We start from the raw sequence: 144179 nt of genomic DNA, 5'->3' as shown, positions 1-144179 counted from the left end.
ACGCCGATTCAGCGATGTCAGCGGGAGAGCCAGCGACGAAAAACGGTCCAGGCCATTCCGACACGACCAGCGATCTCACAGCAGGGGCCTGGTCGCTGCTACGTGTCACACATAGCGAGATCGCTACTGAGGTCGCTGTTGCGTCACAAAACTTGTGACTCAGCAGCGATCTCGCTATGTGTGACGGGGGCTTTAGGGTTAGAAGGATTAGGGATAAAAGATGGTAGAACTATCATCCTGTGACCTGTGAAATTGGGATGCTACTTTTGGCAAGTAAGCTGGGTCCGGCCTGAGGATCACCCTATCCTGTAAGAATTCTGTATACGGGGGAAGTCTGGAAAGTGCCTGGATGTCTCCTATTCTGCGAGCCGATGTTATAGCTACAAGAAAAGCTGTTTTATGGGACAACATTTTGATTGATGCTTCATGTAAGGGCTCAAAGGGGTCTTTCGTTAGAGATGAAAGGACTAGATTTAGGTCCCACGGTACCGTCTTGTTTTTATGCAAAGGTCTAGCTCTACCGACTGCCTTAATGAACCTCGACACCCAATAATTATTGGCAATATTACAAGAGAACAGGGCACCAAGGGCTGATACCTGCACTCTCAGTGTACTTATAGAAAGATTTAATTCTAACCCCCTCTGCAGACATTCTAATATTTGGCGTATGGGGCAGCACGGTGGTGCAGTGGTTAGCACTGCAGCCTTGCAGCGCTGGAGTCCTGGGTTCAAACCCCACCAAGGACAACATCTGCAAGAGTTTGTATGTTCTCTCCGTGTTTGCGTGGGTTTCCTCCGGGTACTCCGGTTTCCTCCCACATTCCAAAACATACTGATAGGGAATTTAGATGGTGAGCCTCAACAGGGACAGCGATGATAATGTGTGCAACCTGTAAAGCGCTGCGGAATATGTTAGCGCTATATAAAAATAAAAGATTATTATTATTATTATTGGTACCCCTTCTTTGATATTAAAATCTGAGAAGGCCAAGAACTTTCTCCAGGTTCTAGAGTAGATTTTTTGTTGTTATCGGTTTTCTACTTTTTAGAAGGGTGTCTACCAAATTTGAGGAGAAGCCTTTGTCTTTTAATAATGACGGCTCAAACTCCAAGCTGTTAAATGGAGTCCCTTCACTTGTGGATGGCATATTGGTCCCTGGAAAAGCAAATTAGGGATATCTGGTAGTACCCAGGGATCGCCTACCGACATTGTCCTGAGCCATGCGAATCAGGTTCTCCTGGGCCAGAAAGGAGCAATCAGGATGACCTTTGCACGATCTTCCCTGATTTTCCTCACCACTAGAGGTAACAGGTTCAATGGTGGGAAGGCGCAAGTCAAAAGAAAATCCCATTTTATTAGGAATGCATCCACCATCAGAGGATTCTCCCTGCGATTCAAAGAACAAAATCTTTTTTGTTGTCTCGCGTGGCAAATAGGTCCACTACCGGCTGACCCCATCGGCGGACAATCTGATTGAAGATGTCTCCATTAAAGGTACCGTCACATTTAGCGACGCTGCAGCGATCCAGACAACGATCCCGATCGCTGCAGCGTCGCTGTGTGGTCGCTGGAGAGCTGTCACACAGACAACTCTCCAGCGACCAGCGATGCCGATCCCCTGGTAACTAGGGTAAACATCGGGTTACTAAACGCAGGGCCGCGCTTAGTAACCCGATGTTTACCCTGGTTACCAGAGTAAACGTAAAAAAAAACAAACACTACATACTTACCTTCCGGTGTCTGTCCCCCGGCGCTCTGCTTCCTGCACTGACTGTGAGCGCCAGCTGGAAAGCACAGCGGTGACGTTACCGCTGTGCTCTGCTTTCCGGCTGGCCGGTTTTCACAGTGCAGAGAAGCACAGCGATGGGGGATAGACAGCGGAAGGTAAGTATGTAGTGTTTTTTTTTTTTACGTTTACGCTGGTAACCAGGGTAAACATCGGGTTACTAAGCGTGGCCCTGCGCTTAGCAACCCGATGTTTACCCTGGTTACCAGTGAAGACATTGCTGAATCGGCGTCACACACGCCGATTCAGCGATGTCTGCAGGAGGTCCAGCGACGAAATAAAGTGCTGGACTTTCTGCTCCGACCAACGATGGCACAGCAGGATCCTGATCGCTGCTGCCTGTCAAACTCAACGATATCGCTAGCCAGGACGCTGCAACGTCACGGATCGCTAGCGATATCATTGAGTGTGAAGTTACCTTTAGAGACCATTCTCCTTGTTTTAGCATATTGCGGCTGAGAAAGTCTGCTTTTACATTCTCTTTCCCTTTGATGTGAAGAGCAGTCAAAGATTGAAAATTTGTCTCTGCCGTTTGGAACAGGCGATCTGTGACCTGCATCAGAGCCTCAGAAAATGTTCCACCTTGATCATTTATATAGGCCACTGCCACCTGGTTGTCCGAGAAGATCCGGATGTGGTGTCCCTGCAGATATATGAGGAGTTTTTTAACTGCTAACTCAATCGCCATTAATTCCCTTTGATTGGATGAAGACGTTGTGTATGGTTCCCATTGTCCCTGAACCACAATGTCACCCATGTGGGCCCCCCACCCTGAGGGGCTGGCATTCGTAGTTATCACCTGGGTTATATCTGTTACCCAGGGAACACCTGCCGATAAATTATCTCTATCTAGCCACCACCTTAGGGAATCAAGAGTTACCGGCTTCAAGGTTATTTTTTCCCATAAGGCTCCCCTCAAGACTTTGTCATTAATCAAAACATCTTTCTGTAAGGGTCTAGTATGAAATTGAGCCCATCTGACCTCTGGCATGCATGTGTGAGGAACCCTAGCAGGGACATAGATTGTCGAAGGGTCATGGAGGGTGTATTGATTGCCCTTAATACCTGACGCTGAATTTCATCTAATTTCTCAATAGGGAGAAGACACTGTTCTGTAGCTGAATCTAATAACAACCCTAAAAACTTGAATTTTTAGGGGCTGCAACTGAGATTTCTCATAAATAATTACCAACCCAGGGGTTCCAATTTAACCCTAGCGATTTCTAATTGTGACAAACAGTGATCCATTGAATTCCCTGCTAAGATGAAATCATCAAGGTAGGGAACAATAAGAATATTAGATTCCCGTAAATGTGCCATAACCTCCGCAATTATTTTTGTAAATACTCTAGGGGCAGAAGTTATACCGAAGGGAAGTGCCCTGTACTGAAAATGGTGAACTACTCCCCCCATTAGTACTGCTACCCTTAGGAATTGTTGGAAATCTGCATGAAAGGGCACATGATAATAGGCATCTTTTAAATCCACTACTACCATGAAACAATTTTTAAACAGCATCTTTATTGTTGAATTAATAGACTCCATCTTGAAGGTATGTTTGACTAGGTAACTATTAAGGTGTCTGAGATTTATGATGGTCCTATATGTCTTGTCAGGTTTCTGAATAAGAAACAGGGTAGAATAAAATCCCTTTCCTCTATCAGATTTTGGAACTTCTATGAGGAAATTTTTAGAACAAAAAGACAACACCTCTTCTTCTTAAGCCAACTGTTCAAGGGGAGAAGAGCATAAGGGAGTAAATTTAAAACTATCCCGTGGGGTACGAATAAACTCAAGTGTGAGACCCTGAGATATAGTGTTTTGTACCCAAACACTATTTGTGATCTCTGACAATTCTGAACAGAAATGTAACAGTCTACCCCCCTCCGGGATTGCTAGTCATTTGTCTTCCTTCTTTCTCTCCTTTGAGGAACGATGGAACATAAAACCTGTACCTCTTCTACGCCTATCATCCCATCTAGACTGATCTCTAACGGGTGAAAAGGCACGCTTCCTTCCCCGACCAAACCTCTTCTTATTGAAGGGACGACGATAGGACCCATATAAATTAGGGAACTTCTTTTTGTCATCTCCCGCTTTTTCTAGGAGTTCGTCCAAGGTGGGACCAAATAAATATTCTCCCTTGCAAGGAATGGCACAGAGCTTTGACCTCTTTTGTATATCTCCCGGCCAGCATTTTAACCACAGGGCTCTTCTAGCCGCATTAGAGTCGTGCTGCTCTAGCCACCATTTTAACCCCTTACCGGCATCGGACGTACTATACCGTCCGATGCCGGCTCCCCTGCTTTGATGCAGGGCTCCGCGGTGAGCCCGCACCAAAGCCGGGACATGTCAGCTGTTTTGAACAGCTGACATGTGCCCGTAATAGGCGCGGGCAGAATCGCGATCTGCCCGCACCTATTAACTAGTTAAATGCCGCTGTCAAACGCAGACAGCGGCATTTAACTACCGCTTCCGGCCGGGCGGCCGGAAATGACGTCATCGCCGACCCCCGTCACATGTCCGGGGGTCGGCGATGCGTCTCCATTGTAGCCATAGAGGTCCTTGAGACCTCTATGGTTACTGATTGCCCGTCGCTGTGAGCGCCACCCTGTGGTCGGCGCTCACAGCACACGTGCAATTCTGCTACATAGCAGCGATCAGCAGATCGCTGCTATGTAGCAGAGCCGATCGGCTTGTGCCTGCTTCTAGCCTCTCATGGAGGCTATTGAAGCATGGCAAAAGTTAAAAAAAAAAGTTTTAAAAAATGTGAAAAAAATAAAAAAAACATAAAAGTTTAAATCACCCCCCTTTCGCCCCAATCAAAATAAATCAATAAAAAAAATATCAAATCTACGCATATTTGGTATCGCCGCGCTCAGAATTGCCCGATCTATCAAATAAAAAAAAGTATTAACCTGATCGCTAAACAGCGTAGCGGGAAAAAAACTCGAAACGCCAGAATTACGTTTTTTTGGTCGCCGCGACATTGCATTAAAATGCAATAACGGGCGATCAAAAGAACGTATCTGCACCGAAATGCTATCATTAAAAACGTCATCTCGGCACGCAAAAAATAAGCCCTCAACCGACCCCAGATCACGAAAAATGGAGACGCTACGAGTATCGGAAAATGGCGCAATTTTTTTTTTTTTTTAGCAAAGTTTGGAATTTTTTTTCACCACTTAGATAAAAAATAACCTAGTCATGTTTGGTGTCTATGAACTCGTAATGACCTGGAGAATCATAATGGCAGGTCATTTTTAGCATTTAGTGAACCTAGCAAAAAAGCCAAACAAAAAACCAATGTGGGATTGCACTTTTTTTGCAATTTCACCGCACTTGGAATTTTTTTCCCGTTTTCTAGTACACGACATGTTAAAACCAATGATGTCGTTCAAAAGTACAACTCGTCCCGCAAAAAATAAGCCCTCACATGGCCAAATTGACGGAAAAATAAAAAAGTTATGGCTCTGGGAAGGAGGGGAGCGAAAAACGAACACGGAAAAACGAAAAATCCCCTGGTCATGAAGGGGTTAACTGAGTCAATAGACGCGTCTGACAAGAAGGCAGCCGCATCCTGAATCACTGGTAAAGCAGTTAAAATAGAGTCTCTAGAGGCCCCCTCCTTCAACTGGGTTTCTAACTGGTCCAGCCACACCATCACACCTAGTTGTACAGGTTGATGCCACCGCAGGTCTTAAAGAACCGGCCGCCATTTTCCAGGTACCCCTCAGAAAAATGTCTGCCTTTCTATCCGGGGGGTCCTTTAGAGTTCCCATATCTCGCTTCGCTACTTTAGCTATTGCCGCATCCAATTTAGGAGCCTTCTCCCAGTTGCAGACTGCTGGATCATCAAACGGATATCTGCGTTTCTGTGCTGGAGGCAAGGAACCTTTCTCAGGTTTCTTCCACTCTCTATTAATGAGCCCCTGAATTGTTTAATTTAGCAAAAAGACTCTACGCTTCTTTTGCTCTAGACCACTAAACATAATTTCTTCTCTGGATAATTGAGGCTTGGGCTCTGCTATACCCATAGTTCCTCTGACCATTTTAACTAATTTCTAACTTATATATCCTTTCGAGGGGTAGACAAAAATGGCCAGAGTCTTCATCCGAGGAAGAGGACGATGCAGCTGAATCACTGGATTTCGCTCCTATCCTCGTCCGCTGAAGAATCAGATGACAGAGGAGCTTTGTATTTAGAGCTTCCTGCTTGAGATAGGGACTGTTTGACTTCCATCCTGACCAACTCTTTCAGGCTTGCCGCCATACTAAGGGATTCTTCCGCTACCTGAGGGTCAGGTAAGGCAATCTAGTCTATGTAGATTTAATGCCCTCACCCCCTCCCCCTTCCTGAGACCTCACCGTCTGCTGGATACAGGGGGCACATAGCTTTTTATGGCAGTTATCAGGTAAGGGAACCCCGCAGATGGCACACTCTCTGTTTCACCTTACCGATGCATTTCTTCCCCTACAATAAATAATATGAGGGGAATCACGTCACTGAGTGAACATTCTTGATGATCAGTTACCAGTGCCTGCCCCCAAAAAAGGGAAATACCGGAGTACGAGGGGGATTCTTCCTGGCTGATGCTCCAGACCCGTCTGGAGGAGCTTTTACGGCAAGATTCATCACTTCTTCTATCATGCTCCTTCCCTTTGGGCTTCTGACATACCTCGTCCAGCAGCTGAGGCTGCTGTTCACGATCACTCTCCATACCTCACGGTTTTGAGGCCAGAAGCAAGGGAACCAGGTCTGGAGTCAATTTATAAATCCCTCCTCCAGTCAGATGTGCCAAGCGCTTCCCCCGGATTTGCTGTCTGCCCCAGGGGCAGGAGATTGGCTGGGGGTCTGTGGGAGAGAGGCGTGCAAAATTCCGGTGGGCGCCGCCATCTTGGAAATACCGCGCATGAGCAGAGCTCCAAGACCCGGAAGTAGACGCTGGCTCTGCCCCCAGACGTCACCCAGCCCCCAGCACTTCCTGTCAGCGCTGATAGTAGCGTGGGACGCCAGGCTAGCCCACACTATACCGGGTGGCGCCACCATCATGCCGCCGCACAGACCACAGCCCGCAGCACCACCTGCGCAGGAGGAGACATAGGGGACTATACTTACCCAGTGCTGGTCTCCGGAGACAGAACACCACCAGTGACTGCTCCCTGCTGCGAACGTCACCGCCATACAGCCCTGCCAGGACCACCGTGATGTCTCCAGGGTATCCGCACCAGCCGAGGTAGGAGACCCCCCCTCCGCTACCTGAATCGGCCAGCCGGCCTGGGATCCTTAAAAAAATTCTGTAGGATTCAGTCCCTTTAGGAACAGGAAACCAACTGATACGTGGGAGAGGTGCTGCCCTTTTGTATCTGTAGGTTTCCTGTTCCTAATGGGCGGATCCCCTCTCTCGTGGTGCTGTCATGGGAGTCCGAATAAACATCACATGGTTTTAAGTATTCAGACGCTTTGCTCAGATACTCATATTTAAGTTACATGCTGTCCATTTCCTTCTGATCCTCAAGATGGTTCTACTCCTTCATTGGAGTCCAGCTGTGTTTAATTAAACTGATAGGACTTGATTTGGAGAGGCACACACCTGTCTATATAAGACCTCACAGCTCACAGTGCACGTCAGACCAAATGAGAATTATGAGGTCAAAGGAACTGGCCAAGGAGCTCAGAGACAGCATTGTGGCAAGGCACAGATCTGGCCAAGGTTATAAAAACTTTCTGCAGTACTCACGGATCCTAAAAAAATAACTTTTTTGAATTTACCAAATGGCTGCAATGAAACAAATAGTGAAAAAATGTAAAATGGTCAGAATACTATCCGTACTCACTGTATAATATCCCGTGCTTTCTTATAATAATACTAATAATAATGACTCCTTGCTTTCCCCCATTGTGCCTCCTTATAATAACAACCCTCAGTGGCTCTTTACTGTAATAATGCTCCTGAGCAGGGGCACACATAGAAATAACAGGTCCCATAGAAAAAGTCCTATCACATCACAGTCAAAGAGCACATCTCCCAACTTTTTTAACAAACGGAGAAGGAAATGTACTGCAGCACTTAGGCCTGGGTCACATTTGCGTATCTGTGCGCAGCGTATGATCCGCATGCGTCATGCGTACATATCTTTAACATGGTGTATGCAGGGACATGCATTTGCATGCGGATGCGTGCTCATGCGTCGTTTCGCGGCGAACGCAATATGTTGCATTTTATTAGGGGTCAAATATTGCGGAATAATGCACATGTGGATGATTGCGGATGAGTGCATCAAAACAACGCATTACTGTCAATGGGAACGCATTGGTACACAAAGACATGTGTACGCATGCGTTCGATGCGCTTGCGTACTTCAGACTGTGCATGTCCAGGAACTGATTGAGACACGCCCATTAAGACACGCCTCCTGGAAATATGCGCATAAACAACACAAACGCAGGCAAAAACGAATACAAACGCAACGGGTTTTTTTTGCGTCATGCGTAAGCTGATGCGGATAAAAACGCAGTGTAACCATGCGTTTTGGCATGCCTTTGCATATGCAGATGCTATGCTGCGCACAAACACTAATGTGAACCTAACCTTAAACAGCTATTTTGCCTCTATTGAAGCCCCTACTGAAGTGAGTAGTCTCACTCTATTTGATACCCTTTTCATGGCCCTGTAAAGTATTATGCCCCCACAAAATATGACTCCACACAGTATGATTTCCCCACAAACCTTACACAAAGAATGATGCCTCACACAGTACGGTTGTAAGCACAGCCTCCAACACAGTATGGTATCTATGACAGCCCCAATATACATTATGAGAGGGACACAGTATGATGGCCATCATAGGCCCCAAAATTGTACAGTATGATGACCCAACAGCCTTCATACAGTATGATGTCCTCCACAACCATTCCATACACTATGATGGTCTCCACAGTTCCCAACATAGTATAATGTACCCCATAAATCTCCACATAGTATAATGTCCACCACAACCACCCTACACAGTAAGATGGTCCCCACAGCCACCCCACACAGTATGATAGATCTCTAATACATTATGAAGATACCCCATAGCCCAAATACTGTATGACGGCACCCTCACAGCCACCTATATAGAATGATGGTTCACCTCACAGCCCCCTGTATAGTATGACGATCCCTCCAACAGACCCTTATACTGTATATTACGATGGTCCCCCAACACCCCATATAATATGATGATCCATCTCAAAATTCATTATTTATTATGACGGCACACCTCACAGCCCCTATGCATTATGATGGTACCACCAACAGCCCTTTATGGTATGATGGTTCCCTCAACAGTAGACTATATAGTTTGGTGGTCCACTCCCATCCCCTTATATACTATGATGGTCCAACTCAGTCAGCCGAACAAGTAATTGACTAAAGCACCTCATACACTATAGACCGCTGTCCGATCCTTCAACCAGCTGCTATTTCACCCAAGTCTCATACACTGGAGTGCTCACTCTGCAGAGCATACGTGTTGCCTAGGAGAGAGCGAGGGTATGGACATTTGTAGAGTATGGGCACATAATGTCTTTCACCCCCCCCACTTCCTTTTCAGCCACTGATTTGTTTCTATTGAAAAATTGTATTCAATTAACTAGTGAACAGCTTTCAAGCAGAAGCCACCTGAAGAATAATCATCATGTCACTTCTCTTAGCTGCTTCGTATCTTTATAAACCCAACTGTTAAGAGAAGCTTAAAAGACTTAACATGAAGATTAACCCCATAACTACAGGTTAAGGGTATGTGCACACGTTGCGGATTTTGCTGCGGATCCGCAGCGGATTTGATGCTGCGGATTCGCAGCAGTTATCCGTGCGTTTACAGTACCATGTAAACCTATGGAAAACAAAATCCGCAGTACATGTCAATTCTTTGTGCGGATTCCACAGCGGTTTACACCTGCTCCATAATAGGAATCCGCAGGTGTAAAACCGCATGGGGAATCCACACAAAATCTGCACAAAAATTGCGGCAAATCTGCAGTAATTCCGCAGTGCAGGTTACCTGCGGATTTACCAAAATCAGTCTGGAAAAATCTGCACCATTTTCCGCAACGTGTGCACGTGGCCTAATAGTGTTTTTTCAGGTGACTGATTCCCTTTTAAAAGGAAACCTTCTTCTGATTCTGTAAAACCGTTATTCTGGATCTCAGCTGAATCAGTTTGGCTTTTGGTAATGAGGTTTTATCTTGAGAGTCAAAAAGAATACCTAGGAATATTTTCCTGGTGGAAGGGACCAAGTCTGATTTTTGCGGATTCACCAACCACCCTAGAAATGTCAGAATTTGAAGGCTTCTCTGAGCAATGGAACAGAAGGAGCCAGCACTAGGAAATTGTTGATATAAGGAATAATTCATTTGTTCTGCATCCCGACAAGTGCCATCACTTTTACCATGAATTGTTTAAACACCCGAGATGCTGATGAAATTCTAAGTGGAAGGACATTGAACTGGAAATTTTTGACATCTCTGGGTAACTGCAAATCTCAAACATTTTCAGCAAGCTGTATAGGTGGGAACATGATACTAAAGGTACCTTCACACTAAACGATATCGCTAGCGATCCGTGACGTTGCAGCGTCCTGGCTAGCGATATCGTTCAGTGTGACACGCAGCAGCGATCAGGATCCTGCTGTGATGTCGCTGGTCGGAGCTAGAAGGCCAGAACTTTATTTCGTCGCTGGATCTCCCGCTGACATCGCTGAATCGGCTTGTGTGACGCCGATTCAGCGATGTCTTCGCTGGTAACCAGGGTAAACATCGGGTTACTAAGCGCAGGGCCGCGCTTAGTAACCCGATGTTTACCCTGGTTACCATCGTAAAAGTTAAAAAAACAAACACTACATACTTACCTACCGCTGTCTGTCCCCGGTGCTCTGCTTCTCTGCTCTGGCTGTGAGCGCCGGCCGGAAAGCAGAGTGGTGACGTCACCGCTGTGCTTTCCGGCTGCCCGGCGCTCACAGCCAGAGCAGAGAAGCAGAGCGCCGGGGACAGACAGCGGTAGGTAAGTATGTAGCGTTTGTTTTTTTAACTTTTACGATGGTAACCAGGGTAAACATCGGGTTACTAAGCGCAGCCCTGCGCTTAGTAACCCGATGTTTACCCTGGTTACCGGCATTGTTGGTCGCTGGAGAGCTGTCTGTGTGACAGCTCTCCAGCGACCAAACAGCGACGCTGCAGCGATTGACATCGTTGTCGGTGTCGCTGTGTGTGAAGGTACCTTAAGCGTCTTGCAAGACAATGTTTGAAATAAAGTCTTCCCTTATCAGGGAGAGGGAGCAGTAGATTTTATGGACTCCATTTTAAACCACTTGTAGGTTATGTGCCATTTTATAGGTTTCCGTACAAGAGACAGACGAGAATAATGACCCCTGCTGCACTCTCCTGAGCTGGAAAGCTCACTCCCGAAGTGCAAATTTTGAAGACCAGACATCAGCGCATTCTGTAACCTCTGGGACAAAAGGGATGTTATTCTTAGGCTAGGCTGGTGGTAGGGTTGGGAGGAGAACTCAGTCTTCTTTCCTTCTGATTGTCTGCCGTTGGAATTAGTGATGAGCGAATATACTCGTTACTCAAGATTTCTCGAGCATGCTCGGGGGTTCTCCGAGTATTTTTTAGTGCTCGGAGATTTCGTTTTTCTTGCCGCAGCTGAATGATTTACATCTGTTAGCCAGCATAAGTACATGTGGGGGTTGCCTGGTTGCTAGGGAATCCCCACATGTACTTATGCAGGCTAACAGATGTAAATCATTCAGCTGCGGCAAGAAAAACTAAATCTACGAGCACTAAAAAATATTCGGCATGCTCGAGAAATCGCATGCCACGGCGATTTGGGATCAGCTGACGCCGCACAGTCTGAAGAAGGCGGAGGGAGATGAGTGAGAGGCGAAGATATGCATTGCGCATGCCCATGAATCCCAGCCCCGTAGTGTGAATAAATCAGAAGACACTGCGGGGCGGGATCTCGGGCAGCGCGGCCGCACAGGCGCAGTCAGCCTAACATCAAATGATGTCAGAAGACGGGCAGCGCTAACTGCGCATGCCCAAGGGATCACATAACAGCACAGGCTCCGGGACAGATTCAAACAACGCTGAGTAGGCGGCGCCCGGCGCTAAGGGGACATGAATGACGGCTGTGCTGCGTCTGATTAGGAAGGAAAGTCCCGCCTCCCTGGGGATTTCACGGTATGAAGGGGCACATTTTATAAGGGTTTATTTCAGCGTGTGCAGGGAGCATAACTAAAAGAGCCACCTTGTCCAAATGCAGCATTAGTGCTGCACAAGGTGGCTCTTTTAGTTACAAACGCCTGGGTGGTGACAGGTTCCCTTTAACCTCGAGGTGCATGATGAACAGAGGTCAGCATCCCAGAGGAGACAGGAGCAGCATGAGCGAGAAGGCATCTATAATTGTTCTCAGCTGCCAGGGCCACAAAGAGGCTTAAAATAGCAGTCTCTCTTGCCCGCTACAGAGCAGAACAGGATGACTTCCTCATGCCTCACAGTGCTTCCTTTTTTACCTCTTTGTGTTTCTTTTCCCCATTAGCACAGGAGGCAACCGGAGGTTGCCTCCCTACCCTCTCGTAGAGGGTGACTTGATTAATTACTAAAAACATACCATAAATTACTACTACTATTACTTTAAAGGGAATCTGTCACCCCAAATTTGGCCTATAAACTTAAGGCCCCGTCACACATAGCGACGCTTAAGCGATCCCGACAACGATACGACCTGTCAGGGATCGTTGCTGCGTCGCTATGTGGTCGCTGGTGAGATGTCACACAGTGCGATCTCCCCAACGACGCAGCAGCGATGCGGCGAACTGTAGCGACCTGTAGTGACCTGTAGAACGATGCTATTTCATGATGATTCAATGGGACGTCCTGTCAACGAGGTCGTTGGTAAGGTGTCAAACACAGCGATGTGTGTTACCCAGCGGGACCTCAACGATCAAAAAATGGTCCAGGCCATTCCGACACGACCAGCGATCTCACAGCAGGGGCCTGATCGCTGCTACGTGTCACACATAGCGAGATCGCTACTGAGATCGCTGTTGCGTCACAAAACTTGTGACTCAGCAGCGATCTCGCTAGCGATCTCGCTATGTGAGACGGGGGCTTAAGGCCACTGACATCAGGGGCTTATCTACAGCATTCTGTAATGCGGTAGATAAGCCCCCAATGTAACCTGCAAGATAAGAAAACGGTAATTAGACCTACAGGTAATTGTATTTCCAGGAATCCATCCTGACAGCACCATGGAGGACGTCCTTCTTATCCATAATGGGACAGGAAACACAAGAGGTTAAAAGGACCCTCCCCCTACCACCCTTCAGTGCTTTTCAAAGTAACACATCTGGATGGATGCAAAAATAAGGTTTATTCCAGCAAAATAATCAGTCATACAAATGTTACATCATATGTGTATAAAGATCAAACATTAGGGAGGGAGCTAATAGTGCTGTCCGGATGGATTCCTGGAAATAACATTATCGGTAGGTCTAATTACCGTTTTCCAGGTCACCACCTGACAGCACCATGGAGGAATACCAAAGGAGAATGGAATTAGGGTGGGACTACTGCCTGAAGCACCTTTCTACCAAAAGCTAACTGTGTTGATACTACATCTAGCTTATAAATGTTTTGAGAAAGTACTAAGGCTGGACCAGGATGCAGCTTTGCAGATTTGTTCTGCCGAAGCCCCCCCTTTCTCTGCCCACGACGTGGCCATGGCTCTAGCTGAATGGGCTCTAAGATCAATCAGGGAACTCCTTCCCTGCGCTTCATAAGCCAAGCTAATTGTAGATTTGATCCATCTCGCAATGGTTGCTTTAGACGCTTTTTTCCCCCTATTTGGGCCCCTAAACTGGACAAACAGATTGTTATTCTGTCTCCAGGGCCTCGTTGAATCAAGATATTTGAGCACCGTTTCCCTAATGTCCAGATTATGGTAAAACTTTTTCTTCTTGTTTTTAGGGAACTGACAAAAGGAGGAAGAACAATCTCCTGATTCATATTTGAGTCTGAGACAACTTTCGGGAGAAAAGCTGGCTCGAGTCTTAAGACTAGTCTATCATCGAATATTTGTAAATACGGATTCTGGATGGATAAAGCCTGTAATTCTCCCAGTCTCTTTGCTGATGTAATTGCCACTAAAAACGCAGTTTTAAGAGAAAGTTTACTGATCTCCATGCTCCCCACTAAATCATACGGGTGTTCGCATAGATCATTAAGGACCAAGTTAAGATCCCAAGGCGGTACCGATCTCCTAATTAAAGGTTTTAGTCTCTGAACTGCTCTAGAGAATCGACTTATGCAAGGGTGAGACGACAGAGGGGAATCATAAAATACACTCAGGGCTGCTACCTGGACCCTCAAAGTTCTAGGTCTAAGCCCTTTCCTGAATCCTGACTGCAAAAATTCAAGGATCTTGGGAATATCAGGATGGTCAGTATCAACTGTCATTTCCCCACAGTAACTGCAAAATCGTTTCCATATTTTTGTATAAATTGCAGACTTCACAGGTTTCCTACTGGCTTGAAGGGTAGAAATAACATCATCTGACAATCTCTTTGCTTTTAGGACCTGCCGTTCAGGATCCAGGCTGCTAACCGCAGAGCTTCTGGGTTTTGGTGTAGAACCGGGCCCTGATGAAGATCTCTTCTTTCTGATAACAGGAAGGGCTCCTCTTCTGATAACTTTCTTAGTAAGGGGAACCAACTCCTCTTCAGCCAAAGGGGTGCTATGAGAATGACTGGCTCTGTCCTCACAAATTTTCTTGCGAGTTCTTGGAATCATCGCCAGAGGAGGGAATGCATACAGTAACCCACTGCTCCAGGGATGTGAGAAGGCATTGATCCCTGCTGGGCCTCCCCAAGGATTTAGGGAGTAAAAAGTTCTGACTTTTGCATTCCGTCTGACTGCGAATAGGTCCACATGGGGTTTTCCCCAACGTTGACCAGACTGCTGAAGACTTCGTTGTTCAGTTTCCACTCTGTTGGGGCCACCTCTCTTCTGCTCAGGAAGTCTGCAAGCTGATTTTTGCTACCTTCCAGTTGTACTGCCGAGATCGAAAGTACAGACTTTTCTGCCCATTTGAAGACTTGTTCTGCCAGGTCTTGTAACACTATTTGTCTTGGACCGCCCTGATGGTGAAGGAAGGCTACGATTGTTGTATTGCCTGAGAAGATTTTCACATGCCTGTTCTTTGCCAAAGACTGGGCGGCTGATAAGACCTTCCAGACTGCGTGTAGTTCTTTGTAGTTTGATGATCTTCTGCTGCCCTTCTAACTCCATCGTCCCTGAAGGTATCTTCCCTGGATGTGACCTCCCCAGCCTTGTTGACTTGTGTCTGTCGTGACCGAGACCTCCGGGGTTTGAAGCCACGCCACACCGACCCGGGAGATTTCTGGGAAGAATCCACCACTTTAAGTATTTTCTGACCCGAGGAGACAGTCTTAATCCTTGGTTTAACGAGCTTTACTTTCTATCCCAGGATGCAAGGACTTCCTGTTGCAATCACCGAGAATGAAACTGAATCCAGTTCCCACAAGGAATGCAGGCCGTCATTAATCCAAAGATTTTCATTGCGTCTGATAGAAGTTCGGCTTTGGGCAAATTGATGAACCTTTTCCACTATACCCGTTAGCCTCTCTTCTGGAAGGTAAGACATCCTTGCTTCTGAATCTAGTATAACCCCCAAGAATTTTATTTTTGGTTTGGGTACTAGATCTGATTTGGTCCAGTTTATGATCCACCCTAGTTTTTGCAGTGTGGAGTTGAGGGATTGACAGTGGATTCTGAGCTGACCTACAGAGGCTGCTGCTATTAGAAAGTCATCTAGGTAAGGTATCACCGTAATGTTTTGACTCCTTAAATAAACAACTACTTCCACTATGAGCTTTGTAAACACCCTGGGGGCTGACGATAGGCCGAAGGGGAGACAGGGAAACTGGTAGTGGTAGATTTCCCCCCCTTTTGTTTACCGCAAACCTCAGAAACTTTTGGTCTGGGTAAATTGGCACATGGTAGTATGCACTCTTTAGATCTAGACACATTACCACACCCTTTCCAGACAGAGGAATGGTGGAAAGAATCAACTCCATTTTGAACCTTTTGTATTTTTCCCATTTGATTAAATGCTTGAGGTTTATTATTGTTCTGACCTCTCCCGATGGTTTTATTATCGAGAAGAGATTTAAGTAGTGACTAGTGATAAGCAAATATACTCGTTACTCGAGATTTCTCCAGCATGCTTGGGAGTCCTCCGAGTATTTTGTAGTGCTCGGACATTTAGTTTTTCTTGCCGCAGCTGAATGATTTACATCTGTTAGCCAGCAGAAGTACATGTGGGGATTCCCTAGCAACCAGGCAACCCCCACATGTACTTATGCTGGCTAACAGATGTAAATCATTTAGCTGCGGCAAGAAAAACTAAATCTCCGAGCACTAAAAAAAAATAGGGATTTTTGTGTTTCTCACCGTAAAATCCTTTTTTCCGAAACGCTCATTGGGGGACACAGGACTGTGGGTGTATGCTACTGCCGCCAGGAAGCTGACATTAAGTAAACATAAAAAAAGTTTAGCTCCGCAGTATACACCTTGACACTGGCCGAAGGCAAACACAGTTTGGTGCAAAAGCAGTAGGAGAACAAAAAAGGAAAAACATATTAGCATTAATACAAAAACAACATGTCTAGAAATAACCACACTGACTGGAAAAGTCAGAAAAAAATGAGACAAAAAAAGCCATCTGGCTAACGGAGCATCTCGAAGAAAAGGGTTTTACAGTGAGTAACACAAAAATCCCTATTTCTCCTTCGCCTCATTGGGGGACACAGGACTGTGGGATGTCCTAAAGCAGTCCCTGGGTGGGGAATTAACTCACCGGTATAACATCCGGGTATCTGCCGGCTATAAGTGCGCTACCGCTGCCTGAAGAATCCTTTTACCCAGACTTGCATCAGCCGAAGTCGGAGTGTGGATATTATAGTGTTTGGAAAAGGTATGCAAGCTAGACCAGGTTGCCGCCTTGCAAACCTGTTCTGCTGAAGCCTGGTGCCGAAGCGCCCAGGAAGCCCCCACTGCCCGAGTGGAATGTGCTTTGATTCCATCCGGAACTACTACGCCCTTGACGCAGTAGGCCTCCTGAATAGCCAGTCGTATCCACCTGGCCAAGGTTGATCTAGAGGCCGCAAAAGTCCCTTCCTGCGACCCTCAGGGAAGACAAACAGCGCATCCGTCTGCCGAAAAGGTGCTGTCCATGACACGTACCTTCTCAGCGCTCTCACTAGGTCTAACGTATGGAGAGCGTTTTCCCACGCGGTGCGTTGGACAGAAAGAAGGCAAGACAATGTCCTCGTTAATGTGGAATGAAGAAACCACCTTTGACAAAAAGGAGGGTGCTGGTCTGAGCACCACCTTATCCTGATGGAACCGTAGAAAAGGAGCCCGGCAGGATAGGGCAGCCAGCTCCGATACTCGTCTAATTGAAGTAACGGCCACCAAGAATACAACTTTCCAGGAAAGGTAAGTTAAAGAGACATCCTGAAGGGGCTCAAAAGGTCCCAAGCACCCAGGGGTGGCTCTGTAAGGCAGAACCTTATGAGCTACTCCCTATAGTAAAGTTTTTACCTGTAGATTAATAGTGATCCTGTGCTGAAAAAGTACCGACAAGGCTGATATCTGTCTAAGTGTACTCGGTGCAAGCCCTGAATCCAGGCCGGTTTGGAGAAACGCAAGAATGTTTGGGATGGAGAAACATAGTGGGGGGGAAGCCCACGCCCTCTGCACCATGAAAGGAAAACCTTCCAGGTGTAATGATAACTATGTGCAGAGACTGATTTCCGGGCGCTAATCATGGTAGCGGCTACCTCTTGGGAAAACCCGGCCTGTGTTAGAATCCAAGATTCAATGGCCAGGCCGTTAAACACAGGGCCCCTAAGTTCTGGTGGTAGATCGGGCCCTGCGAAAGTAGATCCGGGCGGTCCGGAAGCCGTCACGGAGCTCCGGCGAGCAGCTGCACTAGGTCTGCGTACCATGACCGACGAGGCCAATCTGGGGTGACCAGGATAGCTGGAACTCCTTCTGTCTTGACCTTTCCAATTACCTTCGGGAGCAGTGCTAGAGGGGGAAACAGATATGGGAGATGAGACTGGCCCCAAGGCAAAACTAACGCATCCACAGCAATCGCCTGTGGATCTCGATACCGGGCGACAAACCTGGGTACTTTGGCATTCCTCCCGGAAGCCATCAAGTCTACGTCCCGAGTTCCCCAGTGTTGACATATCTGTTGAAAATACTTTGGGATGTAGAGACCATACCCCGGACCCAAGACCTGTCGACTGAGAAAACCCGCAGCTCAGTTTTCCTCGCCCGGGATGTGAACTGCTGAAATCACCAAGTGATTCCTCTCGGCCTAGCAGAGGACCTGTTTTACCTCGTGCATGGCCGCCCTGCTGCGGGTACCCCCTTGATGATTTATGTATGCCACCGCTGTAGCATTGTCCGATTGAATCCGGACAGGGCGGCCTGCTAGGAGATTATGAAAATGCTGTAACGCCATCTGAATTGCCCGAATCTCCAACAGATTGATCGGGAGGGTTGACTCCTGTGAGGACCAGTGTCCCTGGGCTGTGTGGCGGTAAAATACTGCTCCCCAAACTAGAAGGCTGGCGTCTGTCCTGACTACCAGCCAATGGACTGGGGTAAAAGGTTTCCCCTGTTGTAGAGATGGGCTCGTTGACCACCATGAGAGAGCCTGTCTGACCTGGAAAGATAGACGGCACCTGAGGTTGAGAGAGAAATGGATTCCTCTCCCATGCTGTTAACAGAGCAGGTTGGAGAGGGCGAAGATGGAGTTGTGCAAATGGCACTGCTTCCATTGCCGCCACCATCCTTCCCAAGACCCTCATGCAAAATCGAATTGTGTGATAGACAGGCCGGCGAAGGGACCTTACCTCTTGCCGAAGCTTCAGGACAAGGTCCTGAGGTAGGATTGTCAAGCCTTGTAAGGTGTCGAAGATCATCGTGAGAAAAGAAATTCTCCGGGATGGTATAAGAGACTATTTTTCTCGGTTCACCAGCTACCCTAGACGAGAAAGTGTGTCTAGAGGAATGCTGACATTTTCCTCGCAGGCCCGAAAAGACGGCCCCTTGATGAGGAGATTGTTTAAATAAGTTAAAACGAGTATGCCCCGGGAATGCAGGATGGACACAACAGCCGCCATGATCTTTGTGAACACTCTGGGGGCGGTGGCTAGCCCGAAAGGTAAGGCTGTGAACTGAAAATGCAGATTGCCTATGGCGAAATGTAGGAATCTTTGATGCGCAGGAAATATGGGAATGTGCAGATATGCATCTTGAATATCTATTGAAGCTAAGAACTCTCACTTTTCCATTGACGCAATGACTGATCGAAGACTGATCGAAGAGATTCCATTCGAAAGCGACGAAACGTTGACAAACCTGTTTAAATGTTTCAGGTCCAAAATGGGCATTACCGATCCGTCCTTCTTGGGAACTAAGAACAGGTTGGAATAGAACCCCTGAAATCTTTCTTCCTTTGGAACTGGAATAATGACCCCGCGGAGCCGAAGAGACTCTATAGAATTGAACAGGGCCTGTACCCTGGATTTTGAGCTGGGAAGAACCGGCACCGGGGGAGGTTGACAAACTATCTTGTATCCTGAAGACACCAGTTCTCTTACCCATCTGTCGAGAACCACAGTGAGCCAGAACTGGTGAAAAAAAAAAAGAGTAGGCGGCCGCCTACTTTGTCGGTGGAAACCAGAGACCGACTCCAGTCATTTGGCCGAAAACCTATGGGACCTAGATCCCCTTCCTCTCCTCTGAGATCGCATTCTTCCCAATGGGTTAGCCCTGTAGGAGATCTGATGATCTCTGTCCTGATTGGGTCGCCCTGGAGCAGCGGGATTCGACGTTGGGGTCCACCTGGTATTGCGAAAGGGCTTAAATCGAGCCTGGAACTGGCAACGAAAAGGCTGCTTAATTCTCTGTTGTGAAAAAAAATTGCTTTTCCCTCCTGTTGTATCAGAAATGAGCTGATCCAATTTTTCTCCAAATAATCAGCCCCCCTGATAAGGAAGGGTTGTAAGAGATTTCTTAGAGGTAGAATCTGCTCGCCATGTTCTTAACCAAAGAGCTCTTCTGATGGCAATAGCGTTTGCTGCCGCTGAAGCCGCACAGTTCGCTGCGTCTAAAGACGCATTGATCAGGTAGCTCCCAGCTAGAGCTATTTGATTTGACATCTCAGTCAATTCCACTGGAAGATCCCTCTCCTGAATAGCCTTGGTCAAAGATTCTGACCAGGACATCATGGCCTTAGCTACCTACGTCGCCACGAAAGAGGGCGAGAGAGCTGAACCTGAAGCCTCAAAAACTGAACGAGCCAAACTATCAATAAGCCAATCAGTAGGATCCTTAATAGATGAGCCATTGGGAAGGGATAACAGTGTATTAGAGGCCAAACAAGAAACCAGAGGATCTACCAAAGGGGATTCTGCCCATTTCTTACGCAGTTCAGGAGCAAAAGGGTATCTAGCATTCAGAGCCTTTTGTCCCGCAAAATGTCTGTCTGGGTGCTCCCTGTGACGTTGAACCAAGTCCTCAAACTCGGGGTGAGAAGCGAACACCCTATGAGACTGCTTGGCCCTCTTGAATGATACCTTATGATCAGAGGTCAAAGTAGAGTCGTCCTCTATACCCAGTGTTTGGTTGACAGCCTCAATTAGACTGTCTACTGACTCCTGGTAATCAGGCGCCTCTAGAGTGAGGGATCCCTCGGAATCGTAGTCCGAACAGAGTTCACCGCTCTCCACTGGAGGTGAATGAGAGGCGGAACTCCAGGACGCAAATGCCCCTGATGGACCGGGAGACGCTGCGTGGGTTCGCTTTCCCTGCGTCTGCCTAGTGTGAGCGTGGCCCCTGCAGGCCGAAGGCTCCTGAGAGTCGGAAGACCTCTCAACGGCAGGTGAGCCATTGTCCGAGACTGTGACAAGGACGTGACCCATTCCGGGGAAGAAACCACTGCATCTACCTGAGTCGCAGGGGAGGGCTCCTGAGCGCGTTCGGGCCTCACAGAGACGATTACTCTGGGCATGCAGAAAAGCGGACCGATAGACTACACATGCGGTATATAGTACCGTGTTAGTTTTGGCTTTTCTAGACATGATGCCCTGCAATGCTATAAATCAGGAAGATCTACATAGGCCGTAAAAATGCAAAGCTTAATGCTGTCAGGCTGGGGGGGGGGTGTAGTAGCACTTAGCCCAGTCCTGTGTCCCCGTTCGTCTCGTGGAACCTGTCCCAGGGTGAAGAATTTGAGCTGCCTTTTTGAAAAAGAGCGCCCTCACTAGTGGGCGGAACCGGAAACGGCGGCTTCTGTGGCCTAGATTTTGCTTTTCCAGTGCTCGGCGAGGAAAGGGAGGGGGCGGAGCCTCCGGAAAAAGATGTGGCCGGAAGGGGCGGGACTTCCGTCTGCGGCCTAATTCCTGATAGAAGCCGGGGACTAAATTATCGGCCGCCCCGGAAGTTAACGCTGGTGGTCCGCAGTGCGGCACCGCCCATAATACACAGGCTGCGGCACCGCCAGAGACAAGGAGGCCGTGGTGCCCCCCAGTAGAAAAAAACTCCATCTGCAAGTCGCAGCGTCGTCCAAGAAAGTGAGGAGCCCGCAGAGCAGTCCTGCCCTCCAGACCCCTGGTATGATGCACGCCTCAGGAGCCCTCATAGCCCCCCCCACAGGCAGCCCTCTTGAATGCCGGCGTCCGCGTGAGGGGGCTGTGTGTAACCAAAAGACGGTGCAGGCACCCTAACTCCATCTTCCTTTCCATACGATGAGGAGAGGGACCGTCCGCCCCCTTTATCACCGATGTTTAGCATTGGTGATGTAGTGGGGGCAGCACGGACAATCCGTATGCACCTGTACAACCTAGGGTTCCATTACCTTAGGGTGGTCAGGGCTTAAACCAGCAAGTCCCACGTCGCGGGAGAGGATACGTGGAGGCGACACTCCACGTGCTCGTCCGTTGATGGTTTGGGGAGATCGGACCCCTTCAATAGGGTCCGTCGCCCCTGTCTAGCTTCCAAAAAAGGGTCCAGAAGGTCTGGGAACCAGACGTGTGCCTCCTTCATACACTAAGCATGGGTTTGCCTTCGGCCAGTGTCAAGGTGTATACTGCGAAGGAGGAGCTAAACTTTTTTTATGTTTACTTAGTGTCAGCCTCCTGGCGGCAGTAGCATACACCCACAGTCCTGTGTCCCACAATGAGGCGAAGGAGAAATACTCAGGAGGACCCCCGAGCATGCTCGAGAAATCTCGAGTAATGAGTATATTCGCTCATCACTAGAAGTGACCTCTGCGTTCTTCTCGAGGGGGTACCGGAACTATTGCCGCTATGTCTTGGAGGTCCTGGATATCTGACCACATAGGGGAAGCTGAATTTAGATGGGAGCTGGAAACAAGGAATCTTTCGGGAGGGGGAGACACAAACTATTCTGTATCCCTGGGAAACAACCTGTAAAACCCAGTGGTAATTTCCTGCCATCCCCCCAGAAAATCTGATGGCGTCATTTCCTTCGGAAGCTAGAACATAAGTAGCTCGAGTCCTTACTCTTGACTCTGCTCTCTCCCTCTTTCTGATAACTCCATCTACCTTTATTCCCTTTCCCCCTGTAATCTGTTTTTAATTATAACGGGGTCTACGAAAGGGCTGAAATCTTTTTGGCTTTTCCTCTGGAAACCCTTTCTTTTCGTCTAAGGCCTTCTCTAAAATATCATCAAGGACAGGCCCGAAGACTACCTCTGGAAAAGGGTATAGAACAAAGCTTGTTCTTAGAGAGTGCATATCTCTAGACCAGCTCTTAAGCCAGATGGCTCTTCTGGCTGCATTAGATAGGGATTGACTCCTAGCCGCAAATCTAACCGACTTTGCAGAGGCATCTGCCAGAAAAGCGGTTGCCAATTCCAGAAGGGGAAGGGATTTTAATATATAGTTTTCCTAGGAGTTTTGGCCGATAACTGATCCTAGAGACAGGGCTGCCACTAGAAATTTCGGGGCCCCATACTGGCAAAATTTTCGGGGCCCCCTTGAGACTCCGCCCAGGCTCCACCCCAGCCCCGTCTCTAGGCTCCACCCCTCGAACTGTCCACAGTCCCACCGCTCTCTCTTGGAAAAACTCCACTTCTCACCTATCACACATTGACAGTTCCCATCACCAGATCACACATATAGCCGGCAGCTTTTGTTTTGGCCAAAAGATTTTTTAAGCTGCCACCATTAGGGCTTGTTTTCACTTGCGAGGAACACGTCCGTGTCTCGCATGTGGAAACGAAGCTCTGGCGCCGGCACTGTGGAGCGGAGCGTGCGGCCGCATAGCAACACATGGAGCCGCACGCTCCGCTCCGGAGTGCTGGCACCAGAGCTTCGTTTCCACATGCGAGACACGGACGTGTTTCTCGCAAATGGAAACAAGCCCTAACACGGTAGACACTTTTGGCCAGGCCTTACTCTACTGTAACCTATTAAATATTTGTTAAAATATGCAATACAATTTAGGTATATTTTTATTTATTTTTCAATTTTTAAAATGACCAATAATACCACATACAAGGAACAAATACCGCTACACCATGACCAGATGACATATTACCACCACTGTGATCGAATAATATCACATACAAAGAACAAATACCGCTACACCATGACCAGACCTGCATATTACCACCACAGTGATCGAATAATATCACATACAAGGAATAAATACTGCAACACCATGTCCAGACCACATATTACCACCACAGTGATCGAATAATATCACATACAAGGAACAAATACCGCAACACCATGTCCAGACCGCATATTACCACCACAGTGATCGAATAATATCACATACAAGGAACAAATACCGCAACACCATGTCCAGACCACATATTACCACCACATAGTGACTGAATACTACAATTCTGATCAGTAATTAAAAAAAAAGCACCATACTATCACCATAAGTGCCATTATACACAGGAAATCTGTACTTAGTATGCAGTGTCTGTGTACAGTGATCACTAGTGAAATTATACACAGGAGCTCTGTATACAGTGTATAGTGTCAGTGTATAGGTAACACACTGACTCACCAGTGACGTCTCTAGGTGAAGTCCTTCATCTTTCATCCAGCCCAGACCGCCATCACTTCATCCAGCCAGGACTCGTCTCTGCAGGAAATAACACAGTTATCTCGAGCTCTGCTTGTAGAATACATTACTTAATTTTTCCCAACTTCTACATTACACCACATGAATAAAAAGAGGCGACATAGTGTCACTCTACACAGTAACAGGACCACCCCCCCCCATTTAAAACCGTGTCTTTACAAAATAAAATAAATACATCACTGCAGTAATAATATCCCTAAATTAGCCCCTATGGTAATAATATTCCCCATCCTGGCCACCATGTGTCTTATTCCTGGCGTCAGCCATATGTTCTCCCATCCTGCCCTCATGAGTATCCATTCTGTCCCATATGATCTCCCCATCCTGCCCCATATGATCGCCCCATGTGATCTCTCCATCCTGCCCCATCTGTCTCCATCATATCCATCCTGCCCCATGATCCTGCACGATCTGTCTCCAATTCTGCCCCATGTCTCCATTCTGCCCCCTATGTCTCCAACCATGCCCCCATGTCTGAAATCCTGCCACTTGTCTCCAATCATGCCCCATGTCTCCATTCTGCCCACTATGCCTCCAACCATGCCCCCTTGTCCAGCATTCTGCCCCCGGGTCTCGCATTCTGCCCCACTGTGTCCAGCATTCTGCCCCCACTGTGTCCAGCATTCTGCCCCCACTGTGTCCAATATTCTGCCCCCACTGTGTGCAGCTTTCTGCCCCCACTGTGTCTAGCTTTCTGCCCCCACTGTGTCCAGCATTCTGCCCTCCGTGTCCAGCTTTCTGCCCCCACTGTGTCCAGCATTCTGCCCCCGTGTCCAGCTTTCTGCCCCCACTGTGTCCAGCATTCTGCCTTCCGTGTCCAGCTTTTTGCCCCCACTGTGTCCAGCATTCTGCCCCCACTGTGTCCAGCTTTCTGCCCCCCTGTGTCCAGCTTTCTGCCCTCCCTGTGTCCAGCATTCTGCCCCCACTGTGTCCAACATTCTGCCCCCACTGTGTCGATTTACTGCCCTCCCTGTGTCCAGCTTTCTGCCCCCGTGTCCAGTATTCTGCCCCCACTGTGTCCAGCTTTCTGCCCTCCTGTCACGATATGGTATGAAATATCATAAGTAGTTCTCTTGCTAGCCTGCGTGGGCTAAGCCCCCCTTCTTGGAGTGATACTGCAAATTCCTGGCTTTCCTTCTCAGAGAGTGTGGGGGTTAGGAGAGCCAAAGTTATTTACGACCGGCATTTCCTGTGTAAGCTCTTGTTCAGCTATAAGTGAAGTAGAAACTTTGAGGATCCATGAAAGATTCTTTGTTTAGTTTTTGTTAGATATTAGGCAAACGATTTAAGCTAGAAATACGAAAATATATATTCTTATTCTCACTCGGTGTACCTACCCATTCCCCGAAACACGGGCTGCTGGTCCCCGTACCAACGGATAAGCTTCAGGCAGCCTGGGAGGGCCCGTACGTCGTCCACCAACAGCTCAACCCGGTCACGTACGTGGTCACGCTTGACCACGCTCGGGGTAGGCGAAAGGCCTTTCACGTCAACATGATGAAGGCTCATCACGAACGTGAACCTTTCGTCCTAACGGTCTGCAGCTTGCCCGAAGACGGTGAGGAAGACACCCTCCTGGACATGCTGGCCCAAGCAAAGGCCAATGGGTCCATCGAGGACGTGGAGGTAAGCGCCTCGTTAACTGAATCCCAGCGGTTGCAGTTGCAAACCACACTGGAACCCTTCCGGGTCGTGTTCTCCAACCGACCTGGGAGGACTCAGTTAGCAGTCCACGAGGTGGACACCGGGAATAACGCCCCACTACGGCGAACACCCTATCGAATCTCTGACCAGGTGCAGCAGATTATGCGCCAAGAGATCGATGAGATGTTACAGCTGGGGGTGATTCGACGGTCAAAGAGCGCGTGGGCATCACCTGTAGTTCTCGTGCCAAAGAAGGACTGGACCACCCGGTTCTGCGTGGACTACAGGGGGCTCAACGCCATCACAGCCTCGGATGCGCACCCAATGCCGCGCATCGAGGAGCTGCTTGAGAAGTTAGCTGGCGCAGATTACCTAACAATAATGGATCTGAGTCGAGGATACTGGCAGATTCCCCTGAGCCCCGAGGCGCAGGAAAAGTCCGCCTTTATCACACCCTTTGGACTGTACGAGTCTACGGTCATGCCCTTCGGCATGAAGAATGCCCCTGCCACTTTCCAGCGGATGGTCAACCTCCTGCTTCAGGGACTGGAGACGTACGCCGTGGCGTACTTGGATGACATTGCCATCTTCAGTCCCTCCTGGAAGGAACACCTGCAGCATCTCGAGGAGGTGCTCAGGCGAATTCACCAAGCAGGACTGACTATCAAGCCGGGAAAGTGTCAGATGGGCATGAGGGAGGTTCACTACCTGGGGCATCGGGTAGACGGGAACAGCCTGAAGCCAGAACCTGACAAAGTGGGAGTGATCGTGAACTGGCCCACTCCCGTGACCAAAAAACAGGTGATGTCCTTCTTGGGCACCGCAGGGTACTATAGGCGCTTCGTACAGCACTATAGTAGCCTGGTAAAACCTTTGACGGACCTCACCAGGAAGAAGCTACCCCACATCGTCAACTGGACAGATGGCTGTGAGGGGGCCTTCAAGGCGTTGAAAACCGCACTGTGCAACGCCCCTGTGTTGAAAGCAGTTGACAGCAGTCGACCGTACTTGGTGCAGACCGACGCCAGCGAGTTTGGCCTTGGTGCTGTGCTCAGCCAGGTTGACTCGGAGGACCAAGAGCACCCCGTGTTATACCTGAGCCGGAAGCTTTTGCCGAGGGAAGTGGCCTACTCCACCATCGAGAAGGAGTGCCTGGCCATAGTCTGGGCCCTGCAGCGCTTGCAGCCCTATTTGTACGGTCGCACCTTCACTGTGGTGACCGACCACGACCCTCTGCGCTGGCTAAACACCATGTGTGGAACCAACGGCAGGTTGCTACGCTGGAGCCTTGCCCTTCAGCAGTTTGACTTCACCATTGAACACAAAACGGGCAAAGAGCATGGGAATGCAGATGGACTCTCCCGCCAGGGTGAACCTACTGAGGTGCCCATGGAGGCATACCGTGGGGTACTGCCTCCCTAGCGCACACCAAAAGGGGGAGGTATCAAGATATGGTATGAAATATCATAAGTAGTTCTCTTGCTAGCCTGCGTGGGCTAAGCCCCCCTTCTTGGAGTGATACTGGAAATTCCTGGCTTTCCTTCTCAGAGAGTGTGGGGGTTAGGAGAGCCAAAGTTATTTACGACCGGCATTTCCTGTGTAAGCTCTTGTTCAGCTATAAGTGAAGTAGAAACTTTGAGGATCCATGAAAGATTCTTTGTTTAGTTTTTGTTAGATATTAGGCAAACGATTTAAGCTAGAAATACGAAAATATATATTCTTATTCTCACCCGGTGTACCTACCCATTCCCCGAAACACGGGCTTCTAACTCAGTCTGGTAAAGATGTAGGGTTTTCTCTGTAAATATGTATCCCAGATAGGACATATTTGATCTCATTAGAATGCTCACGTTAATCCGAGATGAATACTAGGTTTGTTATCACTGTGACATGCTTTGTAGCGAAGTTATAGAAAGTAGATAGATTTAAGATTGAAGTTCTCAGAATGGAGAGAGAGGAGGGTCTGGATAAGCCAGCCTTTCTGTGATGTCACAGCCTTAAGGTTTTAAGTGTCTGGCAGGCTTCCCCAGCTCAGGCTTCTGCTAGATTTCTTCTTCTTGTCCTATTTTACTGGAAGAGCTGAGTACATCCCATGAGTTGGGACGTATGGAAAACTGCCCTAGCCTGGTTGCCCGTCATGCTTTGAACATGTGAGTGTTGCTTTTTCTCATTTATTCCCTTTATGTTATAATTACCCTTGTACATATTTGCAATTGTCTCATTTATAACATCTTTATAAAATATTTTTGATAAAACACTGCCTAATTTTTATGGAATATAATATTTAATATTAGTTCGTTCTCCTGTTCTAAACCGTACCCTAAGTCTTCTGAAGGGATATATGCTACTGTTACTGTTGTGTTGGGTTAGCTTCGGACCCGTTTAATCGAAGCTGGTGGCAGTGATACCGTGCAGACTTTTGGGTTATGCTGAAGCGACTGCGGCGTTGCTAATTATTGTTCCTGCCTGAGTGGGAGTAGTTTATCGCGTCGCTGCAGCGTGCCCAATAGCCAGTACATAGCAGGTAGCCTTTCTGGCGACTAATTACCCTAGGTGCAGTACCTAATCTGACCTGAGAGTAAGGGGGCGCCAGAGAGCTGCAAGTGTTAAGTGGAACTGTAAGCGGGATATACATAAATCCCTGCAGTTTGTGGTATATTGAAAGCAGTGGGATACCTAGAATAAGCCCCTGCTGTAAACTAAGAGGTCAATAGCCTTGTGTGTGTTTTCTCATCACATCGTGGAGTGGAGGGATAACTAAGATAAGCCCCCCTGCACATGTGATAGCCGTCTGTTGGCCTAAAGTCACCTCAATCCGTGACGTAGGGGTGACGGTCACGGTGTGAATCCTGACCCATTGGTGACAGCGGTCAGTGGAATCGTGACACCTCCCTGTGTCCAGCATTCTGCCCCCACTGTGTCCAGCTTTCTGCCCTCCCTGTGTCCAGCTTTCTGCCCCCACTGTGTCCAGCATTCTGCCCCCACTGTGTCCAGCTTTCTGCCCCCACTGTGTCCAGCTTTCTGCCCCCACTGTGTCCAGCATTCTGCCCTCCCTGTGTCCAGCTTTCTGCCCCCACTGTGTCCAGCATTCTGCCCCCACTGTGTCCAGCTTTCTGCCTCCACTGTGTCCAACAGGACTGGAATGACAGTTCTCCATGACTAAGAGCACAGAGCTGCACAACTGCCAGACAGGGGGGAGGAGGAGAGACCTGAATTAGCGCTGGCAGATGCAGCCACCCGAAGCCTCTTCTCACTGGATGTGCAGTCTCCTCACTTCTCCTGCTCTCTGCCTCAGCCCGCCCGACGACAACACACGCCACACTCCTCCAGAATGAGGAAGTGCTCAGTGTGTAACGTGACGTCGGGACCATGATGCACCAGGGCCCGCAAATTAAAGGTACAGTGCCCATTTCTCTCTGCCAGATACATTAACAACGCTGTAGGTGTAACTTTAAATCACCACAGTGTTGTTATGTGTCTGGTCTGCGGCAGCTTTAAGCAAAATATCCCAGGGGCCCGATGAGCATTAGCAAAGAGAGGGGGGCCCGCCCAGACCGGGCTGCCAGCGTGTGCGGGTCCCCCTTTTTGCTTCAGCTCATCGGGCCCCATACTGTAGTGATGGCTGTAATGCCCTGATGGCGGCCCTGCCTGGAGATCATCTATCCACAGATGCATGGAACGAGCTACCGATGTCGCAGCTATATTCGCTCCTATGATCGCTGCTGAACTCTCCCAAGCCCTTTTTAAAAGGCCATCTGCCTTCCTGTCCATAGGCTCTTTTAAAATTAGAGGAGTCCTCAAAAGGAATGGCTGTTCTTTTGGACACCTTAACAAGCGGGATGTCTATTTTGGGAATATCTACCCATTCCTTGACCTCTTCTGGGTCAAATAGTAAGCGGAGTCTAAAGTCACTGGGGATCGTTAGTCTTTTTTCCGCCTCCTCCTATTCCTCTAAAATCAGAGCAGATATGGGAGTGTACCGGGAAGACCTTTGAAGTCTGGGAGCGTAACCCCCCAAACGTTTCATCCTGTACTGAACACATCACCTGAGGCTCTTCAATCTGCATAGTCTGTCTTATTGCTTCTAGAAGCTGTTCCGTGTCCCCAGCGGAAAACATATCTCCTTCCCTTTTCTGGACGCTCTCTACTTTTCTCCTACTCCAGCTCTGAATCGGAAGGAGTCGAGTCCAACGAGGAAACCTCTTCCCTTGGTCTCTTCCTGGATCTCTCTGAATGTGAGGGTTGAGGGAGTACCAGTCCCGATACCAAGGCCTAAACTTCCTCTCTTATAATGGCTCTCATATTAGACATAAGAGATGCCTGATCTTCCACAATTCGGCTGGTGCACGTCTCACATAGGGGTTTCTGCCAGGAATCCTTCAATTTAGTAGCGCAAATAGGGCATTTCCTATTTTTGCTTGGTTTCTTTACAATCTTCTCTGGCAAGGAGGAAACCTACACTATATAATTGTAGCTGCTACTGTGGAACTGCCTCTATGTGCTCTTAGGGGCTTCTATTCTGTCCCTTACGGGTCCGGGGTTCTCCTGCCCCATATCCGCAAAGTAATGCAGCGCGCAGGCGCCGGGAAAGGTCATTGAGGCCCGGCGACTGCGCACTGCAATACTTTGCTCTGCCCTCAACAGGGCAGACAAAGTACGCCTGCGCAGGAGCCACGGCAGGAAGAAAAGAATAGGATGTCATAGCATGAAGATGGGAGGAGCCGGACCGGGACCACCCCTGGGTGAGTATAATCTAACTTGTTTTTCTTATCTTGCAGGTTACATTGGGGGCTTATCTACAGCATTACAGAATGCTGTAGATAAGCCCCTGATGCCGGTGGCCTTAGTTTATAGGCCAATTTTGGGGTGACTGACTCCCTTTAACTCCGGAGCTTTTTTCAGTTTTGAGTTTTCATTTTTCACTCCCCTCCTTCCCAGAGCTATAAATTTTTTATTTTTCCTTCAATATGGCCAAGTGAGAGCTTATTTTTTGCAGGACAAGTTGTACTTTTGAACGACGCCATTGGTTTTTTGCCATGTCGTGTACTAGAAAACAGGAAAAAAAAAATTCCAAGTGCAGTGAAATTGCAAAAAAAAAGTGCAATCCACTTGTTTTTTGCTAGCTTCACTGAATGCCAAAACTGACCTGCCATTACGATTCCAGGTCATGAGTTTGTAGACACCAAATATGTTTTTTTTTTATCCAAGTGGTGAAAAAAAATTCCAAACTTTGCTAAAGAACAAAAGAAAAAAAAAAATTATGGCATTGACTTTTTTTTTTTAATCGCTACGCCATTTAGCGTTCAGGTTAATCTTTTTATTGATCGGGCGATTCTGAAAGTAGCGATACCAAAAAGGTCTGCTCGAATTTTTTTTTTTTTTTTGAATGGGGCAAGAGGGGGGTGATTAACTTTTATATTTTTTTCATTTTTTTAAAAAAGTTTTTTTTTTAATTTTGCTATGCTTCAATAGCTTCCATGGGAGGCTAGAAGTTGCCATTACGCAATCGCCTCTGCTACATAGAGGCGATGCTCAAATCGCCTTTATGTAGAATTACAGACTTGCTATGAGCACCTACCACAGGGCGGCGCTCATAGCGATCCGGCATCAACTACCATAGAGGTCTCAAGGAGACCTCTGGTTGTCATGCAGACGCACCGATGATCCCTGATCACGCTACGGGGTCACCGGTTCACGCATTTCCGGCCGGATGCACTTGTTAAAAGCCGCTGTCAGAGTTTGACAGTGGCATTTAACTAGTTAATAAGCGCAGGTGGATCGCGATTCTGCCTGCGCCTATTGCAGGCACATGTCAGCTGTTCAAAACAGCTGACATGTCCCGGCTTCGATGCGGGCTCACCACCAGAGCCCACATCAAAGTGGGTGTTCTGCCATCGGACGTACTATACCGCCCGATGGCAGAAAGGGGTTAAGCCACCTTAAGAGTTAGCCAGGTCTCAAAAAAAAAAAAAAATGTAATACTAAGTGTTTCTAATGTATAAAGAAAACCCCAAAAACGTACAATTTTTCTTCTTTTTAATTATGCCAACAAAGTAGACATATGGTAAATGATTAATCCATCTAAAAATATTTAGGATGTATTATTCATTAATGGAAAAATCCTTGGATTTCTACCCCAGAATTTGATTGTGCTTTTTTTTTTTTAACAAAGAATAGTGATGCGCTGGTGTACTCGTTGCTCGGGTTTTCCTGAGCACGCTCGGGTGATCTCCGAGTGTTTAAGACTGCTCGGAGATTTAGTTTTCATCCCGGCAGCTGAATGATTTACAGCTATTAGCCAGGCTGAGTACATGTGGGGGTTGCCTGGGAATCCCCACATGTAATCAAGCTGGCTACTAGCTGTAAATCATCCAGCGGCGATGAAATACCGGATTACTTACCGGTAATGCTCTTTTATAGAGCCCACGACAGCACCCACTAGAGAGGGGATCCGCCCCTAGGAACAGGAAACCTACAGAGATAAAAGGGGCGGTCCCCCCTCGCTCCTTAGTTGTATTACAGAGAATAGGAGGAACCGCGACCAGGTTTTAGTTAATAGGCTCAGAAATATGTACATATTTACAACCTTATACTATATTGTTCTATTTACACCTCACCACAAAGGCACCACGTGCTACTATAAAAAAGGGAGGGGATGTGAATGGGTGCTGTCGTGGGCTCTATAAAAGAGCATTACCGGTAAGTAATGTGGTATTTTCTATTCGCCACGACAGCATCCACTAGAGAGATTTACAGAGACTATAGATTGGGTGGGTTAACGGAGTCAAGGACCGATCTCCCAAAGGTTAGATCAGAGGCGGAAGATAGGTCTAATCTATAGTTTTTATAAAAAGTACTAGGTGAAGACCAGGTTGAGGCCTTACATATAAGGTCTATTGGTACATCCGACTTTTCTGCCCAGGAAGTCGACAAGGCTCTTGTAGTGTGCTCCCACATGTAGTGGTGGATCTTTTCCTCTAGCTTTATACGCCAAGAATATGGCATCTCTGATCCAGCGTGATAACGTATTCCTTGTGACTCTGGACCCCTTGTTTTTACCCTGGAAAGACAGAGAGCCCTACTCTTCCTCCAGTCCCTAGTCCTCTGTAAGTAGGCTAGAACAGTCCTTTTAACGTCTAGGGCAGTGGTCCCCAACTCCAGGCCCCGAGGGCCGCCAACAGTGCAGGTTTTCAGGATTTCCTTAGTATTGCACAGGGGTTGGAATCATCACCTGTGCAGATGATCACATTACCACCGATGCAATACTAAAGAAATCCTGAAAACCTGCACTGTTGGCGGCCCTCGAGGCCTGGAGTTGGGGACCCCTGGTCTAGGGCAGTGGTCCCCAACTCCAGGCCTCGAGGGCCGCCAACAGTGCAGGTTTTCAGGATTTCCTTAGTATTGCACAGGGGTTGGAATCATCACCTGTGCAGATGATCACATTACCACCGATGCAATACTAAAGAAATCCTGAAAACCTGCACTGTTGGCGGCCCTCGAGGCCTGGAGTTGGGGACCCCTGGTCTAGGGTATGAAGCCTCACCTCCTCTGGAGTTGAGTGGTCCTTAAAAAAAAGTGGGTAAGAAGATCTCCTGGGATCTATGAAACCTAGTGGCCACTTTAGGAAGACGGGTCCGTTTTTAAAATTATTCTGTCAGATGTTACAGTTAAAAATGGAGGATCTATTGATAAGGCATGGAGATCGCTGACTCTCCTAGCAGATACTAATGCTACTAACAACACCGTCTTTAATGAAATATTTTTCAATGAGGCCGTCTGAAGAGGCTCGAAAGGGCTCGGTGTTAAAGCGTCTAGGACCAAACTTAGATCCCATTGTGGGACCTGTGGTATATGGATTGGTTTTGACCATTCACATGCAGATCTAAAACGTGATATCCACCTATCGCCTGCAACATCATAATTGAAGAGAGCTCCTAGAGCTGCAATCTGAACCTTTAGAGTACTTACAGAGAGACCGAACGCAAGACCTTTCTGCAGAAACTCTAATATTGAAAATATAGGTACTTCAGAAGAAAGTTGTGCTGTGTGGAATTCAAATTTTCTCCAGACTGACAAATTCTGGTAGTAGAAGGTTTTCTACTTTTCATGAGGGTATCTATTAACCCTTTAGAGAATCCTGTAAGATTTAATAACTGCCTCTCAAATTCCAGACAGTCAAGTTCATGCCCTTTACCTGAGGGTGGAAGAATGGTCCTTGAGAGAGCAGGTCCTTGGTCTGAGGAAGAATCCAAAGGTCTGTAATCAACATTGCCCTGAGCCATGAAAACCATGGTCTTTTGGGCCAAAATGGGGCTATCAACAGCACCCTTGCTGCTTCTTCCCTTATTTTTCTTAAAACTATGGGCAGGAGATTCCATGGGGGAAAAGCATAAGACAGACTGAATGCCCATGGAACTTGAAGGGTATTGAATATATTCGGATCGTCCTGTCTGCATGACGAGGTGAATGTTTTGAGCTGACGGTTGGATCTTGTTGAAAATAAGTCTATTTCACATAGACCAATTCCCTAATCAGCACTATTTCCACACTCAAAATATTTCAAGCGTTTTCAAATATGGCAATCTCTCTGATGACGTATAATGTTAGAGGCCTAAACGGCCCCCAAAAAAGATTTAGCATCAAAAGAGAACTTTCAAAATCCAAGATGGATATCATGTGTATCCAAGAGACAAAATTTAGGAGGGGTGATCATCCTAAATTCGACGATAGGAGATTTGCGCACTCATACGAATCATGCGGCCAAAGAAAGAAGGCAGGGGTTATGACACTAATAGGCAATAATGTGCAGTTTGAGTTCCTAGAGGTGGTCGTGGACGAGGGGGGACACTTCCACATTCTGATCTGCAACATAAACAATCAAATACTCACAATAGTTAATACATATGTTCCCAACAAGGGTCATATTCGCTTCCTTAACAAAATTAATAAAAAAGGTAGCAAGGGTTAGAAAAGGAGAACTGATTATAGCAGGAGACTTCAATGTAGTCCCGGACGGGCACATGGATTCTACGGCAAAAAATAGACAAATCCCTTACTCTAAATAATTGGCTATTCCAAAATGAATTTTATGACGTATACAGATGCCTAAATACCACATCAAAGGAATTTACCCACTATTCAGACATCATCACACGGCTTCCAGGATAGACCTTATTATTTGTGACGTTTTTTCCCTGACGAGATTTAGCAACATTAACATTCTCGCTAAAACTATCTCTGACCATGCCCCGGTCACTGCTGAGCTAATCCTAGGTACTCCCTCAAGTAAAAAAATTCTTATGGAAAAGTAACGCACTCCTCATCAATAATCCACTCCATAAGGAAACCATAAATAAAGCAATAAAAAATTACTTTGAGGAAAATAGCTCAGAATCAATAAACCCATTTACTCTATGGAATGCTCATAAGGCAGTGATTAGGGGCATAATGATGCAGATTTCGGCAAGGGAAAAGAGGTCAAACAGAGCAAAAATAAAAGAACTCCAGACCCTAATTAGATCCAAAGAAATGGCTCAATTAAATTCTATATCCCCCTCATCAAACACTCACTCCGAAATAATTAATCTCAGACAAGAACTCAGAACCCTCATATTTTCATTCTATGACGTAGCGGTCAAATCCTCCAAGTTTAAAAACTACTCCTCGTTAAACAAACCCACAAGACACATGATGTGTAAATTGAAAAAGCAGAGAATTGCAAACACCATAAACAAAATTAAATCCCAAACAGGAACTCTGCTGCATCACCCTCAGGATGTGGTAGATGAGTTCGCCTTGTTTTACTCTAAACTTTATAACCTTAAGACAGACCCTAACCATCCCCAACCCAACCAACTAAATACCTCCACATTTCTAAACGCCCTCTCCCTACAAAAATTATCAGAGGAAAACCTATCGGACCTTAATGCCCCGTTCTCGACAGAGGAGGTTCTGGGAGTGATGGGAGAACTAAAACAGTTTAAATCTCCGGGGCCAGATGGCTTCATAAATGAGTACTATAGGACATTTAAAGAATTGCTTGCTCCCTCTCTCTCAAGAATATTCAATGAGGCGGCCAAATCAGGTTCCTTTCCCCGAGAGATGCTAGAGGCCACAATAATACTAATCCCGAAGGGCAAGGGGGACATGTCCAATATTGCAAATTATAGGCCGATCTCACTGGTCAACTCAGACATAAAAATATATGCCAAACTACTAGCAAACAGGATAAATGGTTTCTTGCCAAAAATTGTTGACAAGGACCCGATTGGCTTTGTCAGGAACAGGCAGTCGGTGGATGGCACCAGGAGGATTATCAATATTATAAAACTAATAAACTCAAAAAATGTTCCTTCTGTGGTCATCTCACTGGACGCCGAAAAGGCCTTTGATAGGCTTAATTGGGACTATTTGAGGTCCACTTTGCAACATTTTGGCTTTAACGCACAAAGCATGTCAGCTATTATGGCCCTTTATTCAAAACCCTCAGCAAGAATTTTCTCAAATAACCACTTATCAACCCCTTTCGACATATCAAATGGTACCCGTCAGGGGTGTCCCCTCTCCCCCTTGCTCTTCACATTAGCAATGGAACCACTGGCCCAAAGCATCAGAGAAGATTCGGACATTTCAGGATTTCAAACGCCCTCTAAAAATTATAAAATCGGTCTGTTTGCAGACGATGTAATTCTTACACTGACCAACCCTATGACTTCCATCCCCAGAGTACGAGGTGTGATTGAGACATTCTCTGGCATCTCCTACTTTAAAGTTAATGAGGCTAAATCTCAAATCCTTCAGTTTAACCTTAATCCCAAACAAATTGAAGAGATTAAAAAACAAACGCCATGGAGCTGGGCAGAGGAGGATATCACCTATTTAGGTATTAAAATCACCAGAAACCTCAACACACTAATTGCAACAAATTTAGATTTGCTGACTAAACATTTCACTTGACCTGGGGTTCTTTTCTGGCAAAGACCTAACATGGTGGGGTAGGAATTTGGCTGTCAAATGTTTTACTATACCAAAAATCTTATATATATTCAGATCTATCCCTGTCCCCATCCCATAGTTGAATAATATACAAAGTCTAATAAACACATACATTTGGAGGAATAAGAGAGCTAGGGTGGCCAAGGGAGTACTATATAAAAACAAACACTCAGGAGGCATGGGTTTGCCAAATATAATTGCGCACTACAATGCTAATATAATAAAACAAAGTTACTCCTGGTGGGCCACAGATGAATCCCCTGCATGGGTAGATTTAGAAACCTTTATAAACTTAAATCAAGCACCAAAAGACCTAATTTTTAAGCAACTCTTAAAATAAAAAAACTGGAGCCATAGATCACACCCAGTATTCGTGGCGGCATGTGATGCATGGCGCGAATTTGCCAACCTGAATATTGAGCCAAATAATAAATTTAAATCACTTGGAAACCTGCCCCTATCCTTTGTCTTCAGTACATATAATGAAATAATCAATCCCATTTGGGCAAATCACCAAATTCTGAAACTCAGGGATATTTTCAATGGGAAAAATTTCCTTCCCTTTAAATCACTAAGGGATACATTTGCCGTTCCGTCCTCAGCCTTCTGGGACTACCAGATAGTAAAAGACCAAGTAAAAAAATTTATCGCAAATAAACCATCATTCTCGGAACCCTCTATTAACCTGCTGTGTAACCCAGGCCATAGCATCTTTTGGAGCTACAGGTATATCTATGGGTGGTTCAACAGGAATATGGACTTTACCAAAACTGATTCAATGATTAGGTGGGTGAGAGACCTTCAAACTACATTCCAGACGGAAGAGTGGGAGGAGGCCCTTTCTTACACTTACTCGTCCACGATCTCCTTAACCCTGCAAGAGTCCTTCTTTAAGATGATATCTAGGTGGTATCTAACCCCATCAAGACTATTCTCCATAAATGATAGCATCTCTCCTGACTGCTGGAGGAATTGTGGGAAAAGGGGAAACATACTCCATATTTTCTGGCAATGCCCTAAACTGAAGCCATTGTGGCGAGGAATCTCCAACATTTTAAACACTTTAGCAAAAGGGAAGATTGACCTCTCCCCTCAACTCGCACTGCTGTCCATAGGCATTGACCGTATTAACCCCTCCCTTAGGCCCATCGTGGCACACATTCTCCTCGTAACAAAAAACTCCATTGCATTCCACTGGAAAAAACCATCCCCTCCTACAACGCAAGAGATTATTGACCTGGTCTCCCTACATAAATCTTACGAATATAAATTCTCCATTGCCAATGCAGGTTTCAAAAAATTTGCAATCAAATGGCATCGCTGGTTAGAGATTTATCCCTAATATTTATGGTAATACATATGTGGGTTCTTATAGTTATAGTTACAGAATGTTGATAAATATTAAATTTACATTGTTTATTCTTCTACTACATAAAATACTTGAGAGTTTTTTTTTATTTTCCTAACTAATAAAATCAATTAGAGGTATTCAGTTTTCTAGGATGCTACAACAGCATTATTCTCCACGGTTTTGTACCAACTACTGATTGTTATATAAATACATACAAAGGTTGCTATAATTGTGTAAATTATCTACGCTGCGTACGTAGATCATATTTGTCTTCTTACATTGTTCTTGTTCCTTCCCCTTCACCCTCATGTGACACCCCCTTTTCCCTAGTCCCTTGACCCTCACCACCTCCCCCCCTTTCATGTTATGTCTCGTATTATGTCCTGTTTACATGGTTGAGAAAATTTTCAATAAAAATTATTTGAATGAAAATAAGTATTTCAGGCACCCCCCATCGAGCTGTTATCAGTCTGAAAATTTTCCTGTTGAGCATCCATTCTCCTTGATGAAGGGTGTGGCGGCTGAGGAAAATCGGCATAAAAATTGTCTATGACCCTGATATGTACCGCTGATAGGGACAGCAGATTTTCGATTAAATTCATGATGTCTGATGTAACATCCATGAGAGTGTCTGACCGTGTACCTCCTTGATGGTTTACGTAGGCTACCGCAGTGGTATTGTCGGAAAGGACGCTTGTGTGAGAACCTCGCAGCTGAGGAAGAAAGTAGAGTATGGAATAATATATAGCTCTTCGTTCTTTAACATTAGAAGAATTATAAGATTCTGATCTGGACCAAAGAGCCTGAACCATCTGCTCCTGAAAATGTGCCCCCCAGCCTTCTGGACTAGCGTCTGTGGTCACTATGTTTGAGGGAGTTATCACCCACAGAACTCCGAGAGATTTTCCCAGTCTAACCACCATGTAAGAGAGTGAACCACCTCTAAAGTTAGAAGAACTGTCTGATCCAAACGTCCCCTCTTTTTAATGTCCTCTTCTAATACAAATTTCTGCAGCTGTCTAGTATGAAATTGCGCCAACTGAACCGCAGGAATACATGAAGTCAGTGAACCTAGCAAGGACATGGCACTTCTTAATGACATACTGCATTTTTCAATCGCTAAATTCACCTTACTAATTATGGAGGCCTTCTTATCCTCAGGGAGCAAACATACCTGGCTCACTGAATCCAGAAGGAGCCCAATAAATTTTTGACATGTTACTGGTTGGAGCCTGGATTTTTCCCAATTGATAATCCAGCCAAGTGTTTGCAGAGAAAACTTCCTCCAACCTCTGTTCACATTGACAGGGGGATTTTCCTATACTCAGCAGGTCATCCAGGTACAGAATGACCAGAGTGTCTTAACCGTAGAAAGGACATCACTTCTAACAATTAATACACACTCTAGGGGCCATAGATAACCCAAAGGGCATTGCTCTGAACTGAAAATGACAAACCTGACCATTCATTAGTACTGCCACCTGGAGAAACTGCTGGTGTAACTGGTGTATAGGAAGATGGTAATAAGCATCCTCAAGATCCAAGACTACCATATAACAGTTTGGAAATAATGTTTTTATAGCTGAACAAATGGATTCCATTTTAAATGTCCTGGATCTTATGAAGGTGTTTAACTTCCTTCAATTTATTATAGTTCTGAAAGAGCCAACAGGCTTAGTTATCAGAAAAAAGGGAGAGTAAAATCCTTTCCCTAACAGATGACGGAACCTCTATTAAAGCATGCTTGGTTTAAGGCTGGTTTCACACTTGCGTTTTAAAACGCATGCGTTTGAAAAAAAACGCATGGTGAAAAAACGCATGCAAACGCTGCGTTTTTTGACGCATGCGTTTTTGCATGTGGTGTAAAAAACGCGGCGTTTTAACGCGTTTACATGCGTTTTTGCATGCGTTTGCGTTTTTTAAACGCATGCTGAGAAATGTGTGACAGCTGCCAATCATCTAATAAAGTAAAAAAAAAACACTATAAAACAAATAGCTAGGGTTAAGGTTAGGGGTAGGGATCCTAACCCTAACCCTACCCCTAAAGGGATCCTAACCCTAAAGGGATCCTACCCCTAACCCTAGGGATCCTAACCCTACCCCTAATCCCTTCAGGGTTAGGGGTAGGGTTAGGATCCCTTTAGGGTTAGGGGTAGGATCCTTTTAGGGTTAGGGGTAGGGTTAGGATCCCTTTATGGTTAGGGTTAGGGTTATGATCCCTTTATAACCTTTATGGTGGGGGGGGGGGGGGGCATATCAGTGTGTTTTCTGGTTTTTTAATATAAAAACGCATGCGTTTTTAACGCAAAAAAACGCATGCACAAAAAAACGCATGCGTTTCCATTGACTCCAATGTATTTTTTTGCCCAAAAAAACCGCATGAAAACGCATGCTTTTTTTGTCCAAAAAAAGCCCCTCAAAAATACTACAAGTTGCATTTTTGAAAATGAACGCATGCAGTAAAAAACCGCATGCGTTCAAAAACACATGCAAACGCGTACACCAAAAAACGCATGCGTTTTCAATGTTAAGTATAGGAAAAAAAACGCATGCGTTTTTTGTGCAAAAAACGCTGCAGACAAAAACGCAAGTGTGAAACCGCCCTTAGAGAGACCTAATCTCAAGTTCAAGTGCTTCCTGGTGTAGCTTGGATTTTAAGGAAGTTAGAAGGAAAGAATCCGGAGGTGTCCGGATAAAATCTAAGGTGAGGCCTTAAGATATTAAATTTATGGCCCATGAATTAGCTGTTTTCTTTCCATTGATCTACAAATTTCAGCAATCTACCTCCTACAGGTAGAATAGGATTAACAGAATTTATCCGCTGGTTTGAAGGGACATTTATTGAATAAGTTTCCCTTCTGCCTGAATTCCATGTTACTCCAGCGGTCCTTAAAGTCTCTTTTCTTGCCAAAAGGTGGCTTCCTGAACGCCCTTCTGTAAGAAGGAATAAAGGGATTAGGGAACTCCTTCCTCTCACCCGCCTTGGTCAGTATATCATCCAGATCTGCGCCGAAAAGGTACTCCCCCTGACAGGGTATGGCACACAACTTAGACCTAGACTGGGCATCCCCCTTCCAGTTCTTTAACCACAACACTTGTCGAGCTGCATTAGTAAGGTTAGCTGTTCTGGCTGCTAAGCGGAGCGAGTCTATTGAGGCATGTGAGAAAGGCCGCAGCACCCTTAATCAAGGGAATAGAGGCACTCAATTTTTCTCTGGATACACCACTCTTACCACTCTTGATGTTCTGATCCAGCTGGTCTAGCCAAACCAACATAGACCTGCTAGTGCACGTGGCTGAGATTGCCAGGTTAAAAGGCAGTAATATAGGCTCCCCATGATCTTTTAAGAAGCACGTCTGATTTTCTGTCCATTGAATCAGACAAAGAACCCGCATCTTCCACAGGTAAAGAGGAACGGCGAGAGGTGGATGCTACAGCCGCATCCACTTTAGGTACCTTAGCCCAGGTGGCCAAGTCCTCATCGTCAAAGGGGTAATGTCTCTTACAAGATATCGGTACAAACCCCTTTTGCCCCTGCTTACTCCATTCCTTTTTGACAAGGTCTATAATGGTCTGATTTACAGGAAATACATGACCTTTTCGCTGAGAGAGACCTGCAAACAACCTCCTGCGGCGTCTGAGGTTCCTTAGACTCTGATAACCCCATTGTGCTTCTTACTGATTTCACCAAATTATTCACCCCGTCAGTAGGAAAACAGACAATCCTCCTCATCCGAGGAACCTGAAACCTGAGAGATGTCAGAATCAATCACCGAGCTTTCTGCAGACGTGTCTGCTCTAGGTGAGTGTGCTCTCCCCTCTACTCCTCTCAATATTCATAGATGGACCGCCTCCTAAGGACTGAAGCTCTTCTCGGATCATGAGACGAATCTCATTCATTTTGACCGATCCCTCCTGCTGCAAGGCGTTATACAACTTAGACACAATTTCTTTATGTAGGAATCAGGTAGGGGCTCGGTACATATCGCACACTGCTTGTGCTTAGACTTTCCCATCCTTTTTGCCTATAAAAAACACAAGCAGAAGAGACTACCATAAGCTTCTATGAAGCGTTCTATACATTCACCGGGGACTTTATTTATATACCGGCTGCCAGGTTGTTTGATCAGCCTGGGGTGTAGAATGGGATGACTTTCACCACATCCACTGCACAGGAATACTATGGCGTCCACACAGGAAACGCTAGTCTGACCCCCGCGCCCCCGGAAGTTCAAACATCCACTTCCGGGACCCCCACCATACTGCGCATGCGCCTCCATGATCCATGCGGCTGAAGACACTGCTACTGAGGAGGTAAGCGCCCCTGCAGCTACCCTGCGCCGGTCTCAGCACTCAGCTCGTGCACCATCCAGAACTGCATCGCTATCCTGGGAACAACGCCGCTAGCTACTGGCAGCAGGATCGCACAGAGGGGGTAAGTGCTGCTTTCCACAGCTCCCATACAGCAGCCACTTACCGGCTTATGAGGGGAATCCTGTGACCATGCAGTGGAGCATTTCAACAGTGTCCCAGCAGGGAGACTGTTGCCATATAAGCATCCAATCTGATGCGACCAGAAGAGGAGGGAGCCAACAGGAACATTCCCCTGTCTCTGATACTCGGTCTGGAGCCCCTGCCGCACAGCAGTCGTACAGGCGGCAATCCAGGCGAGCTTTCCTCTTCATAAATAACTTGCAGGGATTCTCTTTGAGGGTTCCCATCTAGGAACAGGAAACCAAGTGAGGAGCGAGGGGGGACCGCCCCTTTTATCTCTCTGTAGGTTTCCTGTTCCTAGGGGCGGATCCCCTCTCTAGTGGGTGCTGTCGTGGCAAATAGAAAAACAATCTCTGAGCAGTCAAATACTCGGAGGTCACCCGAGCATGCTCGGGAAAACCCCAGCAAGGAGTACACTCGATCACTAGCAAAGATACATCCATTTACTTACAGGTTTAGGATACCCTTGTCCATTTTTAAAACTTTGAATAAAAGCTATGGTAAAGCAGGCACAGATCACCTGTGCCAATTACCAGGTCAGACATCTTAGCATTAGGACAGAAGTCACCATTGAACCACTGAATGTAAAGCATCTTACAAACATGCTTGAACAAAGGAGTAAGGAAAAGTAGCATCATTACCTGCTGGGCTTGGGTCAAGATCACAAGTTCACTCGGAAATCATAGAAAAAGCTTTTTAATTGAACCGTTTGTGGAATCAAAATTATCAGTGCCACAAAAGAACATAACTACTAAATGCAATATGTCCAATCACGGTTTAATTTATCAACTCTGCTCTGAAATGAAATACTTCTTGTAATGCAGCACGAGTCATTTTAACCTCACAGACTGGAGAGCGTTACAGCAGCATGATTAGTTGAGCAGATAACAAAACGGTCAATAAATATAAGAAATGTTAGGATGACACCACGCAAGAGCTGTAACAGCATTGGAGATCCCACAATAAAGAAAATCTTAAACAGATTTTATATATATTTTTTAAAACGGCCTGGATAAGGAAGCAGTGTAAGTGCTATTCATTTAAGTGTCTGACACATTGTTACGGTTAACCATTCTGAGAACGAACAGTCAGTAAGTGGCAAAGGAAATTTTTGGGTCGAAAGTGCATCTACTTCTGGAGCTCTTTCATGCGGTTCAGAGCGCTGCCGGCCTGGAACCATTCAATCTGTGTCTCATTGAAGGTGTGGTTCAGTAGAATATTCTCCTGGCTTCCGTTCTGATGAGTGATGATACATTTTACAGGCTGCAATGAGAGAAGCAGACAATAAGGAATTCTAATAGAAATTGAGAGTATTGACAAGGTTTATGAATCCCAAGTGTTTATTAACCCCTTCCCAACATGTGATATAAATATTACATGTCTGTAGGGAGCCAAGCTCCCAAGCCCACTCCATACAACCGCAGCCTATATACATGGAGTACAAACGGTTGTAGCTGGCACCGGCCTCTAACAGCAGCCAACTGAATGAGCTTTGATCAGAAACAGCATCATCCAAGTAGGTAAGTGACAATGCATAGCAGTATATTTCTGCTAGAATAATTACCTTTCCAGGTGCCAAGTCCTTAAGGCCGGCCAGTGTGATTTTGTCTTCAGGATGAATTTTATCATAATCAGCTGGGTCAGAGAATGTTAGAGGCAGAAGTCCTTGCTTTTTAAGGTTGGTTTCTGAAATATAGTTCTAGTATTAGCGTACTGTTAGGGTATGTGCACACCTAGAATGGTCCACTGCGGATTTTTCCGCAGATTTGATAAATCCGCAGGGCAAAAACACTGCGCTTTTCCTGCGGATTTATTGCAGATTTACCACGGTTTTTGTGCAGATGCCAATGCGGTTTTCTATTATGGAGCAGGTGTAAAACCGCTGCGGATTCCGCACAAAGAATTGACATGCTGCGGAATGTAAACCGCTGCGTTTCTGCATGGTTTTTTCTGCAGCATGTGCACTGTGGATTGCGTTTCCCATAGGTTTACATTGTACTGTAAACGCATGGGAAACTGCTCCGGACCCGCAGATGCTGAAACGCTGCGGATCCACAGCAAAATAAGCAACGTGTGAACATAGCCTTAAAGAGAAAACAACCATAACTGCACTCCATTTACCATGAATTCTTGCAAAGCTCTTGGTAATTATGGCTCTTCCTCCCAAATGCCTTGGTTCTAGGGCTGCATGCTCTCTACTAGATCCTTCCCCATAGTTCTCATCGCCGATTACAACCCATTTAATTCCATGTGCCTGCAAAAGGTAAGAAACCATTAAAAATAGAAGCCACATCAGAAACGTGCACCTGCCCCGAGAGATGCATGCTTAGATATTCCGTGTAGCCCCCTACAAGTCCTGCTTTAGGGGCTGTAAGAAGGAGTTAAATATCTGTAGACATAAGTATATAATTAACAGTGTTATCTCTCTCCAGAATAAAATAGTTATTAGTGATGAGGGAGTGTACTCGTTGCTCGGGTTTTCCCGAGCACGTTCGGGTGATCTCCGAGTATTTATTAGTGTTCAGAGATTTAGTTATCACGGCAGCTGAATCATTTACAGCTACTAGCCAGGCTGAGAACATGTGGGGGTTGCCTGGTTGCTAGGGAATCCCCACATGTAATCAAGCTGGCTAATAGCTGTAAATCATTCAAATTCGGCGATGAAAACTAAATCTCCGAACACTAACAAATCCTCGGAGGTCACACGAGCGTGCTCGGGAAAACCCAAGGAACGAGTATACTCGCTCATCACTAATAGTCACACTTATTTTTGATAACGGTCTGCAAGAAGACAAAAGCCCCAAAGTCAAAATATTTGGCATTTTCACGTCAGTTTTGGGCAGCTACACCAAAATGGGCTGAGTTGGGGCAGGGTATGACTACACATCCTTGTCAAACTACAAAAGTAGCGGTGTCTTACACCGGAGGTGGTACTCCACATCAATCACTGGAGCAACTCTACTGGCAAGGCACATCTTTCCTACACAACCCTCAATAAGACTGGTCCACAAAATGTAAGTCTCCATGAATCTGTGCCATATTGTCCCTGGTTTCTTCCCATTTGCGTTGCTATAGCAAACAGGTAAAGGTGAAAGCCCTGATGTAGTTTGCTCATCTCCAGCATAATCTCAAAATGGGCATACGTGAGATTGTAATACTTCCCAGTCTTTCATGGCAAAATTCCATGTGTGAAATCATTCTTCCATGCATTTGTAATCAGTTAACAGTCACTGCTATCGTTTCAAGGAAGAAGGATTTCTTTTTACCCTCGAAAACCATAGAATGTGATATAGTCCTAAACTGACTTTTCATTGTCATGTTTAGTAAACCAATACATTGGCAAAGATTTACTTGAGACCATGTTAAATATCTCCGTGAGATAATGATCGAGTATGAGAAACCAGAAATAGGTCCTGCAGCATTTTTCCTTTGCATACAGTTATCAAGAGATCCTGACAAGATGAACTAGAGGTCTGAGGTCAGTATCCCATGCTAAGGGGTTTAACAGTCACATTCAAACAATATTTGACATTGGCAGTGAAAATGAGTCGTTATTGTGACAGTGTACAACACTTCTGCCATGTAGATTAGTTTGCCATCTGAACAGTAAGGGCACAGACTCACAACCAATTCATTAGTGTGCAGAGCTGAATTTACATTCATTAGGTGTCTGAAAGCATCTCGAAGGATGGCCCACATTGTACATGTAATAAACTGTGGAAGCTTGAGACCCAATATCTGAGATGGAAAGGAGGGAATTGGTGCATCAAGGGACATGTGGAAGTAGCCTAGTTTCTCACACCTTGTATGGAACTACAAAAACCATTACCTTGTAGTAGCGAGCCGTGTCAGGAATTGGTCCATATTCCTGAGTTGCAATATTTTTCACGCTATTGGCTTTGTTGTTCTCTATGTTGATGGCACCAATCAGTAAGTTATTAGAAATGTTGTCCAAGTGACCTCTAAATTTCAACCAGGGTCCAGCTGCAGAAATGTGATCTGTTGTACACTTGCCTTTTACCTGCCATGAAAGCACAGAATAAGAATCTCATACTTGCTTCATGATTAGATACAAGTTGCCTAGTAACTAGAGTATGCGTAAAGGTTGCCATGTTTTACCTTTATAAGAATCTGCATGTTTTCCAAATCTTTTCTATCCCACCTGTCAAAAGGCTCGAGAAGCTGCAGGCGCTGGCTTGTGGTGCTCACATCTACACGCTCACCACTTCCATCTTTAGGTGGGTACTGGTAGGTGTCCTGACCTGGATCAAAACTCTAACACAAGAGCAGATATAATGGAAAATGTGATCTTTACTACAGAGTATTATCCAGGAGATCAAAAGAGCACATCTTTAACCCATTAGTGATAAGGATTTTTAAATCTGTCACTGTGGTAATAACTCTAGAACGCTTCAATCGATCCCACTTATTGAGACATTTTTCATGACACATTGCACTAGGTTAGTAGTAAATTTGGGTCAATAGGTTTTGCGCTTATTAAAATCAAATTTGACTAATTTAAAAAGATGTTGCAGTTTTCAAACATCCCTTTAATCCAGAAAGTCTCAGCACATAAAACCATTAATCAATAACATTTCCCTCATGTCTTCTGTACATCAGCACCATTAGTAAAAGGTTCTTGTACTTTGTTAGGATGTTAGAAGCTTTAACATTGTAGCAGCAATTTCATTTTTTCAAAGAAATTTACAAAAACCTTAATGTTTTCGAAAGGACCTATTCAAATTTGAAGTGACCTTGGAGTGTTAAAGGGGGTTCTATCTATCTAAACAAAAAACAATACCATTTTAAAAACCACCCCTCACCATATTCAAAACTGCTGTCAGGTAGTTTAACCCTTCAGGTGAAAAACAAGGCAATTAGCCTTACATTCCTTGGAGGCAACCTAAGTGAATACTCACAGATTTTGGCAGCTCATCTGCATCTGGTGCTTCCAACTTGAATTTCTTTCCATCGGCACCAGTGAGAAAATCTTTTTCTGGGTCAAACTTTAGGGTTCCCGCAATTGACAAAGCTGTGACTATCTAGAAGACAAAAAAAAAAGTCCCAAAAATGTTAACTTTATGACATTTAAAGTTCAATCTTATTTTCAATTAACTTCTCAGAATATTGGTGATCGTGACATACAAGTCAGATACTGTAGTGCTCCTCGTGAACACACAGACACGGCAGTTTTCTACACACAGCTATAATTTTGAGCCTTCCATGAGATAGTGGGAAGAGACTAGTTTCTTTGATGACGCCCATACACCCAAGCCTGACTCATTACAGAAACCAGACATTGGATGTACCAGTAAGTTCAATCTCAGGAAGGGGTTAAATAGAGAACTTGATAGAAAGAGAACCACATGAGAATGCATATGTACTATATGCACTAGTATAATTCAAACTAGACCAATGCTTTACATATCAATACTTAACTAAGTGAATCAACATTTAGGCCATGTTCACACGTTGCGTCTGGTCCCTGCGGGTTCTCCCGCAGCGGATTTGATAAATCTGCAGGGCAAAACCGCTGCGGTTATCCCTGCAGATTTATCACGTTTTGTCCTTTGGTTTCCGCTGCGGATTTCCTACTATTGATGCTGCATATGCATATGCAGCATCAATAGTAATGTTAAAAATAAAAAATAATGATATACTCACCCTCTGACGTCCCGATCTCCTTGGAGCTGCAGGCGGCGGCCCGGTTCCAAAAATGCTGTGCGAGAATGACCTTCGTGACGTCACGGTCATGTGACCGCAACGTCACCGCAGGCCCTGCTCGCACAGCAACCCTGCAGCGCTGAGAGGTGAGTATAACATTTTTTATTTTAATTCTTTTTTTAACCACAAATATGGTTCCCGGGGCCTGGAGGAGAGTCTCCTCTCCTCCACCCCGGGTATAACCCGCACATTATCCGCTTACTTCCCGCATGGTGGGCACAGCCCCATGCGGGAAGTAAGCGGATCAATGCATTTCTATGGGTGCAGAATCGCTGCGATTCTGCACAAAGAAGTGACATGCTGCGGGTTATAAACCGCTGCGTTTCTGCGCGGTTTTTCCCGCAGCATGTGCACAGCTGTTTGCGGTTTCCATAGGGTTTACAGGTTACTGTAAACGCAATGGAAACTGCTGCGGACCCGCAGCATCAAAATCGCCGCGGTTCCGCGGTAAAAACCGCAAAGTGTGCACATAGCCTAAGGCTACATGCAGACACTGGTCGAGCAACTGCAAGTCTCAAATCGTACGACCAAGCATCCTAGTGCACACAAGAGTCATTAAACATACACACAATCATTAAATGTAATGTGACAATGTCACTACATTCACACTGGGGAATTTAAGACCACCATTCTGTTAACTGATGGGACCTCCAGTAGTTGGGCCACAGTGATCATACAATTTCCACCAACCCCCAATTGTGTAGACTTACGGAATACGTGGTTTATGAGATAACCCCTTTTACAATCATCAACTTCTGTAGAGCAGAACACAGCCTGCGATCCACCACATTTATGCTTCCTGCAAATAAATACCTCTGGCGATGTGACAAATGCATGAGTCTCAGGATTTGCATCATTCCTTCCAGTGAAGTTTCTGTTGTATGAGGTGACAATCGTGTTCTTTTCACCCTTTTTAATATCCTTCCTGCATAAAAGATATACTAAATCAACTACTGCTCTTTAGGGCTTGTTTCCATTTGCGAGAAACACGTCCGTGTCTCGCATGTGGAAACGAAGCTCTGGCGCCGGCACTCCGGAGCGGAGCGTGCGGCCGCATAGCAACACATGCAGCCGCACGCTCCGCTCCGGAGTGCCGGCGCCAGAGCTTAGTTTCCACATGCAAGACACGGACATGTTTCTCGCAAATGGAAACAAGCCCTTATATGGACAATTGCCAGGAAATGGTCTGAAGTCAACATACCTGTCCCATTGACCAATACAGGGCCCACAGGCATTGGCAAGTACTACACCACCCACATCACGAAGAACGGCAGCCTATAAATTAAGAGAAACGACAACTAATCTTGAGAATGAGAATTTAATCCCGGCACTACATTTTTCAGTGTTCTTAAGCTTCCAGAGGACAAACATTAAATTATGTTGCTTTTACTAATGTCATTTCCCCAAGGTGAAAACTAGAAGGTAAATAATATTTACAGCAATACTATCTAACAAATTGCAGCATTCTGCAGATAGAAGATGAGCCAATACTTACATATCCGTCTCGCTCAATGGTGGCTCTGATCTGTTCAGAACCTGGAGTGATTGTAAACTGAGATTTGCATTTCAGTCCGTGCGCTAAGGCTTGCTTTGCTACAGCAGCTGCCCGGCCCATATCCTCATAGCTCGAGTTTGTACAGCTACCAATGAGACCTGGCAGTCACAGAGAACAGAGGTTACACAACAAATGCAGATTAATTACAAGATTTGTCACTCTTCTTACAGCATAACCTACCAACTCTGATATCCAAAGGCCATCCTTTCTGTTCTGCAACAGCTCCTACCTCAGATACAGGGTTTGCCAGGTCAGGGGTAAACGGTCCATTGATGTGAGGTTTTAGCTATGGAAGATAAAGTACAGTTCTTCAAATTTGCCAAAAAACATAAAATGCTACCATAGGAACAGAAAAGAGTTCAGAAGTCAATTTGTGTTTCTCAAACTCCTCACAGTGAATGACAGGCTGCGGTGCATGCAATCTGACATCAGTAACTGCTGAGTGCTGGGAGGGGAAGTTTAACACTAGAAGTCCCAGGAATTTCAAGATCCCCCCTGAAGTCCTGAGAGAGGGTCAAATGACCCTCAGTCCATAGTGACACCTTAATTAGCATCCTTTCATTTGTAAATGTGCTCTTGCCTGAGGAATCTGCAGGGGGGATTATCTAAGATAAGAGTGTGTAAACAGAATAAAGCCCCCGTCACACATAGCGAGATCGCTAGCGAGATCGCTGCTGAGTCACAAGTTTTGTGACGCAACAGCGACCTCAGTAGCGATCTCGCTATGTGTGACACGTAGCAGCGACCAGGCCCCTGCTGTGAGATCGCTGGTCGTGTCGGAATGGCCTGGGCCATTTTTTGATCGTTGAGGTCCCGCTGGGTAGCACACATCGCTGTGTTTGACACCATACAAACGACCTCGTTGACAGGACGTCCCATTGAATCGTCATGAAATAGCATTGTTGTACAGGTCGCCGCATCGCTGCTGCGTCGTTGGGGAGATCTCACTGTTTGACATCTCACCAGCGACCACATAGCGACGCAGCAACGATCCCTGACAGGTCGTATCGTTGTCGGGATCACTTAAGCGTCGCTATGTGTGACGGGGCCTTAATGCAAGCTATTCCTGAGTGTGGGGGTTGCTGCTCACAAGAAAAACCTATTTTGGTTTCTCCCTGAGTGTGGGGGAGAAACCTATTTTGTTCACAGGAAAGAAAATGGAGAGAAGGTACACCATTGAAGAGACATTGGAACTGATTCTGAGCAACACAAACCCTTCAGACTCAGATGGAGAAGACAGTCCTTCAACCGGCACATGTGGTGACACATGCCGTAGGCACGGACATACGGGACACATGTTCCCCTATGGCCCCATTCCGCACGAACTGTGTCTCTGTGTGGAGCACATGCGTGTCCGTCTGCTCCACACAGAGACATGTCCGTTGTTTTGCGGAAGCACGGACCGCTTTTTGCCGAAAACCTCCATGCACACAGATGTCATCCGTGTGACTTCCGTGTGCACGGACAACGGAGGAAAGTGAAAAGCCTAAAAATAAAGAATTTCATATTCACCTCAGTCCAGCGCTGACAGTTCCTCTCACTTCCGGTGCCGCTCATTAGGCTATGAATATTCACTTCACTGAGCCCAAGAGTGAACCAGAAGTGAGAGGAGAAGAGGCGTTGGAGGGAGGTGAGTATGTGGTGACAGCAGACAGCACTATCTGTGGATTCACGGATAGCACACGGACATCACCCACGGTGCACGGGGGCCAAAAGGGATCCTGTTCTGCTTGTTTCAAAAACGGACGGAACAGGATGCCAAAAAAGGCAGTGAGAGTTACCTATTTTATTTCCTGACTATCTTTTTTATTTTGAACCAAAACAAAATGCTTATTTGAAATTATTTATCTTGCAGATGAGGAGACTCCTCCTCTACCAAAAAAGAGAGCTCGGTTGGCGAGTGAGCCGACAGACCGCAAAAGATGGCACAGTGTGGCATGAAGTACAAGTGGGGAAACATCTCCATTTGACCCCAATAGAACCGTACCCTACAGATGGAGAGCCAAGTGCTAAGGCCAGACGAAGTGTCCAGAGTCGCCTTCCGAGCTTCCTCTGTTTTATCAGTCTTGACATGCTTCGTAGCATTGAAGAATGGACTACTCAACATGCACGTCACACGGAGCAGGTGGATTGGTTCATGTGTCTCCCGGAACTAATGGAATTTATTTCAGTCATTATCTTGCGGGGGGTGACCAAGATTCCATCACTACGTGACAGCTGGTCAGCAAACCTGGGAAACCCAAGGATCATTGCCACTATGACCCGAAACCGCAGAACTGTAACCACGGACCATTTCTTTACATCATTGTCCAATAACCCTAAACGTATCTTTGACACGTTCCAGTCCCTACTCAACCCAAGAGAGCAGGCCCCAACCACGGATCTCCGTGCTGACAATCTGGCCAATTACTTCAAAGAAAAAATTGACCACATTCGACAGGAAATCATCTCCCAATCTCTTCATACCATGCACTGTCCTCCCTCCCCCACGGCATCTAGTTCACTTTGAAGCAGTTACAGAAGAAGAAGTAAGCACGCTCCTTGCATCTTCTCGCCCGACCACTTGCACCAGTGACCCCATTCCGTCACATCTCCTCCAGTCCCTTTCCCCAGCTGTCACCTCTCACCTAACAAAAATATTCAACCTTTCCCTCACTTCCGGTATTTTTCCCTCCTCATTTAAGCATGCCATCATACATCCATTACTTAAAAAACCATCCCTCGATCAAAACTGTGCCGCTAATTATAGACCTGTCTCTAATCTTCCCTTCATCTCTAAACTCCTCGAACGCCTGGTCCACTCCCGTCTTACCCGCTATCTCTCAGATAACTCTTCTCGACCCTCTTCAATCTGGCTTCCGTTCTTTACACTCTACTGAAACTGCCCTCACTAAAGTCTCTAATGACCTACTAACAGCTAAATCTAATGGTCACTACTCCATGCTAATTCTCTTGGATCTCTCTGCAGCATTCGATACTGTGGATCATCAGCTCCTCCTCACTATGCTCCGCTCCATCGGCCTCAAGGACACCGTTCTCTCTTGGTTCTCCTCCTATCTCTCTGACCGATCCTTCACTGTATGTTTTGCTGGTTCCTCCTCCTCTCACCTTCCCCTTACTGTTGGGGTTCCTCAAGGATCAGTCCTAGGCCCCCTCCTCTTCTCTTTGTATACTGCCCCTATTGGACAAACAATCAGTAGATTTGGTTTCCAGTACCATCTCTATGCTGACGACACCCAATTATACACCTCTTCTCCTGTTGTCACGCCGACCTTTTTAGAAAACACCAGTGATTGTCTTACCGCTGTCTCTAACATCATGTCCTCCCTCTATCTGAAACTAAACCTGTCAAAAACTGAACTCCTCGTGTTTTCTCCCTCTACTAACCTACCTTTGCCTGACATTGCCATCTCCGTGTGCGGTTCCACCATTACTCCAAAGCAACATGCCCGCTGCCTTGGGGTCATCCTTGATTCTGACCTTTCATTCACCCCCCACATCCGATCACTGGCTCGCTCTTCTTACCTGCATCTCAAAAACATTTCTAGAATTCGCCCTTTTCTTACTTTCGACTCTGCAAAAACTCTTACTGTTTCACTTATTCATTCTCGTCTGGACTATTGTAACTCTCTACTAATCGGCCTCCCTCTTACCAAACTTTCCCCGCTCCAATCTGTCCTGAATGCTGCTGCCAGGATCATATTCCTCACCAACCGTTACACCAATGCCTCTACCTTGTGCCAGTCATTACACTGGCTACCCATCCATTCCAGAATCCAGTACAAAACTACTACCCTCATCCACAAAGCACTCCATGGCTCAGCACCACCCTACATCTCCTCTCTGGTCTCAGTCTACCACCCTACCCGTGCCCTCCGCTCCGCTAATGACCTCAGGTTAGCATCCTCAATAATCAGAACCTCCCACTCCCGTCTCCAAGACTTTACACGTGCTGCGCCGATTCTTTGGAATGCACTACCTAGGTTAATACGATTAATCCCCAATCCCCACAGTTTTAAGCGTACCCTAAAAACTCATTTGTTCAGACTGGCCTACCGCCTCAATGCATTAACCTAACGATCCCTGTGTGGTCTATTAACCCCTTCCCGACCTTTGACGCATACGCTGCGTCATGAAAGTCGGTGCCATTCCGACCCATGACGCAGCATATGCGTCATGGAAAGATCGCGTCCCTGCAGGCCGGGTGAAAGGGTTAACTCCCATTTCACCCGATCTGCAGGGACAGGGGGAGTGGTAGTTTAGCCCAGGGGGGGTGGCTTCACCCCCTCGTGGCTACGATCGCTCTGATTGGCTGTTGAAAGTGAAACTGCCAATCAGAGCGATTTGTAATATTTCACCTAAAAAACTGGTGAAATATTACAATCCAGCCATGGCCGATGCTGCAATATCATCGGCCATGGCTGGAAACACTTATGTGCACCCACCCCACCCCTCCGATCGCCCCCCCAGCCCCCCGATCTGTGGTCCGCTCCCCTCCGTCCTGTGCTCCGCTCCCCCGTCCTCCTGTCCGCTTCCCCGTGCACCAATCACACCCCCTGTGCTGCAATCAAACCCCCCCGCACTCCGATCCCCCCCCCGCACACCGATCCACCCCCCCCGCACAGCGATCCCTCACCCCGTGCTCCAATCCTTCCCCGTGCTCCAATCCTCCCTCCCGTGTTCCGATCCACCCCCCCCCCCGTGTTCCGATCCACCCCCCCCCCATGATCCGATCCACCCCCCCGTGCTCCGACGCCCCCCCCGTGCCCTGATCTCCCCCCCCTTATACTTACCTGGCCGCCCGAGGTCCGTCCGTCTTCTTTCCTGGGCGCCGCCATCTTCCAAAATGGCGGGCGCATGTGCAGTGCGCCCGCCGAATCTGCCGGCCGGCAGATTCGTTCCAGAGTGAATTTTGATCACTGAGATATATCCTATCTCAGTGATCAAAATAAAAAAAATAGTAAATGACCCCCCCCTTTGTCACCCCCATAGATAGGGACAATAAAAAAAATAAAGAATTTTTTTTTTTTTCACTAAGGTTGGGGTAAGAACTAGGGTTAGGGTTAGGGGTAGGGTTAGGGGTAGGGGTAGGGTTAGGGGTAGGGTTAGGGTTAGGGGTAGGGTTAGGGGTAGGGTTAGGGCTAGGGTTAGGGGTAGGGGTAGGGTTAGGGCTAGGGTTAGGGGTAGGGTTAGGGCTAGGGTTAGGGTTTCGGTATGTGCACACGTATTCTGGTCCTATGCGGATTTTTCCGCAGCGGATTTGAAAAATCCACAGTGCTAAACCGCTGCCGATTTATCGTGGATTTACCGCGGTTTTTCTGCGCATTTCACTGCGGTTTTACAACTGCGATTTTCTATTGGAGCAGTTCTAAAACCGCTGCGGAATCCGCAGAAAGAAGTGACATGCTGCGGAATGTAAACCGCTGCGTTTCCGTGCAGTTTTTCCGCAGCATGTGTACAGCGATTTTTGGTTCCCATAGGTTCACATTGAACTGTACACTCATGGGAAACTGCTGCGGATCCGCAGCGTTTTCCGCAGCGTGTGCACATACCTTTAGAATTAGGCTATGTGCACACGGTGCGGATTGGCCGCTGCGGATTCGCAGCAGTGTTCCATCGGGTTTACAGTACCATGTAAACATATGGAAAACCAAATCCGCTGTGCCCATGGTGCAGAAAATACCGCGCGGGAACGCTGCGTTGTATTTTCCGCAGCATGCCAATTCTTTGTGCGGATTCCGCAGCGTTTTACACCTGTTCCTCAATAGGAATCCACAGGTGAAATCCGCACAAAAAACACTGGAAATCCACGGTAAATCCACAGGTAAAACGCAGTGCCTTTTACCCGCGGATTTTTCAAAAATGATGCTGAAAAATCTCATACGAATCCGCAACGTTGGCACATAGCCTTAGAGTTGGGTTGGAATTAGGGTTGTGGTTAGGGTTAGGGGTGTGTTGGGGTTAGGGTTGTGGTTAGGGGTGTGTTGGGGTTAGGGTTGTGATTAGGGTTACGGCTACAGTTGGGATAAGGGTTAGGGGTGTGTTGGAGGTAGAATTGAGGGGTTTCCACTGTTTAGGCACTTCAGGGGGTCTCCAAACGCAACATGGCGCCACCATTGATTCCAGCCAATCTTGTATTCAAAAATTCAAATGGTGCTCCCTCACTTCCGAACCCCGACGTGTGCCCAAACAGTGGTTTACCCCCACATATGGGGTACCAGCATACTCAGGACAAACTGCGCAACAATTACTGGGGTCCAATTTCTCCTGTTACCCTTGAGAAAATAAAAAATTGCTTGCTAAAACATCATTTTTGAGGAAAGAAAAATGATTTTTTATTTTCACGGCTCTGCGTTGTAAACGTCTGTGAAGCACTTGGGGGTTCAAAGTGCTCACCACATATCTAGATAAGTTCCTTGGGGGGTCTAGTTTCCAAAATGGGCTCACTTGTGGGGGGTTTCTACTGTTTAGGCACACCAGGGGCTCTGCAAACGCAACGTGACGCCCGCAGACCATTCCATCAAAGTCTGCATTTCAAAAGTCACTACTTCCCTTCTGAGCCCCCACGTGTGCCCAAACAGTGGTTTACCCCCACACATGGGGCATCAGCGTACTCAGGAGAAACTGGACAACAACTTTTGCGGTCCAATTTCTCCTGTAACCCTTGGGAAAATAAAAAATTCTGGGCTAAAAAATTATTTTTGAGGAAAGAAAACGTATTTATTATTTTCACGGCTCTGCGTTATAAACTTCTGTAAAGCACTTGGGGGTTGAAAGTGCTCACCACACATCTAGATAAGTTCCTTTGGGGGTCTAGTTTCCAAAATGGGGTCACTTGTGGGGGGTTTCTACTGTTTAGGCACACCAGGGGCTCTGCAAACGCAATGTGACGCCCGCAGACCATTCCATCAAAGTCTGCATTTCAAAAGTCACTACTTCCCTTCTGAGCCCCCACGTGTGCCCAAACAGTGGTTTACCCCCACACATGGGGTATCAGCGTACTCAGGAGAAACTGGACAACAACTTTTGTGGTCCAATTTCTCCTGTAACCCTTGGTAAAATAAAAAATTCTGGGCTAAAAAATTATTTTTGAGGAAAGAAAACGTATTTATTATTTTCACTGCTCTGTGTTATGAACTTCTGTGAAGCACTTGGGGGTTCAAAGTGCTCACCTCACATCTAGATAAGTTCCTTTCGGGGTCTAGTTTCCAAAATGGGGTCACTTGTGGGGGGTTTCTACTGTTTAGCCACATCAGGGGCTCTGCAAACGCAACGTGACGCCCGCAGAGCATTCCATCAAAGTCTGCATTTCAAAACGTCACTACTTCACTTCCGAGCCCCAGCATGTGCCTAAACAGTGGTTTACCCCCACATATGGGGTATCAGCGTACTCAGGAGAAACTGGACAACAACTTTTGGGGTCAAATTTCTCCTGTTACCCTTGGGAAAATAAAAAATTGCGGGCTAAAATTCATTTTTGAGAAAATAATTTTTTTTTTTTATTTTCATGGCTCTGCGTTATAAACTTCTGTGAAGCACTTGAGGGTTCAAAGTGCTCACCACACATCTAGATTAGTTCCTTTGGGGGTCTAGTTTCCAAAATGGGGTAATTTGTGGGGGATCTCCAATGTTTAGGCACACAGTGGCTCTCCAAACGCGACATGGTGTCCGCTAATGATTGGAGATAATTTTCCATTTAAAAAGCCAAATGGCGTGCCTTCCCTTCTGAGCCCTGCCGTGCGCCCAAACAGTGGTTTACCCCCACATATGGGGTATCTGCATACTCAGGACAAACTGGACAACAACATTTGTGGTCCAATTTCTCCTATTACCATTGGCAAAATAGGAAATTCCAGGCTAAAAAATCATTTTTGAGAAAAGAAAAATTATTTTTTATTTTCATGGCTCTGCATTATAAACTTCTGTGAAGCACCTGGGGGTTTAAAGTGCTCAGTATGCATCTAGATAAGTTCCTTGGGGGGTCTAGTTTCCAAAATGGGGTCACTTGTGGGGGAGCTCCATTGCATAGGCACACAGGGGCTCTCCAAATGCGACATGGTGTCCGCTAACAATTGGAGCTAATTTTCCATTCAAAAAGTTAAAAGGCGCGCCTTCCCTTCCGAGCCCTGCCGTGTGCCCAAACAGTGGTTTACCCCCACATATGAGGTATCGGCGTACTCGGGAGAAATTGCTCAACAAATTTTAGGATCCATTTTATCCTATTGCCCATGTGAAAATGAAAAAATTGAGGCGAAAATAAATTTTTTGTGAAAAAAAAGTACTTTTTCATTTTTACGGATCAATTTGTGAAGCACCTGAGGGTTTAAAGTGCTCACTAGGCATCTAGATAAGTTCCTTGGGGGGTCCAGTTTCCAAAATGGGGTCACTTGTGGGGGAGCTCCAATGTTTAAGCACACAGGGTCTCTCCAAACGCGACATGGTGTCCGCTATCGATGGAGATAATTTTTCATTCAAAAAGTCAAATGGCGCTCCTTCCCTTCCGAGCCTTACCATGTGCCCAAACAGTGGTTTACCCCCACATGTGAAGTATCGGTGTACTCAGGATAAATTGCCAAACAAATTTTAGGATCCATTTTATCCTGTTGTCCATGTGAAAATGAAAAAATTGAGGCTAAAAGAATTTTTTTGTGAAAAAAAAGTACTTTTTCATTTTTACGGATCAATTTGTGAAGCACCTGGGGGTTTAAAGGGCTCACTATGCATCTAGATAAGTTCCTTGGGGCGTCTAGTTTCCAAAATGGGGTCACTTGTGGGGGAGCTCCAATTTTTAGGCACACGGGGGCTCTCCAAATGTGATATGGTGTCCGCTAAAGAGTGCAGCCAATTTTTCATTCAAAAAGTCAAATGGCGCTCCTTCCCTTCCAAGCCCTGCCGTGCGCCCAAACAGTGGTTTACCCCCACATATGAGGTATCAGCGTACTCAGGACAAATTGGACAACAACGTACGTGGTTCAGTTTCTCCTTTTACCATTGGGAAAATAAAAAAATTGTTGCTGAAAAATCATTTTTGTGACTAAAAAGTTAAATGTTCATTTTTTCCTTCCATGTTGCTTCTGCTGCTGTGAAGCACCTGAAGGGTTAATAAACTTCTTGAATGTGGTTTTGTGCACCTTGAGGGGTGCAGTTTTTAGAATGGTGTCACTTTTGGGTATTTTCAGCCATATAGACCCCTCAAACTGACTTCAAATGTGAGGTGGTCCCTAAAAAAAATGGTTTTGTAAATTTCGTTGTAAAAATGAGAAATCGCTGGTCAAATTTTAACCCTTATAACTTCCTAGCAAAAAAAAATTTTGTTTCCAAAATTGTGCTGATGTAAAGTAGACGTGTGGGAAATGTTATTTATTAACTATTTTGTGTCACATAACTCTCTGGTTTAACAGAATAAAAATTCAAAATGTGAAAATTGCGAAATTTTCAAAATTTTCGCCAAATTTCCGTTTTTATCACAAATAAACACAGAATTTATTGACCTAAATTTACCACTAACATGAAGCCCAATATGTCACGAAAAAACAATCTCAGAACCGCTAGGATCCATTGAAGCGTTCCTGAGTTATTACCTCATGAAGGGACACTGGTCAGAATTGCAAAAAACGGCAAGGTCTTTAAGGTCAAAATAGGCTGGGTCATGAAGGGGTTAAAAAAAAAAAAAAAAAATCAGGTTCCTCGCATTATGTTCTCATTCACTTTATGCAGTTAATAGCCCTCTGTGTCGTTACTGCTACATACTTAGGCAATTAACTGGTTCATGCAGCTTAACATGAACACCCGAGCTTTACACTATGGCTGGTCCGAATAACTAAAGCAATTGTTACCATCCACCTCTCGTGTCTCCCCTTTTCCTCATAGTTTGTAAGCTTGCGAGCAGGGCCCTCATTCATCCTGGTATCGGTTTTGAACTGTATTTCTGTTATGCTGTAATGTCTATTGTCTGTACAAGTCCCCTCTATAATTTGTAAAGCGTTGCGGAATATGTTGGCACTATATAAATAAAAATTATTATTATATTATTATTGTCACTTGCACAACGACTGCTTAGCTGGGAAACCACTATCCTCGGCACAGTCAACAAGAGTCGCCGGGAAATTCCTCAATCCGCTAGACAGATGGACCGCACTGAATTCACCACTCAGGTGTTTTCAACCACTGGTGCCACACTGACAGTGTATGCACCCAAACGAAAGAAGGCAGTCTACATTCTCAGCAGCATGCAGAGCGTGGTTGAGACTGAGGATACCAACAAAAGGAAGCCAAACACGGTCACACAATACAACCACACAGTGCGGTGTGGATGTAATGGACCAAATGGTGCGGGAGTACAGCGTGCGTGCAGGAACACGGAGATGGCCAGTCGCCGTGTTCTACAACATGATTGACATGGCAGCACTCTATGCTCATGTACTTTATCAGGCATGCACTGGGGTGCTGGAGAGACGGGTGGACTTCCTGGTTGAGCTTGCAAAAGAGTTAGGTGGCTGTCATGTGACTGAAAAGAAGGCACACAAGGAGAAACTCCTTTGGCAACTTCCTTCCACACCCAGCCCTGGCAAAAGGGTGAAATGTCAGGTAAACCATCAATGCACGAACAATTGTGCAACTGAGAGATGTGTTGACTGCTACAAATACACGTGTGGCAAATGTACCAGGGACATACCCAGGCAGTGCCAGGTATGTTCCGACATGTTCAGACAGACTGCTGAGTGAGTGCTGAAATGCTAGTCACACAAGGACATGCCACTCACACACAGCCCCCTACTGCAGCCTATGGAAAATATGTGTGGAATTGTTTTATTCCTTGTATTTTTTTAACATTTTTATAACAAAAATAAAAAGCATCCTTTGATGCGTGCTCCTTTACTCCCCTACCCCCATGTATTTGTCTTTACCCTTTCCCCCCTCCCCTCTTCCCACTCCTCCACCAACATCCCTCCCTGTTGTATAATTTGATTATATTGTTTTCATGTTCACTGTTTTATCACATTTGTTTGGCCATGCCGCTTATACACTGCTCATCTTGAAAATGTGACTATTTGTTTGATGTTGGTGTGAAATAACCCTTTAGTGAAAAAAAAAATCTTATTGGTTTTTAAAAAAAAATTAAAAGCATCAAAACAAATAACAGTTGTTCTTTTGTATATTTTTCACACTAAAATTTTAGTCCTCTTGTGGGAATTTTTTTCGCGCCAAATTTGCACAAGAATGAACATGCTGCGATTTTTTTTCGTTAGTGTGATTGAGGCCTAAAGGTACAGTTACACGTTACGATCTCGTTGAGGATATCGTTTGAAAACGTCATGTGATCATGTCGTTCTCACATCGTTGCGTGTAACGTGAAGATATCGGACGAACACATCGTTGGATCGCTGATCGCAGATTTGAGGTCAGGATCTCAAATCTGACGATCCTCGTCCAATTATGTGTCAGAAGATGTGCAGCATCGTTCAGTGTAACGCTGAGATGAACGATTTTGGTGTAAATTCTCCTATTCCTGCCATTGTGAAAAATCGTTCTGCAAACGTTTGCAATGAGGCTAACTCGGAGCCAAAATTTACATCGTTAACAAGATAGTTGCATGTGACGCCTCTTGGACGATGTGAAACTGATTGCACGAACGATGTGATCACGTGACATTTCTAACTATATCGTCGACGAGATCGTAACATGTAACTGTACCTTTGACCGCTGTGGATCCGCAGCAGTTTCCCCTGAGTTTACAGTACAATGTAAACTTATGGGAAACAAAAAACACTGTGCACATGCTGCGGAAAAGCTGCGGATTACATTCCGCAGCATGTCACTTCTTTCCTGCGGATTTTCACCTGCTCCAATAGGAAACTGCAGATGAAAATCCGCAGAAGAAACCGCAGTAAAAAACGCGATAAATCCGCAGTAAAACCGCAACGGGTTTTCACTGCGGATTTTGGAATTCCGCTGCGGAAAAATCCGCAGTGGAATCCGCAAAGTGTGCACATAGCCTTAGACACAAATGCTTCTGGTCATTACTCACAGCTGTACCTTGCTCTAAAATTTCTAATTCTCTATTTAAAATATGTAAAAAATGATTAATTGTTTCAGCGCTTTTTTGCACAAATAATACTAAACTAAATACAATATGTATAGTCTTTACATTATCAAATACAATAAACTGAACAGAACTAACTTGAAACTTGAAACTACATGGGTAAGGCTACGTTCAGACTAGCGTTGTGCTAGTGTGCGTCGGGTTAGCGTCGGGCGACGCATGCGTCATGCGCCCCTATGTTTAACATGGGGGACGCATGCATTTTTGTTTGTTGCGTTGTGCAACGCATGCGTCTTTTTTGCCGCAAGCGTCGGACCAAGAAAACGCAACAAGTTGCATTTTTCTTGCGTCCAATTTTCGGCAAAAAACGACACAGCGGCGCACAACGCTAGTCTGAACGTAGCCTAAACTGGATGGAAAACAGCAAACAACCTCCTGTGGTGCAACAGTAATGGCCTTAATTATAGAACAAAAGACAGTGAATAGAGATAAGATAAGCTATAGATAAAATCCTTTAGGTCATTTGACCCTTCTATGGGTTTCAAAGGTAGAAATGTCAAATGACCCGTCTCTGGGACTTCTAGTGTTAAGGGGTTGTTCCAAGAACAAAGTGCATTTTAATTAATAGATCTTAGAATAAAAATTTCCACAACTGGGTGTGTAAAAACACACACAAAAACAAAAAACACATCCCCCGCCCCAAGATCTTATAAGCGTTCCCTTGTCCCCCACCTTCTGTTTCCAGAGCAGGCTTCCTAACCACATTGCTCGCTTTTCTGAGCGGTGCATTTGTGCAAAAGCCTCCTTTCTCTACATGCAAATAGTGATAACCCCGAACACTTCACAATGACAATAGCCGAAGAACCCGTCACCCAAGGACTAGTGTCTGCCTTTATAGCAATCGGGATGGAAGGAAATGCAGAGCCGTGAGCTGCTCCAGAGAAAACTCCTTTAAGACTGTCAAGTTTACACTGTCTAGAAGAAGAGGTGCACAATCTTTTTTGTACAGAGTGAGTTTGTGATTGTAACACTCCCAAGGGCTGCATAACATTTGAAGGGGTATTTTGATCAGAGGGAGAGAGAAACACACAAACATTTCTGAAACCTCTACTATGGTACACAGAGGGTCCTCAGCTCAAGATGATGGCATAAAGAGTGCAGCTATACCCATAGTTTCAGAGTTGCTAAACAGTCAGATGGCTAGGGGGCCACAAATTGTCATAGTGGGCCGCAGGTTTCTATTGTGCTTTAGTGACAAATTTAGGTCAATATTTGATGAAAATTAAGCATGTTTTTAAGCATACTTTTCATGCCCTTATAACAGATGGGCAGAGGGGGCCTTGTTGGGGAACCAATTACATTTCTGTGGTGTGAATGGTAAAATGAGCTAGCCTGTAAAGCTATGAGAGCATGTCTCTTAGATTAGTCCAAGAGATACTTGGAACTTAGGGTACCGTCACACTATACGATTTACCTACGATCACGACCAGCGATATGACCTGGCCGTGATCGTAGGTAAATCGTAGTGTGGTCGCTGGGGAGCTGTCACACAGACAGCTCTCCAGCGACCAACGATGCCGAGGTCCCTGGGTAACCAGGGTAAACATCGGGTAACTAAGCGCAGGACCGCGCTTAGTTACCCAATGTTTACCCTGGTTACAAGCGTAAAACTAAAAAAAAGCAAACAGCACATACTTACATTCTGGTGTCCGTCAGGTCCCTTGCAGTCTCTGCTTCCCGCACTGTGACTGCCGGCCGTAAAGTGAAAGTGAAAGCACAGCCGCTGTGCTCTGCTTTCACTTTACGGCCGGCAGTCACAGTGCGGGAAGCAGAGACGGCAAGGGACCTGACGGACACCGGAATGTAAGTATGTGCTGTTTGTTTTTTTTTAGTTTAACGCTTGTAACCAGGGTAAACATCGGGTAACTAAGCGCGGTCCTGCGCTTAGTTACCCGATGTTTACCCTGGTTACAAGCGAACGCATCGCTGGATCGCATCGCTAGATCGCTAGATCGGTGTCACACACACCGATCTAGCGATGACAGCGGGAGATCCAGCGATGAAAGAAACTTCTAAACGATCTGCTACGACGTACGATTCTCAGCAGGATCCCTGATCGCTGCTGCGTGTCAGACACAGCGATATCGTAACGATATCGCTGGAACGTCACGAATCGTACCGTCGTAGCGATCGAAATGTTATAGTGTGACGGTACCCTTACACTGGTGATTATAGGAAGGTTATATGGAGACAAAGTTGGGGAAAAAAACAACAAAAAAAAAAACACAACCATACACACCTCATCTAAATTTAGTTCAATCAATTGATCGTATTCAGCCCCCTGATCTGGTACCAAATCGTTCTTGAACTCCTCTGCTAGAGATGCGATTTCTGAAACGGGAATATAAAAAAAAAATTGGCAACGTTAATCCCTGCAAGTAGTAATTTTGCTGATCAGACTTTTGATTACAACCCATCCAATTTCAATGGCTACACATTGTTGTACTGCCAGTGTACTATAACTACAGCTTTGTGTGAGTAATACACCTTTAGCTGCCATTTACACTGTATTCCCATAGAATAGCAAAAGGCTGTTAAGTTAACATATTGAAGATTGGAGACATCCCTAAATTTACAGTGTCCCCCCATCACCTTTTAAATTCTGCATTATCATAAAAGATATTAGGCACACATTGCTAATAGAGGAGCAGTGTAGTACACAAGGTGGTAAGTGGAATATTGGATATTTAAAAGCTTCAGAACAAAGTATATGCACCCAGTCCGAAGACTTTTATAAAACAATTAAATTCATATAATAATGGGAATGACCCTACACAGTGTATAAAACAAAGTGATCAGCTCCCTCGAGCTCCTGGCGTCCTGAAGCATGGAACTCAAGGCACCACTTGTAGCAGAATATGAGGAGAGAAAATTAAAAAAAAAAAAAAAAGTGGTTCCAGCTTCTTTCAAATGCAAAATATTTATTTGAACATTTAAAAGGATTCAATAATCAGGATAGACATGGCAATGCTTTTAGAGCTCTAAGGGTATGTTTCCACGGTCAATATTTGCTGCGAATTGGACGCTGCGTACAGATAGAGTGTTCAAATGTTACAGCATAGTGGAGGGGATTTTATTAAATCCCGTCTCCACTATGTGTTCAGGGGCTTCCCTGCGTACACGCAAATGCGGCGAGTCTTTCTAGCATGTCAATTTATCTTGTGGAGATGCTCAGTCTCCGCAAGATAAATATTACAGTCCAATGTATAGGATGCGGTGATTCCGCATGGTTCAATTAACACATGCGGAATCACCGTGCGGACATGTGCTGCCTTTAAAGTGCTGCCAATACTGAACATGGAAACATACCCTTATCAAGAACGCAGGTTGTGCGTTTGAAACGCGTTGCCATTTCCTGGCATTTCCTATTAGGTATATACTCACCCTCGGATGCGCCCTGCTTCTTTCCGGCAGCCTTCCTTCCTAAGAATCAGCGCTTGCAGGACCTTGCGGTGACGTCACGGCTTCTGATTGGTCGCGCGAGCGGTCACATGGGCGGTCGCGCGACCAATCACAAGCCGCGACGTCACCGCAAGGTCCTGGAAGCGCCGATTCGAAGGAAGGAAGGTTCCCGGTTAGTACCAGGGCGCGTCAGAGGGTGAGTATAGCGATATTTTTTATTTTAATTCTTTATTTTACACTTAAATATGGATCGCAGGGCCTGAAGGAGAGTTTCCTCTCCTTCAGATCCTGGGAACCATCCAGGGATACCTTCCGATACTTGTGTCCCATTGACTTGTATTTGTATCGGTATCGGCGATATACGATATTTTTCGGGTATCGGCCGATACTATCCGATACTTTCAAGTATCGGACGGTATCGCTCAACACTAGTACGGTAGTAAACTGTACGTTGGAAAAAACAGGATTTTTGGTTGCTTACCGTAAAATCTGTTTCTTGGAGCCTCCATTGGGGGACACAGGAACCATAGGGTGTATGCTGCTGCCACTAGGAGGCTGACACTATGCAAATAAAAAAAGTTAGCTCCTCCTCTGCAGTGTACACCCCACCGACTGGCATTATACTCTTCAGTTAGTGAGAAAGCAGTAGGAGATAAACAACAAGGTTGAAAACCATAACCAGAAACTTGAGACCTGTAAACGTGAGAACAGTCATAGAACATAGAAATTGAGAAACATTGGGAGGGAGCTGTGTCCCCCAATGGAGGCTCCAAGAAACAGATTTTACGGTAAGCAACCAAAAATCCTGTTTTCTTTATCGCCTCTCATTGGGGGACACAGGAACCATGGGACGTCCCAAAGCAGTCCCTAGGGCGGGAAAAATAGACTTCCATCAGGCCAGAGGACTCACCCCTGCTGCCTGCAGGATCCTTCTGCCTAGGCCGGCGTCCGCCGAAGCATAGGTATGGCCCTTGTAAAATTTGGCGAACGTGTGGATGGAAGACCAAGTTGCCGCTTTGCAAAGCTGTAGGGCGGAAGCCCTGTGGTGCACTGCCCAGGAGGCGCCGACTGCCCGGGTAGAGTGAGCCTTAATCCCAGGAGGGGGCACTCTGTTCTTGACCCGGTAAGCCTCCAAAAAAATTGCCATTCTGATCCAGCGAGCAATAGTCGCTTTAGAAGCCGGTTGGCCTCTGCGCGTGCCATCAGGAATGACGAAAAAAAGAATCCGTCTTCCGGAAAGTGGACGTTCTGTCCAGATAGATCCTCACTGCCCTGACGAGGTCCGGCTTGTTCAACGATCGCTCCAGAGGATGAGTCGGAGCTGAACAAAAGGAAGGTAGAACGATGTCCTCGTTGAGGTGGAAGGTGGAAACCACCTTAGGAAGAAAAGAAGGTGGAGGCCGGAAGACCACCTTGTCCTGGCGAATGACCAAAAACGGAGGACGGCAAGACAGGGCCGCCAGCTCGGAAACGCCGCGAATAGACGTGATGGCCACAAGAAAGGGCACCTTCCAAGATAAAACCGATAGAGGAATCTCCCTAAGAGGTTCAAAGGGGGAAACCCTCAGAACGTCCAGTACCAGGTTTAAGTCCCCTGCGTCCACAAGGGCTCTGTACGGCGGGACAGCGTGGGCTACTCCTTGAAAGAAGGTCTTAACCTGTGGCCGAGAGGCCAAGCTCTTCTGAAAGCGGATGGCAAGCACAGAAACCTGGCCCTTTAGAGAGCTAAGAGCCAGGCCCGAATCCAGTCCTGCCTGAAGGAAGGCCAAAAGAGAAGGCAGGGAAAAAACCATAGGCGGAACGTGGTTGGATTCGCACCAACGGAAGTAAGCCTTCCAGGTACGGTAGTAGATCCTGGAAGACGAAGGCTTCCGAGCATAAATCATGGTGTGAATCACCCGGACTGAAAGGCCGGACGCTCTTAGAACCGCGGTCTCAACAGCCACGCCGTTAAACTGAGCGACCGAGAATTCGGGTGGCAGATCGGACCCTGGGACAGCAGATCGAGCCTGTCTGGAAGGCGCCAGGGAGCGTCCGCGAGAAGGTTGACGAGCTCCGCGAACCAAGCTCTCCTGGGCCAATCCGGGGCGATCAGGATGACCGACACCCCTTCCGCTTTGATCTTCAACCGTTTGGGAAGAAATGGAAGGGGTGGGAACAGGTAGGGCAGCTCGAACTGAGACCAAGGAATGGCCAGAGCATCGACGCCCACTGCGAGAGGATCGCAGGACCTGGAGACGAACTGCGGAACCTTCCTGTTGATTCGAGACGCCGTGAGATCCACGTCCGGAGTGCCCCATCAAAGACAAATCTGATGGAAGACCTCCGGATGCAAGGACCATACCCCTGCCGCGAGGCCCTTGCGGCTGAGGAAGTCGGCGGCCCAGTTGTCCACGCCGGGGATATGCACTGCGGATATCACCGGAACCGTTGCCTCTGCCCAGAGGAGGATCTTGGATACCTCGGCAAGGGCCAAGGAGCTCCGGGTCCCCCCCTGATGGTTGACATATGCCACAGCCGTGGCGTTGTCCGTCTGGATCCGGACTGGAAGGCCACTGAGGATCCTTTCCCAGTGGCGGAGGGACAGAAAGATGGCCCGAATTTCAAGGACATTGATTGGCAGAGATGACTCCTGCGACGACCAACGGCCCTGAACCGTCAGGTGGCGAAAAACCGCACCCCAGCCGAACAGGCTGGCGTCCGTTGTCACCACCTGCCAGTGAACTGGAAGGAAGGACCTGCCCTGGGAGATGAGAGGTGACGTCAGCCACCAGTTGAGGGACCGTTTGACCCGAGAAGAGAGTCTGATCGGCCGATCCAGGGAGAAGACAGACCTGTCCCACTGAGACAGAATGGCTTGCTGAAAAGGTCGCGAGTGAAATTGGGCGAAGAAATCGCTTCCAATGTAGCTACCATCCTCCCCAGAACCTTCATGGCCGATCGGAGGGAGGGAGGCCGAGGACCCTGGAGCAAGCGTATGTCCCGACAAAGAGTGGATCTCTTGTCTTTGGGAAGGAAGACTCTGGTCTGACGAGTGTCGAAAATCATGCCCAGAAAGATGATGTGCTGAGAAGGAATAAGGCAGGACTTCTTCCGGTTGACCAGCCACCCGAAACGGGCTAAGGTGTCGAGAACAATGGACAGGCTTTCGTGAGCCTGAGCAAAGGACGGAGCCTTGAGGAGGATGTCGTCGAGGTATGGAAATAGGACCAAGCCTCTGACTCTCAAGATGGCCATCAGCGCAGCCATGATCTTCGTGAACACCCTTGGCGCTGTTGCGAGACCGAACGGCAGGGCGACGAATTGAAAGTGTTCTCGTTGCACTGCGAAGCGCAGGAGACGGTGATGTCCGGGAAATATCGGGACATGGAGGTAGGCGTCCTGGATATCTATTGAGCCTAGAAATTCCTGGGCCTCCATGGAAGCAATTATCGAACGAAGGGATTCCATCCTGAAGTGTCTCAGGCGAACTCTCCTGTTCAGCAATTTGAGGTCCAGAATGGGGCGAACCTTGCCGTCTTTTTTCGGTACCACAAAAAGGTTCGAGTAGAAACCCGTGAACCGTTCTTTCTCTGGGACGGGAACGATTACCCCGGATTTGAGCAGAGAAGCGATGGCTGCGAAGAAGCCCGGAACTAGAGCGGGATCTCTTGGAGGACGGGATTGGAAGAAACGATCCCTGGGTCGGGAGGTGAACTCTATCTTGTATCCCGAGGATACAACTTCAATGACCCCTGCGTCCTCTACTGCGGAAAACCAGACGTCCCTGAAAAGGAGAAGACGGCCGCCCAACCTGGGAGTTGGGCTGGAGTCTTGCCAAGAGTCATGCGGAGGTGGATCTTCCAGTCCTGGGTCTGGAGGATCTACCCTGGGAGTAGCGAGGACGCCAGGACGGAGTGGGCCTAAAGGCCACCGCATTCTTCTCTTGACGTGCCTGTGGCCTCTGTTGCTGCTGGGAATGGGAGCTTTACGCAGCGAAGCGCCGAAAAGGCCGAAAAGAGCAAAACTGCCATCTAGGAGGAGGGCGACTAGGCTTAGCCTGGGGGAGAAGAGAATTTGTACCCCCGGTGGCGTCCTTAATGATTTGGTCCAGCTGGGAACCAAAGAGACGAGAGCCCTGGAAGGGCAGACTAGTGAGGGACTTTTGGAAGACAAGTCCGCCTGCCAGGCCTTGAGCCAAACGGTCCGGCGGATGGCAACGGCATTGCTGGAAGCCTGAGCCGCACAAGACGCGACATCCAGGGAGGCGGAGACCAGATTTTCACCGGCGTGGGAAATCTGGTTGGCAAGTTCCGCTAATTGCGCGGGAGGCGCCCCGTCCAGGATACCTCGCCGTAGATCCTTGGCCCATTTTGAGATGGATTTTGAGGCCCAAGTGGAAGCAAAAGCTGGACATAGAGCCGCTGAAGCCACTTCCAAGGCAGATTTCGCGAAGGATTCTATAACTCTGTCGTTAGAATCCTTCAGAGATGCTCCGCCGGACAGTGGAAGCACCGTGTTTGTGAACACCCTGGAAACCGGGGGATCCACCGAGACCGTCCAATTGGCGGTAGGTTCTGGAGAAAAAGGATACAAAACACCAAGGTGTTTTCCACTCTGAAAACGACTGGTCGGGTTCGCTCTTTCTCTGTTCATGATTTTCTCGAATTCAGGATGAGGAGCAAAAAACTTGGAAGGTGGTTTAGCCCGTCTAAACGAAACCGCCTGATCTGCGGGTTCCGTGGAGGGATCCTTGATGCCACAGGTTTGGTTTATAGCTCCAATGATTCTGAACCATATCCCTCATGGTGGCGATTTGGTTAGAATCCAGCTCCGAAATATCATCCGAGGGCGCCTAAGAAAGGGCACCTTCCCAGAGAACGCCTTGCCTGACTCAGGGGAGGAGGACGCCTACCGCAGAGGAGAACCGTGTGGCGAGATGGAGCGAGAAGAGGACTCAGACCGACGTTCCTGTCTGGACCTTTTGTGGCTTATCAAGAAGGGCTCAGACGGAGGCTCCTGTGACCCGCTGGCTACTGCGGGGGTCTGCAGAGGTAATCAATCCAGCGCGGACACCAAAATTTGAGACACCCGTGTTAGATCGGCCACCGATTGTGACAGAGAGGAGGCCCACTCTGGGATGGGGGTATCACTCTCGGACGGTGGGAATAATTGTGTTGCTGCAGGCCTGACAGAGCGGAGATCTGAAGAAAAGCCAGAGGGTTAGGGGACAGCGGAGCAGAAGGGGGTGTCAGTCTGCAGTGCAGATACTCACGGCAGATGAGAAAACGGATACCAGGTAGAGGAAGCTGTCCAGCTGCGGTGGATCTCCGGAGAGAAGACGAGCCCCTTCTGCAATTCGCGCAGATGGTGACCGCTGGAAGGACGGGCATGATGTGCGCTCAGGAAGGTGCGGAGCGCGAGGAGTTAAAATCCAGATGCCGAGCAGCGGCGTAGAGGAAGGGGAGGAGTCAGCTGAGATGGCGCCGGACAGATTGTCGGGCGGGAGAAAGCCCGCCCGATTAAAACGGAAGTGGGCGGAGCACGGCACCGGAGGTAGGCCCCGGGAAGCGCCAGGGCCTAAATTATAAGCCGGCGACCGTCGGAAGTAACATAGTAACATAGTAACATAGTTAGTAAGGCCGAAAAAAGACATTTGTCCATCCAGTTCAGCCTATATTCCATCATAATAAATACCCAGATCTACGTCCTTCTACAGAACCTAATAATTGTATGATACAATATTGTTCTGCTCCAGGAAGACATCCAGGCCTCTCTTGAACCCCTCGACTGAGTTCGCCATCACCACCTCCTCAGGCAAGCAATTCCAGATTCTCACTGCCCTAACAGTAAAGAATCCTCTTCTATGTTGGTGGAAAAACCTTCTCTCCTCCAGACGCAAAGAATGCCCCCTTGTGCCCGTCACCTTCCTTGGTATAAACAGATCCTCAGCGAGATATTTGTATTGTCCCCTTATATACTTATACATGGTTATTAGATCGCCCCTCAGTCGTCTTTTTTCTAGACTAAATAATCCTAATTTCGCTAATCTATCTGGGTATTGTAGTTCTCCCATCCCCTTTATTAATTTTGTTGCCCTCCTTTGTACTCTCTCTAGTTCCATTATATCCTTCCTGAGCACCGGTGCCCAAAACTGGACACAGTACTCCATGTGCGGTCTAACTAGGGATTTGTACAGAGGCAGTATAATGCTCTCATCATGTGTATCCAGACCTCTTTTAATGCACCCCATGATCCTGTTTGCCTTGGCAGCTGCTGCCTGGCACTGGCTGCTCCAGGTAAGTTTATCATTAACTAGGATCCCCAAGTCCTTCTCCCTGTCAGATTTACCCAGTGGTTTCCCGTTCAGTGTGTAATGGTGATATTGATTCCCTCTTCCCATGTGTATAACCTTACATTTATCATTGTTAAACCTCATCTGCCACCTTTCAGCCCAAGTTTCCAACTTATCCAGATCCATCTGTAGCAGAATACTATCTTCTCTTGTATTAACTGCTTTACATAGTTTTGTATCATCTGCAAATATCGATATTTTACTGTGTAAACCTTCTACCAGATCATTAATGAATATGTTGAAGAGAACAGGTCCCAATACTGACCCCTGCGGTACCCCACTGGTCACAGCGACCCAGTTAGAGACTATACCATTTATAACCACCCTCTGCTTTCTATCACTAAGCCAGTTACTAACCCATTTACACACATTTTCCCCCAGACCAAGCATTCTCATTTTGTGTACCAACCTCTTGTGCGGCACGGTATCAAACGCTTTGGAAAAATCGAGATATACCACGTCCAATGACTCACCGTGGTCCAGTCTATAGCTTACCTCTTCATAAAAACTGATTAGATTGGTTTGACAGGAGCGATTTCTCATAAACCCATGCTGATATGGAGTTAAACAGTTATTCTCATTGAGATAATCCAGAATAACATCCCTCAGAAACCCTTCAAATATTTTACCAACAATAGAGGTTAGACTTACTGGCCTATAATTTCCAGGTTCACTTTTAGAGCCCTTTTTGAATATTGGCACCACATTTGCTATGCGCCAGTCCTGCGGAACAGACCCTGTCGCTATAGAGTCACTAAAAATAAGAAATAATGGTTTATCTATTACATTACTTAGTTCTCTTAGTACTCGTGGGTGTATGCCATCCGGACCCGGAGATTTATCTATTTTAATCTTATTTAGCCGGTTTCGCACCTCTTCTTGGGTTAGATTGGTGACCCTTAATATAGGGTTTTCATTGTTTCTTGGGATTTCACCTAGCATTTCATTTTCCACCGTGAATACCGTGGAGAAGAAGGTGTTTAATATGTTAGCTTTTTCCTCGTCATCTACAACCATTCTTTCCTCACTATTTTTTAAGGGGCCTACATTTTCAGTTTTTATTCTTTTACTATTGATATAGTTGAAGAACAGTTTGGGATTAGTTTTACTCTCCTTAGCAATGTGCTTCTCTGTTTCCTTTTTGGCAGCTTTAATTAGTTTTTTAGATAAAGTATTTTTCTCCCTATAGTTTTTTAGAGCTTCAATAGTGCCATCCTGCTTTAGTAGTGCAAATGCTTTCTTTTTACTGTTAATTGCCTGTCTTACTTCTTTGTTTAGCCACATTGGGTTTTTCCTATTTCTAGTCCTTTTATTCCCACAAGGTATAAACCGCTTACACTGCCTATTTAGGATGTTCTTAAACATTTCCCATTTATTATCTGTATTCTCATTTCTGAGGATATTGTCCCAGTCTACCAGATTAAGGGCATCTCTAAGCTGTTCAAACTTTGCCTTCCTAAAGTTCAATGTTTTTGTGACTCCCTGACAAGTCCCCCTAGTGAAAGACAGGTGAAACTGCACAATATTGTGGTCGCTATTTCCTAAATGCCCAACCACCTGCAGATTTGTTATTCTGTCAGGTCTATTAGATAGTATTAGGTCTAAAAGTGCTGCTCCTCTGGTTGGATTCTGCACCAATTGTGAAAGATAATTTTTCTTGGTTATTAGCAGAAACCTGTTGCCTTTATGGGTTTCACAGGTTTCTGTTTCCCAGTTAATATCCGGGTAGTTAAAGTCCCCCATAACCAGGACCTCATTATGGGTTGCAGCTTCATCTATCTGCTTTAGAAGTAGACTTTCCATGGTTTCTGTTATATTTGGGGGTTTGTAACAGACCCCAATGAGAATTTTGTTACCATTTTTCCCTCCATGAATTTCGACCCATATGGACTCGACATCCTCATTCCCTTCGCTAATATCCTCCCTTAAAGTGGACTTTAGACAAGACTTTACATAGAGACAAACCCCTCCTCCTCTCCGATTTTTACGATCCTTTCTAAACAGACTGTAACCCTGTAAGTTAACTGCCCAGTCATAGCTTTCATCTAACCATGTCTCGGTTATTCCCACTATGTCAAAGTTACCTGTAGATATTTCTGCTTCTAGTTCTTCCATCTTGTTTGTCAGGCTTCTGGCGTTTGCGAGCATGCAGTTTAGAGGATTTTGTTTTGTTCCAATCTCCTCACTGTGGATTGTTTTAGAAATGTTCTTACCTCCCTTCTGAGTATGTTTTCCTGGGTCGTCTTTGTTCGAGTCTAATGTTTTTCTTCCCGTCCCCTCTTCTTCTAGTTTAACGCCCTCCTGATGAGTGTAGCGAGTCTTCTCGCGAATGTGTGTTTCCCAGGTTTGTTGAGGTGTAGTCCGTCTCTGGCGAGGAGTCCATCATACCAGTAATTCACACCGTGGTCCAGGAATCCAAATCCTTGTTGTCTGCACCATCGTCTTAGCCAGTTGTTTGCATCAAGGATCCTGTTCCATCTCCTGGTGCCATGCCCGTCTACTGGAAGGATAGAAGAAAAAACTACCTGTGCATCCAGTTCCTTTACTTTCTTCCCCAACTCTTCAAAGTCCTTGCAGATTGTCGGTAGGTCCTTCCTTGCCGTGTCATTGGTGCCAACATGTATCAGAAGAAATGGGTGGACGTCCTTGGAGCTGAAGAGCTTTGGTATCCTATCGGTCACATCCTTGATCATCGCACCTGGAAGGCAGCATACTTCTCTTGCAGTTATGTCCGGTCTGCAGATGGCTGCTTCGGTGCCTCTCAGTAGTGAGTCTCCCACCACCACCACTCTTCGTTGCTTCTTGGCTGTACTTTTTGCTGTCACTTGTTGCTGTGTGCCCTTTTCTTTTTTGCTTGCTGGTATTGCTTCATTCTTAGGTGTGCCATCTTCATCCTCTACAAAGATTTGATATCGGTTCTTCAGTTGTGTGGTTGGTGATTTCTCCATGGTCTTCTTGCTTCTTTTGGTCACATGCTTCCACTCATCTGCTTTTGGAGGTTCTCTGACACTTTTTGCACCTTCTGTGACCAGTAGAGATGCTTCTGTTCTGTCTAGAAAGTCTTCATTCTCTTTGATGAGTTTCAAAGTTGCTATTCTTTCTTCCAGACCCCGCACCTTTTCTTCTAAAAGGGCCACTAGTCTACACTTCTGACAGGTGAAATTGGATTCTTCTTCTGGTCGATCTGTGAACATGTAGCACATGCTGCAGCTCACCATGTAGGTTGTCACATGTAGGTTGTCACATCTGCGTAATCAGCGGTGCGGGCGCAGCCCGGCTAAGAGGCGCGGCAGCCGCCGCATGGAGAGGGGAGCGCTGCCGCCGACGCCGCAAGCAGGCCCCGGAAAAGCCGGGGCCTAGATTAGAAGCCGGCGGCCGCTGGAGGTAAACAGCGGGGCGGGCGCTGCCCGGCTAAGATGCACGGCAGCCGCCGCATAGAAAGGGGAGCGCTGCCGCCGGGGTCTATATTAGAAGGCGGCGGCCGCTGGAGAGAACGGCGGGCCGCGAGCAAGCTCCTAAAAGGTACGGCCCCCCCAGATAGCCGCGCCGCAGGGTGAAAGGGTGCGGCCGCAGACAAGGCAGTGTGACTGCCTGTAAAAGTGCGGCCACCGAGGGGAAGCTGCCGGACATCAGGGCAAACGATAGGACTGTTCTGCCAGGAAAAGTGCCCGCAGTAATAGAAGTGCGGCCGCAGAAATAGCAGCGCGGCTGCCTGTAAGGCGCCGCACCGCACAGTAAAGATGCAGCCGCAGGAAAGGAAGGAATCCGCTGCATGTAAGGCGCCGTGGGAGAGCTGATTAGGGGAAAAAAATACTCACCTAAAATCCCACGCCGTCCGGTACTAACCTTAAAGCGTGGAAAGTATTAGACGTCCGTGGAGCTGGAGATGGACGTCCTCGTCTCCTCCAACCGACAGGCTCTGGAAGGCGAGTGGGTGGGGGACGGAGCCAGGACCGGACTTCTAAGCACGCTTGTGTGCTAGGCTCTTGGTCCTGGAGAGGGATCTATGAGGATACGGGGTGGCAGTATACGCCGTACTCATAGTCCGCATTGTGGGACTACAGGTGTGACTGCTCACCCTGTATCCCTCCGGAAACCTGAAAAGAAACGACGCACATTGAGGTAGATAAGGGTCTAATGAAAGACCCGTGTCCACCTCCTACTGACACTAAGCTAAACTGAAGAGTATAATGCCAGTCGGTGGGGTGTACACTGCAGAGGAGGAGCTAACTTTTTTTATTTGCATAGTGTCAGCCTCCTAGTGGCAGCAGCATACACCCTATGGTTCCTGTGTCCCCCAATGAGAGGCGATAAATTAAAAAACTCAGCGTTTTTTTTTTTCCAATGTAAGACATACCCCGAAAGTAAGACATAGTGGGACTATTGAGTGGTAAAAGAATGTAAGACACTGTCTTACTTTCGGGGAAACACGGTACAACAGATTTAATGTCACTTTCCACAAGGTTAGAAAAATCCCTTCTTCTATAATAGGACAAGGGAATAGCCTAAAATACTCAAGTGTTGTAGTATAGCTCCTCTTCAACGGCTTCTAACTTTGCTTACCTTGAAAGAATATGTGCGCACGTTAAGCATTTGGTGCAGAAAAAGATGCAGCATAATTATTTTTTCCACGCACACACAAACTGTTGCTAGAAAAACCCCATAAGTGATCCGTCCTGAAAGGACAATATTCTTTGGTTTTTGCCTCTCCACATTTCAGCAGCTATAACTCCCCTACTGATGAGTGCGCCCGCACACCGACATGCTCTCGGCAGGGCTAGAGATTTACATCAGGCAGCACTTCAGAGGGGGTGGGGGGCGGTAAATGAGAGCCGAACCATTGGCCACGTCAAGGACGCAACACTGTACCCTCATTTACATATCTAACATTTATATGAAACAAAAAATACTAAAATGGACGATGCAAGTATGATTTTTATAGCTGCCATGTCCACTATACGAGTGCCTTTTGGGGGTGACAGACTCACATTCATTTCCACATCAAACTACCACCATTATGGTACAGTGTGCAGTGATACAATGCTATTTACAGCTTAAAATTTTAAATAAAATAAACACACCTGAGCGCCCAGTTTTTTCCAAGTATTTTTTCATGCGATGATTGTAGGGAAATACAGATGTTGTGGCTCCAATTTCAGCTCCCATATTGCAGATGGTAGCCATTCCAGTACAAGAAATCGAGTCCACCCCTGGCCCATGATATTCTACAATGGCCCCAGTGCCACCCTTCACAGTCAAGATACCAGCTACTTTAAGAATGACATCTTTCGGGGAAGTCCAGCCAGACAGCTTTCCGGTCAGTTTTACACCAATAACCTGGAATTACAAAGAAAAGTTAAAAAGTTTTTTTTTTGTTTTATAAATCACTAGAACATATGAAAAGAAATAATGTAAAAGTGAAAATTGCTTCCGTCTCAAGGATTGATATTTCACTTAGGTCATTGGTGAAATCTACCCTTAGTGAATCCAGATTTTCACATTACTGAGATACGAGATGACAACTGCTGGTTAGAACTAAAGCTTTTTTTTTTTCCTGGGAGAACAGAATCGACAGTCTGGAGTCAGGAGTTTGACCTCAATAATCAACCGACCAGATAAACTGGTGCACCATAGAGCTCCGAGTCTCATTTGCTATACAGCATGGTGTTCGGTAGGCATTTAGTAGCAAATATACCTGATTATCTGGCTTTGATTTATTAGAATAGAACTACCCAGAGTTATATCCCCATCAATATGATGAATGCTATGCCAGCTGAAGTTCTTAAACCGTTAAGATTTTGTATTTGCTCTGTGGATAGGTAATATACTTTGGATTGGTTTCACACATCCTTGAAACAAGAACCAAGCTCTGATTGGAAGCCTGACCGCTGGGTCTTCTGACCCAAATTTGGTCAATGTTTCAGAGGTGTGTGAAACCATGCTTCATAAGATGTGAACATTGTGTCACAGGTGAAAACCACCACAAAAGCACCCCATAAAATGATCACTGTGCACAGCAATGTCATGATTACATTGCTGTGTGTATATTCCACCTCATGTCTTTACTTTTAATCACTTCAGGGTTCATAAACCATAAAAGCAGTTAACAAAAGTGACATGCTCATTATCCGGGTGACTTATTAGCAGAAACCACAAATGCTCTATACTCTGCAGTACAAAATGAAAGCAGTCAGTGGCAGAGCCACCCAAGAATGACAGCAAGGCCAAAAAAGCCTCCTCGAAAGACAAGCCGTTGAGGGTACAATTCTTATGGTTAGTAAATGCTGCGGGTTGGACATCCACAGCATCCAGATGTTGCAATATAGTGGATGCGATTTCAAGAAATTCCAAGTCCTCTATGCGTGCACCGACGCCGGAGACTGACATGCGGCGCGTCTTTCCAGACTGCAGCATGTTCATTTATCTTGCGGAGACGCGAGTCTCTGCCAGATAAATCTCATACAATGTATTGGATGCGGTTATTCACACAGTTCAATGAACACATGCGGAATCACCTGCGTTCAAAAGCCAGCACCGCTTTGGACACAGCGGACATGGGGGAAGGGGGTAGGGCGTGGGGAGAGATGGGGACTCAGTGGCTGCGACGGCGTGTAGACGACATAACGCGCACATACCAATACAATAATAAGCAACGCAGACTCACCTTTGGGCATTTCAGCTCCCAGGGAATCCCAGCCATGACATCTACAGCATCAGCACCACCTACACCAATGCAGATCCCTCCAAGCCCACCACCATTAGGAGTGTGAGAATCAGTACCAATAAGGAGCACACCTGGATATGCGTAGTTTTCCAGAATAATCTAAGATATAAAATTAGATTAATTAAAGCATAATATTTTCTTTGGATCGCAGACACTAAAATGTGACAACTCATCTACAAAAAACAGGCAAAAAAAAAACAAAAAACAAGAGTGGACGGCTGTCACTAAGTGAACATAGTACGTTTTATAAGATATTAAGGGGATGTAATATAAACACAAATGTATACTGTGGGTTATAACTTGGTGCCTTGCTAAACAGTGAACAAAAAAAAAGGAAAAAAATTCAGTCTGCAAACATTTTGATGTAAGTCTTTTAAAAGGGGGCCTATCTGAATGCCAAAATATACATAAGGAACAGCTCCCGACATACTTTAAACTAAGTACACGAAAAGAGTGTGTACTTTGCCTTTCCTCATCATTAAGCAACAGAAATTGTATGGGAAAGGCCCCAATACAGGTGCATACAGACCTTCTCAGGCTTTGAGATCCATTTATTGTTTCTACCAATCTTGCACCTGAGCTTGTTGCAATGAATATGTCCCATTATAACCCACAGAGACAAGATTGTTTAAAGGGAAGGTACCACGTTTGTAGATCATTAATAAATCACTGTAATGTAGCATAACATGCTGCTATAACCAAGTTTTAAATGCATGTGAAACAGATTAAACTCATATTACACGCGTAAAGAATGCACTGGGGGCTGACATCTTGGTTTCACAGCAGTTCACGACACTGTCATTTTACGGCACCCCATAGACATAGGAGATAATAGACTGGCGCTGACCCTATCTGTAACATTGCAGCAGCATTAGCAGTGAGCTGGGCACGCCTCTGTGGGCTGCACAACTCACTGCTGTAGGTGTGACTAGCTGCCATTTTATAATAGCCCAGTGCTATCTGCCGAGCTCCACTTACTTTCTATCGCAGGACAGAAGAAGCGCTCACTGGAACCAGAGGATGGGGAGTGCGGGTGATTTATCTCCGTGCTGCAGGTCCCGGGCAGACATCCTCAGCTCACACGTGTGCTTCTCCTGCTCTGTCTCCGCCTCCTCACACAGACCCTGTGATCTCCGGTAAGCTGCATTCACAGCCTGCCTCTCTCTGCCATACAATGTATCTCTCCCCTCCCTCCACAATGCCTGACCATTCTCTGCAGACCTGGATCTCCTCCTTATCTTACTGAGGGATGAGTCACAGACAGCTCTGCTCAGATAATGCTGCTCCATACATAAACACCACATGTCTTCACTTTTCCTCCAGTCCACCATGCTGCTGAGCCCAGTTTCTGCTTTTTTGTAAACTCTGTAGCTGTGTTTCTGATGCAGTAACTGCTGGTGATAGCAGATCACAGGACAATCACACAAAATGGCTCTGCCCTGTGATGCTGCTCTTCATTCTGCCCCAGGGATACTAGACCACCCAAAAGGGGAGGGAAATGGTGATGTCAGCAGTTACTGCCCCAATTTTCCAGCAAAGAGTAAAGCTGGTAAGTCTTACTATAGCTGCTTGAGGTCTAAAACGGAAAATGCTCCCCCTAGTGGTCAATATATATTTGTAAGAAAATATATAATATTTTTCATATAGAAATATTTGCAAACAGTGCAAACATTGCATTAATACATTTTATTTACTATTTTAAGCTTAATTTCACAAAACAAACTACAAAAAAAACAAAAAAAAAAATCTGGTGGCACCTTCCCTTTAACCCCTCTGTGACCTTAGACGTACTATCCCGTCGAGGTGCCCTGGGCTTATCTGACCCTGGACGGGATAGTACGTCATAGCCGATCGGCCGCGCTCACGGGGGGAGCGCGGCCGATCGCGGCCGGGTGTCAGCTGCTTATCGCAGCTGACATCCGGCACTCACGGACCGCCCCCGGCACATTAACCCCTGGCACACCGCGATCAAAGATGATCGCGATGTGCCGGCGGTGCAGGGAAGCACCGCGCAGGGAGGGGGCTCCCTGCGGGCTTCCCTGAGCCCCCCGCAGCAACGTGATGTGATCGCGTTGCTGCGAGGGTCTCCTCACCTCCCTCCCTGCTCGAGCCCCGGATCCAAGATGGCCGCGGATCCGGGTCCTGCAGGGAGGGAGGTGGCTTCACAGAGCCTGCTCAGAGCAGGCACTGTGAAGCAGCCTGCACTCCTATCAGATCAGTGATCTGACAGAGTGCTGTGCAAACTGTCAGATCACTGATCTGTGATGTCCCCCCCTGGGACAAAGTAAAAAAGTAAAAAAAAAAATTTCCAAAATAATGGAAAAAAAAAAAAAAATATTATTCCCATAAATACATTTCTTCATCTAAATAAAAAAAACATAACAATAAAAGTACACATATTTAGTATCGCCGCGTCCGTAACGACCCGACCTATAAAACTGTCCCACTAGTTAACCCCTTCAGTAAACACCGTAAGAAGAAAAAAAAAAAACGAGGCAAAAAACAACGCTTTATTATCATACCGCCGAACAAAAAGTGGAATAACACGCGATCAAAAGGACCGATATAAATAACCATGGTACCGCTGAAAGCGTCATATTGTCCCGCAAAAAAAGAGCCGCCATACAGCATCATCAGCAAAAAAATAAAAAAGTTATAGTCCTGAGAATAAAGCGATGCAAAAATAATTATTTTTTCTGTAAAATAGTTTTTATCGTATAAAAGCACCAAACCATAAAAAAATGATATAAATGAGGTATCGCTGTAATCGTACTGACCCGAAGAATAAAACTGCTTTATCAATTTTACCAAACGCGGAACGGTATAAACGCCTCCCCCAATAGAAATTCATGAATAGCTGGCTTTTGGTCATTCTTCCTCACAAATATCGGAATAAAAAGCGATAAAAAAAATGTCACGTGCCCAAAAATGTTTTCAATAAAAACGTCAACTCGTCCCGCAAAAAACAAGACCTCACATGACTCTGTGGACCAAAATATGGAAAAATTATAGCTCTCAAAATGTGGTATTGCAAAAAATATTTTTTGCAATAAAAAGGGTCTTTCAGTGTGTGACGGCTGCCAATCATAAAAATCCGCTAAAAAACTCGCTATAAAAGTAAATCAAACCCCCCTTCATCACCCCCTTAGTTAGGGAAAAATAAAAAAAAATGTATTTATTTCCATTTTCCCATTAGGGCTAGGGTTAGGGCTAGGGTTAGGGCTAGGGTTAGGGCTAGGGCTAGGGTTAGGGCTAGGGTTAGGGTTAGGGCTAGGGTTAGGGCTAGGGTTAGGGCTAGGGTTGGGGCTACAGTTAGGGTTGGGGCTAAAGTTAGGGTTAGGGTTTAGATTACATTTACAGTTGGGAATAGGGTTGGGATTAGGGTTAGGGGTGTGTCAGGGTTAGAGGTGTGGTTAGGGTTACCGTTGGAATTAGGGTTAGGGGTGTGTTTAGATTAGGGTTTCAGTTATAATTGGGGGGTTTCCACTGTTTCGGCACATCAGGGGCTCTCCAAACACGACATGGCGTCCGATCTCAATTCCAGCCAATTCTGCGTTGAAAAAGTAAAACAGTGCTCCTTCCCTTCCGAGCTCTCCTGTGTGCCCAAACAGGGGTTTACCCCAACATATGGGGTATCAGCGTACTCAGGACAAATTGGACAACAACTTTTGTGGACCAATTTCTCCTGTTACCCTTGGGAAAATACAAAACTGGGGGCTAAAAAATAATTTTTGTGGGAAAACAAAAAGATTTTTTATTTTCACGGCTCTGCGTTATAAACTGTAGTGAAACACTTGGGGGTTCAAAGTTCTCACAACACATCTAGATAAGTTCATTGAGGGGTCTAGTTTCCAATATGGGGTCACTTGTGGGGGGTTTCTACTGTTTAGGTACATTAGGGGCTCTGCAAACGCAATGTGACGCCTGCAGACCAATCCATCTAAGTCTGCATTCCAAATGATGCTCCTTCCCTTCCGAGCCCTCCCATGCGCCCAAACGGTGGTTCCCCCCCACATATCGGGTATCAGCGTACTCAGGACAAATTGGACAACAACATTTAGGGTCCAATTTCTCCTGCTAACCTTGGAAAAATACAAAACTGGGGGCTAAAATATAATTTTTGTGGAAAAAAAAATATTTTTTATTTGCATGGCTCTGCGTTATAAACTGTAGTGAAATACTTGGGGGTTCAAAGCTCTCACAACACATCAAGATGAGTTCCTTAGGGGGTCTACTTTCCAAAATGGTGTCACTTGTGGGGGGTTTCTACTGTTTAGGTACATTAGGGGCTCTGCAAACGCAATGTGACGCCTGCAGACCATTCCATCTAAGTCTGCATTCCAAATGGCGCTCCTTCCCTTCCGAACCCTCCCATGCGCCCAAACGGTGGTTCCCCCCCACATATGGGGTATCAGCGTACTCAGGACAAATTGGACAACAACTTTTGGGGTCCAATTTCTCCTGTTACCCTAGGGAAAATACAAAACTGGGGGCTAAAAAAAAATTTTTGTGGGAAAAAAATTTTGTTTTATTTTTATGGCTCTGCATTATAAACTTCTGTGAAGCCCTTGGTGGGTCAAAGTGCTCACCACACATCCAGATAAGTTCCTTAGGGGGTCTACTTTCCAAAATGGTGTCACTTGTGGGGGGTTTCAATGTTTAGGCACATCAGTGGCTCTCCAAACGCAACATGGCGTCCCATCTCAATTCCTGTCAATTTTGCATTGAAAAGTCAAACGGCGCTCCTTCCCTTCCGAGCTCTCCCATGCGCCCAAACAGTGGTTTACTGCCACATATGGGGTATCAGCGTACTCGGGACAAATTGGACAACAACTTTTGAGGTCCAATTTCTTCTCTTACCCTTGGAAAAATAAAAAATTGGGGGCAAAAATATAATATTTGTGAAAAAATATGATTTTTTATTTTTACGGTTCTGCATTATAAACTTCTGTGAAGCACTTGGTGGGTCAAAGTGCTCACCACACCTCTAGATAAGTTCCTTAGGGGGTCTACTTTCCAAAATGGTGTCACTTGTGGGGGGTTTCAATGTTTAGGCACATCAGTGGCTCTCCAAACGCAACATGGCGTCCCATCTCAATTTCTGTCAATTTTGCATTGAAAAGTCAAACTGCGCTCCTTCCCTTCCGAGCTCTCCCATGCGCCCAAACAGTGGTTTACTGCCACATATGGGGTATCAGCGTACTCAGGACAAATTGGACAACAACTTTTGAGGTCCAATTTCTTCTCTTACCCTTGGAAAAATAAAAAATTGGGGGCAAAAATATAATTTTTGTGAAAAAATATGATTTTTTATTTTTACGGTTCTGCATTATAAACTTCTGTGAAGCACTTGGTGGGTCAAAGTGCTCACCACACATCCAGATAAGTTCCTTAGGGGGTCTACTTTCCAAAATGGTGTCACTTGTGGGGGGTTTCAATGTTTAGGCACATCAGTGGCTCTCCAAACGCAACATGGCGTCCCATCTCAATTCCTGTCAATTTTGCATTGAAAAGTCAAATAGCGCTCCTTCCCTTCCGAGCTCTCCCATGCGCCCAAACAGTGGTTCACTGCCACATATGGGGTATCAGCGTACTCAGGACAAATTGGACAACAACTTTTTGGGTCCAATTTCTCCTGTTACCCTTGGTAAAATAAAACAAATTGGAGCTGAAGTAAATTTTTTGTGTAAAAAAGTTAAATGTTCATTTTTATTTTATCGGTCTCTTTCGTCCCGCTACATTTAGCCCAACTTGGGTCTCTCCCTAAGGTGGCTAGCATGTATGTATCATTTTTATTTAAACATTCCAAAAATTCCTATTAAACACCTGAAGGGTTAATAAACTTCTTGAATGTGGTTTTGAGCACCTTGAGGGGTGCAGTTTTTAGAATGGTGTCACACTTGGGCATTTTCTATCATATAGACCCCTCAAAATGACTTCAAATGAGACGTGGTCCCTAAAAAAAAATGGTGTTGTAAAAATGAGAAATTGCTGGTCAACTTTTAACCCTTATAACTCCCTAACAAAAAAAAAAATTGGTTCCAAAATTATGCTGATGTAAAGGAGACATGTGGGAAATGTTACTTATTAAGTATTTTGTGTGACATATCTCTGTGATTTAATTGCATAAATATTCAAAGTTTGAAAATTGCGAAATTTTCAAAATTTTCGCCAAATTTCCGTTTTTTTCACAAATAAACGCAGGTACTATCAAAGAAATTTTACCACTATCATGAAGTACAATATGTCACGAGAAAACAATGTCAGAATCACCAGGATCCGTTGAAGCGTTTCGGAGTTATAACCTCATAAAGGGACAGTGGTCAGAATTGTAAAAATTGGCCTGGTCATTAACGTGCAAACCACCCTTGGGGGTAAAGGGGTTAAGCACCACTTAGTTTTCTTTGAAGTTCAAATTACACCAAGCAATTCCAGCTTTGACGCTACAACCATTTCTGCCATTAGTAATTAATGTACATTTGACATTTTAACTGAATTTGAAACATGAGACTTAACATTATAGTTTGGAAACCTACCTGATGGATGATGCCTGACCCTGGTTTCCAAAAACCAACACCATATTTAGCTGCAGCAGTGGCTAGAAAGTTATATACTTCATGGTTGATGTCCTAAAAGTGAGAAAAAAAAAAAAAAGTTAAAATTGAGGTAATACACATATCGACAAGTACATAGTATGGAAAGCTACAGTCATGGAATAAAGCCTATAGATTGATTTACACATCAGTGCCCATACCTTTGCCCTTTTGAGATCCTGATCTCCACCAAGCTGGGCTTCAATTAAGTGATCACAGTGGATGGTTGAAGGCACAGCCACACGGGGCAACCCACTGCTAATAAACTGAAGCATCGCCATCTGAGCCGTGGCATCCTGCATGGCCACCCTGTCTGGTCGTAACCGAAGGTAAGTCTTTCCACGCACTATATCCTGTTTAACTGGGTCATCAAGATGGCCATATACAATCTTCTCTGATAGGGTAAGGGGTCGGTCCAAACTTTAAATATAATCAGAAGAGACATTTAGTACTTTGTTTCATAAAAAGATAATTTGTCATTTTTGATATACAAGAAAACAATGCTATACACTTACCGTTTGCGAACAATATCAATATTTTTTCCAACTTTTTCATATTTGATATATTCATTGTTCTCAAAGTGGCTCATTGCCACTTTGGCCCTCTGGCACAGGACAGCAGAAATGTGATACCTGCGTGCTCCATGGCCCAAGGCTTGCTGTAGGGCAAGACAAGTGAAAATGTTAAAATTCATTAAACTATTACCTTGTGCTATTAAGGTACCATTACACTAAACGATTTACCAACAATCACGACCAGCGATACGACCTGGCCGTGATCGTTGGTAAGTCATTGTGTGGTCGCTGGGGAGCTGTCACACAGACAGCTCTCTCCAGCGACCAACGATCCGGGGAAAGACTTCGGCATCGTTGAAACTGTCTTCAATGATGCCGAAGTCCCCGGGTAACCATCGGGTTACTAAGTGCAGGGCCGTGCTTAGTAACCCGATATTTACCCTGGTTACCATTGTAAAAAAAAAAAAAAAAAAAAACACTACATACTCACATTCTGATGTCTGTCACGTCCCCGCCATCAGCTTCCCTGCACTGTGTAAGCACCGGCCGTAAAGCAGAGCGGTAACGTCACTGCTGTGCTCTGCTTTACGGCCGGCGCCGACAGTGCAGGGAAGCTGACGCCGGGGAACGTGACAGACATTAGAATGTGAGTATGTAGTGTTTCTTTTTTTTTTTACTTTTATAAAATGGTAACCATCGTAAATATCGGGTTACTAAGCGCAGCCCTGCACTTAGTAACCCGATGTTTATCCTGGTTACAGGTGAACACATCGCTAGATCGGCATCACACACGCAGATCCAGCGATGACAGCGGGTGATCAGCGACCAAAAAACGGTCCTGATTAGGGTTGAGCGAAACGGGTCGTTCATTTTCAAAAGTCGCCGACTTTTGGCAAAGTCGGGTTTCATGAAACCCGATCCGACCCCTGTGCGGGGTCGGCCATGCGGTACGCGACTTTCGCGCCAAAGTCGCGTTTCAATGACGCGAAAAGCGCCATTTCTCAGCCAATGAAGGTAAACGCAGAGTGTGGGCAGCGTGATGACATAGGTCCTGGTCCCCACCATCTTAGAGAAGGGCATTGCAGTGATTGGCTTGCTGTCTGCGGCGTCACAGGGGCTATAAAGGGGAGTTCCCGCCGACCGCCATGTTACTGCTGCTGATCTGAGCTTAGGGAGAGGTTGCTGCCGCTTCGTCAGAAGCAGGGATAGCGTTAGGCAGGGTCCATTAACCACCAAACCGCTTGTGCTGTAGCGATTTCCACTGCCCAACACCACCTTCGGTGTGCAGGGACAGTGGAAGCTACATTTTTTTTTTTTTCCCCCTCAGCGCTGTAGCTCATTGGGCTGCCCTAGAAGGCTCCCTGATAGCTGCATTGCTGTGTGTACGCCGCTGTGCAAACCAACTGCTTTTTTCAAAGCACAAATCCTCTTGTTCCTTCCTTTCTGCACAGCTATCTTTTTTGTTTGTACACACTTTTTATTTAATTTGTGCATCAGTCCACTCCTTATTGCTGCCTGCCATACCTGGCTGAGATTACTGCAGGGAGATAGTAATTGAAGGACACTCCCTGTTTTTTTTTGTGGGAGATTAAGATTGACATTTCTGCTAGAGTGCCATCCCTGTCTGTGTCATCTCTCACTCAGTGGGCCATAGAAAGCCTATTTATTTTTTTGCTTGATTTGGGTTCTAAAATCTACCTGAAAAAAATCACTACATCAATCAGTGGGAGAAAAATATTGGCCTCAGGGCTTGTGTGCCACTCCTGACTCCTGTGTGCATCATCACTCACTCAGTGGGCCATAGAAAGCCCATTTTAATTTTTTTTTTTTTTGCTTTATTTGGGTTCTAAATTCTACCTGAAAAAAATCAATAAATCAATCAGTGGGAGATTAATATTGGCCTTTGGGCTTGTGTGCCAGTCCTAAGCGTGCCATCTCTCTCTCTCAGATAGTGGGCCATAGAAAGCCTATTTATTATTTTTTTTATTGGGTTTATAAATTTTCCCTGGAACCAAAAAAAAAAAGTGGGAGATAAATATTGGCCTCTGGGCTTGTGTGCCACTCCTGACTCCTGTGTGCGTCATCTCTCACTCAGTGGGCCATAGAAAGCCTTTTTTTGTTTTATTTGTTTTCTAAATTCTCCCTGAAAAAATCATTTTATTTTATTTGGTTTCTAAATTCTTCCTGAAAAAAATCATTTTATTCTATTATTTTTTTTTCCTAAAGTCTCCCTGAAAAAAAAACAAAAAAAAACAAATCAGTGGGAGATTAATATTGCCCTTTCTGCTTGTGTGCCAGTCTTGACTCCTGGGTGTGCCATCTCTCTCTCTCTCCAATTGTGGGCCATAGAAAGCCTATTATTTTTTTAGCTTGATTTGGGTTCCAAAATCTACCTGAAAAAATCACTACATCAATCAGTGGGAGATAAATATTGGCCTCTGGGCATGTGTGCCACTCCTGACTCCTGTGTGCGTCATCTCTCACTCAGTGGGCCATAGAAAGCCTTTTTTTTGTTTTATTTGTTTTCTAAATTCTCCCTGAAAAAATCATTTTATTTTATTTGGTTTCTAAATTCTTCCTGAAAAAATCATTTTATTCTATTATTTTTTTTTCCTAAAGTCTCCCTTAAAAAAAAAAAAAATCAAATCAGTGGGAGATTAATATTTACATTTGTGCTTCAGTGACAGTCCTGCGTGTGTGGCATCTCTCTCATTTGTTGCCACCAACAACAGAGTGTGTAACATTGTGCCTGATTTTCGTTGTGGTCTCACTCACCTGTAAAGGGGTAGCTAAATCATACTGAAGTTATAGCTCACCGTGTAATTTGTGTGACAGCAACAAATACCGTTAGTTTGTTTACGTTTTTAAAACAATGAGGAAGTATGGTGGAAGAGGTCGTGGCCGGGGGCGTTCATTGTCAGCTGGTAATGAGGGTAGTGGTAGTGGTGGAGCATCAGCTGGTCGTGGGAAAAAAAATATTGCACCTAAGTCTGGAGCTGTGGAGCCAGGTTCGTCGTCTGGCTACACAAGGCCTCGAACGCTCCCTTTTCTGGGAGTAGGAAAACCGCTTTTAAAGCCGGAGCAGCAAGAGCAAGTTTTGGCTTATCTTGCTGACTCAGCCTCTAGCTCTTTTGCCTCCTCTCGTGAAACTGGTAAATGTCAAAGCAGCGCGTCGTTAGTGGATGTTCACGGTCAGGGACAAGTCGCTTCCTTGTCCTCTTCAGCAAAAACAACAACAGAGAAGAATGCAGCAGGCGACACAACGGGTTACTCCATGGAGCTCTTTACACATACCGTCCCTGGCTTAGAAAGTGAAGCAGTTAACAGTCCATGCCCATTACAAGTTGAATCTGACATGGAGTGCACTGATGCACAGCCACAGCCAGACTACTATGCTGGTCCTTTGACTCAGACCACAACATTGCCCTCGCAGGGTGCTGATCAAGAATCAGACCCTGATGAGACTATGTTGCCCCATCACGAACGCTATACCACCGACCGACACGGTGACACAGACGAAGTTGCACACGAGCTACAAGAAGAGGTAATAGATGACCCAGTTCTTGACCCCGATTGGCAGCCATTGGGGGAACAGGGTGCAGGCGGCAGCAGTTCTGAAGCGGAGGAGGAGGGGCCGCAGCAGGCATCAACATCGCAACAGATTCCATCTGCCGGGCCCGTATCTGGCCCAAAACGCGTGGCAAAGCCAAAACCTGTTGGAGGACAGCGTGGCCATCCGGTTAAAGCTCAGTCTACAATGCCTGAAAAGGTATCCGATGCTAGAAAGAGTGCAGTCTGGCATTTTTTTTAAACAACATCCAATTGATCAGCGCAAAGTCATCTGTCAAAAATGTTCAACTACCTTAAGCAGAGGACAGAATCTGAAAAGTCTCAATACAAGTTGCATGCATAGACATTTAACCACCATGCATTTGCAAGCCTGGACTAACTACCAAACGTCCCTTAAGGTTGTAGCACCCTCGGCCAATGAAGCTAGTCAGCAACGCAACATCCCTTCCGGCAGTGTAGGGCCACCATTTTCCGCACCACCTGCAGTATCTGTGCAGGTTTCTTTGCCAGGCCAAAGCAGTCAGGGTCAGGGAATCACCAGTTTCGTAGTAGGAAACACTGCATCTAGAGCACCGGTGGCAACAATACCATCTCCCACCGTCTCTCAGTCTGCCATGTCCACCGGCACCCCCGCTAGTTCCACGATCTCCAGCTCTCCAGTCCAGCTCACCCTACATGAGACTATGGTTAGAAAAAGGAAGTACTTAGCCTCACATCCGCGTACACAGGGTTTGAACGCACACATAGCTAGACTAATCTCGTTAGAGATGATGCCCTACCGGTTAGTTGAAAGCGAAGCTTTCAAAGCCCTGATGGACTACGCTGTACCACGCTACGAGCTACCCAGTCGACACTTTTTTTCCAGAAAAGCCATCCCAGCCCTCCACCAGCATGTTAAAGAGCGCATCGTCCATGCACTCAGGCAATCTGTGAGCACAAAGGTGCACCTGACAACAGATGCATGGACCAGTAGGCATGGCCAGGGACGTTACGTGTCCATCACGGCACACTGGGTAAATGTGGTGGATGCAGGGTCCACAGGGGACAGCAAGTTTGGGACAGTTCTGCCTAGCCCACGGTCTAGGAAACAATTGGCTGTAGCCGTTCGCACCCCCTCCTCCTCCTCTTCGTCCTCCTGCAGAAGCGAGAGCTCGTCCACAGACCGCAGTCGCACAACCACTCCATCCGCAGCTGCCACTGTTGCACACCAGGTCTCCCATTATGGGGCAGCTACTGGCAAACGTCAGCAGGCTGTATTGGCTATGAAGTGTTTGGGCGACAACAGACACACCGCGGAAGTTCTGTTCGAGTTCTTGCAGAAAGAAACGCAGTCGTGGCTGGGCACTGTAGATCTTGAGGCAGGCAAGGTAGTGAGTGATAACGGAAGGAATTTCATGGCTGCCATCTCCCTTTCCCAACTGAAACACATTCCTTGCCTGGCTCACACCTTAAACCTGGTGGTGCAGTGCTTCCTGAAAAGTTATCCGGGGTTATCCGACCTGCTCCTCAAAGTGCGTGGACTTTGCTCACATATCCGCCGTTCGCCCGTACACTCCAGCCGTATGCAGACCTATCAGCGTTCTTTGAACCTTCCCCAGCATCGCCTAATCATAGACGTTGCAACAAGGTGGAACTCAACACTGCACATGCTTCAGAGACTGTGTGAACAGAGGCGGGCTGTTATGTTTTTGTGGGAGGATACACATACACGGGCAGGCAGTAGGATGGCAGACATGGAGTTGTCAGGTGTGCAGTGGTCGAAGATTCAAGACATGTGTCAAGTCCTTCAGTGTTTTGAGGAATGCACACGGCTGGTTAGTGCAGACAACGCCATAATAAGCATGAGCATCCCCCTAATGCGTCTGCTGATGCAAAGTTTGACGCACATAAAGGATCAGGCGTCTGCAGCTGAGGAAGAGGAAAGCCTTGATGACAGTCAGCCATTGTCTGGCCAGGGCAGTGTACAGGACGAGGTAGCGGGCGAAGAGGAGGAGGAGGACGAGGAGGATGATGGGGATGATTATATTTTTAATGAGGAAGCTTTTCCGGGGCCACTGGAAATTGGTGGCGCGGCAAGGCCGGGTTCTGGTTTTTTGAGGGACACAAGTGACGTGGATTTGCCTGAAACTGCCCCTCAACCAAGCACAACTGCAGATTTGAGAACTGGAACTTTGGCCCACATGGCGGATTATGCCTTACGTATCCTCAAAAGGGACACACGCATAACTAAAATGATGAATGATGACGATTACTGGTTGGCCTGCCTCCTTGATCCTCGCTATAAAGGCAAATTGCAAAATATAATGCCACATGAGAACTTGGAACTAATATTAGCAACCAAACAATCAACTCTTGTTGACCGTTTGCTTCTGGCATTCCCTGCACACAGCGCCCGTGATCGTTCTCACACGAGCTGCAGGGGCCAGCAGACCAGAGGAGTTAGAGGGGCAGAAATCAGAAGTGGCGTTGGCCAGAGGGGTTTTCTGACCAGGTTGTGGAGTGATTTTGCTATGACCGCAGACAGGACAGGTACTGCAGCATCAATTCAAAGTGACAGGAGACAACATTTGTCCAGTATGGTTACAAACTATTTTTCATCCCTTATCGATGTTCTCCCTCAACCGTCATTCCCATTTGATTACTGGGCATCAAAATTAGACACCTGGCCAGAATTGGCAGAATATGCATTGCAGGAGCTTGCTTGCCCGGCAGCTAGTGTCCTATCAGAAAGAGTATTCAGTGCTGCAGGTTCAATACTAACAGAAAAAAGGACTCGTCTGGCTACCCAAAATGTAGATCTAACCTTCATTAAAATGAACCACAACTGGATTTCGAAATCTTTTGCCCCACCTTGCCCGGCTGACACCTAGCTTTCCTATGAAAAGGTCTTGCCTGTGGACTATTCTGAATGCCTTTTCCAATCTCGTAATTTTCTGCACCTGATTGTCCAGCATACGACATGTTTACACCTCACTAAATGGCCAAACTCCCCACACGGGGCCGTGGTATCGACACTTGGCGACAGCACCCGTGAGAGTGCAGTTTGTCTGAAGAGGTGGGTGAGCCCGCTTTTGGTCGACGGCACTGCCACTGGGTCCCTCCTAGTACAATAAAGTGTCTCTGGCGGTGGTGGTGCGCACCCAACGTCAGACACACCGTTGTAATATGAGGGGCCCTGGGCCTGTACCGCCGGCCACAAGACAGTTTCCCCCCACCCCAGCTCAAACAGTGCTCTACCACTTGCAAAATTATCTCACAGCTCCACCAATGTTTAGTCTATGCGCGGACATCCTTCAATGCCTGCCACTGACAATACCATTGTATTGACATTTTTGTTATGTTAGGCCTTCGATGCCTGTCTGTGGTCACTCCTTCCACTAGGCCTCCACTGACCACACCACTGCTGCCCGTGTACCCCTGGAACCAATTTAAAATTGCCTACAGCCATGTGTTATTATTTTAGGCCTTCGATGCCTGTCTGCGGTCACTCCTTCCACTAGGCCTCCACTGACCACACCACTGCTGCCCGTGTCCCCCTGTAACCAATTTAAAATTGCCTACAGCCATGTGTTATTATTTTAGGCCTTCGATGCCTGTCTGCGGTCACTCCTTCCACTAGGCCTCCACTGACCACACCACTGCTGCCCGTGTACCCCTGGAACCAACATCAGAAAATATAAAAATAAGTATTTTGCTTATAAAAAAGAAAATACTGGAGAGATATCAAATGCAGACATTTTAACATTAAAAACAAACACATACAACAAAAATCTGGTACAGTACTAAAAATGGCCACCAGCTACAATAACTTTCTCCTGCAAGTAGTTAACTGAAAGGTTTTTCAATTTTAAACACAGATATGGCATCCACCGAGTTGTCCTGTCGCGTCTTCTTTATATTATTGCCAAGAAGATGCAAAACAATGAAAATAATAAAATCATTATTTACCAAAAAAATAGAGTAAGTCAAAACCACATTGCAAATAAACATTCATTACAAATAAAGAAGCAGGGCGCGTCCGAGGGTGAGTATATACCTAATAAGAATATAATCACCCTCGGACGCGCCCTGCTTCTTTCCGACAGCCTTCCTTCCTAAGAATCAGCCCTTCCGTGGTGTAGAGAGAGGGTTTGTTACACTCCAAGGTGTTCTCCAGGTTGCCTTTCCTGAGCTTCGATCTTCCGGCTCTCGTTTAGTAGTTGTCGGAAACTACGCTGCATTGGGCCTACAAATTGGGTATGAGGTGTAGAGAGATGGTGTGTTCCACTCCAAGGTGTTCCCCAGGTTGCCTTTCCTGAGCTTCGATCTTCCGGCTCTCGTTTAGTAGTTGTTGGAAACTACGCTGCATTAGGCCTACAAATTGGGTATGGGGTGTAGAGAGATGGTGTGTTCCACTGTAGAGAGATGGTGTGTTCCACTCCAAGGTGTTCCCCAGGTTTCCTCGCCAATGCTTCGATCATCATGCTCTCGTTTAGTAGTTGTTGGAAACTACGCTGCATTAGGCCTACAAATTGGGTATGGGGTGTAGAGAGATGGTGTGTTCCACTCCAAGGTGTTCCCCAGGTTTCCTCGCCAATGCTTCGATCATCATGCTCTCGTTTAGTAGTTGTTGGAAACTACGCTGCATTGGGCCTACAAATTGGGTATGGGGTGTAGAGAGATGGTGTGTTCCACTCCAAGGTGTTCCCCAGGTTGCCTTTCCTGAGCTTCGATCTTCCGGCTCTCGTTTAGTAGTTGTTGGAAACTACGCTGCATTAGGCCTACAAATTGGGTATGGGGTGTAGAGAGATGGTGTGTTCTACTCCAAGGTGTTCTCCAGGTTGCCTTTCCTGAGCTTCGATCTTCCGGCTCTCGTTTAGTAGTTGTTGGAAACTACGCTGCATTAGGCCTACAAATTGGGTATGGGGTTCCCGGAACTTCTATCTTCAGGCTCTCATTAAATTGTGGTTAAACGGAACAACTGCATTTGGCGTACTAGTTGGTTTGGGGCCTACTATCGGTGTCTGCCGCTCCTTGCTGTTCTCCTGGTTTCCTGTCCTGAAATTCCGTTTTCAGGCGCTCGTTAAGTAGTTGTTAATGTTAGACTGCATTTGGCCTACTAGTTGGGTTGGGGCCTACTATCGGTGTCTGCCACTCCTTGCTGTTCTCCTCCACCGAACAAAGCTGTGCCGCCTGTTTACTACTTTTGCCAATTTTGAACTGCATTTCGACTACTTACTGATTTGGGCCTACTCTCTGTGTCAGCCTCTCATTCCAGTTGTCCTCCACTGCAATGCCCCCTGATTAGTCCTGTGTTACCAATTTTGAACTGCATTTAGCCCACTTTATTCTTTGGGCCTATATCTGTGTTTCCTCCTCATCCTGCCCATTGCCCAGCCAGTGATAGATGAGTCTGCTGGTACATTGACCCATAACGCAACATTTCCCGTGCACACTACACTGCAAGATTGTGACCCTGCTGAAAGTCAGGTCCCCCTTCCCGCATACCATACCACCTTACACGGGGACAAACAGGAAGGTGCAGATGAAAGTGCAGGTTCCTTCATCAGGTGGGGGGAGGAATACTAGTTGGCGACGTCACTGGCACAGGGCCTCTCATAGTACGCAAAAGTGTTGCTGCCGGTGGGAGGCGCCCCCGCCGTGCAAACACCGCTGTACTTTGAGGGGCCCTGTGCCAGTGCCAATGCCAACGAGTGGGCCCCCCCTGCTTGCTCAGGTTCACAGCACTTGCAAAGTTGAAATACTTATCTCTCCCTGCTCCACTGCCGTGACGTGGTCCAGATTTCCTGGGCCCAGTAATTACTTGAACCAGCCCTACCCACCACAACTTTAGCCAAATGACCCCCAATTTCAAATGCCTTCCAATTATTATAAGGTAAATTACGCTTGACAAGCTTCATTAAGAAGAATGGATGGTTTTGACTTTAAAATGGGCACTCTAGGTGTTTTCCTGGCCCCCACTCACTGCCGACTATGCTGCCCCATTGACTTGCATTGGGTTTCGTGTTTCGGTCGATCCCGACTTTACGTCATAATCGGCCGATTTCACTCGACCCGACTTTTGAGATAGTCGGGTTTCGCGAAACCCGGCTCGACTCTAAAAAGGTCAAGGTCGCTCAACTCTAGTCCTGATCATTCCCCAAGACCAACGATCTCCCAGCAGGGGCCTCATCGTTGGTCGCTGTCACACATAAAGAGATCGTTAGCGGGATCGTTGCTACGTCACAAAAATACGTACGCTACTCACCTGGTAGCAGTGTTTTTTCAGGAGCCATGACAGCACAACGAGAGAGGGGATCCGCCCTTCAGGGACAGGAAACCTACAGACATAAAAAGGGCGGTACCTCTCTCCCACGTCAGTAGTTTCCAGAGTATGAGAGGACCACCTTGGTTAATAACACAGATGCAGTATATACATAAATATATTTTTATTATGCAAGTGAACATAAATTTTAACCCAAAACTAACAGGGTGTTGAGTCATCCAAAAAATAGGGTAGGGAATCTAAGGGTGCTGTCATGGCTCCTGAAAAAACACTGCTACCAGGTGAGTAGCGTACGTATTTATTCAGTCGCCATGACAGCACAACGAGAGACTTTCAGAGACGAAAGATTTAGGGGGGGATAATAGCTTCTAGCACTCTTCTCCCAAACGTAAGGTCTGAGGAACTACCCAGATCTAATCTGTAGTGTCTAAGAATGGTAGAAGGGGAAGACCATGTGGCCGCCTTACATATGTCTTCGATCGACACTTCTGACCTCTCCGCCCAGGAAGACTCTGCGCTGCGGACACCCCAGAAGCCAGCCTATATGTCAGAGGCTGCTTCCTCCTGCTGCCACCTACACCGCGCAGTTCCCCTGCCGTGTGGTGCCTCCTGCCTCCCGAACAGACCGAAGTAGGGGACCCCCGCTACCTGCACCGGCCTGCCAGGAGTGGGAAATCTTCTTAACTTCGACCCTCTTCTCAGGGCCTGTCTGAAAGAGGTTCCGCTGTCAGGGACAGGAAACCAAACTGACGTGGGAGAGAGGTACCGCCCTTTTTATGTCTGTAGGTTTCCTGTCCCTGAAGTGCGGATCCCCTCTCTCGTTGTGCTGTCATGGCGACTGAATAAAAGCGTGCCGTTGCAACGATATCGTTAACGAAATCGTTGTGTGAAGGTACCTTTAAGACGTCTTGACCATCCTTAGCGACTCCCAACACCCTTACAGATCAGCCATCTTTTAAAACATGATTTACAGAGTTGTCCTTTTAGTAATGGTTGACGTCAGTTCTGCAGTTGACTAGAGCGTTAACCCATTCAAGTAAATGGTTAAATATGCAATACAAGACATAGCTGCCACTAAAGGAGAGACCACGTGTGGCCGCACCCATGACCGAAAGTCTGCTCATCCGTGGCTGACAATAGCTGAAAGATTACAGATTCATGTGCCCGTTGGTGGTTGGAGTTTCAGGCACGTGGCTCATGGCACATGTGGTCTCACACTAGGAGAGCAGCATCACCTGCCTTTAAAATTGGATTAAATGGAGGATGAAATCAAAGAAATTGATGTAACGATGCAATAAAAAAGTTGGGATTTGAACTCTAAGTGAATCTAAACAATTGATCAGCACCACTACCACAAATCAAAGCCTCCATCTTATATTGATGGTTTATCAAAAGGTACGGCCCTAGACGAAAATAGCATTTACATGTTAGGATAGTCAAAAAAGATTGTATGGTCAAGAAGTAACTATGGGGGAGGGGTGTGTGAAGAAACCAGATTGTATCTTAATTTCCCAGACAACCATATTTTTGCAAAACCAAAAGAACTGGCTTTCTATCTTTATATTGGCTTGTGAATTTAAGTGTTTATGTCTGGTGGGTCAAGAAGACAGACTTGCCAACTGATATACTATCTAACATACTGAGTATTACAAACTGAGTTTACACATTATCATCGCTGTCCCCGATGGGGCTCACAATCTAGAATCCCTATCAGTATGTCTTTGGAATGTGGGAGGAAACCGGAGTGCCCGGAGGAAACCCACGCAAACACAGAGAGAACATACAAACTCTTTGCAGATGTTGTCCTGGGTGGGATTAGAACCCAGGACCCCAGCGCTGCAAGGCTGCTGTGCTAACCACTGCGCCACCGTGCTGCTCCATCCAAAATAAAATAAAAAAAAAAATAAAATAAAAAAAATCAAACCTACACATATTTGGTATTGCCACGTTCAGAATCGCCCGATCAATAAAAAATGCATTAACCTGATCGCCAAACGGTGTAGCGATAAAAAAAAAATCGAAACGCCAGAATTACGTTTTTTTTGTCACCGCGACATTGCATTAAAATGCAATAACGGGCGATCAACAGAACATATCTGCACAAAAGTGGTATCATTAAAAACGTCAGCTCGGCACGCAAAAAATAAGTCCTCACCCGACCCAAGATCCCGAAAAATGGAGACGCTACGGGTATTGGAAAATGGCGCATTTTTTTTTTCTTTTTAGCTAAGTTTTGAATTTTTTTTCACCACTTAGATAAAAAATAATCTAGACATGTTTGGTGTCTATGAACTCGTAATGACCTGGAGAATCATAGTGGCAGGTCAGTTTTAGCATTTAGTGAAGCTAGAAAAAAGGCCAATCAAAAAACAAGTGTGGGAATGAACTTTTTTGCAATTTCACCGCACTTGGAATTTTTTCCCCGTTTTCTAGTACAAGATATGGTAAAACCAATCATGTTGATCAAAAATACAACTCGTCCCGCAAAAAATAAGCCCTCACATGACCATATTGATGGAAGAAAAAAAAAAAAGGGAATTATACCTACAAGTAATTCGGTTTCCAGGTAGTCCCTCAGGACAGCACCATGGAGGACGCCCTTCCTTGACCTATAGCAGGACAGGATCATAGAGGGGTTAAAAGGCCCCTCCCACCTCCACCCTCCAGTGTTTTTTCAAAGTACCACCGAAGGATGGAAATAAATGGTCTAAACGTGCCCTTACAAATATGTGTGTAATAAACCTTTTAACGGCTCCATCTTAATTTCGAGCCATGGTGACCCAAAGGATGAACGATCTGCCGGTAGATTAATCCCGTGCAAGCCTAAAAAGAGAAACATAAGGGAGGGAACTATGGGTGCTGTCCTGAGGGACTACCTGGAAACCGAATTACCGGTAGGTATAATTCCCTTTTTCCATTACGTCCCTCAGGACAGCACCATGGAGAATACCAAAGCAACTCTCCCAGGGTGGGTACAGAAGCCAGGAATCAAAGTCCCAGGCAAAAAAAAACAGACTAAATATAAAAATGATCTGAAAGATCAGAAAAACCATAGATATCTAAAGATATCCGCAAAGAAAATCACTGTAGTGTCTGATATACATCTATAATGGCCAATTTCAGTATGAAATGTGGTAAACGAAATAAACATCAGAAGCAGAGAGTGAAATACACCCATTGTACTCCAATACCAATAATGAACTACAGCAAGTTATTTATTGTGATAGATACTAATAAACATCACAGCCCCAGAATAGGGTTAGAAAACCTTATTGCCCAGCAAAATATGGTGAAAGTCACAGCTACCACCCAATGATGACTGTACCGACCAATAATAAGCTGCATGTGCTTATAACAGGACTGTTCCTTCATCGGTCCTTTGGGCTCAGGTTAAGCCTTGGTTACAGATCAGCTTACCATACTACAAGGAGACCTGCAGGACAGAGGCCCCAGACTGCGGGAAGATCAAACCAATAACAGTTAGTACATGGATAATGGCACAGAGCATTGGGATGTACGCACAATACTCATCCAGGAGATCATGTCTATTCCAAATCCTTAGATGTCTAACCCCAAGTAAGGGTTATATATTGTTGAAACTAAGGAATACACCATCCGGCAGGTAATATCTCCTGCCATTACGTGGATCATCACTCCTGTTTTACTTGATGTTAGACACAGGAAGTCTGGACTCTGAATCGATGAAGGTGGTGATGGTGCTAGTAAAATTCTAAGTACCGTATGTCAACTTATTTGTCCATATCTGCATATATGCACATACATATCCCAAGAGGCAATCTTCTCAGGGATCTTTATACACTCAGACTGCCATTGTGGGAGTAACCATATTCCATGGCTAGAGAAAGAGTAGGTTTCTTCCTCATCACAGAGGGAGATTATCTACGGTGAGGCAGTGAGACTATGGGGTCTTAACAGTAAGAGCCCTGAATACAGTTTCATTTATCTTAGGAGCCGAGACTGCTGTAAGAGCCGCGAGTATGGGATCCTCTGCCACACGACACAGCGCTGCTGCTTCACCACAAAGTACAGTGGCAGTGCTGATGTCCCTAGTAAACAAAACGCAACAGACTTATGGGACAAGAATCTGTCTGATTGCCGAATGTGGAGTTTGGGAAGGATTAACAACAACAACAACAAACTTTATTTATATAGCGTCAACATATTCCGCAGCGCTTTACAGTTTGACAGTTTCAAACACAACAGTCATAAGTAACAACCATATAATAATTAAAGCAAAATAAGGCGACCCTGCTCATGAAAGCTGACAATCTACAATGAGGCGGGGAAGATACAATGTACAGGTGTGTATCAATATTTTATTTACCATGATGGCACAGCCATCTTCAGGGGGTGGGGATAGATGGAGATAGTGAATGGGCTACACACACAAACATAAAAGTGACTTGATTAGGGAACGTGGTAGGCCGCTCTGAACAAATGTGTCTTAAGGGAGCGCCTAAAACTATGCAAATTGTAGATGGTCTTAATATCTTAGGGCAAAGCATTCCGAGGTGGAAGGAATCCTTCCCTTCAACTCGTGGGATTTTCCGCTCCCGGGACAGTAGTATGTCCTTTTATAGGATTATAGGATGTACCAAAATGACGTATGTCATCTTTTAAAGCTAATTATGTAATAGACTTGCCTTTAGCACTCAAGGTAGAACCTACCTGAGAGATCTGTTCCAAACAGAAGAAATGCAAATTTTGCCAAGCCAATTCAAGCATATCTGTTTTCTTGACTAAGCCCTGTTGTAAAGAATGAAGTAACAGAAGCTGGATCTGGGTCCAAAAACACAAGGACTCCATATCCAGAGTTGAGGACCAAGACAAAAATGTGAACTGGTAGGCCGATGATACAATGTGCGGCCACACAACAAGGCACCAGACCGAAGGTCTGACCCAGAGGCGAAAAAGGCACCAAGCCCGGCACACTAATGATACCCCCTGCCCTGCAAAGGGCACCGAAACCCTATGATGCAAACTGATGATTATATAGGAACTATGAAGCAATATAAGGAACTATAAAGAAATATAATACAATATGATGCACAAAGTTACTATGAAGTGCTATGATGCATATAGCAGAACCAGAAAATGGAAAGCATGCTTCCAAAAAGTCACTCTGAAGCCCAATCATAAGGCTCTATGCAGACAAGACCTGCAACTAACTGAAGTCCAGTCATGAGATGTAGCTTGGACATATGGTCCCACCACAGCGTAGAGGTCCAAGGCCTAGCTGCAAATGGGTTCCAGGTACAGCTTTGGCACCAAGGCCTGAGACTAGAGTCAGCCCAGAGGCCCAGGCCATCAATGCAACATTAAACCATGCACTCACCTGTGCTGGCTCCATACCTGCTAGAAGACAGGGGGAGCTGTTAGTCACCGCTAGACTCTAATGTGTAAATATAAAATTTCAATTTTTATTAAATATGTCTAAAATATAACAATATGTGAATAAACACCAATAAACTAAAATACAGAGGCACCCCGGGGAGGTGCCTGACCCTATATATCCTATCTCGCCCTGCCTGACAGCGGAGGTTGGCACCCTATAACCTGCGCTTTGGCGCCCCCGCTCGTCGGTGGCTCTCCCTTTCTGCCCTATTACACCCGACAAATGGCAGGGGAGTGAACAAAGATACTTAAAGGGTGCATAGGATAGTTAAGGAGAAGTAGGTATGTGCTGCTTGTCTTTCAGATAGTATAGTTGGTTTAGATAGAACTTGTAACCTAGCTAGTACTATAACTGACTAAGATATTACTGCTAACCTAGCTAATGCTGCAACTGGGATGTTAAACGGATATCTTCTTGTATGGATACTTAATATCTGACTAATATTGCTGATAATTTAGGCAGATATTAAAGAAAAAAATGAATTCTGTTTGTTATATATCTATAGATCAAAACAGAATGGAAAATAGTAGTACACTTATCTTATCTTAGTCCTACTGATGATAAATAATCCTCAAACACAAGCCAAGATGAAAAAATGGGGTGGACTAGACCAAATATGTTCTATATAAACCCTTGTATCAACACAGACACCAATATCTTATATAGTTGATGACCTGTTCAGGAACAGGTTGGTGTTTATTCACATATTGTTATATTTTAGACATATTTAATAAAAATTGAAGTTTTTATTTACACATTAGAGTCTAGCGGTGACTACAAGAGAAGATACTCTAATCATTTATCTCTACACTGTGAAAAGACAGGGGGAGCTGGTAACGCCGAGAGCCTACCGTGGAAGGAAGCGGCGTCCCGTCAGAAATGCTGCGTTAGTGCCTGTGCCCCCTTCCGTGTTCCATCGTGGAACGCACGCCGATCCTAAGTGCCGGCGCCCCTCTCTGACGTCACTGGAAGCGCAACTGCCTTCTCCACCACATGACTTTCTGAAGTAGCGGTGCTTTGCTGGTCGGCGTCCGAGCCGAGAGCCCCCCACTGGGAGGAAGCGGCTCTACCCAGGAGCCCGTCTGCTCGACTTGTCTCTGGGGCCGAGGGACTCCCCACCGGGGAGTTTCCACCCAGGGCTACTTGACAGCGGGAAGGATTGGACCTGCCGCACGATCCCCCTAAGCCCATTACACAGTCTGTTGGCTGAGGAACCTCTCAAAGAGGAGTCGGCCATGGTCTGTCTGATCAGGAAAAGGGAAGGCTGAGACCCCCGAACTCTGAGTCTATCTGGTACAGCACTGATAGCTGAGGGACCTCAACCCAGTGAGGTGTCGGCCACGGATCACTTGACAGGGGGAAGAGAATCCACAGGCTATCTTCGCTCTAGGAGCAACCTCTCATACAACCGTCCCTGTAGGGACAGGAAAAACACTGGAGGGTGGAGGTGGGAGGGTCCTTTTAACCTCTCTATGATCCTGTCCCGCTATAGGTCAAGGAAGGACGTCCTCCATGGTGCTGTCCCGAGGGACGTAATGGAAAAAAAAAAAAGTTATGGCTCTCGGAAGGAGGGGAGCGAAAAACGAAAACACAAAAACGAATAAGGGCCACGGCAGGAAGGAGTTAAGATACAATCTGGTTTCTTCACAGTAAGCAATAAAAAAAAAGACAGGGCATGAATTGAAGTTTCCATGATGGAATTGTAAGATCTGCTTTTTTCTGGACAGCAAAAATACACAGTATAGAAAAGTAATTCTGCAGAGATCCTCACAACGAGGTTACACACCCATGTAGAGATCGTGTAGGATAACACAAGTGTGTAGATGATAAAATAAAGAGGGGGAGCGGGGCTGTTCCAGTAACGTCCACATCCAGCACCCCCCTCTATGAGACGACAACTAGGGGCTGCTGCTAGTATTCTTGGCTTACAGCCCTTGATGTGACCTTGTGTTCCCCTGTCCACTTGTGTTCCCCTGTCCACTTGTGTTCCCCTGTCCACTTGTGTTCCCCTGTCCACTTGTGTTCCCCTGTCCACTTGTGTTCCCCTGTCCACTTGTGTTCCCCTGTCCACTTGTGTTCCCCTGTCCACTTGTGTTCCCCTGTCCACTTGTGTTCCCCTGTCCACTTGTGTTCCCCTGTCCACTTGTGTTCCCCTGTCCACTTGTGTTCCCCTGTCCACTTGTGTTCCCCTGTCCACTTGTGTTCCCCTGTCCACTTGTGTTCCCCTGTCCACTTGTGTTCCCCTGTCCACTTGTGTTCCCCTGTCCACTTGTGTTCCCCTGTCCACTTGTGTTCCCCTGTCCACTTGTGTTCCCCTGTCCACTTGTGTTCCCCTGTCCACTTGTGTTCCCCTGTCCACTTGTGTTCCCCTGTCCACTTGTGTTCCCCTGTCCACTTGTGTTCCCCTGTCCACTTGTGTTCCCCTGTCCACTTGTGTTCCCCTGTCCACTTGTGTTCCCCTGTCCACTTGTGTTCCCCTGTCCACTTGTGTTCCCCTGTCCACTTGTGTTCCCCTGTCCACTTGTGTTCCCCTGTCCACTTGTGTTCCCCTGTCCACTTGTGTTCCCCTGTCCACTTGTGTTCCCCTGTCCACTTGTGTTCCCCTGTCCACTTGTGTTCCCCTGTCCACTTGTGTTCCCCTGTCCACTTGTGTTCCCCTGTCCACTTGTGTTCCCCTGTCCACTTGTGTTCCCCTGTCCACTTGTGTTCCCCTGTCCACTTGTGTTCCCCTGTCCACTTGTGTTCCCCTGTCCACTTGTGTTCCCCTGTCCACTTGTGTTCCCCTGTCCACTTGTGTTCCCCTGTCCACTTGTGTTCCCCTGTCCACTTGTGTTCCCCTGTCCACTTGTGTTCCCCTGTCCACTTGTGTTCCCCTGTCCACTTGTGTTCCCCTGTCCACTTGTGTTCCCCTGTCCACTTGTGTTCCCCTGTCCACTTGTGTTCCCCTGTCCACTTGTGTTCCCCTGTCCACTTGTGTTCCCCTGTCCACTTGTGTTCCCCTGTCCACTTGTGTTCCCCTGTCCACTTGTGTTCCCCTGTCCACTTGTGTTCCCCTGTCCACTTGTGTTCCCCTGTCCACTTGTGTTCCCCTGTCCACTTGTGTTCCCCTGTCCACTTGTGTTCCCCTGTCCACTTGTGTTCCCCTGTCCACTTGTGTTCCCCTGTCCACTTGTGTTCCCCTGTCCACTTGAGGGACTTCTGTGTAACTACCTTACAATGCAGGTGGGGGGCTGCCTGGTGAAATCAGACCCCAAGACAAAGTCACAGATCAATTAATGGTGGAGGGTCCCACTGTAGCACTTGCTGTGGACCATGTTACCACAGATCAGTTATTGGTTGGGGGTCCCACTGTAGCGCTTGCTGTGGACCATGTTACCACAGATCAGTTATGGGTTGGGGGTCCCACTGTAGCGCTTGCTGTGAACCATGTTACCACAGATCAGTTATGGGTTGGGGGTCCCACTGTAGCGCTTGCTGTGGACCATGTTACCACAGATCAGTTATGGGTTGGGGGTCCCACTGTAGCGCTTGCTGTGGACCACGTTACCACAGATCAGTTATAGGTTGGGGGTCCCACTGTAGCGCTTGCTGTGGACCACGTTACCACAGATCAGTTATGGGTTGGGGGTCCCACTATAGCGCTTGCTGTGAACCACGTTACCACAGATCAGTTATGGGTTGGGGGTCCCACTGTAGCGCTTGCTGTGAACCATGTTACCACAGATCAGTTATGGGTTGGGGGTCCCACTGTAGCACTTGCTGTGAACCATGTTACCACAAATCAGTTATGGGTTGGGGGTCCCACTGTAGCACTTGCTGTGAACCACGTTACCACAAATCAGTTATGGGTTGGGGGTCCCACTGTAGCACTTGCTGTGAACCACGTTACCACAGATCAGTTATGGGTTGGGGGTCCCACTGTAGCACTTGCTGTGAACCACGTTACCACAGATCAGTTATGGGTTGGGGGTCCCACTGTAGCGCTTGCTGTGGACCATGTTACCACAGATCAGTTATGGGTTGGGGGTCCCACTGTAGCGCTTGCTGTGAACCACGTTACCACAGATCAGTTATGGGTTGGGGGTCCCACTGTAGCACTTGCTGTGAACCATGTTACCACAAATCAGTTATGGGTTGGGGGTCCCACTGTAGCACTTGCTGTGGACCATGTTACCACAGATCAGTTATGGGTTGGGGGTCCCACTGTAGCACTTGCTGTGAACCATGTTACCACAGATCAGTTATGGGTTGGGGGTCCCACTGTAGCACTTGCTGTGAACCACGTTACCACAGATCAGTTATGGGTTGGGGGTCCCACTGTAGCGCTTGCTGTGGACCATGTTACCACAGATCAGTTATGGGTTGGGGGTCCCACTGTAGCACTTGCTGTGAACCATGTTACCACAAATCAGTTATGGGTTGGGGGTCCCACTGTAGCGCTTGCTGTGGACCATGTTACCACAGATCAGTTATGGGTTGGGGGTCCCACTGTAGCGCTTGCTGTGGACCATGTTACCACAGATCAGTTATGGGTTGGGGGTCCCACTGTAGCGCTTGCTGTGGACAGTGGTCTGCCGTGTAGCCCCCATAATACACATCCCTGTGTAAGGCTCCTCGGTCAGTGCCCGGTGATGGGGGGCTGCAGTTGCTGACACACACACACACTTCGGGGGCAGCACAGCATTGCCGTATGTCAGCACTAGACAGCCCCCTCACGGCCCCAGCTGCACACAGCGGCCCTGGCTTTGGTGCTGCGGTCACCTTGGGGTCACCTTGAGGCTGCACTAAAGGGCACACGGCTGCCCCGGAACGCGCCGTAACAAGCCAACAGGCGCAGCCCGCAGCTGTGAGAGCGCCAGACGACCGTTACCATGGATACCGCACAGGGTCACCTCCCGGCACGGAGCAGCTGCACCTCATGGCAACAGCACTAACGCGTCCGCATTTCTGAAGATACAGGTGACGTAGAAGCCGCCCCACAGCACCATGCGCTAAACACCGCTCCTCCCTGCTGCGCGGCTCCGCTATTTCTAGCTATTTGTCCGCTCACCTGTAGCCGGCCAGCCAAGACGCAGTAGGACGCCATTTTGTTCACTGACAAAGATGAAGTCACGTGAAGTATGACGTCACGGCAAGGGTTCTTATAATCTTTGAAGTGGGCGGGGTCTGTAGTGGAAAAGGCGTGGCCTATAATAGGACACTGATAGGACAAAGCTTTAGTCCTTGATTTCAGGAGGAGGAGTCTCCTTGGAGAGGCGGGGCCGCAAGCACGGGACTGAGAGGTGTCCGTGACTGTGAGGTGTCCGTGATTGTGAGGTGTCCGTGACTGTGAGGTGTCCGGTGACTGTGAGGTGTCCGGTGACTGTGAGGTGTCCGGTGACTGTGAGGTGTCTGTGACTGTGAGGTGTCCGGTGACTGTGAGGTGTCCGGTGACTGTGAGGTGACTGTGAGGTGTCCGGTGACTGTGAGGTGTCCGTGACTGTGAGGTGTCCGGTGACTGTGAGGTGTCTGTGATTGTGAGGTGTCCGTGACTGTGAGGTGTCCGTGACTGTGAGGTGTCCGGTGACTGTGAGGTGTCCGTGACTGTGAGGTGTCCGGTGACTGTGAGGTGTCTGTGATTGTGAGGTGTCCGTGACTGTGAGGTGTCCGTGACTGTGAGGTGTCCGGTGACTGTGAGGTGTCCGGTGACTGTGAGGTGTCTGTGATTGTGAGGTGTCCGTGACTGTGAGGTGTCCGTGACTGTGAGGTGTCTGTGATTGTGAGGTGTCCGGTGACTGTGAGGTGTCCGGTGACTGTGAGGTGTCCGTGATTGTGAGGTGTCCGTGACTGTGAGGTGTCCGGTGACTGTGAGGTGTCCGTGATTGTGAGGTGTCCGGTGACTGTGAGGTGTCCGTGATTGTGAGGTGACTGTGAGGTGTCTGTGACTGTGAGGTGTCCGTGACTGTGAGGTGTCCGGTGACTGTGAGGTGTCCGTGACTGTGAGGTGTCTGTGATTGTGAGGTGTCCGGTGACTGTGAGGTGTCCGGTGACTGTGAGGTGTCCGTGATTGTGAGGTGTCCGTGACTGTGAGGTGTCCGGTGACTGTGAGGTGTCCGTGATTGTGAGGTGTCCGTGACTGTGAGGTGTCCGGTGACTGTGAGGTGTCCGTGATTGTGAGGTGTCCGGTGACTGTGAGGTGTCCGTGATTGTGAGGTGTCTGTGACTGTGAGGTGTCCGGTGACTGTGAGGTGTCCGTGACTGTGAGGTGTCTGTGATTGTGAGGTGTCCGGTGACTGTGAGGTGTCCGGTGACTGTGAGGTGTCCGGTGACTGTGAGGTGTCCGTGACTGTGAGGTGTCCGGTGACTGTGAGGTGTCCGTGATTGTGAGGTGTCCGATGACTGTGAGGTGTCCGTGATTGTGAGGTGTCCGTGACTGTGAGGTGTCCGTGACTGTGAGGTGTCCGTGATAGTGAGGTGTCTGTGACTGTGAGGTGTCCGGTGACTGTGAGGTGTCCGTCACTGTGAGGTGTCCGGTGACTGTGAGGTGTCCGTGATAGTGAGGTGTCCGTGACTGTGAGGTGTCCGGTGACTGTGAGGTGTCTGTGACTGTGAGGTGTCCGGTGACTGTGAGGTGTCCGTGACTGTGAGGTGTCCGGTGACTGTGAGGTGTCCGGTGACTGTGAGGTGTCCGGTGACTGTGAGGTGTCCGTGATTGTGAGGTGTCCGGTGACTGTGAGGTGTCCGTGATTGTGAGGTGTCCGGTGACTGTGAGGTGTCCGTGATTGTGAGGTGTCCGTGACTGTGAGGTGTCCGGTGACTGTGAGGTGTCCGTGATTGTGAGGTGTCCGGTGACTGTGAGGTGTCCGTGATTGTGAGGTGTCCGGTGACTGTGAGGTGTCCGTGATTGTGAGGTGTCTGGTGACTGTGAGGTGTCCGGTGACTGTGAGGTGTCCGGTGACTGTGAGGTGTCCGGTGACTGTGAGGTGTCCGGTGACTGTGAGGTGTCCGTGATTATGAGGTGTCCGGTGACTGTGAGGTGTCCGTGATTATGAGGTGTCCGGTGACTGTGAGGTGTCCGTGATTGTGAGGTGTCCGGTGACTGTGAGGTGTCCGTGATTGTGAGGTGTCCGGTGACTGTGAGGTGTCCGTGATTGTGAGGTGTCCGGTGACTGTGAGGTGTCCGTGATTGTGAGGTGTCCGTGATTGTGAGGTGTCCGTGATTGTGAGGTGTCCGGTGACTGTGAGGTGTCCGTGATTATGAGGTGTCCGGTGACTGTGAGGTGTCCGTGATTGTGAGGTGTCCGGTGACTGTGAGGTGTCCGGTGACTGTGAGGTGTCCGTGATTATGAGGTGTCCGGTGACTGTGAGGTGTCCGTGATTATGAGGTGTCCGGTGACTGTGAGGTGTCCGGTGACTGTGAGGTGTCTGTGATTGTGAGGTGTCCGGTGACTGTGAGGTGTCCGGTGACTGTGAGGTGTCCGTGATTGTGAGGTGTCCGTGACTGTGAGGTGTCCGGTGACTGTGAGGTGTCCGTGATTGTGAGGTGTCCGGTGACTGTGAGGTGTCCGGTGACTGTGAGGTGTCCGTGATTGTGAGGTGTCCGTGACTGTGAGGTGTCCGGTGACTGTGAGGTGTCCGTGATTGTGAGGTGTCCGGTGACTGTGAGGTGTCCGTGATTGTGAGGTGTCCGGTGACTGTGAGGTGTCCGTGATTGTGAGGTGTCCGGTGACTGTGAGGTGTCCGGTGACTGTGAGGTGTCCGGTGACTGTGAGGTGTCCGGTGACTGTGAGGTGTCCGTGATTATGAGGTGTCCGGTGACTGTGAGGTGTCCGTGATTATGAGGTGTCCGGTGACTGTGAGGTGTCCGTGATTGTGAGGTGTCCGGTGACTGTGAGGTGTCCGTGATTGTGAGGTGTCCGGTGACTGTGAGGTGTCCGTGATTGTGAGGTGTCCGGTGACTGTGAGGTGTCCGTGATTGTGAGGTGTCCGTGATTGTGAGGTGTCCGGTGACTGTGAGGTGTCCGTGATTATGAGGTGTCCGGTGACTGTGAGGTGTCCGTGATTGTGAGGTGTCCGGTGACTGTGAGGTGTCCGGTGACTGTGAGGTGTCCGTGATTATGAGGTGTCCGGTGACTGTGAGGTGTCCGTGATTATGAGGTGTCCGGTGACTGTGAGGTGTCCGGTGACTGTGAGGTGTCTGTGATTGTGAGGTGTCCGGTGACTGTGAGGTGTCTGTGATTGTGAGGTGTCCGGTGACTGTGAGGTGTCCGTGATTGTGAGGTGTCTGTGACTGTGAGGTGTCCGTGACTGTGAGGTGTCCGGTGACTGTGAGGTGTCCGTGATTGTGAGGTGTCCGTGATTATGAGGTGTCCGGTGACTGTGAGGTGTCCGGTGACTGTGAGGTGTCTGTGATTATGAGGTGTCCGTGATTGTGAGGTGTCCGTGACTGTGAGGTGTCCGTGATTGTGAGGTGTCTGTGATTATGAGGTGTCCGTGATTATGAGGTGTCCGTGATTGTGAGGTGTCCGTGATTGTGAGGTGTCTGTGATTGTGAGGTGTCTGTGATTGTGAGGTGTCCGTGATTGTGAGGTGTCTGTGATTATGAGGTGTCCGTGATTGTGAGGTGTCTGTGATTGTGAGGTGTCCGTGATTGTGAGGTGTCCGTGATTGTGAGGTGTCCGTGATTGTGAGGTGTCTGTGATTGTGAGGTGTCCGTGATTGTGAGGTGTCCGTGATTGTGAGGTGTCTGTGATTGTGAGGTGTCTGTGATTGTGAGGTGTCCGTGACTGTGAGGTGTCCGTGACTGTGAGGTATCCACTGTCCATGATTGTGAGGTGTCCGTGACTGTGAGGTGTCCGTGACTGTGAGGTGTCCGTGATTGTGAGGTGTCCGTGATTGTGAGGTGTCCGTGATTGTGAGGTGTCTGTGATTATGAGGTGTCCGTGATTGTGAGGTGTCCGTGATTGTGAGGTGTCCGTGACTGTAAGGTGTCCGTGACTGTGAGGTGTCCGTGACTGTGAGGTGTCCGGTGACTGTGAGGTGTCCGTGACTGTGAGGTGACTGTGAGGTGTCCGGTGACTGTGAGGTGTCCGTGACTGTGAGGTGTGAGGTGACTGTGAGGTGTCCGGGGACTGTGAGGTGTCCGTGACTGTGAGGTGACTGTGAGGTGTCCGTTGACTGTGAGGTGTCCGTGACTGTGAGGTGTCCGTGACTGTGAGGTGTCCGTGACTGTGAGGTGTCCGGTGATTGTGAGGTGTCCGTGACTGTGAGGTGTCCGGGACTGTGAGGTGTCCGGTGACTGTGAGGTGTCCGGTGACTGTGAGGTGTCCGGTGACTGTGAGGTGTCCGTGACTGTGAGGTGTCCGTGACTGTGAGGTGTCCGGTGATTGTGAGGTGTCCGTGACTGTGAGGTGTCCGTGACTGTGAGGTGTCCGTGACTGTGAGGTGTCCGGTGACTGTGAGGTGTCCGGTGACTGTGAGGTGTCCGTGACTGTGAGGTGTCCGTGACTGTGAGGTGTCCGTGACTGTGAGGTGTCCGGTGATTGTGAGGTGTCCGTGACTGTGAGGTGTCCGGGACTGTGAGGTATCCGTGACTGTGAGGTGTCCGGTGACAGCGGGAGGAGTCGGGGTCCTGCGGTGTGTGGCTGACCTCATGGGCTCCCGGTGCCCAGCCTGAGCCTCATTGCATTTGCCGCACATAATATGACGGTCACCTTCACTCCTGGACGTTACACAGCTGTTCTCACAATGCTGCAATTGGTTTCTTATTTGCAACAATTTTTTTTTTCATTTTTTTTACAGGTTTAACCAAAAAAATCAAAAGTCACAATAATAAAATCCAATGTAGCGAGGAGCCCTGGTGCGATAACACGAACGGCAGCCCCAGAACATGCACTGCCCAGATAAAGGGAACCGCACACTGTAAGGCTATGTGCACACGTAGAAAGATCCTCTGCGGTTTTTCCTGCGGATTTATCACGGTTTCTATTGTGGATTCCGCTGCGGATCTACAGTTTTCTATTGGAGCAGGTGTAAAACCGCTGCGGATTCCGCACAAAGAATTGACATGCTGCGGAAAATAAAACGCGTTTCCGCAGCATGTGCACTGCGGATTTAGTTTCCCATAGGTTTACATTGCACTGTAAACTCATGGGAAACTGCTGCGGATCCACAGCGAAATCTGCAACGTGTGCACATACCCTCACTACAGTCTGCCGTCTGTGAGATCAGCCCCAGGGATGAGGCTACACTGATCCTGAATCAATTTCACCTGCTGTTGTGTAAATGGAGCAGACAACAGGCCATTAGCAAGACACTCCCTATAAGGCCGGGATCACACATGCAAGAAACACGTCCGTGTCTCGCATGTGAAATCCAAGCTCTGGCGCCGGCACTTGGGAGCGGAGCGTGCGGCTCCATGTGTTCCTATGCGGCCGCACGCTCCGCTCTGGAGTGCCGGCGCCAGAGCTTGGATTTCACATGCGAGACACGGACGTGTTTCTCGCATGTGTGATCCCGGCCTAAGGGTAAGTTTCCACGTTCAGGAAACGCTGCGTTGAGCCGCAGTGTCAAAAACGCAGCGTCCAGATGTTACAGCATAGTGGAGGGGATTTAATGAAATACCGTCTCCACTATTCCGTAAAAGACGCATGCGGCATACCCTCAAAAACGCACATGCGGCGCGTCTTTTAAGAACGCAGAATGTCCTTACATTGCAGAAACAACGCAAGGACAACGCAGGTGACCTGCCAGTGACCTCTGGTGCAGATTTGTTCAGGATTTTACCTGCATAAAATCCTGACCAAATCCTGATGCAATCCTGAACATGGACACATACCCTAAGGCTATGTGCACACGTTGCGGATTCTCTGCGGATCCGCAGTGTTTTTTGCAGTGCAGAAACGCTGCAGATGTGCAATAGATTTACAGTACAATATAAATCAATGAGAAAAAAAAAGCTGTGCGGAAATGCTGCGGTTTAAAAGAAGTAGCATGTCACTTATTTTTTGCTAATCTGCAGCGTTTTTGTACCCATTCCATTATAGAAATCCGCAGGGGTAAAAAACGCAGCAAATCCGCAAGAAAACCGCAGCAAAAACGCACAAAAAAACGTGACATCCGCAGCTGCGTTTTCTGCCAGGAGAGGCAGAATCCGCACCAGAAATTCCTAAAGCTAATCTGCAACGTGTGCACATACCTTAAGGAGTGGTTCTGCAGGGGTGACCACAGACCAGTTCTCTGTTTTTATCTGCTTTGGGCACTTTTGCATTTTGTCATTGCTCAGGCGGTGTCTACAACCCACAGAAGTTGCTCAGGTAGTGCAGCTCATCCAGGATGGCACATCAATGCAAGCTGTGGCAAGAAGGTTTGCTGTGTCTGTCAGTGTAGTGTCCAGAGCATAGAGCAAATACCAGGAGAAGTGGAGGGGGTCGTAGAGGTACAACAGCCCAGTAGCAGGACCGCTACCTCAGCCTTTGTCAAGAAGAAGCAGTGCCAGAGCCTTGCAAAATGACATCCAGCAGGCCACTGACATCCATGTGTCTGCTCAAACTGTCAGAATCAGACTCCATGAGGATGGTCTGAGTGCCCGACGTCCACAGATGGGGGTTGTGCTCACAGCCCAATACCATGCAGGATGATTGCCATTTGCCACAGAACACCTGGATTGGCAAATTCGCCACTGGCACCCTCTTCACAGATGAAAGCAGGTTCACACTGAGCACATGTGACAGAGTCTGGAGACGCTGTGGAGAGCAATCTGCTGCCTGCAACATCCTTCAGCATGACCAGTTTGGCAGTGGGTCAGTAATGGTGTGGGGTGGCATTTCTTTGGAGGGCTGCACAGCCCTCCATGTGGTCGCCAGAGGTAGCCTGACTGCCATTAGGTACCGAGATGAGATCCTCAGATCCCTTGTGAGTCCATATGCTGGTGCGGTTGGCCCAGGGTTCCTCCTAATGCAGGACAATGCCAGACCTCATGTGGCTGCAGTGTGTCAGAAGTTCCTGCAAGATGAAGGCCTTGAAGCTATTGACTGGCCCACCCGTTCCCCAGACCTGAATCCGATTCAGCACATCTGGGACATCATGTCTCGCACCATCCATCAAAGTCACGTTGCACCACAGACTGTCCAGGAGTTGGGAGGAGATCCCTCAGGAGACCATCCGCCGCCTCATCAGGAGCATGCCCAGGTGTTGTAGGGAGGGCATACAGGCACGTGGAGGCCACACACTACTGAGCATCATTTCTTTGTCTTGAGGCATTTGCACTGAAGTTGGATCAGCCTGTAACTTCATTGTCCACTTTGATTTTGAGTATCATTCCAAATACAGACCTCTTTTGGATATTAATTTTGATTTACATTGATCATTTTTATGTTTTATTGTTCTGAACGCATTCCACTATGTAATGGATAAATATTTGCAACTGGAATATTTCATTCAGTGATATCTAGTCTGTGAGATTTTAGTGTTCCCTTTATGTTTTTTGAGTAGTGTATACAACTGGCACAGAAATGGGCATCAAAGTGGGCACCAAAGAGTGTTATTGAAAGGGCTAAATGACTTTGGGTCACTGATCTCAACAAAAGGAACCACTCAAAGCAAATAATATCAGGACCCTAGAAAACAACTAAAAAACCAAAACACAACAAGGATCCTGAAAATATAACTTTTAATAATTAAAGCTAAAAAAGGTTTGTTCCAATATATGCAAACAAAGGTATTACAAAATGCAGCCCATAAGAGCCAGATACAAACTACCTTGCCCTGTCAGGTGCTCTATTCTTAGTCCCTACCTGACAGCGGAGGTTGGCACCCTAAGTTTCTGCGGTAGGCGCCCCCGCTCCTCGACGACTGGCCCTAGTAGCCCTAAATAGACCCTATATTCCCTAAAAGAGACGTACCAAATATATCTACCCCAGAAAAAATGAAAAAAATCAAAAAAACTGCACAAATAAGAATAGAAAAAATCAAAAAAATGAACATAGCAGAAAAACAAAAAAGATTTTTCTTGATCCGCCAAACCAGAAAATCCCTTAAATAGGGATAGTAGAAAATGTCACTGCCAAAGGGGTAAAAATAACACCAATGTCTCTTTGATCCAAAAAAATATCAGCGGGCCACTCCATCCCATGTATATACTTCAGGGTAACCATATGCTTCTGTACCTTCAATGACGTTTCCCAAAAAGGGACATATCCAATATCAATACACCAAAAAATGAAAGGAATATAAAAAATTAAAAAAAACTGCAAAACTAAGAATAAAAAATGAAAAAAATAAACGTAGCAAAAAAACACAAAATTGTTGTTTGCCAGCAGAAAAAAGTCCCTAAGAGGGAATAGTACAAAGTCACACCCCAATAGGTAAAAATACCAATGTCTCGTTTATCCACAAAATATCAATGAGCCACTCCATCCCATAATTTATACTTGTAAGAAAAAATAAATATAGTCCAAAAAATTTTTTCAAAGTCCAATGACTCCCAGATGTATGGAATTCACAATGGGACAGTGGCCCACATCATCGCAGAGACAACCCAGCAAAAAGAAAAACAGAGGACCACCAAAGCAAGTTAAAAAATTGTCCCAAAACACCCCATAGTTCAATACTGTATCCAACGCTTCTACTCATCTGCGTCCCAGAGGCGTTGTGTGTTGTGAATTCTGTGGTCAAGCTCCCTCCTGTGGTCATGAGTGGTACTTCGGCTGGTTCTGTCTATGAGCTTCCTCTGGTGGATGTGAGTGGGGCTGCGGCTTCTGAGTTTCCTTCCTCAGGTGACGAGGTTAAGTCGTTAGGTGCTGCTCTATTTAACTCCACCTAGTTCTTTGTTCCTGGCCTCCAGTCAATGTTCCAGTATTGGTCTTACTTTCTCCTGGATCGTTCTTGTGGCCTGTCTGCCCTGCATAAGCTAAGTTCTGCTTGTGTTACTTTTGTTTGCTATTTTTTCTGTCCAGCTTGCTATATTGGTTTTTCTTGCTTGCTGGAAGCTCTGAGACGCAGAGGGAGCACCTCCGTACCGTTAGTCGGTGCGGAGGGTCTTTTTGCCCCCCTCTGCGTGGTTGTTTGTAGGTTTTTGTGCTGACCGCAAAGCTATCTTTCCTATCCTCGGTCTATTCAGTAAGTCGGGCCTCACTTTGCTAAAATCTATTTCATCCCTGTGTTTGTATTTTCATCTTAACTCACAGTCATTATATGTGGGGGGCTGCCTTTTCCTTTGGGGAATTTCTCTGAGGCAAGGTAGGCTTATTTTTCTATCTTCAGGGTTAGCTAGTTTCTCAGGCTGTGCCCGAGGCGTCTAGGTCTGGTCAGGAACGCTCCACGGCTACCTTTAGTGTGGTATGATAGGATTAGGAATTGCGGTCAGCAGAGTTCCCACGTCTCAGAGCTCGTCCTATGTGATTAGCAACTATCAGGTCATTTTCTGTGCTCGTAACCACCAGGTCCATTGTGGTTCTGAATCACCTGTTCATAACAGTACTGGAGGCCAAAGTACTAATGCTTCTCAATAGAGGGAAAAGAGAAGTTCTGAGACCATTTTTTTTTCTTTGCACTGTGTTTTGTCTTTCTTTTCCCCTTTACATCAGGGTGGTTCAGAACACAGGTGTAGACATGGACATTCAAGGTCTGTCCTCTTTGATGGATAATCTCGCTATAAGTGTACAGAACATTCAAGATTTAGTGGTTCAGAATCCTATGTTAGAACCTAAAATTCCTATTCCTGAGTTGTTTTCTGGAGATAGAGCTAAGTTTCTGAGTTTCAAAAATAATTGTAAACTGTTTCTGGCTTTGAAACCCCGCACCTATGGTGACCCAGTTCAACAAGTAAAGATCATTATTTCTTTATTACGTGGCGACCCTCAGGACTGGGCATTTTCCCTTGCGCCAGGAGATCCTGCATTATGTGATATTGATGCGTTTTTTCTGGCGCTCGGGTTGCTTTATGATGAACCTAATTCAGTGGGTCAGGCAGAGAAAATCTTGCTGGCTCTGTGTCAGGGTCAGGATGAGGTAGAGATATATTGTCAGAAATTTAGGAAGTGGTCTGTGCTCACTCAATGGAATGAATGTGCTCTGGCAGCAATTTTCAGAAAGGGTCTCTCTGAAGCCCTTAAGGATGTCATGGTGGGATTTCCTATGCCTGCTGGTCTGAATGAGTCTATGTCTTTGGCCATTCAGATCGATCGACGCTTGCGTGAGCGTAAAACTGTGCACCATTTGGCGGTATTACCTGAGCATAAACCTGAGCCTATGCAGTGCGATAGGACTTTGACCAGAGCTGAACGGCAAGAACACAGACGTCTGAATGGGCTGTGTTTTTACTGTGTTGATTCCACTCATGCTATCTCCGATTGTCCTAAGCGCACTAAGCGGTTCGCTAGGTCTGCCACCATTGGTACGGTACAGTCGAAATTTCTTTTGTCCGTTACTTTGATCTGCTCTTTGTCATCCTATTCTGTCATGGCATTTGTGGATTCAGGCGCTGCCCTGAATTTGATGGACTTGGAGTATGCTAGGCGCTTTGGGTTTTTCTTGGAGCCCTTGCAGTATCCTATTCCATTAAGAGGAATTGATGCTACGCCTTTGGCCAAGAATAAGCCTCAGTACTGGACCCAGCTGACCATGTGCATGGCTCCTGCGCATCAGGAGGATATTCGCTTTTTGGTGTTGCATAATCTGCATGATGTGGTCGTGTTGGGGTTGCCATGGCTACAAGTCCATAACCCAGTATTGGATTGGAAATCAATGTCTGTGTCCAGCTGGGGTTGTCAGGGGGTACATGGTGATGTTCCATTTCTGTCTATTTCATCATCCACCCCTTCTGAGGTCCCAGAGTTCTTGTCGGATTACCGGGATGTATTTGATGAGCCCAAGTCCAGTGCCCTACCTCCGCATAGGGATTGTGATTGTGCTATAGATTTGATTCCTGGTAGTAAGTTTCCTAAAGGTCGACTGTTTAATTTGTCTGTGCCTGAGCACGCCGCTATGCGGAGTTACGTAAAGGAATCCTTGGAGAAGGGTCATATTCGCCCGTCGTCGTCGCCATTGGGATCAGGGTTTTTTTTGTGGCCAAGAAGGATGGTTCGCTGAGACCTTGTATTGATTACCGCCTTCTAAATAAAATCACGGTCAAATTTCAGTACCCCTTGCCGCTGCTGTCTGATTTGTTTGCTCGGATTAAGGGGGCTAGTTGGTTCACCAAGATAGATCTTCGTGGTGCGTATAATCTTGTGCGTATTAAACAGGGCGATGAATGGAAAACAGCATTTAATACGCCCGAGGGCCATTTTGAGTACCTGGTTATGCCATTCGGGCTTTCTAATGCTCCATCAGTGTTTCAGTCCTTTATGCATGACATCTTCCGAGAGTACCTGGATAAATTCCTGACTGTATACTTGGATGATATTTTGGTCTTCTCGGATGATTGGGAGTCTCACGTGAAGCAGGTCAGAATGGTGTTCCAGGTCCTGCGTGCGAATTCTTTGTTTGTGAAGGGGTCAAAGTGTCTCTTTGGTGTTCAGAAGGTTTCATTTTTGGGTTTCATTTTTTCCCCTTCTACTATCGAGATGGACCCTGTTAAAGTCCAGGCCATTTATGATTGGACTCAGCCGACATCTCTGAAGAGTCTGCAAAAGTTCCTGGGCTTTGCTAATTTTTATCGTCGCTTGATCAATAATTTTTCTAGTATTGCTAAACCGTTGACTGATTTAACCAAGAAGGGTGCTGATGTGGTCAATTGGTCTTCTGCTGCTGTGGAAGCTTTTCAAGAGTTGAAGCGTCGTTTTTCTTCTGCCCCTGTGTTGTGCCAACCAGATGTTTCGCTCCCGTTCCAAGTCGAGGTTGATGCTTCTGAGATTGGAGCAGGGGCTGTTTTGTCGCAAAGAAGTTCTGATGGCTCGGTGCTGAAACCATGCGCCTTCTTTTCCAGGAAGTTTTCGCCTGCTGAGCGTAATTATGATGTTGGCAATCGAGAGTTGCTGGCCATGAAGTGGGCATTTGAGGAGTGGCGTCATTGGCTTGAAGGAGCTAAGCATCGCGTGGTGGTCTTGACTGATCACAAGAACTTGACTTATCTTGAGTCTGCCAAACGGTTGAATCCTAGACAGGTGTTGTGAATTCTGTGGCTGAGTTCACTTCTGTGGTCACAAGTGGTATTGCAGTCTCTGGGCTTACTCCCTCAGGTGTTTTGGTGAGCTCGTTGGCTGCCTTGCTATTTAGCTCCACCTGAGTCTGTCTTCCTTGCTCCTTGTCAATGTTCCAGTGTTGGATCTGAGCTACTGCATCTTTCCTTGGGCCTGCTGCTCTGCTAGATAAGTGCTTCTAGTTTGTTTTCTGTTTTTTCTGTCCAGCTTGCTATTAACTTTTGCTGGAAGCTCTGAGAAGCAGAGGGGTGCACCGCCGTGCTGTTAGTTCGGCACGGTGGGTCTTTTTGCCCCTTTGCGTGGTTTTCGTTTTAGGGTTTTTTGTAGACTGCATAGTTCTCTTTGCTATCCTCGCTCTGTCTAGAATATCGGGCCTCACTTTGCTGAATCTATTTCATTCCTACGTTTGTCTTTTCATCTTGCTAACAGTCATTATATGTGGGGGGCTGCCTATTCCTTTGGGGTATTTCTCTGAGGTAAGTCAGGCTTGTATTTCTATCTTCAGGCTAGTCAGCTCCTCAGGCAGTGCCGAGTTGCATAGGTAGTTGATAGGCGCAATCCACTGCTGCTATTAGTTGTGTGAGGATAGATCAGGTACTGCAGTCTACAGAGATTCCACGTCTCAGAGCTCGTCCTATTGTTTTTGGTTATTGCCAGATCTCTGTATGTGCGCTGATTACTGCACGCTGTGTTGCCTGATTGCCAGCCATAACAGTACAAGGAGCCAGACCAATGATTCCCAATAGAGGGAAAAAAGAAATCCTGACATCATTTTTTTTTCTTAGCTCTGTCTTCAGTCTTTTTTTTCCCCTAGACATTAGAGTGTTTCAGGACACAGCTGTGGACATGGATATTCAGGCTCTGTGCTCCTCAATGGATAATCTCGTTGTAAATGTACAAAAGATTCAAGATACTATTGATCAGAAATCGATGCTAGAACCAAGAATTCCGATTCCTGATTTGTTTTTTGGTGACAGAACTAAGTTCCTGAGCTTCAGAAATAATTGTAAGCTATTTTTGGCCTTGAAACCTCATTCTTCTGGTAATCCTATTCAACAGGTTTTGATTATTATTTCTTTTTTGCGCGGCGACCCACAGGACTGGGCGTTTTCTCTTGCACCAGGAGATTCTGCATTGAGTAATGTTGATGCATTTTTCCAGGCGCTGGGATTGCTTTACGATGAGCCTAATTCAGTGGATCAAGCTGAGAAAAATCTGCTGGCTTTATGCCAGGGTCAGGATGATGTAGAAGTATATTGTCAGAAATTTAGGAGGTGGTCAGTACTCACTCTGTGGAATGAATCTGCACTAGCGGCCTTGTTCAGAAAGGGTCTCTCTGAAGCTCTTAAGGATGTAATGGTGGGATTTCCTATGCCTGCTGGTTTGAATGAGTCTATGTCCTTGGCCATTCAGATCGGTCGTCGCTTGCGCGAGCGTAAATCTGTGCACCATCTGGCGGTATTGTCTGAGAGTAAGCCTGAGCCTATGCAGTGCGACAGGACTATGACTAAAGTAGAACGGCACGAACACAGACGTCTGAACAGACTGTGTTTCTATTGTGGTGATTCTACTCATGCTATTTCTAATTGTCCTAAACGCACTAGGCGGTTCGATAGCTCTGCCGTTATTGGTACTGTACAGTCCAAATTCCTTTTGTCCATTACCTTAATGTGCTCTTTGTCATCATATTCTGTCATGGCGTTTGTGGATTCAGGCGCTGCCCTGAATCTGATGGATTTGGATTATGCTAAACGTGTGGATTTTTCTTGGAGCCTTTGCGGTGTCCTATTCCGTTGAGAGGAATTGATGCTACACCTTTGGCCAAGAATAAGCCTCAGTACTGGGCCCAGCTGACCATGTGCATGGCTCCTGCACATCAGGAAGTTATTCGCTTTTTGGTACTGCATAATTTGCATGATGTGGTCGTGTTGGGGTTGCCATGGCTACAAACCCATAATCCAGTATTGGATTGGAACTCTATGTCGGTAACCAGCTGGGGTTGTCAGGGAGTACATGGTGATCTTCCATTTTTGTCTATTTCGTCATCCATTCCTTCTGACATCCCAGAGTTCTTGTCGGACTTTCAGGATGTATTTGAAGAGTCCAAGTCTGATGCCCTACCTCCGCATAGGAATTGTGATTGTGCTATCGATTTGATTCCTGGTAGTAAATTCCCTAAGGGTCGTTTATTTAATTTGTCCGTACCTGAACACACCGCTATGCGCAGTTATGTGAAGGAGTCCCTGGAGAAGGGACATATTCGCCCATCGTCGTCACCATTGGGAGCAGGGTTCTTTTTTGTAGCCAAGAAGGATGGTTCGCTAAGACCGTGTATTGATTACCGCCTTCTTAATAAGATCACTGTTAAGTTTCAGTATCCCTTGCCATTGATTTCTGACTTGTTTGCTCGGATTAAGGGGGCTAGTTGGTTTACTAAGATTGATCTTCGTGGTGCGTATAATCTGGTGAGAATCAGGCAGGGAGATGAATGGAAAACGGCATTTAATACGCCCGAGGGTCATTTTGAGTATCTGGTGATGCCGTTCGGACTTGCCAATGCTCCATCTGTTTTTCAGTCTTTTATGCATGACATTTTCCGTGAGTATCTGGATAAATTCTTGATTGTTTACTTGGATGACATTTTGATCTTCTCAGATGATTGGGAGTCTCATGTGAAGCAAGTCAGAATGGTTTTCCAGGTACTGCGTGCTAATTCCTTGTTCGTGAAGGGATCAAAGTGTCTCTTCGGTGTGCAGAAAGTTTCATTTTTGGGGTTCATCTTTTCCCCTTCTACTATCGAGATGGATCCGGTTAAGGTTCAGGCCATCCAGGATTGGACTCAGCCGACATCTCTAAAAAGTCTGCAGAAATTCCTGGGCTTTGCTAATTTTTATCGTCGCTTCATCTGTAATTTTTCTAGCATTGCCAGACCATTGACCGATTTGACCAAGAAGGGTGCTGATTTGGTTAATTGGTCTTCTGCTGCCGTGGAAGCTTTTCAGGAGTTGAAGCGTCGTTTTTGCTGTGCCCCTGTGTTGTGTCAACCTGATGTTTCTCTTCCGTTCCAGGTCGAGGTTGATGCTTCTGAGATTGGTGCAGGGGCGGTTTTGTCACAGAGAGGTTCTGGTTGCTCAGTGTTCAAACCATGTGCTTTCTTTTCCAGGAAATTTTCTGCTGCTGAGCGTAATTATGATGTGGGCAACCGAGAGTTGCTGGCCATGAAGTGGGCATTCGAGGAGTGGCGTCATTGGCTTGAGGGTGCTAAGCATCGCGTGGTGGTTTTGACTGATCATAAGAACCTTACTTATCTTGAGTCTGCCAAGCGCTTGAATCCTAGACAGGCCCGTTGGTCGTTATTTTTTGCTCGTTTTGATTTTGTGATTTCATACCTTCCGGGCTCTAAAAATGTGAAGGCGGATGCTCTGTCTAGGAGTTTTGTGCCCGACTCTCCGGGGTTATCTGAGCCGGCGAGTATCCTCAAGGAAGGAGTCATTGTGTCTGCCATCTCCCCTGATTTGCGGAGAGTGTTGCAGAAATTTCAGGCTAATAAACCTGATCGTTGTCCGGCCGAGAAACTGTTCGTCCCTGATAGGTGGACTAGTAAAGTGATCTCTGAACTTCATTGTTCGGTGCTGGCCGGTCATCCAGGAATCTTTGGTACCAGGGAGTTGGTTGCTAGATCCTTCTGGTGGCCATCTCTGTCACGGGATGTGCGTGCTTTTGTGCAGTCCTGTGGAATTTGTGCTAGGGCTAAGCCCTGCTGTTCACGTGCCAGTGGGTTGCTTTTGCCCTTGCCGGTCCCGAAGAGGCCTTGGACACATATTTCGATGGATTTCATTTCTGACCTTCCCGTTTCTCAAAAAATGTCGGTCATTTGGGTGGTCTGTGATCGCTTTTCTAAAATGGTCCATCTGGTGCCCTTGGTTAAATTGCCTTCCTCCTCTGATTTGGTGCCTTTGTTCTTCCAGCATGTGGTTCGTTTACATGGCATTCCTGAGAATATTGTTTCTGACAGAGGTTCCCAGTTTGTCTCGAGGTTCTGGCGAGCCTTTTGTGGTAGGATGGGCATTGACCTATCTTTTTCCTCGGCCTTCCATCCTCAGACTAATGGCCAGACCGAACGAACCAATCAGACCTTGGAAACATATCTGAGATGTTTTGTTTCCGCTGACCAGGATGATTGGGTGTCATTTTTGCCGTTGGCTGAGTTCGCCCTTAATAATCGGGCCAGCTCGGCTACCTTGGTCTCTCCATTTTTCTGCAATTCTGGGTTCCATCCTCGTTTCTCTTCAGGACAGGTTGAGTCTTCGGACTGTCCTGGTGTGGATTATGTGGTGGACAGGTTGCAGCAGATCTGGACTCAGGTAGTGGACAATTTGACCTTGTCCCAGGAGAAGGCTCAGCTTTTCGCTAATCGCAGACGCCGTGTGGGACCCCGACTTCGTGTTGGGGATCTGGTTTGGTTATCTTCTCGTCATATACCTATGAAGGTTTCCTCTCCTAAATTTAAACCTCGTTTTATTGGTCCGTATAGGATTTCTGAGATTCTCAATCTGGTGTCTTTTCGTCTGACCCTCCCAGACTCCTTTTCCATACATAATGTATTCCATAGGTCGTTGTTGAGGAGATACGTGGCACCTATGGTTCCATCTGTGGAGCCTCCTGCCCCTGTTTTGGTGGAGGGGGAATTGGAGTATATTGTGGAGAAGATTTTGGATTCTCGTGTCTCTAGACGGAAACTCCAGTATCTGGTCAAATGGAAGGGTTATGCTCAGGAAGATAATTCCTGGGTTTTTGCCTCTGATGTCCATGCCCCAGATCTTGTTCGTGCCTTTCATGTGGCTCATCCTGGTCGGCCTGGGGGTTCTGGTGAGGGTTCGGTGACCCCTCCTCAAGGGGGGGGTACTGTTGTGAATTCTGTGGCTGAGTTCACTTCTGTGGTCACAAGTGGTATTGCAGTCTCTGGGCTTACTCCCTCAGGTGTTTTGGTGAGCTCGTTGGCTGCCTTGCTATTTAGCTCCACCTGAGTCTGTCTTCCTTGCTCCTTGTCAATGTTCCAGTGTTGGATCTGAGCTACTGCATCTTTCCTTGGGCCTGCTGCTCTGCTAGATAAGTGCTTCTAGTTTGTTTTCTGTTTTTTCTGTCCAGCTTGCTATTAACTTTTGCTGGAAGCTCTGAGAAGCAGAGGGGTGCACCGCCGTGCTGTTAGTTCGGCACGGTGGGTCTTTTTGCCCCTTTGCGTGGTTTTCGTTTTAGGGTTTTTTGTAGACTGCATAGTTCTCTTTGCTATCCTCGCTCTGTCTAGAATATCGGGCCTCACTTTGCTGAATCTATTTCATTCCTACGTTTGTCTTTTCATCTTGCTAACAGTCATTATATGTGGGGGGCTGCCTATTCCTTTGGGGTATTTCTCTGAGGTAAGTCAGGCTTGTATTTCTATCTTCAGGCTAGTCAGCTCCTCAGGCAGTGCCGAGTTGCATAGGTAGTTGATAGGCGCAATCCACTGCTGCTATTAGTTGTGTGAGGATAGATCAGGTACTGCAGTCTACAGAGATTCCACGTCTCAGAGCTCGTCCTATTGTTTTTGGTTATTGCCAGATCTCTGTATGTGCGCTGATTACTGCACGCTGTGTTGCCTGATTGCCAGCCATAACAGACAGGCTCGTTGGTCGCTGTTTTTCTCCCGTTTTGACTTTGTGGTTTCGTACCTTCCGGGCTCTAAAAATGTGAAGGCGGATGCCCTGTCTAGGAGTTTTGTGCCCGACTCTCCGGGTTTGTCTGAGCCGGCGGGTATTCTCAAAGAGGGGGTAATTTTGTCTGCTATCTCCCCTGATTTGCGGCGGGTGCTGCAAAAATTTCAGGCTAATAGACCTGACCGTTGCCCAGCGGAGAAACTGTTTGTCCCTGATAAATGGACGAGTAGAGTTATCTCTGAGGTTCATTGTTCGGTGTTGGCTGGTCATCCTGGAATCTTTGGTACCAGATATTTGGTGGCTAGATCCTTTTGGTGGCCGTCTCTGTCACGGGATGTGCGTTCGTTTGTGCAGTCCTGTGGGATTTGTGCTCGGGCTAAGCCCTGCTGTTCTCGTGCCAGTGGGTTCCTTTTGCCCTTGCCAGTCCCGAAGAGGCCATGGACACATATCTCTATGGATTTTATTTCGGATCTCCCCGTCTCTCAAAAAATGTCGGTCATTTGGGTTGTTTGTGATCGCTTCTCTAAGATGGTCCATTTGGTACCCTTTTCTAAATTACCTTCTTCCTCTGATTTGGTGCCATTGTTCTTCCAGCATGTGGTTCGTTTACATGGCATTCCGGAGAACATCGTTTCTGACAGAGGTTCCCAGTTTGTTTCGAGGTTTTGGCGAGCCTTTTGTGCTAGGATGGGCATTGATTTGTCTTTTTCCTCGGCTTTCCATCCTCAGACAAATGGCCAGACTGAACGAACCAATCAGACCTTGGAAACATATCTGAGATGTTTTGTTTCTGCCGATCAGGATGATTGGGTGTCCTTTTTGCCTTTGGCTGAGTTCGCCCTTAATAATCAGGCCAGCTCGGCTACTTTGGTTTCGCCGTTTTTCTGCAATTCTGGTTTCCATCCTCGTTTCTCTTCAGGGCAGGTTGAGTCTTCTGACTGTCCTGGTGTGGATACTGTGGTGGATAGGTTGCAGCAGATTTGGACTCATGTGGTGGACAATTTGACATTGTCTCAGGAGAAGGCTCAACGTTTCGCTAACCGCAGGCGCTGTGTGGGTCCCCGACTTCGTGTTGGGGATTTGGTTTGGTTGTCATCTCGTTATATTCCTATGAAAGTTTCCTCTCCTAAGTTTAAGCCTCGTTTCATTGGTCCGTATAGGATTTCTGAGGTTCTTAATCCTGTGTCTTTTCGTTTGACCCTTCCAGCTTCTTTTTCCATCCATAACGTATTCCATAGGTCATTGTTGCGGAGATACGTGGCACCTGTGGTTCCATCCGTTGATCCTCCTGCCCCGGTTTTGGTTGAGGGGGAGTTGGAGTATATAGTGGAGAAGATTTTGGATTCTCGTATTTCGAGACAGAAACTCCAGTACCTGGTTAAGTGGAAGGGTTATGGTCAGGAAGATAATTCCTGGGTCTTTGCCTCTGATGTTCATGCGGCCGATCTGGTTCGTGCCTTTCATTTGGCTCATCCTGGTCGGCCTGGGGGCTCTGGTGAGGGTTCGGTGACCCCTCCTCAAGGGGGGGGTACTGTTGTGAATTCTGTGGTCAAGCTCCCTCCTGTGGTCATGAGTGGTACTTCGGCTGGTTCTGTCTATGAGCTTCCTCTGGTGGATGTGAGTGGGGCTGCGGCTTCTGACTTTCCTTCCTCAGGTGACGAGGTTAAGTCGTTAGGTGCTGCTCTATTTAACTCCACCTAGTTCTTTGTTCCTGGCCTCCAGTCAATGTTCCAGTATTGGTCTTGCTTTCTCCTGGATCGTTCTTGTGGCCTGTCTGCCCTGCATAAGCTAAGTTCTGCTTGTGTTACTTTTGTTTGCTATTTTTTCTGTCCAGCTTGCAATATTGGTTTTTCTTGCTTGCTGGAAGCTCTGAGACGCAGAGGGAGCACCTCCGTACCGTTAGTCGGTGCGGAGGGTCTTTTTGCCCCCCTCTGCGTGGTTGTTTGTAGGTTTTTGTGCTGACCGCAAAGCTATCTTTCCTATCCTCGGTCTATTCAGTAAGTCGGGCCTCACTTTGCTAAAATCTATTTCATCCCTGTGTTTGTATTTTCATCTTAACTCACAGTCATTATATGTGGGGGGCTGCCTTTTCCTTTGGGGAATTTCTCTGAGGCAAGGTAGGCTTATTTTTCTATCTTCAGGGCTAGCTAGTTTCTCAGGCTGTGCCCGAGGCATCTAGGTCTGGTCAGGAACGCTCCACGGCTACCTTTAGTGTGGTATGATAGGATTAGGAATTGCGGTCAGCAGAGTTCCCACATCTCAGAGCTCGTCCTATGTGATTAGCAAATATCAGGTCATTTTCTGTGCTCGTAACCACCAGGTCCATTGTGGTTCTGAATCACCTGTTCATAACAGTTGTGGGTGGTGATACGATCATCCAGCTCCGTTCGTCTCCTGCTGAGATATCCTCCCTATTCTGCCCGACGCGTTTCCCCCCCGTGAGAATCCTGGGGGTTCATCAGGGGACATGGATCAATGCCACAAAGATATAAAGGTGCAGGAGCACTGTACATACTGTTGCCGTCTTATATACTCATCTGTCTACTCCACGTGGAGACAGGCCAGGCCCCATAGCCGCGCACCCGGAAGTACGTCAGTGGAACGCATCAGCGTTGCAGATGCCCGGCGTGACGTTCTAAACAGAGCGGTGTATGTTAAAAACACACCGCGCATGCGTACCCCGCCATACAAAAGTACAGGGCGGCGTGCACACTACGGGAATCGCATTTTAATGCTACGCATGCGTACATACTATCACAGCGCTCAAACAGCGCACATGGAGGTGCGTCACTAGAACGCATCACCGTTCCAGCCTAATGGTAAAGAGTACTCAAAACAGCGGTGCACTTATCGAGAGACATACCGCGCCTGCGTCCAAATCCGACGCTCGCCCAACACAAATCCAGGGGCGATGCGCACACTAATAGCAATATACATTCATACTGCGCATGCATCAGTAAACGCACCTACAGGAGACGCTGAAATAGGAGGGCGAAATAAAGAAACAACGTTTTAATCCCAAAGCAATGTAAATTGCAACAATGGATAATCAGGTACCAACACCAGAGCCTGCAAAACAATACCAGACTCTTTTATATATCATATGCCAAAATGCCACCCCCTATAAACAGATATAGAGGCATATTACACTGGCATCCATCAGATACCCACCACAACGGCATGCACAAACACTCCAAAAAAAAAAAAAACATAATAGAATGAACAAACAAAAAGAACAAACTAATACACGATATAACAGAAAATAATATTCCTATTTATTCTAAGGGTACAAATCTACCCGGCAGGTTAAATACAAATCAAGACCCCAGATAGTTTCAGATGAAGCTAGCGAAGGACATCTGTTCGTTGAGGCCCAAGGGACTCACCGATCTCAACAGATAGATCCATCTCGTTTCCCGTTGTAATATTCTCCTGTCCCAGTCACCCAGTCTAACTGAGGGGGAAATCACCTCAATAACCTTAAAGACCAGGGAAGCGGGATCACCCACGTGTATTTCATTCACGTGTCGAGCCACCGGGGTATCCTTCTCATGTCTGATATCCCCCAGGTGTTCTCCCATGCGTACACGGAGTTCCCGCTTGGTCTTACCCACATAGTCTTTTGGGCAGGAGCAAGTACACACATAAACCACTCCCATGGTCCTACAGTTTGCAAAGTGTCTCATCTGAAAAGATCTACCTGTAGCAGAGCTAATGAAAGTCTTAGACGGTAGTACATGCTTACAACATGAACAGTGTCCACATCTGAAAGTCCCAAGGGACCTATTCTCCAGCCAGGTGCCAGATTTCTTTGGAGGTGTGTAATGACTGTGAACAACCATATCTTTTATTGATTTGCCCCTCCTATACGTGACTGAGGGATATGGGGATATGTGCTCGCCAATGTCCGGATCTGATTTTAAAATCTGCCAATACCTTCTCAGGATTTGGCAAACCCTCTCCGACTGGTCATCGTAGGTGCCAATAAAGCATGTAACGGAAACACTGTCCTCTTTTCTCTTTGGGATCAACAGAGAGGACCGATTAGCCTTGTATGCAGCATGATATGCAGAGTCAATGACATCCCTCGGGTATCCCCTATCTTCAAACCGTTGTTTAAGGTCCACAGACTTTGTTTCAAAATCCCCCAACCTGGAACAATTTCTCCGCAATCTACAAAATTGTCCCTTGGGGATACCCCTTTTCAGAGGACATGGATGGTAGCTTTCCCACCTCAGCAAACCATTTGTGGCCGTAGGCTTCAGATAAATAGTGGTGCTGAGGAAGCCATCACTTTGTCTTGAGATGAGGACGTCTAGGAAAGTGATATTATCCTCTCCAATCTCGTATGTAAATTTAAGGCCCTCAATATTGCTATTGAGGTACCGCATGAATTCGATGAAGGACTCTGTCCCACCTTTCCAGAACACCAGAATATCATCTATATATCTGCCCCAGAAAATAATCCTGGGGCACCAGACATCGTCCTCATCCCGAAAAACGAAAATGTCCTCCCACCAGCCCAGGAGCAAATTAGCATATGTGGGGGCACAGGGGCTCCCCATTGCTGTGCCCCTGAGCTGGTGGTAGAATTTCCCATTAAAGAGAAAAAAATTATGCTGCAAAACAAAACCCAATAACTCAATCAGGAACTCATTGTGTGGTCTCAAATAAACCCCCCTACTGCTCAAATAGAACTTGACAGCCCTCAGGCCGTCCTGGTGTCTAATGCTGCTATACAGCGCTTCAACGTCTATTGAGGCAATGATCGTATCCGAATCAATTGTAATGCCTTCTAATTTAGTAAGGAGGTCCCCCGTATCCCTGATGTACGAGGGTAGAGCCAACACAAAAGGACGAAGCAATTTGTCCAAGTAAATACTACAGTTCTGTGCAAGAGCACCCACACCCGATACAATAGGGCGTCCCCTAAGAGGGGAAATATCCTTATGCACCTTCGGTAATACATAAAATGTCGCTGTAGTTTGGGACTTAGGCAAAAGGAAATCAAATTCACTTTTGGAAAATCAGTCTACATTGTAATGCTGATGTTAAAATACCTGAGAGTTCCTGTAGAAATCCCTTAGTTGGATCACGTCTAAGAACCTCATAGGAGTCCACATCCGAAACTATGGTAGAGCACATATCCACATATCCACAACAGTCCATCACAACAATATTGCCGCCCTTATCCGAGGGCTTAATCACAATAGAGTGATTATTCTTTAAACCTTCAAGAGCCTTCCTCTCCATAAGAGACAAATTAGGATAGGCGGAATCAAGGGAAGGATCAATCTTATTCAGCTCCTCAGTTACCAGTTTTTGAAAAATTTCAATGCTACCATAGTCACCTGGAGGGGGCATCTTTTTACTAATTGGCTTCAATTCCGAAAAAGGGCCTTCACCCAGCTGTCTAGACCCCTCCTCGGCCAAACCCTCCAAAATCTCCAAATCAGCAAGGTCATCATGTGAAATGCCCAGCTGTTGGCATTTTAATGCGTCTTTTTTTGAAAAAAGCGTCTCCACTTCAATTTCCTGGTAAACAAATTAAGGTCCTTAATCCAGTTGAAAGGGTCAAATCTCGTAGTTGGAACAAAACTAAGACCTAGCGACAGAACCCTATTTCCCATAGGTGACAAGGCATATGAGGAGAGGTTCATAATGTGGTATTTATCCACAGTAGTCTCTATCTTGGTTGACTTAGAGGAGTCCGGTTTCTCAAATAATAGGGGAGGGTTCCTCGATCCTCTAAAAAAGAGGATGAGGAAGAAGCAGAGGGATAACCCCGTTCTGTACTGCGGGTCTGCCATCTCCGACCCCTTTTCCCTCGTCCCCTATTTCTAGGCTGTTGTCTAGGTAAGAAAACCCTTGGAGCCGAATCCACGTCAGAAGATTCAATGTCTGAGGATGATATTTCAGTATTAGTTGTCGATGTTACTTGCAAAGCAGGATAAGCCCGTTTTTCTTTAAACTCGGCACTATCTTTTAGAAAACGTTTATGTTTTCTATCCTTGATCTCAAGGTGGAACCTATCTACTGAACTCTTTAAGGATTCCTCCCTAGTCACAAAATCAGGGTCAGTTTTAAATTTCAAAGTTTTTTCAATTAACTCCTTCAATACCGTAGCCGTTTTTTCAAAAGTCTTCCTCTCCTCATCAACCAAGATTCCCGTGGTGTGCGCGCCGCCCTGTACTTTTGTATGGCGGGCGTCGATTGGGTACGCATGCGCAGTGTGTTTTTAACATACACCGCTCTGTTTAGAACGTCACGCCGGGCGTCTGCAACGCTGATGCGTTCCACTGACGTACTTCCGGGTGCGCAGCTAGGGGGCCTGGTCTGTCTCCACGTGGAGTAGACAGATGAGTATATAAGACGGCAACGGTATGTACAATGCTCCTGCACCTTTATATCTTTGTGGCATTGATCCATGTCCCCTGATGAACCCCCAGGATTCTCACGGGGGGGAAACGCGTCGGGAAGAATAGGGAGGATATCCCGGCAGGAGACGAACGGAGCTGGATGATCGTATCACCACCCACAACGCCTCTGGGACGCAGATGAGTAGAACCGTTGGATACAGCATTGAACTATGGGGTGTTTTGGGACAATTTTTTAACTTGCTTTGGTGGTCCTCTGTTTTTCTATTTGCTTGGTTGTCTCTGCGATGATGTGGGCCACTGTCCCATTGTGAATTCCATACATCTGGGAGTCATTGGACTTTGAAAAAATTTTTTGGACTATATTTATTTTTTCTTACAAGTATAAATTATGGGATGGAGTGGCTCGCTGATATTTTGTGGATAAACGAGACATTGGTATTTTTACCTATTGGGGTGTGACTTTGTACTATTCCCTCTTAGGGACTTTTTTCTGCTGGTAAACAACAATTTTGTGTTTTTTTGCTACGTTTATTTTTTTCATTTTTTATTCTTAGTTTTGCAGTTTTTTTGATTGTTTATATTCCTTTCATTTTTTGGTGTATTGATATTGGATATGTCCCTTTTTGGGAAACGTCATTGAAGGTACAGAAGCATATGGTTACCCTGAAGTATATACATGGGATGGAGTGGCCCGCTGATATTTTTTTGGATCAAAGAGACATTGGTGTTATATTTACCCCTTTGGCAGTGACATTTTCTACTATCCCTATTTAGGGGATTTTCTAGTTTGGCGGATCAAGAAAAATCTTTTTTGTTTTTCTGCTATGTTCATTTTTTTTATTTTTTCGATTTTTTATATTTTTTTTCATTTTTTCTGGGGTGGATATATTTGGTACGTCTCTTTTAGGGAATATAGGGTCTATTTAGGGCTACTAGGGCCAGTCGTCGAGGAGCGGGGCCACTGATCTCACACTGCAGTTCTGCAGACAGTGATGCCCCGCATCTACTTCAGTTCACTCCAGCCTGGCCAAATCGATTCTGGGCATCGGAACTGGCATCAAAGCGGGCAAATTCTCCCAGATTTCAATAACTAACTGGTGTTTCTAAGGGGTTAAATTACTTTGGGCCACTGATCTCACACCACCATTACACACACAGTGATGGCCGCATCAAATTCATCTAAATCAGAACCTTTTTGGGCCAGGCCGGGTCACCAAGCTACAGAAAGCTCCTGAGACCATACTCACAGCATGGTGTCAGAAGCTTGCAGTATAAGTATAATGCAGTGCAAATACTAACAGAAATTAAACTACCTGTAAAATCAATAAGAATAACATCTTTATTAAGTAAAGTATAAAAACAGACAGTTAAAAACAAATTCAAAGGGGATTATTTTTACAGAGACAGAAGTGGTAATCAATCATATATACATTCAAATAATTACATGATTCCATAGCTCATAGTATTAGATTACATATAATGGAAACGAAAAAGTTTAATAACCTATGTAAACCATGTATGGTGGCCCAATTCTAATGCATCAGGTATTCTAGAATATGTATGTAGTTTATTTATGAAGATTTCAGAATAATGCAATGAATACACAGGATTCGGCTGGCCAGGCGCGACCAATTAGCGAAGCATGGTTCAAATCTCGCGCCAATTCGCGGCCAGACTGCATCTGTCGCTGATTGTTCGCGGCCGGCTGGGCGAGACCAATCAGTGAAGCCAGGGCCAGCTCCAGGTTTTTGAGGGCCCTGGGCGAAAGAGTCTCACAGCCCACGCAGCATATAACACAGCCCACGTAGTATATAGCACAGCCACGTAGTATATAGCACAGCCATTTAGTATATGGCATAGCTACGTAGTATATAACACAGCCACGTAGTATATAACACAGCCACGTAGTATATAGCACAGCCACATAGTGTATAGCACAGCCACGTAGTATATAGCACGACCCATGTAGTTTATAGCACGGCCCACGTAGTATATAGCACAGCCCATGCAGTATATAACACAGCCCATGTAGTATATAGCACGGCCCACGTAGTATATAACACGGCCCACATAGTATATAACACGGCCCACATAGTATATAGCACGGCCCTCATAGTATATAGCACGGCCCACATAGTATATAGCATGGCCCACATAGTATATAGCACAGCCCACGCAGTATATAACACAGCCCACGCAGTATATAACACAGCCCACATAGTATATAACACAGCCCACGTATATAGCAATGTGGGCACCATATTCCTGTTAAAAAAGAATTAAAATAAAAAATCTACTATATAATTCTCTAAGGGTCACTTCCGTCTGTCCTTCTTTCTGTCGCGGATATTCATTGGTCGCGGCCTCTGTCTGTCATGGAAATCCAAGTCGCTGACTGGTCGTGGCAAAACGCCCACGACCATTGCCACGACCAATCAGCGATGGGCACAGTCCGGCGGCAACATGGCCACTCCTTCCTCCCTGCAGTCAGTGCCCGCTCCATACTCCCCTCCAGTCAGCCCTTACACAGGGTTAATAGCAGCGTTAATGGACCGCGTTATGCCGTGGTGTAACGCACTCCATTAACGCAGCTATTAACCCTGTGTTATCAACTTTTTTACTATTGATGCTGCATACGCAGCATCAATAGTAAAACGATCTAATGTTAAAAGTAATAATAATAAAAAAAAACGTTATTCTCACCCTCCGACGTGGCGCTGTCCTGGGCAGTGCAAGCGGCAGGTTTCGGTGCTAAGGATGCTATGCAAGAAGGACCTGCCATGACGTCACGGTCATGTGACCGCGACGTCGTCCAAAGTCTTGTGCTCATACCAACCCTGGGACCGGAAGCTGCCGCGTGCACCATACACAGGCGCCAGGACTACAAGAGCCCTTCAAAAGGTGATTATGTTTATTTTTTATTTTAAGTCTTTTTTAACCTGTTACATACATGGCTGGGCAATATACTATGTGGCTGGGCAATATACTACGTGACTGGGCAATATACTACGTGGCTGGGCAATATACTACGTGGCTGGGCAATATACTACGTGGCTGGGCAATATACTACGTCACTGTGCAATAAACTACATGGCTGGGCAATATACTACGTGGCTGGGCAATATACTACGTCACTGGGCAATAAACTACGTGGCTGGGCAACAAACTACGTGGCTGGGCAATATACTACGTGACTGGGCAATATACTATGTGACTGGGCAATATATTACGTGGATGGGCAATATACTACGTTGCTGGGCAATATACTACGTAGCTGGGCAATATACTACGTGGCTGGGCAATATACTACATCGCTGGGCAATATACTACTTAGCTGGGCAATATAGTACGTGACTGGGCAATATACTACGTGGCTGGGCAATATACTATGTGGTTGGGCAATATACTACGTGGCTGGGCAATATACTACGTGGGCTGTGCAATATACTACGTGGACATGCATATTCTAGAATACCCGATGCGTTAGAATCGGGCCACCATCTAGTAGTTACAGTCATGGCCAAAAGTATTGACACCCCTGCAATTCTGTCAGAAAATACTCAGTTTATTCCTGAAAATGATTGCAAACACAAATTATTTGGTATTATTATCTTCATTTAATTTGTCTTAAATAAAAAAAAACACAAAAAGAATTGTCCTAAAGCCAAATTGGATATAATTCCACACCAAACATAAAAAAGGGGGTGGACAAAAGTATTGGCACTGTTCGAAAAATCATGTGATGCTTCTCTAATTTGTGTAATTAACAGCACCTGTAACTTACCTGTGGCACCTAACAGGTGTTGGCAATAACTAAATCACACTTGCAGCCAGTTGACATGGATTAAAGTTGACTCAACCTATGTCCTGTGTCCTTGTGTGTACCACATTGAGCATGGAGAAAAGAAAGAAGACCAAAAAACTGTCTAGGACTTGAGAAACCAAATTGTGAGGAAGCATGAGCAATCTCAAGGCTACAAGTCCATCTCCAAAGACCTGAATGTTCCTGTGTCTACCAAGCGCAGTGTCATCAATAAGTTTAAAGCCCATGGCACTGTGGCTAACCTCCCTAGATGTGGACAGAAAAGAAAAATTGACAAGAGATTTCAACGCAAGATTGTGCGGATGTTGGATAAAGAACCTCGACTGACATCAAAACAAGTTCAAGCTGCCCTGCAGTCCGAGGGTACAACAGTGTCAACCCGTACTATCCATCGGCGTCTGAATGAAAAGGGACTGTATGGTAGGAGACCCAGGAAGACCCTACTTCTTACCCCGAGACATAAAAAAGCCAGGCTGGAGTTTGCCAAAACTTACCTGAAAAAGCCTAAAAGTTTTGGAAGAATGTTCTCTGGTCAGATGAGACAAAATTAGAGCTTTTTGGGCAAAGGCATCAACATAGAGTTTACAGGAGAAAAAAAGAGGCATTCAAAGAAAAGAACACGGTCCCTACAGTCAAACATGGCAGAGGTTCCCTGATGTTTTGGGGTTGCTTTGCTGCCTCTGGCACTGGACTGCTTGACCGTGTGCATGGCATTATGAAGTCTGAAGACTACCAACAAAATTTGCAGCATAATGTAGGGCCCAGTGTGAGAAAGCTGGGTCTCCCTCGGAGGTCATGGGTCTTTCAGCAGGACAATGACCCAAAACACACTTCAAAAAGCACTAGAAAATGGTTTGAGAGAAAGCACTGGAGACTTCTAAGGTGGCCAGCAATGAGTCCAGACCTGAATCCCATAGAACACCTGTGGAGAGATCTAAAAATGGCAGTTTGGAGAAGGCACCCTTCAAATATCAGGGACCTGGAGCAGTTTGCCAAAGAAGAATGGTCTAAAATTCCAGCAGAGCATTGTAAGAAACTCATTGATGGTTACTGGAAGTGGTTGGTCACAGTTATTTTGGCTAAAGGTTGAGCAACCAAGTTTTATGCTGAGGGTGCCAATACTTTTTTCTGGCCCATTTTTGGAGTTATGTGTGAAATGATCAATGTTTTGCTTTTTGCTTCATTCTCTTTTGTGTTTTTTTCATTTAAGACAAATTAAATGAAGATAATAATACCAAATAATTTGTGTTTGCAATCATTTTCAGGAAGAAAATGAGTATTATCTGACAGAATTACAGGGGTGTCAATACTTTTGGCCATGACTGTATATACTCACCTTCAGGCGGCCCCCGGATCCAGCCCAGGCCTTTAGCAATGCTCCTCACGACGCTCCGTTCCTAGTAATGCCTTGCGGCAATAACCCGTGATGATGTAGTGGTCATTGCCGCAATGTATTCTTTGGACCGGAGAGTCGCGAGGAGCTGGAAAGGCTGCCGCGGACGCTGGAAGGTGAGAATATAATGATTTTTTAAATTATTTTTAACATTATAGGTTTTTACTATTGATGCTGCATAGGCAAAAGTTGGTCACACAGGGTTAATGGCAGCGTTAGCGGACTGCGTTACACCGAGTTATGCCACGGTGTAACGCAGTCCGTTTAACGGACTGCAAAAACGCTATGTGGGCGCTGACTGTAGGGGAGTATGGAGGGGCCAATTCGCGGCCGGACTGTGCCTGTTGCTGATTGGTCGCGCCCAGCCGGCCGGCTGGGCGCGACCAATCAGTGACGCGGGATTTCCATGACAGACAGACAGACAGACAAACAGATGGAAGTGGACCTTAGACAATTATTTATATATATATATTTATATATATATAAACAATAAAAAGAAATAAAGTGAGGGACGGCACTAGAGGAGTACAAGCTCTGGGTGTCTGGTGCTCTGCACTGGTAGCAAATAGCTTAATTTACAACAAAGCAGAAGAAGAAAAATATATGCGGCACTATCCCTTTTTGTAGCTGAGTAATCGTGCTCTTTATTGGAAAAAATATATTAATACATCCATTAGGACATCAGGTGTACAGGAGGGTGCGGGAATGGAGTGAGGACGACGGCCGTTTCGCACAGTGAGTGCTTCGACGGGTCCAGGTGATAGATTACAATACGTCATTTCCTTTTAAAGGATTTCCAACGTGCATATACATAGTTGCAAGAATGCATATTTACAAAAAAGATTAGTGAAATCATTAGTGATTGTGCATTAATAACAAGTAATCAATATACAGACTTATAACTCTAAAAGTTATTTTGGACTATCTTCATTTTTATGTATAAATAACATTATTTCCTTTATTTTAACCTCTTTTCTTCACTATAAAAATACCGACATATCTAGCCTATCGTTTAGGCCAATTGGCCCTTACGCGTTGGTATTTAAAATCCATCTGGCTTCTTTTTGTAGTAATAATCTATTCTGATCACCTCCCTGCGGGGGATACTTCACAATCTCTATGCCAGCGAAATTTAGCAGATTAGGGTTAGCGTTGTGTTTTTCTTTCATATGCTGAATTAGTCTTAAGCAACCTTTGCCCGTTGTAATCGAATTATAATGTTCTTTAAATCTCGTTATTAACGGTCTTATTGTTTTTCCGATATAAAAATATCGGCAAGGATAGAAAAGGACGTACACTACAAATTTACTCTTACAAAAAATAAAGTCCTGAGTACTATGTGTGATAGAACCGATTTGGATAGGGTTATGCGTTATGTGGAGATGACAGAATCTACAATTACCGCACCTGTAATTTCCTACCGGAGTGTTACTAGTTAACTAAGTTTTCTAGGCACTGAAATTCTATTATGTACTAACAAATCTGACAAATTATGAGCACGTTTGTATGCAAATTTAGGAGAGCTAGTATGAAAAGATATGAGATCTTTGTCTGTTTGTAACACGTGCCAATTTTTTCGTATGGAAGCATGTATGGTACTATCTAGATTACCATGTTTAAAACAAAATGAAAATCTTTCTATATCGCCTTTTGCCTCAATAAGGGGTTCTTTTACTCTTCTTTTTCTTTTTAAAAAATCTCTTTGTGAGAATTTGCTAATGCGATTTTCAGCTTCTCTTAATATTTGTGGCGGATAGCCTCTGTTCATGAAGCGTGATTTTAATTCACTTATTTGTTCATCAAATATTTTATTATTACTAATGATTTTACGTAATCTAACCACTTGGCTATAAGGAAGCCCTCTCTTAGTATGAACCGGGTGGTCACTGTCAAAGTGTAACAAGTTATTTGTTGCGGTTTGTTTTCTGAAAACCTTAGTTATTATTTCACCTTCGACAATTTCTATCTTTACGTCCAGATATTCAAGACTATTGGCTCCATAGCATGATGTGAACATCATATTATCTGTATTAGAGACGTTCAGATATTCTATAAATTCATTCAATTCGGCTTCATTTCCATCCCAAATTATCATAATATCATCCACAAATCTTGTGATGAAACGAATATGTTTCAAGAATGGATTATTAATATTGTTAATATATGTGTCTTCAAAGACTGCCAAAAAGAGATTTGCATAAGTACAAGAAGTGGGCGTACCCATTGCAGTCCCAATTAATTGTTTGTACCATTTGTCCATAAATTTGAAGGAATTATGAGATAGAATGAAATCTAAACTTTCTACAATAAATGAAATTATGTCTGTGTCTAAATCCCTATTTAATAGAATTCTCTGAATTGCTTGTATACCTTTTTCTTTCGGAATACGGGTATATAAGTTTACCACATCATATATAAGTTTGCCAATCTATCTCTTTCAGGGCTAATACCAAATCACCTGAATCTTTAATATAAGAAGGAGTGGTTTGTAACAGTGGTTTCAACAACCAGTCAATGTATTGAGATAAAGATTCTGTAACTGAATTAATCCCGGAGATTATAGGTCGCCCTGGTGGTTCCTTCATACATTTATGGACCTTAGGTATACTATACCAATATGGAAATTGCGGATATTCAGGCAAAAGGCTTTCTGCACGTCTTTTTGGTAATACTCCCTTCTCTACATATTTTCTTAATAAAGTTCTCAATTTTATTTTATAATTTTGGGTAGGATTATTCGGCAATACACAGTAAGTAGTTTGATCATTTAATTGTGTGAGAGCTTCTTTTATATACTAATCCCTATCTAATACCACAATATTGCCTCCTTTATCTGCTCTCCTGATAACGACATTGTCCTACCTCTGTATTTCATTTAATGCTAGTGATTCTTTATTACTTAAATTTTTTTTTTAATCAAATGTTTTTATTAAACAGTGAGAAAAATATATGCAGATTACATTACTGCAAACAGTACACATCTATGTTTTGCATTTTCAATAAACTTTCAGCCCCAAACCAACCTCCCTCCCCCCTTTCACCCCCACCCCTGGAGACCTAACAAGAACCACTCCGATCTACCCGAATGTCCATTATTAACCAGGAACAAGAAGGCGTCGTATCAATACTGCTCCCACGGGGATATATGTTCCAAAAGCACGAGCAAGGTCTCCAGATCACGTCGACTCGATCCAGGGATTCCATAACCTGTTGAAAAGGTCCATCTTGTTTCTTTTAGAATAGATGCTCCTCTCCAATGCAACAATATGGTCTACTTGCATCATGAAATCTCTTCTCGTTGGTGGCTCAACCCTAATCCAGAACTTAGCGATCAACTTTCGTGCAATAAACAGCAATCTAGCAATAACTGTTTTATACAAGTTATCAGTTACAATTTACTCCACGTAACCTAATATGCATACCAGAGGGTCCCGTGGTACCGAACAATTGTATGTTAGTCCCACTTTGTTTATCACTACAATCCAAAACGAGGCCAGCCTAGGGCACTGCCACATCATATGGAAGATACCCGCCTCGGATTGCGAGCACCTAGGGCACTCAGAATTAGGTCTTAAACCTGCCCTGAACAGCATATCCGGAGTTCTATAGGCCCTATGAATAACAAACAATTGTGACAACCTCCCAGGCTCACTCATCGAGATCTTGGGCACGTATTCCAATATTGAGTCCCACCGATCGCCGTCAATCGCCCCCAAATCGGCCTCCCACTTCGCCCTGGCTCTGATAGGATGTTTCTCTAAAAAGGAAAATAGCAGGAACTCATATATTCCCGAGATCACCCCCCTTGTGCTTTCCCCCATAAGGATAAAGTCTAGCATCAGGTCCACCTGAATCTCTATAGGCCCCCTCCTCCATTGTGCCCGATATGCATGAGAGATGCGATTATACTGATACAGTTCAGAGCTTGGCAGCAGAAATTCCTCCTGTAATGTCTTGAAATCCTTAATTCTACCTTGGTGCAAAACCTGGCTCATCCGAGAGATTCCCGCTCCCTTCCAAACCTGAAATCCCTCCATCTGTCTAAACTCCTGTAGGAGACAATTATTCCACAAGGGCGAGAACCTAGTAAGTGCCCTCACTCCCCTAATTCCCTTAACTTTGTCCCAAACCTTTTGGATAAGCCTAATAGTGCAGAATTTAGTACCCTTCTCTCGAAAATGCCCACCCTCCAGGCTCTCACTCAGTACCCTTGACCCAATCAAATTCCTCAGACTGCAGGGTGTCCGCTCCCAACCCGATTCCTCACCCCATCCCCTAAAATGTTGACATTGTGCAGCCAAAAAGTATAACCATGGGTTGGGCAATGCCACTCCTCCTTCCGTCTTTGGTCTTTGTAGAATTTCTTGTTTAAATCTAGAACTTTTCCCATCCCAAATCAGCTCGCCAAATAGAGATTTAATCCTCCTAAATCTATTCTGCGATATCATAGTAACATACATAGTTAGTACGGCCGAAAAAAGACATATGTCCATCCAGTTCAGCCTATATTCCATCATAATAAATACCCAGATTTACGTCCTTCTACAGAACCTAATAATTGTATGATACAATATTGTTCTGCTCCAGGAAGACATCCAGGCCTCTCTTGAACCCCTCGACTGAGTTCGCCATCACCACCTCCTCAGGCAAGCAATTCCAGATTCTCACTGCCCTAACAGTAAAGAATCCACATAGGGGAGTTGTGTAGCACGTAGAGAAGTTGCGGCATCACAATCATCTTTATTAGATTTATTCTACCAACAACCGATAAATGTAGCTTTTTCCACGCCTGAACCTTAGTGCGTATCTTCCGCAAAAGTGGCGCCAAATTTAGTTCCTCAAAGCTAGTCAGAGGCAACGCGATCTGGATCCCCAGGTATTTAAATTTATCTACTAACCTCAGCTTTGTAGGAGAGTCCCGTATTTCACTATTCTCATAGTCCCCATCTACTAACATCATATTGGACTTTTCCCAGTTGATTCTCAAACCAGAGTAACTCCCAAATTCCTCAATAATGGCCTCCGCCCCTGCCAGGGTCTCCCCCGAATCCTCCAAGAATAGCAAAATATCATCTGCGTATAGCGCAATCTTTTCTTCCGAAACCCCATACATAAATCCTTTCACCTCCCGGGAGCCTCTAATTTTCGCAGCAAGGGGCTCCACCGCCAGGGCAAATAGCAGTGGGGACAAAGGACATCCCTGTCTAGTTCCCCTAGACAGAGAGAAAGTCTCAGAAAGGACATTATTCACTCTAATTTTGGCCACTGGGGAAGAGTACAACAGCCGCACCCATGAGATGAATTTAGGTCCAAATCCCAAACGTTCCAACACTGACCACAAATAGCCCCACTCCACACAGTCAAAGGCCTTGTGGGCGTCCAATGATACCACAACCCTTTTGCCAACATTGTCCGAAGGGATTTGTAAATTTAAAAACAGCCTTCTCAGATTGAGTGCCGTTGATTTGTTTGGCATGAAGCCTGACTGATCAGGGTGTACCAATTTGTCTATCACCCTACTTAACCTATTTGCCAAGGTTTTTGCCAAAATCTTAATATCGGCAGTCAGGAGTGAAATTGGTCTATAGGATTCTGGCATCAGTGGATCTTTGTCGGCCTTAGGGATAACCACCACAATAGCCTCTCTCATCGACAAAGGCAACTCCCCTCTTTCCAACGAGCTATTATACACCCCTACCAATTTGGCCAACAGAGTTTCTTTCAGGGTCTTATAAATCTCAGCTGGAATGCCGTCCGCTCCCGGAGCCTTACCCCCCGCAACGCCCGCCAATGCAGCCCCCAATTCTTCCTCCCCAATCGGTTCTTCCAACAATTCACACTCCTCTCTACTCAACCGGGGCAAATCAATCTCTTCCAAATATTTTGCCATATCTTCGGGTCCCCTCTCCACACTGGACGCGTATAATTTGTCATAGAATTTCCTGAACACTTCCAAGATCTGCACCCCCTGAGTGACCACCGTTCCCTCCTCCGTCTTAATAGAGTAGACATGTGAAGATTCTCTTTGCGCGGACGCCACTACCGAGAGCAAGTGCCCCACTTTTTCCCCCTCTGAGTAAAAGGTTTCTTTCTGGAAGGCCCTCAACCTCTCCGCCTTTTTCAAAAATAGCTGGTCAACCTCCCTCTGAGCTGCCTTCATACGATTCCGAGATTCCACAGTACGATGTTCCCCCAATGCCGCCTCTGCTGCCTTCAATTCCTCTAGGACACCCTGATCCCGCTCTCTGGTCCTTGTCTTATGTCTTGAGATGTCCCTAAACAAAATTCCCCTTAGATACGCTTTCATGGTGTCCCACACTACATGACATTCTGCGCTCCCTTCATTGATCTTAAAAAACTCCTCTATCTCTGCCCCCACCTTTTCCATGTCCAAAATTTGTAACCAAACTGGGTGAATTTTCCATCCCGCCTTCCCCAAACCATCCTGACTTGACAACTTTAAAGAGACCTGAACAGGGCTGTGATCTGATAAAATCCTAGGATTATATTCCACCCCATTTAACAGTTCGTTCATCCTATCGTTTCCCAAGGCGACATCAATTCTTGACATCGAGCCATATGTAGTCGAGTAACAGGAATAGGAATATGTGTTGACATTGCGGACCCTCCACAGATCAGTCCAGCCTATTTCTCTGAGATAGTTACCAAAGGGAGTGTCATTACCGTCCCTACGCTTAGGTGCATGGTTACTCTTGTCCCAGTGGTCATTTGCTATATTATTTACATCCCCCACCACCAAAAGAGGGATCCCATCCCAACCTCTTATAGACTCCAATATGTCCTGGATCTTCCTTCCAGAGTATGGCGGAGGTATATACAATGATACTATGCATATTAAACGATTAAAGAGTTTACACACCAACAAAATATATTGACCATCCGTGTCAATTTTGACCTCAACTTCCTCAAATGGGGTATTAGTATGAATCAATACTGACACACCTCTCGCATAACTAGAGAACGTCGAATGATACGCCTTGCGCACCCATCTTTTCTGTAACATATCAACTTTTTCCTTCACTAGATGGGTCTCTTGCAGGCAAATCACCGAGGGCCTCTGTTTCAGTAAATACTGAAATATTGCTGCGCGTTTAGTGGCGTCCGCTAATCCCCTAACATTCCAGCTTATAATGTTAACATCCCCTCCCATTTCCTAGAAACAAAATGATTAGTTAGAGCAGTCTCCTTCAGGTCTCCCCCGATACCCACCTCCCCCCTCCCCGCCCCTTTCCTCGACTCCCCCATCTAAAACTCAATGGAGTTCAACTAGAACAAACTTTCTTTCTCTGTATGAGAACTGAGATACAACCTAGAACTAAGCCCTTTGCAGTCCATCTCTCCCCCTCCCACCGCTAACAGCATGAAGTATTCTTTGCGCCGCCGAGCACACTGTTTTATCCTTTTGAGAACATTCTGTCTAAAGACACAAGACAATTTCAAAAATCACAGTCATGGGGTATAACCAGATGAGTGGCGAAGTCACAGCGTCAGTCTCATCGGTTCCGATCCACGCCAGTTTTCTTGGTATTGGTATCCAGCCACTGCATAGCCTCCTCCGGGTTCTGGAAAAAATGAACCCGGTCCAGCGCTACCACCCTGAGCTTAGCCGGGTATAACATCGAATATTTTAGATCCAGGTCTCGGAGCCGCCGCTTGACTTCCCCGAACTTCATTCTCAGTTTTTGCACCGATGCCGAATAGTCCGGATAAATGGAGATCCGATTTCCGTCTATACTCAGTCCATCACTGATCCTGGCCTTCCTTAGTAGGGTTTCCCGATCCCGATAGTCCAAAATTTTTGCCATCAAGGCTCGAGGGGGGGATCCAGGCGGCAGGGGTCGGGTGGGGACTCTATGGGCCCTTTCCACGGAGAAGTGGTTAGTAAGATCTGCTCCTCCCACCGAGTTTTTAAGCCATGCCTCAATGTATTCAGCAGGATTATTCCCCTCCACCTTCTCCGGCACCCCAATTATTCTTAGATTGTTCCTTCGGGAACGGTTTTCCAGGTCATCTGTTTTAAATTCCAGTTCCGCAATGCGCTGAATGTATCTCTTTTCTCTTTTTAACAGTTCATTTGTCTGATCCTCCACACTGCCCACGCGCTCCTCCACCACCTCCACTCTTTTCTCCACTTTACGCATAGCAGAATTAAGGGACTTCATTTCAACTGTTAAATCGTCCACTCTTAGATTCAGTGCGGCCAGGGCAGATTTACAGTGTATAACGACTGAGAAAATGTCCTGCAGTGTAGGCTCCCCCACATTTGATTGCTGCGCACCCTCAGAGTCCTTAGCCTGTACTGGGCTGGCGGCAGGTGTCATGTTATTTGCACCATGCATCTCCTGCATCCTCCCTGGAGAAAGCTGCTCCTCCACCACACTGAGGGTATCTTCCCCCCCTCTCTTCTGCCTCTGCAGGGGTTCCCTCTCTTCCGGCCCTTCTGGGCCCAGCAGCAGGGCACCCCCCTCCTCCTTTCGAGCAAACCTTTCCAGCCGGGTGATTACCTCCAGCCTCCGGCGGTATTCAGTACTGGCTCTGGCCGCCTCCTCCTCTGCCACGGCGCCATCTTGGATTTTCGCGCCAGTCGCGGGCGCCGACTGTTTTCGGCGCGGCATCGCCGCTTTACTCCTCTCCCTGCTTCCGGCCCTCTCCCCCGTGCCCAGGGGTCTTGCGGAGCGTCTCCGTCCGGTTTTTGGCGCTCGGCGACGCCTTCAAAGGTAAGAACTTAGGAGCGGTGCGGGGAGAGAGACCCGTCGCACGTCCGCTCACATCGCTCGCTAGGCCACGCCCCCCCTATTACTTAAATTTTTACTAGGTGTCTGATAAAGGATTGCTTCTACATCCTTTATCACCAAGTCTTGAAAGAGGTCGATAACGTTACCAGGAGAAACGGGGCATAAACCGCGACTGGATACCACCTCTGAATGGTTTTATCTGGGAATTAGATATACTTTCTATACCAGTAGATTGTGACAAAGAAGGGTCATTTAAGCTAAAGTAACA

The 144179-nt window shown here is 46.4% G+C and overlaps 1 protein-coding gene across 1 annotated transcript; it reads right to left on the bottom strand.

The window, feature by feature from the left end:
* Positions 1–43225: 43225 nt before the first annotated feature.
* Positions 43226–105862, bottom strand: ACO2 (aconitase 2). Its single transcript, XM_069737028.1, has 17 exons — positions 105797–105862; positions 85496–85638; positions 85142–85400; positions 84924–85016; positions 78328–78486; positions 76745–77000; positions 64167–64258; positions 50005–50110; positions 49765–49922; positions 49471–49544; positions 49083–49194; positions 47465–47587; positions 46665–46820; positions 46375–46566; positions 44667–44799; positions 44110–44231; positions 43226–43808 (listed from the first exon to the last, which is right to left on the bottom strand). The coding sequence occupies exons 1-17, from the start codon at positions 105830–105832 to the stop codon at positions 43674–43676; spliced, it is 2349 nt and encodes a 782-aa protein (XP_069593129.1). The 5' UTR covers positions 105833–105862; the 3' UTR covers positions 43226–43673.
* Positions 105863–144179: the final 38317 nt, after the last annotated feature.

This window comes from Ranitomeya imitator, chromosome 8 (genome assembly GCF_032444005.1).
Source record: "Ranitomeya imitator isolate aRanImi1 chromosome 8, aRanImi1.pri, whole genome shotgun sequence".
Classification (NCBI taxonomy): domain Eukaryota; kingdom Metazoa; phylum Chordata; class Amphibia; order Anura; family Dendrobatidae; genus Ranitomeya; species Ranitomeya imitator.
Note: the sequence above shows the minus strand (reverse complement) of the source record. Positions and strands in the feature narration are given on the sequence as shown.

Bases quoted from the DNA above. Each gene is read 5' to 3' on its own strand.
- ACO2 (XM_069737028.1), bottom strand. From the start codon at position 105,832: ATGGCGTCCTACTGCGTCTTGGCTGGCCGGCTACAG. The intron at 78,487-84,923 runs GTAGGTTTCCAA...TTTATATCTTAG, and splicing joins GGTCAGGCATCATCCATCAG to ATTATTCTGGAAAACTACGC. The intron at 49,545-49,764 runs GTAAGTATTGGC...CTTAATTTATAG, and splicing joins CCATTGAGCGAGACGGATAT to GCTGCCGTTCTTCGTGATGT.